At 33.5% G+C, this 144,179-nt stretch overlaps 2 protein-coding genes and 2 long non-coding RNA genes across 7 annotated transcripts; 2 read left to right on the top strand and 2 right to left on the bottom strand.

The window, feature by feature from the left end:
• The first annotated feature begins 28,916 nt into the window (after positions 1-28,916).
• On the top strand, positions 28,917-36,076 carry LOC128245394 (cholecystokinin receptor type A-like). 2 transcript variants are annotated; one of them, XM_052963534.1, is made up of 3 exons: positions 28,972-29,046; positions 32,251-32,328; positions 34,721-36,076. In XM_052963534.1, exon 3 carries the CDS (start codon positions 34,735-34,737, stop codon positions 35,998-36,000), a length of 1,266 nt encoding a protein of 421 aa, XP_052819494.1. In that variant the 5' UTR covers positions 28,972-29,046; positions 32,251-32,328; positions 34,721-34,734; the 3' UTR covers positions 36,001-36,076. The 2 variants fall into 2 exon arrangements, with proteins under 2 accessions (XP_052819493.1, XP_052819494.1); XM_052963533.1 differs by lacking the exon at positions 32,251-32,328 and having other exon boundaries at positions 28,917-29,046.
• Positions 36,077-70,760: 34,684 nt separating this feature from the next.
• LOC128202924 (cholecystokinin receptor type A-like) lies at positions 70,761-130,129 on the top strand. Of its 2 annotated transcripts, XM_052904107.1 has the most exons (3): positions 70,761-70,981; positions 128,833-129,345; positions 129,502-130,129. In XM_052904107.1, exons 2-3 carry the CDS (start codon positions 128,844-128,846, stop codon positions 130,110-130,112), a joined length of 1,113 nt encoding a protein of 370 aa, XP_052760067.1. In that variant the 5' UTR covers positions 70,761-70,981; positions 128,833-128,843; the 3' UTR covers positions 130,113-130,129. The 2 variants fall into 2 exon arrangements, with proteins under 2 accessions (XP_052760067.1, XP_052760066.1); XM_052904106.1 differs by lacking the exons at positions 128,833-129,345; positions 129,502-130,129 and adding an exon at positions 110,114-111,516.
• Positions 76,419-82,330, bottom strand: LOC128202926 (uncharacterized). The gene is made up of 5 exons (XR_008255825.1): positions 82,213-82,330; positions 79,950-80,060; positions 78,856-78,933; positions 77,753-77,855; positions 76,419-76,864 (listed from the first exon to the last, which is right to left on the bottom strand). It is a non-coding gene; the product is annotated as an uncharacterized LOC128202926 (long non-coding RNA).
• Positions 91,654-101,444, bottom strand: LOC128202925 (uncharacterized). Of its 2 annotated transcripts, none has more exons than XR_008255823.1 (6): positions 100,804-101,444; positions 96,345-96,431; positions 95,477-95,589; positions 93,900-94,010; positions 92,807-92,884; positions 91,654-91,894 (listed from the first exon to the last, which is right to left on the bottom strand). It is a non-coding gene; the product is annotated as an uncharacterized LOC128202925 (long non-coding RNA). The 2 variants fall into 2 exon arrangements; XR_008255824.1 differs by having other exon boundaries at positions 101,039-101,444.
• Positions 130,130-144,179: the final 14,050 nt, after the last annotated feature.

Raw genomic sequence — 144,179 nt, 5'->3', positions numbered from 1 at the left:
TGTAACTTAAAGTTAATTACTTCGAATGGAAAATAACAGTATAACAATGCTACAGGCACATCCATGGCATAATTGTTGTTTTACAAATAATGGACATTTTATTTTGAGACGCAATGACAACTCGGAACACTTGTAATAAATCATACCAATGTTAATTATATCACTCCTTTGATATTCGTTTCTAATATTCATTAATTAAAAAATATAGCTACATAAAGAGTTCGTCATCTGAAATTAGATACTCGTCATGTCTTTGAAATCTGAGTATTTTTCATATCTCATTAATGGATTGAAATGTATTGCATATTAATATCATGAACCTGGTTAACGCGGCATTATGAAAAAGGTTCTTTCACCGTGAATGGTACAATCCTTTGCAATGGTAAAAGTTAGACGGCCATTTAGCTAGATGAACCGGTTAAAATTACAGACTAGAATGACGGGTCACATTGATTGAACAGATATAAAGGTACTCAAAACCTCGTGTAACATCGTACCAACAATATTGATATGTGTATGAAAATCTACAGAAACAAGCTCAGTAGCCAAAAGTTCTAATTACAAAATTACTATAAAGTTAAAAACCAATGTATCAACAAAGGAAAAAAAGCTAAATATTCAGTCAATATGAACTTTCTGGTGAAGTTTTACAACATCACCGTTGGTTAAAAAATAAGCGAAAGGGTGTGATTATAAAACATCATTATAAAATAATGACTCATAGTAACTAATTCGTCAGCTGAATGTATATCCATGACAGATTGAAACTGTTTTAATCACAGTATTGCCATGTTCATCGTTTTTTATCAACTTGCTCACAACCATGTTAAAAGTAAAAGAGAGTTATTTACGACATCTTTGTTAACGTGAAAGGTTAGATATTTTATATTCTCATTTTAAAACAAACAAACGTACAGCTAAAATTGTAGTCTCAAATCGAGTTAGGAATTCTGTACATCATAATCACTTCCGTCGAATTTCCATAACAATTCATATTTGAAAGATACTACCGCTTGCGTTTAAACGTTGTAAAAAAGTGAAAAAATCGGAAAAAAATGTAGGAAAAGGCAAATAAGTAATGCAAGTCAATAGACAAAGAATAATCAGAATAAGCTAAGAGCCAAAAGGTTAGACTGTATCTGAACAACTTCACAACACATTGTTGCTTTGTCGAGATTACTTTTATTTTAAGAAAGATATTGTGCGACAAATATTTTCATGTAAGTAAGAAGAAAGTGAATTTGAAGCACTGTGCTTTTTCATTATCTTTCATATTAGAAATAAACTATCCTCAAACGGAAGATATACTTTGTGGACTTGATACTGGACTACTGGACATGTTCCTGAAGTTTTACACATACAGCAAGATATATTTTGGCTCAACGGTAAATTCAACATCGTTAAATAATTTCCATTTGGATGAGAACTAAAATGATTTTGAAAAATATGCTCATCCTTTAACAAACCATGTAGGAAAGCATGTCCGTTTTTTCATGCGAAAAAAGAGCATAGCCATCATAAAACATCAATCAAAGTGTTGGCCATTCTTTCACTGTCTTTAATGTTTACCAGATTAAATAAGACGACCATGTACAGAGCATCTCAATAATGCACAACATGCAAGTAATTGTAGCTTTAATAAAACAACGGAATGGAATATTTTCATAATTGCTCAGCCTAACGGAGGGTAAATACACGAATGGAAATCAACGCTTGTCGAGAATCCAATCAAAATATCAGTATTATCGGGATATTCTGTAATGGGGATAAAAATACAACCTACGACACGATAGTTTTGTTATTCTTTTCTTTCACGGTAACATTGTTTTGTTGTTATCAAACTACACTTTGCAACGCGTATTATATTTCTCTTGACCAAAACACAATATAAAATCATCGCAAATGCAACCGACAAGAAAACGCTTACGGACAAAGGAACGAGCATAAACATACATCATTTAACGTTATTATTGAGAAATTCTCAGCCTTACTTACTGCCTGAGATGAATGTGATTGCGTAAGAAAACTGTTCTGTTTTGTAATTAATTTCACTGAAAGTACCACTATCATTGCTTTGGTTGAGGAGCATATTTTATTCTGTTTTAAAACTTTTTCAATGAAATAGCGCATACATTTAACCTGTTTACATAACATACTTCTGGGTAATGTAAAATGTAAATAGGCGATTAAATACTAGAGTTTTAAACAGTATCGTGTATGTACATATTGACCTAGTTTCACAAAGAAACTTAACTCGCCTTAAATCTAAACCACCCAATGAGATTGGTATAGTTACAGTCAAATCCAAATATTTCCTATCACGGTTTTCGTGAAACTGGCCCAATATGCATAGTTACTTTTGATTACTCTAATTGTATTATGTCAGAAGTTCTTGTTTATACATCAATATTAGCAACGTTAATCATCTAGCTCACTCTATTGTAGAATCGATTATAAACAAAACTTTTAAAAGTAATACATTTTTAATTTTACGCCAAAAAAGGAATTACTTAAAAATTTGCAAGTATGAACTTGTGCTTTAGAAATAATTTAGCGGTTTACCATGAACTGTAAACGTATATTTTAACTTTTGATAATCACATCTTTAAGATACGTAGCCGTTTTTTTAGATTCATATTAAAAAAAAACTCAAGTTTACGAACCCTTTTAAAGTACCATAGTTCATGAATAACATTGAGTGCTAAACGCATTTGAAGTGAAAATGTGTAATTTGCGTATTCAAAATATATGTAAACATTACGAGTGTTTGATCGGAAAAAGAACATTAGAGTGTAAGCGCTCATTTAAGAATAAGTTTGCGGCAAACGTTCCAATGAGTCACTTTAGAAAAAACAACATCAAAATGGCTTTTCATAAAGTTTCCTTATGAAGATAAGGTTAAGTCCAGTAGGTTATCTGCTTTTTGCACAGCTGAGAGAGCGTATTTTGTCTAAATGTGCACATCAATTGCGCTTTGAGGACAGAGCAAACATATTGTTTATCAATTTTGGAATTCTCAAACGTGTAATAAACCGCACAGTATGCGCTACATGTCATTTATTTTCTGCATGTTTGTTTAAATGCAATTATTTTACATCAATCCTACATCTCATTTATGAGCTGTGAAAAGTCGCAGTTGCTAGGCTCGGTTAAACGACCATGTCCAGGGACTTAATCCAAAAACAAAAATACAAAAGCAAAGGCAATATCTTGTAAGGCTCAACTTGCAGGCACTTATGCAGGACTAGTAATGCACGACTCCAATATGTATATAATTCCTTCCAAAAATGTCCATTCTCATCCATCAGAGGTTTGATCATGATAAATCTAACCTCTTATTCAATCGCTGAAAAATCGAGTGCAAAAATATAAATAGACTATTTTCCTGATGTCATCGTCAACCAATCAAAACGCTCGATACATTAAACACACTACTATTGAGCGCTGACCATCGATACGCGGTTTTGCTTCTAATTTATTATTCATTAGTTTTGTATAGTTAAGCACTCTGTTTTGATACAACTATGAGTTGTTTTAGCAAATTACATTTTTCAGCGAATTACAATTAATACACAATGCATTCAGGTACTTAATTTTATTACGGAAACTATTTTAATGAAGTAATAGATTAAATGCAAACAAGTTATACATCAAAGATTGAAATAAAGCTGCTAACAATATATTAATCTTAAACAATAAATATAAGATGTACATAGTTCACAATTGTATGTTTTAGGACGCAATAATTTTTTTTAGGTCAATATTATTTATTTTCTTACTTTGTTATCGGGACAATACATCAGGGGATATTGTGCGAGTGTTCTTTGGGGTGGAGATGTGGAGGGTGAGATATTGAATTTGGCACATTTTCTTGTTCACTCTTACTTACGATTATCAAATATATATTTTGATATTTATAATATTCAATCAAGTTCCATTTCTTGAAATTAATATTTGATATGTAAAAGTAAATTACGCGAAAATCGCCAAATTATAATCAATCAAGCAAATTAGCTTAAAGAAGAAACATTAATTAAAACAATAATTGTGCTAATCATATGTATAATCCTCTCAATGTCCTCTCACTTGTCATAACCGATGGACCAATATTACATACATTCCCCGAAGAGATGTCACATGGAGGGGTCATACCAATACCACGCATTCCAATATAGCAGCCCTATTTAGACTGGCTACTTATTAAACGTAAATGTACATTTGAAAATACGTTTTACGAAATTTCAGTTTGCCTAGGTCTAAATAAAACTGATAATTTGAAATTCATGTATGTTTGATATGGAAGACAAATGCATACCATTTATCCGCCGCTTCTTATACCTATGTATCGAGGGTTTTCAACTAAGACTTGAAAAGGACCAAATATGTAAATATAATATGAACATTAAACAAGTATCAAATGAAATATTTTCCTATCAGCATCACAGGAACAGGAAAGATATATAATAAATAAATAAGCTACGCCAGTTTGAATATTTTTCTTCTATATTGACCCTGTATGAGTCGAATTGATCGATATACGGCAGTATTTCGTCGTCGCCGCTATATTGGAATTTAAACAGACTGGAGATAAAAGTACAAAATATGCGGAAAGCTTGACTGTATTTTCAAGTCGATTGTCGTCAAGATTCCTAATTCTTATTGTGTTTGTAAGGCTCTTTTTCATTTGCTTATAGACAATCGCCACGGTTTGCCGACTCCAAGAGAATCTATTAATTGAAAACAGCGAAACGTCTCTGATTATTGCTGTGTGTACTCAAAATCGGGGCGATTGAACCAGAGTGTGGTACGCATAGCATCATCACTCTGGTGAACGAGAATGATAATATCATGCACTCCAGGTAAACCTTTTGCAATATATATTAAACGCCTTCGGTACGTTTAATTTACTTGAATATGTAATTCCAATTTGTATCAAATGTTACACGTTTGCATATTAATCATAAATAGTGGTACATAAAAAAGTACAGAACGAGGGTTATTTTACGATCAACTACAACACTTTGTTTTGTGATGTATTTCTTGAAGGTCAATTCGTAAATTATGTCAATCAATAAAACATTCAGATAGATATAAACATGTCATGGAAATCATGTTTGCAAGTTAACTACTACGGATGAAAGGAAACAGTAAAACGTTGTTAAAAACATTCATTACATAATTGTCTTTTTATTAATTAATGAACAATTTATTTTGAGAAGCAATGACAACTCGGAACAATTTTAATGAATCATACCATGATGGGTACATAACTCCTTTGATATTCGTTTTTAATATGCATTAATAAAGACTAGTAAAATAATGAGTTTGTCATCTAAAATGTCATTAAATCCATATCTTTGAGAAACGAATATTATTTATTTTACAATAATTTTATGATAATGATATTATTATTATTCGAAATCCATTTACGGCGAATGTCATTTGACAATACGAATAAAGTTCAAACCGGAATATGTAAGACCATTCTCTAATCAATTTGGTGTAGCCGTTTAATGGTATATCGGTTCAAAATGAAGATATTCACGAATGAGTTTTAAATTAAGCATATCTGGTGGTTTAAACAAGTTAAAAAAATTAACATTATAAAATTAAATGTTGTTAAAGCATTAACAGCATTACCATGTTCATAGTTATTTTTTTCACGATTCTATGGGCCGATTGTTCACCATCTTTTCAAGTTATTAGAGGTATTTTTGCAAAAGTTTACAGGTGAACTTGTCTATTTTGTGCTCATCTATAAAATCAAACAACAAGTACATCTAAAACAGTTTCCTCAAATCTTTTTAGAAATACTGTACATGATATGTTGATGACTCTTCCACAACAGTATAGACTTGAAAGTAAAACAAAACACGATAACGTTAACAATGTCGTCATCTTAAAAGATGCACTCTCACAGATATACCGTTTTTAAAACTTTTTATTTTTTTATCTTAGAATGGGCAAATGTTTGCGTAAACCCGTGATACAAGACTGCTGACAAAAGATCAGATCGGAGATATTTATATTTCCATTCGAGAATTAATGTTTTATGGCTTAAAGCGTTACTAACGGTGTAAGAAAAATGCATAAAACATCATTTTTTTACATTAAATTAAAAATCTGCCATCTTAGTTTTTGTCAGCAGTCTTATATGACTGGTTTCCATGCATTTTCGCTAAGATTGGCTCGCTCCAAGACAAAAAATAAAAAAAAGTTGTCAAACCGGCCAATCTGTGATAGTGCAGCTTTAACAATCGGTAATGCAATATAATAAACTGAAATGGAAATATGAGATGAATTCGGTTAAACTAAATATTATCCTTTTAAATACGTGAACTGCGATGTTTTTTGCAAATATTACAAAATGTACTTTTAAATTAATAAAATTGAGTTTGCATTCAAAATCAAGGGTGTTACAATAACAAACATAAAGCAAGTGTCAAAATGTTTGCCTATCTAAGCGACAATGTCTTGTCGATTTGTCATGATATTTGCAATTTTATAACTAGAAACTGAATTTCATTCCAGTATATTTATTAGCTGAAACAAACAAGATAAATAGCGGGCAAAACAGATGTTTTGATAGTTTGGCACATTTTGATTCAAAGATAGCTTAACATTGCCAAAATACTTTCCATTTGGGTGCAAACTTCAACATCACTGTAATTTTTTTTATATATAAAACTGCTCAATTTATCAACACACCAAGACATGTATTGAATGAAATTTGATTGTTTTTTGTTGAAAAATAAAATATTAATCGTTATAAATGTTCGTAGTACTTAAGAACTAAATCTTAGTGTCGAGATAATGCTTGTTTTAGTGATAAAACATCCTTAGAAGGTCAAAACAGAACCCCGTTGTTAATAAGAATTTAATTTGTTTACAGAAATCCTCTAACAAGGCCAAGAGCGTTAGTTACGCTGTGAAGAAATGAAATATTTTAGGCAATAGCATATACAACGTTCTGTTATAAGTATATTATAGTGTCGGAAAATGTTTGTTTATAAAAGGATTTAAAAAAATCATTTTCTACATTTTTTAGAAGACGACGACGACGACGACGACAACGACAATGACGATGACGGTGATGATGATGATGATGATGATGATGATGATGGAAAGGACCTGATTCATATATGTTATGTCATATTCCTGACGTTAATGCTGTTCTCATCAAGATTTTCATGCAAGAAATGTTATGAGGGTAGCGAAAGTTCTAGTTCTAAAAGATTCCTACGAAGTTTTGTCCTTGTACTGAATGAAAGTATGAAGTTTCGATTTCCCCAATGTAGTTCTACATATGTTGCGAACGAAACATATTAATGTGGTTTCTTCTATTTTTTTATTGCAAAATGCCTGATTTGGACTAAATTGCTGTAATGTCCTTACGTCTGATTATCATCGAAAAAAAATATATTTTCGATAACAGATTGTAAAAAAATTATATAGAACATTATGTATGTGAAAATAATGTGGATACTAACGACAATCACATAATACTTCGAAAACGAGTATCACATCATAATTAAGATGAATAGCTTTATTTGGTCTTTGTGATATACTCGAAAACAATATAGTGGCTGTTACAGAAACAATGCATTTTTCATCTGAATGTTATTTATTTTTTATTAAACTGACATCAAGGAAACACAATATAAGCGTGTGAACATTTTGTATAATTAGGCATTTGCAACACGAATTTTAGCTCAAATGAATTTGATTCAACCATGGCTTGCTAGTTAAAATTACCCATACATATTGCAAAAGGCTACTGTCGATTGACTTCGGATCAATATGACACTGCAACAAAATTATTTTCCAATCACCTTGCTGGATTTCAGTGAAAACTATAATACTTACACTGTGTACAACTTCGACTAAAGTACAACATTCACTCTATGGCCTAAGAATTGAATAATTTTATAGTTCTTCCAGACAACAGATAATTCGGTAATATCAATGTCCTAAAGTGCAAATTCCTGTCCGTATAAATGAATGTACTACTAAAGGGAAATGGACAAGCAATAAAGTTTTTATGATGAAAAATTGCCTAAGTGTGGCCTAAGTGAGGCGATACACAATTGCCTTAGATTTTAAGAGAATATTAGTCAATTTATATTGTATCTAAATAGTCAGGTTCACGGACATTCTCGACAATGAATGTTTTCAAAACTATGATGCAATTTATATTTTACCCATTGGTTTTATGAACATAAAACATCATCAACTGGCAGATACTCGTGTGAACAGAATTTTGTAACACCTAGCCTAAAATCATTCGTTTTTAATAGCTTTCCTAAGCTGTTTAATGAAAAAAAAAACACTATTTGAATGACCTTTAAATGATTTATGGAAAATCTGGATCACGAGTTATCATTAAATCTATAATTTTATTACATTGTTAAAAGTAGTATACAATTATATGTTCCGGTTTTATACAACCCAACAATAATTTTTACAATATAAGATACAGATATTTGCATAACTTATGTTCTTCATTTATATGATGATTTGCTTATTTGATCATAATACTTTTAGGGTGTATTATTTATTTTAGATATATATAATTTGAATCCTCTGAACTAAACTTTATTTTATAATGTATATATGTGTTCACATTACGCATGGCCTCCTTGATAATATTTGTAATATTTGTAATATTTGTATATTTTGAATCTTGAATCTATCTTCAGTAATGGTAACTTTATTTTAGCCAGCCGGAGATAATACTGTTATTTATTGAATTATAAGTGTATACTGTTTATGAATGCCCTATCGAGTACGGTATTTATTCACGCATGCGTATTAACACCATAGCATACTTATGAAGACATTTTATCAGAATATAGCTAAGCCATAGCTGCTCTTAGTTGTCTTCATTTTATTTCAGGCTTTATACAGTTATCTTTTTCATATATGCCATGCCCTGTGGCCGATCGCAAGATACAATTTGGAATTGAGCAACGGTCTATTATTTACTTGATTATGTTATTTTTTTATAATAAATGTATGTCTGAATAACGAGTGTGTGCATTTTGGAAACAAAGTGACCTAAAATGATTTTGGGACTAGATGAAAGGGGTTTGTGTAAAGAAAAATGAAATGAATACTTTTTCCGATGACAATAATTTCTTATGGCGTCAATATTTCGAAAACGATAAGTTTACGTCCTAGTTCAGATCGAATACTGCACAAATATAAACATAAAGACACTTGATGTAAAATGTAATTCTGCATTAACGATACTTTTCTTAACAAATGATTTCTTTTCAGGGGAAATCAACTAGCAATAAAAGTCCAGACTCACTGTCCGTCGGTGGAGTTATTTAAGTTCGATGTGGAATCCTCTTCCAGTCATAACAAAATAATCCGGCCACCTTACGATTTACAATCGCGGCACTCTGGCAATTTCCGTCTTGATTCGGGAATAGACAGCTAAACTTAGTATAAGTTTTCATATGCCAATTCTTGATGCCGACAGAAATTTCTTAAGATTCAAAACATATTTAATCAAATGTGTATTGAAATTAATTCTAAAGAAAATTGTCTTTAAAATTGTTGGCACATTACTGAAAAGAAACGAGGATAAGCGTATTTTTTATTATATTTTTACTTAGTTTAAACTTTTGAAAGGCCTGTCTTTATCTAAAAACATTGATTGCATTGACATTCCATTAGTCGCATACTCTTTATAACAAGTACAGATGAAAAACAAATTCTAGACGCGACAGGCGTACACAAAATCGGGCGGTGCCTGATAAACTTAACATTAATCTGCTGGCCTTACTGTAAGCACATATCCACACTTATCCCGTAGGATTCGGATAAGTCGAAAAACCATTGAAATATTCAACATTTCTTTCGCGGAAGTGTTATCGCAACAGAGTTCATCACAGCAATGGTAGGTGTTTTTTTTCATTCTATTTTAATTCCTTAAAACGGGCCTCATATCTTCCTAAATGTCTGTAAGATTATATATTTTCACAATCGCTTACTAATGCGTCGGTATGTTACTAAATTTAAAACTCGTCTTTGATTCATGTTCATTTATCACTTTTCATTAAAATACCCAAAGGACATACACCAAAACAATACTATGGCGATAAAAATAAATGTTTTTTTAGAATATTGAAAACATCTGTAGACTGATGTAACAACCGGACGACATACAAATACTTATAATTTACTATGATATGACAACTAACGCAATTTTGATGAATACTCGTTTAAGCATTCAAAATGAAATAATTATATTCGCACACAACTTGGATACATTAATAGGATAACTGGCGCTGCCGAAATTCGAGTATGACTCTCAGAGTGGCAGTTCGTTTCTGTGGTAGTGCATGGTACGAGGTATGTATTCTGTTGCTTCTTTCTCAGAGCCACAAACATATACGCATATGTGGTCGTGTATGATACGAGCTCTGTCTCCTATACGGTCTTTCCTCACCATTAAACATGCTATGTGGTAGTAAATGATACGAAAACTGCCCAAGAAAGCAGACAATACCATTGTCTTTTAAGGTAAGAAATATTTAGAAATCAACCAAATATTGAAGAACCCGGACATGGAAATAAATTAAGATGTACTTTTTTTTCATTCGTATACTACTGACAAGTTAAAAAAAGTGAACTTTTAAACAATCGGTTGTTTTCCTTGAAATACGACGTGTTGCGTGTGGGGAGGAATTCAGTAATCGGTCCTTACTTTAACATGTCAGAGCTATGTGTTATAAATGAGATTCATCTGATATTCTAAAAGCTCGTCAATGATGAATGATAGTATAGTTTAAACCACACTAGGTGCTAGGCGCCTTTAACGGAAACATAAACATATTCCAACAGACTCTTCATCAGCCAAACAGTTTTACAAGAAAACTAACACCCAAGCTGACAAATAACACCACAGAACAACATACAGTTAAGCTGACAAAAAACACCACAGGTCAACATACACTAATGTTGACAAACAACACCTAAGGGCAGCAAACACTAAAGCCGACAAAAAAACACCACAGAACAACATACACTAAAGCTGACAAAAAAACACCACAGAGCAACATACACTAACGCTGACAAACAACACCACAGGGCATAATCCACTCAAGCTGACAAACAACACCACAGAACAACATGCACTCAAGCTGACAAACAACACCACAGAGCAACATACACTAAAGCTGACAAACAACACCACAGAACAACATGCACTCAAGCTGACAAACAACACCACAGAACAACATACAGTTAAGCTGACAAAAAACACCACAGGTCAACATACACTAACGCTGACAAACAACACCACAGGTCATAATCCTATCAAGCTGACAGACAACACCACAGAACAACATACACTCAAGGTGACAAACAACACAAAAAACAACATACACTAATGTTGACAAACAACACCACAAGGCAGCATACACTTAAGCTGACAAACACTACAACAGAAGAACATACATTTAGGCTGACAAACAACACCACAGGTCAACATACACTCAAGCAGACAAACAACACCACAAGGAAACATACACTCAATCACACAATGCAACATAATCTTAAACAAACAAACGATTTAAAAAGACAACGGACTTTCAAGTAGGAAAAACATACCACTATATACACACTCCAGCAGACAAACAGCATGTCGAAACAACATACACTCCAGCAGACAAACACCACCACCAAACAACAGTCATATAAGCAGTAACAACAAGATAACAGACACTAAAGCAGGAATGACACAAACTAATAATAATAGAGTGAAAACTACAATAACATTCCTAGTAGTCATCCTTGTCCGATTTGACTATAAGAAACTTAAAACGTTATAATCAGCCCTCCTTCCGCTGGTGTCTTAATGTCAGCCAATACGCATGGTGTTAAAGCAAAGTCATGTTTTAATATGCCTTGGCATGTTTGCTACAAAATTGTTGTTCTATTAATTTCTTGATATTGTTTTTTTCCGATTCTAAAGTAATATTTGATATGACTACATGCTATTGTTTAGCGTAGTTTTACACTTTTCACAGGTTTATGAATGTAATGTTCAATATCACATATGAAGTGCTTTATGTGAGTTCGATTAATACAAGTTTAAGAGTTTCAAACAAAAACTAGGATATCTGAATTTTTAAAAATCGTTTGCGTAAAATGTATAGACAATTTGCATATAGATAGTTTTTAAACATCAAGGAAAGATATGACAATTGTTATCCCTTGAAGCTTGGTTTGCAAACGACGTTTGTACTCAACTGCAACATACGTCAAGTGCATGTTCACACAATGTTTCACAACCTCTTAGTGTTCTTTCACAATTAAACGAATGCGATGTAGCACGTACATATGTTTTTGTTGACATACTGACATTTAAACTACAATCTGGTGGTGAGTTGTTTGCTTCCGATTCACAAGTTCGATAAGCACATCTGTATGAACTGACTTCGATAATGAAACCAATTCCATCCATTTGCAGCCAGCTTTTCTTTATTTGTAACAAATGTCTCTTAAAGGTCATGCTATTCAAAAAACAAAGGGTGTCATTTGCCATTGTAATGATTATAATATTCTCTGTTAACGTGCAATAGTTAAGGTTTTCAGTAGTTTATTCTTGATCTGATTTCATACTAATGACCATCGTCGCGTCTACGACAATTAGAAAAGAAAATTTCAAGACAGGTTTTCTGGAAGTTAATCGAGCATTTTTAAAGATAATTGTTTAAAACTTTCTGAGTTACATCAAGCATTTCTAAATTATTGACCATTGCAGTACAATACAAGTCTGATAGTTTCACCCGAATGGCAATTTTCTAATGACCATGCAATAAAGGCAAACAAATATTGATAACTTCCAATTCAGTCTTTACCCAACACAAATACAACATGGGTTAAAATGTTGGCATTTTATTCATCAGCATTCGTAAATGTTTTATGAATTGCTTTCTCCTCAAAAACACTAACTCCGTATGATATTGCTATATACCAAAAGCAAAATGTCATGTTTTGTCTGATATTGAGACATATAATAGCCATAACAGACTGTCTAGCATGCAATATGGAACTCATTTATCCTATAATAACATAAGTTCCAGACTTTTGGGAATATCAAAACTAATATTAGTGGACATCATTTGGAGTTGTATCCTATCGTTAATGCTATCCATTACGACTAGTTGAATCTTTTTCTTGAGACTATTATTCGAACAGAAATAACGTTTGTTTTTGCAAGCAAATTATCAAATATTGGTTCAATTACGAAATTTAAAACAATTATGATTGAAAACTGTTTGTAATACACACAAAATATATATGTGGAAATGAACTTCAGGCGAAAGTTGTGAAACTAACCGAAAACTTTGTTCTTTACTGGGAAAGGCTTATACTACATTGAGACACTTAAAACGTTCTTCTTCAAAAGCTGTTTATGTTAATGATTGTTCGGTACATTCCTTGTGGATTTTCAAGCACGTATAAAGGTAAATGATTATACTAACATATTTTTGAAAATCAACAGGCATTTATCTGAAACATCCTAAGTATATCCAAAAAAAATCGAAGCATTTCGTTTATTAAATTATTTCAGTGGACAAACTATACTGCAATGGATTTATATTTAGTGAGCTACTCTGAGGTATACAACATGATTCATCTAAACCTTTGTCAGAAATACATGACAAAAAGAGCATGAGAACATATTTCATATATGAATATTGAGGCAATACAAACACTATTCATAGTGAACAGGAGAATAAATAACAATAATTTATGTTTGATTTGATTAATAGATTAAATAAAAATATGTGTTACATTATGATTATAAGTATCTTCCATGGTCGAGAGTGTAAGATAGATTCATTCCGACCCAAGCGTAGGGTGTTTTGCGGAAACGAGGTTTTTGTGCGAGGGTCCGGATGTACCTATCTCACACGAGAGGCAATGGTAGATGCTTTTTCTCCAACCTGAATTAAACAAAAGTAAGTAAAAATGTATTTTTTGCTGGAACTCTTTTGTCCTTAGTGAAAATAATTGCGTATGGTTATGCGATAATTTGTGGTTGTCATGGATATGCGCGCAGTGATTTAGATTATGTTAATAGTAAAATAGGTCTTTAAATAGTTTTGAGGAGAGTGAAGCATTATTTCTTGAAAGGTGCGTGTAAACTGTTTTATGGTGACATTTGAAGCTAGAAATAATTAATATGCGTTCTAAATATTGCCACAAGACAAGGTTTCCATGATGCTACAGACGACAGTCTTCAACAAGGGAGGCAATAACAATGTGATGACCATTAAAAAGGGGTTCCATACGGGCATTTTATCTTCGCTCGTGGGCAAGATAAAAATTTCTAGCATGGTTAAATTATTTGCTCTACTTATCTGAGGTGGGAGAAAATCAAATACGCCATTTTGCTTTAAATTTATTTATATATCCAAACAAATGAGTTTTATGGATTTGATATTGCTATCATCAGGTGAAATCGGAAATATTTTTTTAGTATTTGGTGACCAGTATGATTTACTATTTTTTCTTCTATATTCACCAAAATAACTTGATTGAAATATATAATGTTTTACAACACCGATAGCTTTCTGATCACATAGTTTACATTATTTTTTTATTAAGTTCTATATCATACGAGCGACCAACTACAATTTAGTTTTTTTGGTTGTCTGGTTAGCGCAGTGGTTAGCGCACTCGCTTCTCACCTAGGCGACCCGGGTTCGATTCCCGGCTCGGGCGCATGTGAGTTTGGTTCGTGGTCACCAAGCCGGACAAGTGGGTTTTCTCCGGGTTCTCCGGTTTCCCCCACAACACAAGACCACACTCTCGCGTAAAATCGTGCCAACGAGAGTGATTAATATAATGTTGTAATAACTTGTTTCACAATCGTTGTAAAATAAATATGTTTAAACTAAGTTTTAAACTTCATTGAATATATTAAAAACTAAGCAGGAGAATTTACTTTATAATTACTAGATAGTATTCAAAGACAAACGTTGCTGACGCAATATACGCAATACAACTTTAACATTTTCTCGACAATTACAAAACCATTCATTTATAAATAACTCAGATAACTTCTTTTAAACAGAGCAGTATAATGGGCTAACTGATCAGTGTTGCGTTTGCAGACAGTTATGTATTGGAATTCAGTGTCAAATTCCGGAATGTCTGTTTTCAAAACTGCTTGTCTATTATCAAAATGGGTAACAAGTAGACACAAGTGGACAGGTGAAGGAAAACACAACAGAACTATTCATTAAAATCCCGAAGATATATGTGAAGACAAACATAAAACAAATATTCCAACATTTTCTTGGATAACTCGTCTTCACCCAGGAAGATATAACTTACCAGGTATGTATTCTACTCGAAATTAATACCATTAGGCTAATAAGATTAAACGGAGTAATCGCTTATCCCACCAGTGTTGATGATTAATTTTCATAATGTTTTTTGGAGCTTGCATCAATTAGACATTAATACAACAACAAATACAGGTCTCAGAAGCAGAACATTAAAAGGAATATCCTGTTAAGAGGCTTAAGGCAAGGGGTCAAATAGGACAATATACTAGAGACACAAACATATGAACACCGCATAAAGAAAAACAAACACAACAGACAGACCACTCAAACATTAGCATCCCTTACCGATAAATGATGGAATTACCGCATGAGAACAGTCAGTGAGACATGAGTTCACTGTAAGACAAGTCTACTTGCGGCTTAGAGTTTATATAGCTGGACCCCAGTTGTCGCCAAAATTTCATTATCTGTACACATAATGAGATGAACATAACAATGCATTAAAATAAAAATATATTAAGCCCTCTTAAAGAGAAAAGATATCGTTGAAATTATATCGTTGAATGCAAAATGCATCTTAGTCACTTTTGTACTTTCGGTCTACCTGAAAACACTTTATGTTCCAGAAACTGTCAGCTTGTCGATATACGGAACTGTGGTATCGTTGGTGACATGATGCTTAATACTTATGTGAAAAACTACAGAAACAAGCTCAGTAGCAAAAAGTTTAAACATAAACCCGGTTTAATAGTAAACGCCAAAGACATAGAAAAAAAATCACAAACAAGAAACATGAAAGAACAGCCTAGTACTTAAACAGCTTCGGAAAAACAAGCATAACATTTTACAATTTACTATTCTAGAAAATGGACGGGACGAGTAACAAGAGTATTTTACGGTAAAGTGTATAATTTTGTTTGATGATATTTTTTCTTGAAGGCAAATTCGTATAATTATGTCAAACAAACTCAGATAGTAATAAACATGATATGAAATCATGTTTCGCCAAATTAATTATGTTAGTATATTACTACACATGGAGAATAACAGTAAAACGATGCAAAACGCACGTGCATGAAATAAATGTCTTTATATTAATTATTATAATGTACTTTTTATTTTGAGAAGCAATGGCAACACGGAAAACTTGTAATAAATAATACCATTTTCGGTTAAACTACTTCTTTGATATTGGTTTTTATTACTCCTAAACAAAAATATAGCTTAATAATGAGTTCGTGGTCTTAAATGAGATACTCGTAATGTCTTTGAAATCTAAATATTATTCATTTCTCAACAATTGATTTATATGTATTGTTTATTAATATCATGACGTTGGTTAGCGCCACATTATTATATAGGCTCGTTCGCCGTGAATAACAAATTTTATTCATTTGTGAGCGAAATACTTTGCAATGGTAAAAGTAAGAGCACTATTGAGTGAAATGGAAAGGTTAAAATTACAAACGAAAATGGCGCGTGACATAAATTGATGTTAAAAATGTACCCAAACCCTCTCGTAGCATCGTGCTAATAATATTGATTACTATAATATTGTTTTAAATGAGTTGAATTTCAAAAAATACAAGAAAAACTGTACCAACAATGGAACTTAACTAAAATAGTCAAACAGTAATGTGAACTTTATTATGATGTTGTTCTACATGACCGTTGGCTGAGAAAATAAGCGGATAGGAGGATATAAAAACAACATTACAATAGAATGCCTCACGGTAATTGATTCATCATCTAAATGTATAAACAGGAAATATTTGGACTATTGTATGAGCAAACGTGCTATGTTCATTCAATGTGCTATGTTCATTGTTTTAATCACCACGTTCACAACATTGTCAAAGTTAACAGAGTTATTTACGACATCATTGCATCATTGTTAACTTGATAGGTATTGTTTTATCATGTGCTTATATATATATATATATATATTTAAAATAATAGTTTCTTAGGCACCGCCGCGTTTGGTTTTTTCAGCCGCTCCAGTTTTGCAGATTACATTTCTTTTTCACTTAATATCAACCGATATTTAGTGTAGAGTCACAACAAAGTCCGGATCTTTAAAGCGCATTATTCAAATGTTATCATAAGCGTCGCCTTTGTATAGATCAAAGAGAAAACAACCTTATGTTGAACAACAGAAGAAAATGTATTTTTTAAACATCCAAATACAGTGTTGGAGCAAAGTGATAATGGCATGGACAATTTCGAGTAATTATTCGACAGATTGTTATTTCATTGCGTAGATTTAATAACTGTGTTACTGATGATGCAAGTTTAACAGAGGCAAAAATAGGGGTGTCTAAAACAGCAGCCTTTGATAATGTTGAATTTGATGTTAAAGGTAGTCGTTTTCTCATGTTTTTACATAACTCAGGACAGATAGAGAAATATGAATTAATACTTTCTTACTCATTTTTTGATTGTACACATGTACAGAACAGAATTTTTCGAATTCCGACTACTATATTAAGTCTTATTCCAGATATTTTGCGTACTTGCTAATCTATAAATACGTACCGTGCTACGAGGGTACCCGTGCTTTAAAAAGAGAGAGAGAGAGAGGGTACCTGTGCTATAAAAAATCAATAGCAAAGAGGTATCCCGTGCCGCTGCAAAACCGAAAGTAGGGTGTTTTTATGAATTTACCACATATTTTAGATTATTAATTGCCATTTGTATGAATATGATATATAAATGAATACATGTCATATGTATGGGGTGTACATAATCAAACCCGTGGTTCATTTAAGCCCGCAGAACATGCAGAGGCGGTGGGCGAGGCAAGACATATCGATATTGTTTAGCTTATTGTGGAGTTGCAGTAACTGATAAATGGGCACATTACTAAAAAGGACATAGCTATAACATTCTAGTGTTCCGTGGTATACTTATTTAGCACATTACATACATCCTTTCATCAGTTGCAGGAACATTTGATGGCTTCTTATCCATCGCCGATTTGTTTTCAGCAGAAAATGACCGGTGCTTGTGCAAAAAGGGTACCGTTTCAGTAGATTTCACAAAGAGGGTACCGATATGGATATGCACCGTGATACTGGCTTCATTGCTGAAAAGGTCTCGCAGCAATAATAATAATAATAATAATGATAATTATAAAAATAATATTAATAATAATACACACAGAAAATGACTGAATATATGTGTGCTGGATATTCGCAATAAACTGTTTAACATCACGATTAAAAGTAGTTTGATAAACAGCATTGGTCAAAATATAGTCACAAACACAATAATGGTATATTTAAAATATGATAGTAGTTTTAGGTAAGGATAATCTCAATGTGAATAGTAAATGCATCAACAGATAAACCCTGGTAATATTGAAATGCGACTCCAGTACCAGCTTAACCTAATGTCATCTCAATGGAAATGAGAATTGCAGTCAATTATATTATCTAACTCGAAAAAGAAATTTGATTTTGTTTTTGCGTATTGATCATTGGCACCGACGGTACACAGCTCGTTAAGTTACTCCCTTATTTTAAAAATGATGTACAGAACGAGTATCAGGGGTAATTGACGCTGAAGGATAATACTTAGTTTGGTGATGTTTTCCTTTAAGGTCAATACGTATAAATATGTCAATCAATTATCCATTCGGAAAGTAATAAAGCTGACAAGAACAATATTTTCGCCAATCTAATTATGCTAGTTTACTTCTGCGGATGAAAGAGAACATCATAATGTTGGTTAAATACACGCACGACATAATTGTCTTTTCATTATTAATGGATTATTTATTTTAAGAAGCAATGAAAACCTACTATGATTCATATCATAAATGTTATAAAACTCCTTTGATATTTGTTGATGAATAATAATTTTATCTTCTGAAATTAATTTGTAGCATTGTATGTGATCATTTTATATTATTTATTGTAAAATAATTAAAAAAATATATATTCCACGTTGATATAATGAACATGGTTTATTCCACAGTTTATGTCTTTATTAAGACTAAGTGCTCTTTTATCGGAATTGACAAAGTTATTTGAATTTCAATTCATATTAAAAAAACAACATGATATATCAAAGAGTCTTTTATCAGGGATAAAACTTTGCATCTGAAGCACAGTTGTTAGGATATCTTTATGGCAAACTCATCAATACATAATTTGAGGAAAAAGATCATTACACCGAAATTCGCTTGGTGGAAACAGTTTCGCGTTGAAGATAAGATTAATTCCATTAGGTTATTCCCTTTTCACCGCCATGCACACACTGAGCGCGTATGGTATGCCTTAAGTGCACATAATTGCGCTACGAGGACAGGGTACCCATATTGTCCAATGATGTTGAAATTCTCAAACGTGAAATAACCCGTACATTATGCACAATTCGACAATTAATTTCTGCATGTTTTTGCATGTTCTAATGCAGTTATTTACATCAAGCAAGGTCGGAATCATTTTTAAACTTACATTAAAATGTAATTTTGTACAACTGTTCTACCTTAGACGTAAAATACCACACGTAGCACTCTGGGTAAGCTAAGTAAACATTACATGTGATTAAAACGTCATGCGTGGCCACAATCATGTTTAAACTGACACATCATTGGTTTGTCCAATTTTCTCGTTTTGATGGTACAAAACCTTATTTATATAGGTATATATAGGTATTCATTCGGTGCTTGCATACATTTCTTATTGATATCGTAGTTGAAGACCTCAGCGCAATACCCACATATATATGGTAAATGATTACACTAACATCTTACTTTTAACTTTTTCATTCAATTACACTTTTTTGTATAGCTCAAACAGAATAGATGGCCATGAAAATGTTTCTTAACTCTCTTCATAATTACAGTTCTTTTAATAAATGCGTTTTCTTTTCTTTATTAACTTTTGATTTGTTTTCTCTCTGGCCCAGATGCATGTTATCGATTTCACATGGACTAACCTTTATGAGATGTGATTGTACCAAATAGTTAAGTAATTACGTATTGGCTGTATTCGTGTTTTACCGGCAAAAACTATTGAACACACAAGGTCAGCGAGCATGTTATAATGAGAATGTATTTTAGGAATTCACGAAAACAAATATTAATTACCGCTGAGTTAATTATATTTCATTCCCTTATTTTAGCGCCATTTCAGACCGCCATCTGGCCACGATTTCCAGATGCATGGCTTTGATTTTTAGACCAGAAATGTGCAGTGTTTCGTGACAGGAAACATCCAATTGTCGCTGCCAGGCTTGCGCAAGACCACACTAGTTCGAGATGCGTGTCCGTTTTTACGCGTAGAAATGAGACCGTTTGATATACAGGACACGACACAATTTCATATTATTTACCGTCTAATTAAGGGCACCATATATGATCATTAAGGCAAAATTAATTGGACTTACAAACAAACCTTTGCACTATCTTATACGTCCAATTTATATGATTAAAGGACGGTTGTAAATTAAATTTCGTAAGTCATATTTTGCTATTGACATCAACAATTATTTTGTTTCCGTTTTGTAAAAAAAATGGTGCGGTCGGTTAAAAGGGGCCGTTTATGATTTAAAGGGACATACATAAAATATAGATGATTATACGTGACATGTGAAGACATTTCTTGTTTAAAATCTGATGAAAAACATCGTTTTAAAGTCAAATTAGCTCCGTTGTTAATTGATATTTCATAATTTGACCGAAAATGATGTATTTTGACGAAAAACATTAGTAACTCGTTTTACAACTATATTACTTTAAGACAGGATGTATACAACGTTTTATTCATTGAGTATCTTACAGGTGCACTGTGGTAATTGTATAAAAAAGTAAGAATTATAACGAAATAATTCCACAGCTAAGTTAGAAAAAAATCGTTGTCCACATAACAACTGTGAGTGAGTCATTTTTAAAGCAATATTATCTCTGTTTTGTCCTTTACGAAATACGTCCTGTAAAAATTATCTTCTACGTGCCAATATGAACAAGCTCCAGTGCAAAGAGCGCAGTTTCAATGAGACAGACACTCCAGTTTTATCATTTCCGATAATGCCTGTGATTGAGACGGTTTTCCGTCCAGATACCAAAGTTTGTTCTTTCATCAACTCAAATGCCATCTGATTTAAACTTGTGATTAGAATAGGACCTAGAAATTATAAATGTAATCGACATGTTGTTTTATTTACATAGTTAATTAAATAGTTGTTTGTCGCACTTTTCCGAGTCATCATCCTTCAGTTATAAATTAGATTTGTTTTGTCATGACTTCCATTCGTTTGCAGTTCAGGGTTTTATTAAGTAGTTGAGTACTTGAAGTTATTCATAGCTGATATAACTTGTTTTGTTTTATGATTTATTGTATTTAGATTGTGCAAGTTCTGATTTAGATTATTATGTTGAGTTTGCACGTCACGATAAATGCTTGGGTAAGTGGCAGGTTGAGTACTTATCAACTAGTTTGAACTCCAAGTGATCACCGGTTTAATTGGCCGTTCCAAGGCGGACGTCCAAACATTTGCTAATATATATGTTTCAATTAATTTCTGATATGTATCTAATGATTTCTTTATGATATTATATCTTTATTGTTTTATTCGTAATATGCCTGTGTTGTCTTTTAGGTTTAGTACATCTAGTTCATATTCTGTTTGGTTTTGCTCTTGTGCTGTAAACTGATCAATTGTATTATTAAATGATTTGGCTACCAGGCTTGTCAACGTTTGTTTGTCTTATTATACAATGGAGATTGCTTTTGCTTTTTAACCTTTTCTTTTTGTCACGCTTAAAAAAAGTGCGTGCTTTATATAACATTACATTTGCTACAGTGACCTAAGCTAATGACATATTGATTTCATGTTTCTTGGATTGCAAATGCACTTTATTTGTTAGCATTAAACATTTCCGTTGGAGGAACATGCCAATAGACAATTAAATACTAAAATATTTTATTTAAAGAAAGACATGTGCCCACATGCTTACTTGTTTATGTGTTTAAGTGTTGCTTAGAAACGATATGATAACTTTTTCGAGTTTGCAAGATGAGAAAATACTTTCACGTTTTAATATGTAAAATCCCATTAAACTTGATGATAAGATGATGATTATAATGATGCTGATGATGGTGATGATGATGATGATGATGATTATGATGCTGCTGATGTTGTTGTTGCGGCTGCTGCTGCTGCTGCTGCTGCTGCTGCTGCTGCTGCTGCTGCTGCTGATGATGATGATGATGATGATGATGATGATGATGATGATGATGACGATGATGATGATGATGATGATGATGATGATGATGATGATGATGATGATGATGATGATGATGATGATGATGATGATGACGAAGATGATGATGATGACGAAGATGATGATGATGACGAAGATGATGATGATGATGATGATGATGATGATGATGATGATGATGTTGATGATGATGATGATGTTGATGATGATGATGATGATGATGATGATGATGATGATGATGTGTTCTATTTGGAACAGGGTTGCCTCCTTAGCTCCACCTTCGAGATTGCAGGTTGTTCTCGCCCGGATTTGTATATTGTGGTGTTACGAAGGATTATACCGAACACTTATTCCGTGATTGTTGTATTAATATTGTTGCTCTTGTTACAACGGAGTCTTCGCGAATGATTTTTTTTGTGACTGCAGTTTGTTCCTGCCCTGCATTTTAAAATGTTTTGCTATAACTGAGTTTACGTGGCACTCATACCTTTCGAGGAAATTTGCGATTGTTGCATTGACCTTCTTGTTTCTCTTACTTATGCAAGAATAGTATCAACAGTTTTGAAGTTTCTCATTCCAAATGCTTGATTGTGCCTACAAATTTTAAATTTAAACTGCCTTTTTGGAAAATGTTTAATCGGGCATAACAATTATAGAGCACATTAAGCGTGGGGAAAATATGCTGAAAGCAATGACAAAGCCAACATATTCCCATAGAGAATGTCATCGAATCATGAAATGTATAACCTTTTTAGTATTTGTTTGCATGGTATGCCTCACGCATAATGAATATGTCAGTAGCAATGCAATTTAAATTTTATAAATGACAACATTGGAAAACTCACAAAACACATCAAAGTATCACGATGTGTTTAATAACCTATAGGGATTGAGTCAGGCAAACACGCGTCCTTTGATACATATGATAATGTAATGAGTTATCAACGCAGCTGTCACGTGGCCGCGGGGAGTGCCAACAAATATACAAGTTTTATTACAACATAAAATGCAAAGCTGCGCTTATGGTGCTACCTCCGTCATCTTTTTGAAGTCACAAACTACAAGGATTAGCATTCAGTATTACGTATCAGAACGGACGTGGGTGTGTGAGAATCATGTATCGAATTTGTTAATACCCTTTTTCGGAAAATTGTTATGCAGAATTTTGTTGCATCTTATCTGACTGATACTTGAACAATAATTGGATGTTTTTTAAGGCGATGTATATGCTTTTTTGAAACTTCAAATGATCTTAATAGTTTTAGACAAGACAACTGACCGTACCACTATGAAAGCCCAGGGGAAAAGATCTGGCTTTCGGATGCGGAATATCGCGGTTTCATACAGCAGCTGCATAATACCAAAATGTTTTAAACTGTGGTACCAGTAGCTCCCTTGCATGGTTTTCGGAATAAAAAGAGCTGTTGTCGAAAAATGTTGTAGTAAGTACTGCTTTAAGCATATGGACATTGTGTATAAGTGTCGTACACCGAGAGGTCCGTTCGCAAAGAGATAGGGTATTGCACCCGGACACCATTGTATATCACTCTGTTCCTCTAATATTTGTATTTGAACAACCTTTAAGTTGTGATAATGTCACAGTCGATGGTAAACTTTCATATACTTTTAGACATAAATAGTATTTGTAATCATAGTTAAACATTTTATATATGGTATTTAAACAAACTTTAAGATGTGATAGTGTCACAGTGGGGTCAAGCCATAATGTAGTCAATGTGCGATGGTAAACTTTCATATACCCTTAGGAACAAATATTGGAAACTGATCATGAATTTTATTTCTTATGGTAAAAATAAATACATTTCATTTAAAACAGGTCTACTTTTACAAGCACAGTTTCGCACAATGCAATCTTGAATCAAATCTGTTCGCGTTTCCAACACAACCTCGCCAAACAAATTGTTTGCACGTGCCATCTTCGTGGTACCAACTTGGTGAGGAGTCAAAACAGGGTCCGCCATCTTTAGGCAAGCCGCATGCGCAATTCCGGAGGCAGCTGTCATAGGATTCGAAATATTCTGACCACCAAAATACCCTACCCATGCAAACACCTCACATTGTAGATTTGACGTGTTAAAAAAGAATCTTTGGATTTTTTCGAGACAAGGCCCGATCTTCAATGGTTGTAAGCATAGAAACGAAATGCCTGGTGATACGAAAAGGCAAACGTTTACAAGGGCTACGCTACATTTTAAGTATCAAAATATAATAGTTATTGAGAGACACCAATATGTACGTTCATTGTTTGGCTTGTGCATGAGTACATGACATCTTTGTGGGTAAGTATGTCTGTTTTTATTAAAAGCATATTGTTAGTTCATTCAAAACTATAACTACGCATTGAATTTTCCGAATAAATATTGAGAAAACGACGTGAAACCAATGGATTTGTTAAACGTGCTTTAGTACATTTGGTCACTTTAAGCCTTTTTTCAATACTTTGTTTGCCTATATTGACGTAGGAAGTAAACTTGGAAGATTCAAGCCCCCCCCCCCTCCCAAATATCCGCTAGTGATTGTTGAGTCATTACTCTAAAGGTTCAGCGTCGCAGTTATAACAAACAATTTTCCGGTTGTTCGTAAATTAGCAACCAGACGTTTCTCTGATATTCTCAAGCAGACGTTTCTCTAACATTGTCATTTGGCAGTTAATTTCAATTTATTCTGACAATTGTCCTGGTTAAAACTCTTAAAAATAGCAAAGATAGCAACTTTAATATGGTAACGCAATTCCAATATCACGCGAAAACTTAAAAGACATGTCAAGTAATCAAATATTGAACTATTGCATTGGTTCTGCTGTAACAAAACCTCAATCAGAGACACTCAACGTTATATACATAAATTAACACAAAGCAGGAAATACAAGTTAAGTGATTCTGCATTGATTTCAGTAAGTTTTTTAGCCTCCGAAACAAAGATGGAGGCAACATGTAAGAAACACCGTAGTTTTGGTAATATTTGCAAGTGGTTTGTAGTTTTAATTTAATATTTCCCATTAATGATTTCGCCCTTTCGGCTTTACTTTAGGGTAAATCCTGCTTTTGATTCGTAGGAACGGGATAAATATTTTGAAGGAAAACTCCGCAAAATCCAGTAACATATGCCAAGCGAGAATTTGGGACTTCTGCAATATATTTGCATCCAGATAAAATGTTGATTTTTCCTTTCTGGAACCTGGTTTTGCGAAACTTTAACATTAAGTCATGTAAATATGTAATCACATATTGTTTAAACTTATTAAAAGGAAACCGGTAACATAATGTTACTTAATGTTCTTTTCCATCTGACTTACTCTTAAAATAAATATTTTACTAAATCGTATTTTCTTTTCGTTGATGACTATAAATTGGGTAGGCCACATACAATTAATATAAACTTGCAAGTAAGTAAGCAAATATGCATATAAGTGTATGCAAAAATATTCGGACCTATGCAAATTGTGTGTTTTGTCAAACGTTTTCCTTTTTATAATGTTTTAAATAAATGTTGTCGGTATGAATATGATGAAATCGACGATAAAAAAATATAATGGTATTGATTATGATGTGACAAACATATACTTTTTTAAAATTTCTTTACTCTCCAATTATAATGATAAAATCCCCGTCAATTTTACAGAGAATAGTGTTCGTTTTTATTGTCGTTCTGGTGATTGTGATTACGACTATTAGAACAATGCTGGTGATGATGATTATAAAAAAATGTTTACCTTGCATAGATACTGTATCACCTTTATCTTTATAGAGTTATCTTTACATTGCCCAAAGTGCGCCGCATTGCTCTAAGTTGAAGGTGCCTATCAATCAAAAATAACGCGTATTATTATACCTCGCTTCTATAGAACATATAGTAAAAACGCCAGGGCAATATTTTCGACTATCACCCCGCACTATCACCCTCTGCCGCACTGTCACCTTCTGACGTCATGAAATTGAAAATACGCTACAAATACGCCGCCATGTTGGATTTGTATGTGAAAAATTATGATTAATATAAAACTGGCATTGCAACCTTAAAATGCACTAATTATAAAACCTCACTTCTATAGAACATATGAAATTGGCAATACGGTACGAATACGGGATTTACTGATAGTATTTTACTTTAAGTCTGTATCACCTGAGCGCTTTGTTTACCAGCCGACAATTCTTGCTAAAATGGCAGCAAGATTCGCAACTGTCAGTGAAAATGGTATTTTTAGTCTTTAAATACTACAGTTTTTGTTCGGTATAATAAAATAGATATTGACTGCCTTGAGGGTGACAGTGCATATTGACAACCTTTGGAAAACACTGTCAACCTCGGCTTCGCCTCGGTCGACAGTATTTACCTCAGCTTGACAATATGCACTGTCACCCTCAAGGCAGTCAATATTTATATAATATGCAGTCATTGCATGTGTCTTTGATTGGCAATCAGCAGTAGACTATGTCATAAGATTAATCGAAAATTCGCGAATGTATCTGGCATTATTTAATTAATGGTTATTGACTCGGATACCCGTAAATACCGGTCTTACGCAAACACCATTTGAATCATTATCCCGTTGTGCCCGCTCAATGCCGATTTTAAAATCAGTCGATAAGAGATCATGCCTATATTGCATATTCAGAACATTTATCAATAAGTTTTTTAATGACCATTCCAACGCGATTGCAACACTATTTAATAGAAGCGATATTTCCATATGCCCAATTCCAATCATTAGGTTTTTTGGCTCAGTGGATGCGTGAGCTCTTGATGAGTTTCACTGACCAAGGTTTATGGTAAACCGAACATTTTCTATAATGATTGTTTCATTATTATTATTGTGCAATGTGCTTGTTGTCTTGTGACTCTGTTTGTCCAAATGTTTAATGATTGTTTTGGCTTTGAGCGATCAGACCTTTTACAGTATCTTGGATGAACGATAGGCGCCAGGGTTTGTCCCTGTAGTTTCAATGTTTTATTTTGGAGGAGGTTACATGCCTCGAGTTGAGTTTTCAGGTAGTTATATTTAATTTAGAATACATATATTGAATCGTATTAAACGCCATTTGGTAAAACAGAGACCAAGTTCCAAATTGAACATACTTATTATCTTTATCCTTATACAGGCCTCAGGGATTCAATTTAGTCTGTTCGTCGATTGATGATACAGTCTAATCAAAGCACTTATAGTTTTCTCCTCACTTTAAGACTTTTGAATACGATTCTAGGAACAGATAACGCAAAACGTAACAGGGTAAAAGATGAGTGTTAACTTAATATTCAAACCTATTTCGTTAAATGACTGTCTTCCTCAACACTTCCTTAAATCACATATTCACTTTTAACGAATTCGCTCATGTTTTGGCACAAACCTTTTTCCTGTTAATTAATCTATAAACACTTAAAATATTACTATTATTCTCTTTGATATGGAAATTGCTGAAAAACAGACTTAATGCATAACCCATGTCAATGGAAAATTAGAAAACTGACAACAAAGGGACATACATATAAGGACTACTTAGCCTTTTGTTGAAACGCTTTACTTACACTATTCAAAATCCTGGATTTCAAAAATAATATTTGAGCCGTCAGTATCTTAGTTTTGACACTCCTAATGATTTGCAACACTTTATATCTTTATACAAAAAATGTAATTTAAAAAAAAACATCCCTTTAATTACAGAGCCATTTGTTTGTCAACAAGTATTCGTTTGGAATATTTATATTTTAAAGAGACTGTCTCACTTTGCTTATTGAAGTACTACATAGTTTACAATTCATTTAAGTTTAGCAGTTATTTGGTATTTTTCCATTAATTTTTTATTGGGTATGTCTACCGGGTAAGAAGTCATTCCTTATGCGTGATTGGCTAGTCGGTGTTATCACGTGATATTACCGAGGTAGGTTTATACCTTAATTATGTCACCTGTTTTGTGTAACCCTTGATAGCGCAGTAAGAAAGACATTGGACTTCAATATTGGCGACGCGGGTTCGAAGCCGGTCTCCGACATATTTTTTTTTAAATATTTTGGTACGTTTTTGGCAATTTTGATGTCAAAGCATAACACATTCTATCTGATAATTGTCCTGAGATGTATTACAGAAAAAAACAACTTTTTTTGGTGCAAATCTGTGAGACAGTCCCTTTAAGTATAAAAATACAGTAACATATGAACAAGTGTTATTTTCAATATCATGAATAGTGTGCAAGACTGACACAAAATGTCTTCTACAATAAACATTTCTCCGATATTGGCTTCTTCGGAATGCCAGCTGTACAGTGGCTTTGTTAAAACGTATCGAAACTGAAGCAGCTTACAGCGTTCCTTGTAGAGTTTCGATGGTTCTGCCCGATAATAAATAACTGATATAACGAACTTCTTACTCAATATTTGTCTCAAATTTGTTGGTCATTGGATGTGCCAGTGGAAGTTGAAAGTTATTAATAAGATGACATGGTTAGATCAGAGATTATCCAAGGATTTATGGTAATTCTTTGACAGGTATTATTTAGATAAATTAGACTTTTGAACTATAAGTAATAAGTATTGATGATAAAATGTTATTATATAATGTTATACATTGTGTTACAGAATAACATACATATTTTTTTTAATTTTCTTACTTTTAAGGCTACCTATTTTTGTAATGCCTCTATCCGACGAAAACATATATAATATGCAAATATTACAAGGTTGATATGTTTCATAACACGGCTTTAACAAATATGTGTTTATTACAAATGTTTATAAAAACATATTTTATATAATTATCCGTGCAAAATGTTACAAACGGTAAGAAAATGTTTGTATTACACGGCTGCCATTACAAATGGCCGTGATATGATGACATATATTTGAAAAAAAACACATCTTTAATAACACACCTATTGCAAAAAGTGACACAGGTTTATGGAAACAAATTCTAACACGATTATTTCTAATATGCAAATATGACACAAGTTAATTGAAAACATCTGAAATACAATCACAATGACATACACATTTTCCCCTCTGCATAAGTAACAGGAACGGTACAATTAAACTTTATTTTGTTGCAAAACATTTATACAAACATATGAAATGAAATAGATTTTGAATATAAGTACATATACATTTTATATTTTACAACGGTTGTTAAGAAAGTTATGATAACTAAGTCACTGTCGTTTCTCGTTGGCACGATGCTGTGCGAGAGTGTGGTCTTGTGCTGTGGGGGAAACCGGCGTGCCCGCAGAAAACCCACTTGTCTGGATTAATGCCAATTAACCAAACTCACATACGCCCAGGCTGGGAATCGAACACGGGTCGCCTAAGTGAGAAGCGAATGCGCTAACCACTGCGCTATTCAGCAATTTGGTGTTGCTTATCAAGAAGAATATTACAGAAGTTGACTGATTTTGTTTGAAATACATATATATGTATGGATATAACTTTCTGATATTCATTTACATTCCTTATAAAATGTAGAGATATATTAAAAACACAACAGTGTATAATTCAATTACGAAAAGGCAACCAATACATTTTGGATATTTTGCATAATATATTTGTGTATGCATTTGCCAACCGTTCGGCTTTAAATGCGTCAGCAACATTTGGGTAAATATATCTTTTTTTCTGTGAATTTCGAACCTTTTGAACAAAAGATGCTTTTTTTATAAAGTATTTTAGAACATTGATTAAGAGGGATTTACTTACCGAATATCAAAGCATGCTACTAATTACTGTAATTAAAACCATGTCGTCATTATTGCCATTTCGGCAGAGTTGTTGATGCTTCATTTCATACCGGATATTTGAATGTATATAACATAATAATATTGATAAAACCTCATTTAGATCTGGTTTAAAGATAAAACGCTCAAAAAGGTGGACGGTTTATTTATGCATTCAATTAGAAACAATTAAACGTTGACGAAGAACTAAAAAGTATCGCCTTATTTGTTACATTCTATAAACCGTAGGAACATGATAAAAAACGCACGTATTTCCCAGTCATCGGCAAACTATCGAAAGTATTCATTTAAAAAATTTGATTGGTTTTTAAAACACTACTATCAATCATTAAAATTTATTATTGAAGCGTTATTTTGTACCTTATGCTTTAAACGACATGCACAAACTTTTAAATAGATAGCATATGGTACTTAAAGCTAACAAGCACTTTATATTTCCTTGAAGTTTAAGATCTGTGTTTTTAAAACTTGTTTTTTTAAGCTGTATAACAAGATGTATGATATTTTTTTTAAGATAGAAAACTTTCGATTTGGTCAGCATATTTGAGCATAGTTCATGCTTTTTCTCCTTTTAAAGTAATTGACAACAAGAGTTTGGCTTAATAATATCAACGAATATTTTAAAATACCTGCTCACACATAAATATACATACTTAGGTGGTTTCGCTTACGAATACAAGTTGAGTAACCCAACCTTTGTTGATAAACATTCATTGCAGAAGATTATGCGACTATATCCATCCACCTCTAATAATATGAAAACTTATCTGATATAAAGGAGTATTAGCTATTGAAGTTTTCATTATAGGACAGTTTGTATTTTGTATGTTTGAACCCGTTACCCAAAGCAAAAACGAATTACGTGTTCTCCTTCAACCTTTCTCGCTTGCTGTCTTGCAAGAAACTCATGTTGTCTCATGAGATTTCTATGATAATTCTTGCGTTTGGAGAATAAAATGCTAATTCAGAAATCTGTATAAACGACGGCATCTGACATACGTCATCATCTATGAATGAGAATGAATTCTACTCAGGCTTTGGAGTGTGGGCATTATATGTCCTTTCACGCCGATTATTAAAAAGTCTAATATTTCATAATCTGTACACTAACTATACTTTTTTGTTTTAATTTTGATCATTAAAATCAAATGCGTTAAACGTGTTAATGTATTAAACATTGTTCTTGTATCGACCAATATTATACTCCTTTAAGCTTCGGCCTGTTCCGTCAGCCACATAAAATCTCAATACCCACATAGTTAACATGACGCTACTTTAACATCGAGATATGACTGTGCGGGGATCACGAGATAAATATAAAACAGCGGATATTTGTTTTACATTTACATATTGGTTTAACTTTTTCTAGTAAATTGTGCCACCCGTGACGCATATTTGTTAATGCAATATCGATAGATCACGTAAACGTTTTAGCAATTACCACCTTATTTCTTGTAAGATTGAAACTTCGACAGGTGTGAACTCAATATAGTGTATACGACATCGCCCTCGTTTTAAACACAGCTGTTATACGGCTGACATTTTAATGACGGCAAATGGCAAAATCCACTTTAAGCTTGATACTCTAGTCATTAAGATGTAAAAAACCCAGATAAAAGCCGATGCGTTTATATGTTAAAGTATGACCGTATGACCTTCAACTTATTATTTATCATCTTTTTCCTGACGATATATATGTTTTGATGCGTATATTGTACTAACTATGATATCATATAGTTCTGTCGACTTGCTTTTATAGTAAGTTGGTTAGTCATACAACGGCATGTTGTCAGAGTTACGTCGACTTGTTTAATGTCAAGTTGACGAGGTATCGTATAATACGATATTATGATACAGTTTTGTCGACAAGCTCACTCATGTACTATGCGCGTCGACATAATTCAATTGATACATCGAGTTAAACATTCCGTAGATTTCAATTTCGTAAAATCCTCTTCACATGTTTCAGCAGATTCGTCGACAAGGTTTATGTCGACGTATCCACATAGCCACTTCAAACACTTGCTTTAGTGTTTTAAATCCTGAGGTAAATATAAATCAATTCGACAAGACCACATGACAACACAATCGATATGTATGATATAAGTTTTTATAATTGTACGCTCCTTGTGGCTTTAAACAGGCCACTGGTCTCGTTTGAGGCTACTGGGTCAGTCATCCGAGAGTTCATTGTTTTATTAATGAGAAATATGTAATAAAACTTGATCTGCAACTGATTTCGGTGTCAATTCCATGGTTTGTATTTGTAAGTATCACGATAAACGTGCATGTGGTGTATGGAACTCTAGAACTCAATATTTTTATGATCCACTTTTTGAAAACGATCAAGTTTATGGATACTTATAAATTGGTTGTATTTACATATGCTATTACCATCGAATGTTATTAGTTTCATAAACCTATATTCATATATACGTCTCAAAAAGAAGTTCAGTGATTAAGACTCGTTAATTTACATAAGTTTCTAGCAGCGAAGGTAATTCTTCTCGAGAAAAATACCTTATCATCTCCTCCAAATATATCCGAATTTGAACTAAAATTTAAGTTATAGAGGAGGAAAATTATCGTGAAATACAATGCTCACCCAGTCTTGTCATAATAAACCGGTTTCTTACGCATGCGATCACATTATGAATCTCTCATGGAAGGGTCATTACAATGATGCATGCGATGTACAAACAAACGACATAATCTTAAACAATATACGTTCACCTGTAAGGAATCGCGTTTTGGACAGACTTGTTCTTTTTTAATGTTTAATAGTATATACAATGTTCTGAAAAAATTTTTGATACTGCTTTTGACAATAGGTATAAAACATCATTAAAGGTTTATCATCCGTTTACAAAATATGCAAGTGACCTTCAAAAGCCTGTGTCGATATCGGTACACCTTTCTATCGGTACATTCAGATTACCGCAGAACAGCTCTTTAAACTAATTTTGTCTGTGTACAATTAATTGGATTATTGTTCAATATTTTCAGCGAAAAGGTACAAAAACAAGCTCAGTAGCAAAAAGTTTTAACATAAACCCGGTTAAATGGCACTGGGTAAACGCCAAATATATACAAAATAAAATCACAAACAAGAAACTTGGAAGAACAGCACAAAACTCCCCAAGCAGCACAGTGCATACATACTATATTTAAAAGCTAGGTATGTTTATCAAGTATTGTTAGGTACCGCCTTAGAACGGTCAGTAAAATGTAAATTTACTGGGGTTTTTTAACCAGTTTATGTGCACAAACCTCACTCTTATCCTCACTTAAACCTTACAGAGGCTTCTTTATATATACCTTACATCAATGGCCAAGTTGCCACGACTTCAACTAACGGTAGCCGACAGCTTCTAGAAGCGCAAAAGTGACAAATTTTCCTCTTATTTAATTGTTTATATTCAAAGTGAAAGAAGACAATGTTTTAATAGCAAACGGAGTTAAAATCACTGGACTTCAAATGCCACTGAAATGTGCCATCCATATGGAATGTCTAGGTGAACTTCTGTAAGATAAGACACAATAGCAGTGTTCACGTTTTATCTTTCAGTGCCACTTGCGCGTATCGTTAAGTCATGACAATGTCATCACACTAATTTATTCGGCTATAAACTGGGATTGCATTGAACTATATCAAATTTTCTTTACTTCCATAGATGTCAACAGTATTGCCATTAGTATTGCTTTTTCATCTTCCCTCCTGAAAAAATCGTGTTGATGAAAAGATAATAACGCAATATGAGACATAAATGCTGAATGTGATACATTTTCACATCTTTGAATGAATAAATTAAACATGATTTTCATTAAGAGAGAAACATTGAGATTTGCCAATGTGTTGCTTGTGATATTTTACATTGATATATGTAGCAGTTATATCGTTGGATAATGTACGGTTTTGTTTTAATTTAAACTAAATAAAAACTCCAAATGTATACCCTCAGCTAAAATAAAACATTTGACGTCCCAAGTAGTTCGCTTAGTTAATTTCTGCGATTGACCTTTTAGCGTCTGATTTTGTTTTGTTTATCATTGATATTTTCTTTATATATTACACCGGATAACATGGGCATAAACACAGATATATATTTGTATTCAGTCGCCAAATATAAAATATTTGTTTTAATTGATTAAGAGTGTGTTGTAAAAGAAAAAAAACAACAACAATAGTGTACTTTACAAAAGCCTTTAAATTTGATATAAGGCGATTTGTTTGCTTAGTAGACTGGAAGTAGATATGTACATTAGCAATGCCAATGTGTTTTTTGGAATCAGAACACTTATTTTGGTACCTGTTATCATAGTATTTAATATGTTCCAATCATGTAATAAGTTAGACGGGACCTAACCAGTCTTGAAATAAAATCATATATTAATATGCCCAAAGTTAAATAATGCTTTCTTATCGTTTCATTTTTCAGACTACGGCAAATTGATGGCTTCCGACACCCCAGTGAACACCACGGCTAAGATTGACCTTATCTCGCTACCGAGTGAACAAAGTCATGAACTGTTAATGGCCGTCATTGGAATATTATCCTTCTTTTGTGTTCTTGGAACCGTCGGTAATTTCCTCGTATTATATGTGTACGTCCGAAAAAGAAACAAAGTGGCGTCTACAGTTTTTATCATTACACTAGCGTGTACCGACTTTTTAACTTGCGTTCTTATCATCCCGTATACCATTGTCTTAGAATATATGGACTACTTCATAAAGTATGACTTTTTGTGCAAGTGTTATATGTTTCTTATTACTTCCAATGTGCCGTTTTCCGCTTTTATTATGATGGCTATAGCTGTAGACAGGTATTTCTGTATCTGTTATCCATTCACACACTTTCTGACTACACGAAGGGCAAAGCTCATAATAACGATTCTGGCAAGCTTTGCTTTTGTGCTTGGAATTATAACAGCTCTAAACTTCGGTGTGAATTTTAGAATGTCAAAACTGTATACGAATGAAACATCGCTTCTTGCACACCAAATACGGCAGAAAGTGTCAAAGCAAGAACATTTTGATGGAATTATGTTCGTGCCAAAAAGCAATTGGACTTATTCAGAAATCGTATATCCTCTTAATAGAACCGAAATATCAGCAAGTGACAATATAACGGTGTCTGTTTTGATGTACGACGGCATTTGCAAGCCAAATGGGCTGATATTCAATCATTCCTTCACTGAAACATACCAGAAAATATACTCTAGTTTTTTCGTTATTGTGATAGTGGTTGTGGCTATAGTGTACATAATGATATACAGATTTGTCTCGCTACGTCGCGCACTTCGACGACGCATGCGCTACCAACACAGCGGATATTCATCGTGTAAGGACCATGCCGCATCCTACCTGAACACGCGTGCCTCAATTACAAATGGCTGCGTCAATACCGAATTGGAGACATATAGTGAGCTAGAAGAACAACCAAAGTCCGAAAACACGGAAATTAACCGTCAAATGACAATTAGAGAGAAAGGTCTAGTTGCTAACATACGGACAGCCGGGATGTTATTTGTTGTAACTGCAGTTTTTATTATTGCATTTCTACCAGCCTGGCTAATGGCCCATCAAGTCATACCGTACAATATATTGATATTTTATATGTATTTTTTCTACAACGTTGCCAATCCGATTATTTATGCCTTTATGAACAAAACATTTAGACGTGATTTAAAGGATGTTGTTGAATGCCGTTTGACGTGAATACAATTTACACTATGGAGTGTTATTATTTATTTCATTATTTGTATAATGAAATAGTTTGATGACGTTACTGCTGTTGTCGATGAATTGAATAAAATGATACAATATTTTGAGATTAAAACTTCCCTACACTATAAGAGTGGAAATGAAAAAAAGGTGTATCCTTGTTGTGGAATTGATATAGTAAAACACTGCCTGTTTAAGATACATGTTGAAAGTCGAAACTAGGTCATAACGTGCAAAATATTAACATTTTACCATGTTGAAAACCGTTCTTCTTTTTTTGTTTTTCATTTATTTATGAATTCTCATTTCAGAATCATGTCAGCACACATATAGCTTATCGTAAAATTAGTAGCATGCGAAACAATTTAAATGATAAACACTTATGCGCTCGCTACTTAGTGCACTTGTCTTTGAAAATACGGCACAAAACTGTATAAAGTATACAATTTGCGCTTCGAAGTCTTGTATGAATTTTTTAACTCGAGTTGGGTGCAGTAATAAAACATAAACATATTATAATATAATTAATATTTTAATACTGAAATGATTCATTTCATGTTGATATGTACTGGTATCGAACGCACACCAGTGAAAACTATTTATTAAAATGTCCATATAAAAGCACTCTAACCTACATGCATATGCAAATCCATATGACATCGAAACATATTTCGTTGAAAAAAGGCATTTGACAATGAATAACTGATGAAACGTATATAATGATTAAGTCAAGGAAAGCATGTTGTTTAAAGTTGACGATTAAAAACTAAATTAAACGTTGATCAATACATCAAAGACGAATTGAATGAAAGAAAAAAGTTATCGTTTCGTTTTGGATTGAATAGTTTTTTTTAATATAACTCGTTGACCGACGAATATCATTGTTCAACTTATATCAAACTATCATTGGAACATTGTTAATTTTGGTCTTAATGCGTAGCCTTAGTAAAATTAGAGTGAGGTAAAACTTAACGATAGAACATATCAGTAAAATAAAATATAACAAGAGTTTTTTTTGGGAAATCAATAATATTCTGACAAAGTATTCCCTTCAATGCGCACATAACTCCCTAAATTATTTTCAAATGTTCTAGTCACAAATGCACTGTTGTGATGGCATATGGCCAATAAGATCAATGACAGTTTTAAGGGCTCCGAGACAAAACGTAGAAAATATGCGCGCGGTAATTATTTTCTGGAGCATTAAATGTGAATTTGTAAGCTAAATAATAAGCGATCTGCACATTATGCTGCTTGCTCAAAAGCAAAGGCAAATGTACCGATTGTGGTTTGCGCGTGCGTCAAGTCGACCAATGAGAGTGCAGGATATGGGTCAGTTCGCCATGCTATGGTATTATCGGAAATATGGAGATGTGTATTAACAACAAATGAAACTAAAAAGGCTTGAGTGAGGTTTGCAGAACTTCAGATCTAATGTCTAAAAAATGCTGGGACTATTTACATAAGATTTTTTGAGTAGTTCATAGTTTATATTATTGTGAACGATGTTAACATACCAAGCAATCAATTGTTTATATGCTTTGATAACGCATCATAAGAAAATAAATGAATACTCGAAATAGTTCAGTATAGAACAGGTATAATAAAGAACTTGCTCTAGAATTTAAATAGCGAGCGCAAGGTATATCGACAATGATTAAAAAGTTATCAGTGCATTTTAGTAAATGTACATGCAGGTTTTGACTAAAATCTAGTCTGAACAATTTCACTGGATACACGCATTCAGTCTCCTTTTAAAGTAAATAAAAAAACTAATTATGTAAATCAATCAAAGTGTATTGAACTAGTCTTAATTCCAGACCTAAAGCCCGAGTTTACCAATTGTTTTCGGAAGATAAGCTACAACTGCCGACGTCGAATGAAATTGGCCGCAAATCTCCGATCTAACGATAGATTCTTTACGTTAATATTAAACACAGGTAATTGTGTAAATCGCTTCAAAACTATTCAAGGAGACCTCAAAAATACACCGCTTAGGTTTGCTGATTTGAACAGATAATAGTTAAAATCTATCTGAATAACAGCTTTAAATAATATCAAATTGACAACTGCAATGCAATTTAGGTCTTGTAGTTTTACCTGACGGGCCATTTCCTCATGAACTTGCTCTAAAACGACAAAAAACATATTAAAGATATTATTGTACACTTTTAAAAGCATTATGAATACAGTCATTACCAAAGGAAGATACAACATTGTTTTAAATGATGGTATTTCATTCATAAATTCTATACAAGTTGCTTACTCTTCAAAAACATTCATTTTATTTGGTATGAATGGCTATATACCACAACAAGTTGGCAAGTATTTACTGGTATTAAGACGTATACGAACCATTCCAGACTGTCAAGCATGCGATTTGAAACTCTTTCATCTTATAATAACATATTTTCTAAACCATTTTTAGACTTACAAGATTGCTTATCACAATACAATAATTACGTTTTTTTACGTTTTACGTAAAAGGCGGACTAATTTTCTCCCTTACACGCAATATGTCATATTCTTGGGAAAAAACCCAAACTGGTCTGGCTAATATCAAAACAACAATAAGCTCATCATTTGTAGTTGTATCGGTATTGATATCCATTTTATGTAATGGTGTTTGTTTTCTTGAGGTTATTGCCCTAAAACAATTAATGTATTAACAAGAAAATTATTATGTTATGGTTCTATGAGAATATCGAAATTAGGTTTGTACAATGTTTGTAGCACCTGCATATTTTGAATAAAGAAAGGTAAATAACACCTAAAGGCGCAAATAGTACTTATATAAGTAACACAATATTCCCTACATTTTTTCCTATACAAGCGCACTTGGCTATAAACAATCCCATTGCCAGGTGATATATTGCATAGTGTGCTAGCCTGGCACTGGCCTATTATAGCTGGTACATCTGTGCCCCGTTACCGGCTAAGTGGCATTGCCATCATTGGTCTATGGCCAGCTGCCTGCAATGGTCCGTTGGTGAGATTATCACAGACCAATTGCATGTCCATTGTGCATGTACTGTTGCATGCAACTATGTGTACTGTTCTTGTGGATTCTCATTATTCCTTCTGTTTATGCACAGACAAAGCTGAACATTTTACTTGTACATATTTGAATTGGAGAAGTCATAATACTAGCTTAATTATCAATCAGGATACCATAACTTACTGCGCAGCATTATTATTATGTCATGCAATAGTAACTTATGTAATAACTATGCAAATAAGATAACCGCATCACTGAACAATATATTCATACGCGCTGTCAAAATACAATTCATTTACCTGGGTTTTGGGACCCTTTAAAAGAATATACTGTAGGTGTCACCAAACTCAGTTCCAGGATAAAACAAATGGTAGATAATGCTTGACTGTCTTTATCATGGCGACAGAAAATACCTTTCCCAAAAATAGAATGACAACAATGTTCCTACGAACCAGATTATGCAAATATTGAGAAACACAAACATTGCATCTATTTACAACTATAGCAAAAATAAATCAACACAATGAACTATCCAACACCCTGTACTCCAGTGAAGTTCACTGAATCCACATCAAACTCAAATCCCTCTGTTTCTTGTGGATTTTACAACATGTTTGTCGCTCCAATTCACGGAGGTTATATTCATGAGCACAACCAGAACATGACAAAAACAGGTGGTAATCCACAAGCTAGATAGCAAGTCTCAACAAAGAAAGCGACACTGAAATTGAAAACAAACGGTATTTTCAAACTTGGCCAAATGCCTTTACCATCCTCGCTATATTATTAAAAAGGTCACGAAGCAATATTACCACTACTTATATTAATACTACTACTGCTACTGCTACTACTACTACTACTACTACTACTACTACTACTACTACTACTACTACTACTACTACTAATTATAATAATAATAGTAATAATAATAATAACGATAATAATAATAATAATAATAATAATAATAATAATAATAATAATAATAATACAATATAAGTGCTGGATATTTGCAAAAAACAGTTTAACATCACGATAAATACTAGTTTGATAAACAGCATTGAGCAAACATATGTCACATACAAAAACGAATCGAATTTTAAATTAAACACTATCAACAGATATACCCTGGTATAAATGAAATATGGTTGTAGTTCCATCTAAGAATACTCTCAATGTCAATGGTAAATGCATCAACAGATATACTCTGGTTTAGTTTAAACTTTATATAACGATTGTGAAGAAAGCTATGATAGCTCATACAAAGTCACTCTCGATGGCACGATATTGCGCGAGGGTGTGGCGAACTCTGATCGCCTTAGTGAGAAGCGCGTGCGCTAACCACTGCGCTAACCGGACAACCTTTAATTTTGCATTGCGTATTGAACATTTGCGCAGACGCTACTCAGTTCGTTAAGTTACTCCATTAGTAATGTTAAATAATGATGTAAAAAATGAGTATCAGGGGTAATTGACGATGAAGGATGATACTTTGTTTGGTGATGTTTTTATTGAAGGTCAATACGTATAAATATGTCAATCAATTATCCATTCGGATAGTAATGAAGCTGACAAAAAATCGTTTTCGCCAAACAAATTATGCTAATTTACTACTATGGATGAAAGAGAGTATCATTATGTTGCTTAAACACATGCATGACATAAATGTCTTTTCATTAAAAATGGACGATTTATTTTAAGTAGCAATGAATACCTGCAATGATTCATATCATAATGGTTATATAACGCCTTTGATGTTTGTATATGATATTCATTATAATAGAAAAAGATGAATAATGAGTTTGTCATCTGAAATTAGATTCTTGGAATGTCTTTGAAAATTTAATATTCTTTATTTTATATTAATTTAAATAAATATATATTCCATGATGCTATTATGAACATGGTTTATGCCACATTATAAATATTGCTCTTTCATCTAAATTGACAAAGTAAAATGAGTTTCTATTCGAATTAAAAAAAAAACAAAACATAGGGATAGAACTTTGCATCTGAAGTTCAGTTGTTAGGATATGTATATTGCAAACTTACCAATACATAAACTGAGGAAAAAAAGATCATTACACCAAAATTCGCTTGTTTCGCGTTGATAATCATATAAATTCCATTAGTTAATTCCCTTTTCACCGCCATGCGCACACTGAGCGCGCATGTTTTTCCTTAATTGCACATAATTGCACTACGAGGACAGGACAACCACGTTGTACTACCGTTCTACCTTAGACGTTATATACCACACGTAGCACTCTGGGTAAGGTCAGTACACATTCCATATGATTAAAACGTCCTATGTGACCACAATCAATTTAAATTGACACAGCATTGGCTTGTCCAATTTTCTCGCTTTGATGGTAAAATACATTATTCATATAGGTATAAATAGGTGTTCACTCGGGGCTTGCATACATTTCTAAATATCTTAGTTGAAGACCTCAGCGCTTGACCCACATTGATTCATTGATTTTGTAATTGATTACACTAACATCTTACTTTAAACGTTTTCATTCAATTACTTTATAGCTCAAATAGTATAGATGGTCATGAAAATGTTTCTTAACTCTCTGCGTGATTATAGTTCTTTTAATAAATGATTTTTCTGTGCTTTATTAACGTTTGATTTTTATTCTGTCTGGCTCAGATGCATGTTATCGATTTCACATGGACTTTAGAGATGTGATTGTACCAAATAATTTAGTAATTACATATTGGCTGTATTCGAGTTTTACAGGCAAAAACCATTGAACACACAAGGTCAATGAACATATTATAATGAGGATGTATTTTAGGAATTCACGAAAACAAAACTAAGATTACCGCTGAGTTAATTATATTTCATTCCCTAATTTTAGCGACATTTCAGACCGCCATCTGGCCACGGTTTCCAGATGCATGGCTTTGAATTTTAGACCAGAAACGTGCAATGTTTCGTGACAGGAAACATCCAATTGATGCTGCTAGGCTTGGGCATGGTCCCACTACTTCGAGATGCGTGTCCATTTTTTTCGCTTATAAATGAGAACGGAATGTGTATTATTCTTAAAGTCTGATATACAGGAAACGACACCATTTCTTATTATTCATCGTCTAATTAAGGACGCCATATATGATCATTAAGGCAAGATGAAGTGGACTTACAAACAAATCATTTGCACTAACATATCGTCCAATGTATATGATTACAGGGCGGTTGTTAATTGAATTGAATTTTCATGAGTTATATTTTGCAATTGGTTAAAGAGGCTCGTTCACGTTTTAAATGTACTGACATAAAATTAAGATGACTGTTAGTGGCATGTGGAGAAACGTCTTGTTTAAGACATCGTTATAAAGTCTTAGCGTTGTTATCAAATATTTCAAAATTTGACCGAAAATTATGTATTTTAACGTAAAGCATAAGTAACTCGGTTTACAACTGTATTACTTTAGACAAGGATATATACTACGCTTAATTCAAATAAGTATCTAACATGTGCTTTGTAGTATTAAAAGTGTTAAAAGTGTGTATATAAAAGTAAGAATTATAAAGCGATTTCTACACAGCTTAGTAATTCGTTGACAACATAACATCTGTGAGTGAGTCATTTGAAAGCACAATCATCCATGTTTTGCCTTATACGAAGACGAGTAGTGTTCGGAAAGATTCTGGACAAGTGCCGTACGATTCTATTTTTTAATATTTGTACACGATTCTTAAAACTGACATAGCTCTATCTACTTTTTATCGATTTTCAGAAGCAAAATTACACAATTAAAAATAAGATGCTAGTTATCATCACCATAGCAACGCTATTTACACTTGAGCGGGGCAATGAAAAGTATAAATAATTGCAGAAGATCCATGTCGTAATATTTGACACAATACACATGCCAATTTTTCTCAAAGTATTCAACAGAGTACTTCACACACTTCTCGTGTCTGTGAACCCAAGTTATAAAGCAGTTGTTGAAGTTTTCTTATAATAATATGTTATTATCCTGATACACTCCCAAACAACCACTGGCAGGTCTTTGATGTCGTCGAAACGTGAGCCTCTAAATTCGTTCTTGATGGTGGGAAAAAGCCAAAAGTCACATGGTGCTAGGTCCGAAGAGTACGCGGGATGTTGAATAGTTTTAATATATCATCCAGCTAGTATTGTCTTAGTAACTACATACGTATGAGGTGGTGCGTTGCCATGGTGAAAATAAAATTTGCCGACAATCTCTGGCCACTTTTTCCTAAATGCTCTTATCAAGTCACGCAGCAGCACCTAAAAGCGGTTATTTTGCATGTATTATTATGCTTAACTAATAAGTGAAGCTAGTTGTACATATAGTATCTTATATTACGTAAAACATTAGATATAGCATATATTAAAAATAATACCTTTGAGTAGTTAATGGTCATCGTATTTCCAGAGGGTACTGCGTGGCTTAGGATGATGCCATTCCTTTCGAAAAATACGATGAACATCATTTTCTTCGCAGACGTCTTTAACAAAGCTTTAGTTGGTGATGGAGGATTCGGTGTCTTCCACTTATATCTGTCTTGTTTAATTTCGGAGTCTTGATGACTAACCCACGTTTCATCAGCAGTGATGATGGATTCTTGGAATCTTTTACCATGGCTTTTTTATATTTTCAGAAAAGTGTTACTGTCAGTAACTCGATGTTGCTTCTGTGAGAACACGTGGAATCCAGCGAGCACAAACCTTTCTCATGCCTAGCTATGTGATTATATCATGAACAGATGCGGTTCCAAGTCCTACTTTCAATGCAATATCCCGAACAGTTAATCTCCGGTCAGCTCCCAGTCACGTCGCAATCTCATCTACCTTTCTCGACTCTTAGTTGGGACGTCCAGCCCTTGGATCAAATACTGCGTCACGTGAAGGGTCTTTCTTAAAAGTGTTGTACCACTCATAGATCCACTACCTAGACATTGCCGTAGCACAATACGTATTTTCGATCATGGATAATGTCTTTTGTTTGCTTTTACACATCATGACGCAATATTTGACACAATATCCTTGTTATTGTTTCTTTCTTCATAAAGTCACTAAATGCCTCTACTTGTTTACCCTACAGACCGGAAATAACGTCGTGGATGTCCAGTAGATTCCCGGAATAACTTCAACATACGTTACCTTTAATTTGCAGAGCTAATTTGGACCATAAATGTAAAACAAACGCGTAGCTCTTTATTCAGTTTCGATGTTGATGTAACATTGTTGTAACAGTGCCCCGCTAATCCGACGTTACCATAACAACAAATTACATCGTCTAAATAAAAAATATTTTTTTATACATATTTGCAATATTTGAATGAATACAGGAAACGCGTAGGTACAAATACTGAAACATTAATACGAATATGTCATGAAATAAAAAGTTGCCAGAATTTGTGCCGAAATTTTCCGAACACCACTCGTATGTCCTGTAACAATTCTTCTCCTCTAAGTACCTTTGCAAATATGATCAAGATATATGCAACTTAACAGTTCATTGTCCACAGCCTAGTTATTGTTTTTCTGACCCTAAACCTGAGAGATAAATGAACGTGTAGGAATGGTTCTTATAATATCACTTGCCCAAGTGCAACGAGGCGCTGCACTTATCAATGTCCTTGAGCGGTTTAAATGAGACAAACACTGTAGTTTTAACAGTTCCGATAACGTCTGTGAGTCTGCGGGTTTTCCATCCAGATAACAATATTTGTTCATTGATTAACTCAAATATGGGATATAACCTAAAACTCATCAACGTTAAAAGCATTTTGTTTCTTTAACATACTTATTTAATTTTGTTGTTTGGCGAACTGTACCAAATCATCATCCTTCTAGTACATATATGATTTGTTTTTTCATGACTTTTATTCGTTTGCAGTTTATTTCTGCATTTGGTTGTTGAGTGCTTGAAGTTACTTTTGTAGATTATATTATTTGTTTTGCTTTATATTTTAAGTTGGTGCCAATTCTAATTAGTATTATTAGTTGGGTTTTGCAAGGCTTGATAAATGCTGGGACAAGTGTGAAGCTGTGTACTAATCAATTAGTTTAAACCCCCAGTGATCTCCGATTGGCTTAGAGCGTTTCAAGTCTGTAGACCCAAGATTTGCCTATACATTTATTTCGACTGATTTGTGATATGTCTGTAATGTTTTGTGTATGGTATGTCTATATCCTTTTATTTGTGGTATGTCTGTGGTGTTTTCTACGTTCAGGTCATCTAGTTCAATTTCTGTTTGATTTTAACGTCGTGCTTTTCATTTGAATCAGTGTATTACTAAATGATCTGGCTACCAGTCTAGTCCATGTAGTTTTATTGCCTGATTATACAATTGAGATTGGTTCTGCTTTTAAACTTTCTCAGTTTGTCACGCATTCAGACAAGGGGTGCATATCATGTTCTGCTTTATATTACATTTGGCTACAATGACCTCAACTAATGACATAAAGGCATATTGATTTCATGTTTCTTGGGATGCAAATGCACGTTATTTATTAGCATTAGAATTTTCCGTTGGAGGAGCATGTCAATATACAATTAAATACTAAAACATTTTATTTAAAGGAAGACATGTGCTTACATGCTCACTGGTCTATGTGTTTAAGTGTTGCTTAGAAACGATATGTTAACTTTTTTGAGTTTGCAAGACGAGAAAATACTTTCACATTTTAATTCGTACAATCCCATCACAGTAAGATGATGATGATGAATATGATGATGATAATGATGACGATGATGATGATGATGATGATGATGTTGTTGTTGTTGTTGATGTTGCTGCTGCTGCTGCTGCTGCTGCTGCTGATGATGATAATGATGATGTGTTCTATTTGGAACAGGGTTGCCTCCATAGCCCCACCTTTGAGATTGCAGGTTGTTCTTGCCCAGATTTTTTTATTGTTGTGTTACGCTGGATTATACCGAACACTTATCCCGCGACTGTTGTATTAATCTTGTTGCTCTTGTCACAACGGGGTCTTCGTGACTGAAATTCTTGGTGACTGCAGTTTGTTCCTGCCCTGCATTTTAAAATGTTATGCTATAACGGAGTCTGCGGGGCACTCATACCTTTCGAGGAAATTTGCGATTGTTGCATTGACCTTCTTGTTTCTGTTACTTATGCAAGAATAGTATCAACAGTTTTGAAGTTTCTCATTTCAAATGCTTGTTTGTGCCTACACATTTTAATTTAAAACTGCCTGTGTTGAAAATGTTTTATCGGGCATAACTGTTATAGAGCACATTAAGCGTGGGGAAAATATGCTGAAAGCAATGAAAAAGCCAACATATTCCAATAGAGAATGTCATCGAATCATAAAATGTATAACTTTTTAAGTATTTGTTTACATGGTAGGCCTCACACATATTGAATATGTCAGTAGCAATGCAATTTAAATTTTATAAATGACAACATTGGAAAACTCATAAAATATATTAAAGTATCACGATGTGATAAATAATCTCTAGGGATTGAGTCAGGCAAACACGCGTCAGTTGATACATATTTTAATGCTATGATTTATCAACGCAGCTGTCTCGTGGCCGCGGGGAGTACCAGAAAACATACAAGTTTTATTACAACATAAGATGCGAATTTAAAAAGGCTGCGCTTGTAGTACTGATTTTTTTGAAGTCACAAACTACTAGTATTAGCATTCAGCTTTCAGAATAGCTCGACGCTTTTATGGCGATGTATATGTTTTCTTGAAACTTCAAATGATATCAATAGTTGTAGACAAGACCCCTGATCGTACCACTGTGATAGCCGAGGAGAAAGGCGCTGGCTTCGGATGCGGAATAACGCGGTTTCATACAGCAGCCGCATCATACCTTAATGTTTTAAAATGTGGTACCAGTAGCTCCCTTGCATGGTTTTAAAAGAGTAATAAAAAGAGCTGTTGTCGGAAAAAAATGTACTCAGTACTGCTTTAAACCTATGGGCATTGTGAATAGGTGTCGTACACCAAGAGGTCAGTTCGAAAAGCGCTAGGGTACCGCACCCAGACATCATTGTATATCACTTTGTTTTTTCTAGATGGTATTTAAACAAACTTTAATATGTGATAGTGTCACAGTGGGGTCAAGTCATAATGTAGCCAATGTGCGATGGTAAACTTTAATATACTCTAAGAAACAAATACTGGAAACTGATCATACATTTTACTTGTTATCATGGTTAAACAAATACATTTCAATTTAAATAGCTTCACTATTACAAGCATAGTTTCGCACAATGCAATCTTGAATCAAATCTGTTCGCGTTTCCACCACAACCTCGCCAAACAAATTGTTTGCAAGTGCCATCTTCGTGGAACCAACTTGGTGAGGAGCCAAAACAGGGACCGCCATCTTTAGGCAAGCCGCATGCGCACTCGCGGAGGCAGCTGTCATAGGTTTCGAAATTATTCTGGCCACCAAAACATCCACCCCATGCGAACACCTCACATTGCAGACTTGACGTGTTGAAAAAGAATCTTTGGAATTTTCCGAGACACGGCCCGATCTTCAATGGTTGTAAGCAATGAAACGAAATGCCTGGTGATACGAAAAAGCAAAAGTTTACAAGGGCTACATTTTAAGTATCTAAATATGATAGTTATTGAGAGACACCAATATGTACGTTCATTGTTTGGCCAGCGCATGAGTACATGATATATTTGTGGGTAAGTATGTCTGTTTTATATAACAAGCATATTGTTGTTTCATTCAATACTAAAACTAAGCTTTGAATTTCCTGAATAAATATTGAGAAAACTTGAACGACGTGAAGCCAATGGATTCGTTTAAGTTTTTTTTTTCAAAATTCAAAGTAAGATTGTAATGAAATAAACTTACCCCCAACAGCTCTGACCAAAGGCAATGTTCCGGCTGTTATCAGTATAGCATTCCATAGTATGCATCCGAATACGTTCATCTTCATGCTAAGTTGATAAATATATAAATTCATGCTCACATCATCAGAAATTTATGGGTAATACAATTTCTACATGCATTATTCATATAAACAAAATAAAATGAGTTTCCTAAGTTAGAATTACTTTGTTTAGATAGGAATTAAAAAGGTATCGTATTAAAATGGTTAAATAATATACCTTTAAGTTTCTTGTTTAATGAAATGCACAAACCCTAACACCAAGTGCCAGTTATCCAAGTTCGAAATAATTTTATACGGATGATTTCGAATAAAAGTATGAGATTGATGTGCATTGTAACAGATGGATCATGGCATTTGTGTTTTCCAGCAATATTAGCCCATTTTTAATCATAAATTAGGTAAATGAAACACGGCGTCATATATCATTTCAAATGTCAAGTCGTATGTTTCACTTTTTGCTGTAAATTCTACAGCAGCGCTACAACAAAACTATACATTTTCTAAAATTTGAAGGACGGAAAACAGTTTTAGCATAGTTTTTATTGTAACATGTGGCATTTGAATAATTTGTCAGAATGCTTGAATAAGTGTTTGTGCAGTATAATGTTAATTTATATTATCAGAAATGGACTCATTGTCGTGCATATTTATATGCTATTTTTTTATCTTTTAAACAGAAATATATTACGCTCGTGCAGTGTTATTAGCTCTATATATCACAAACGCATCTCAGTCTCAGATCATTTGGTAATAAAACCGAATAGAGAGATTCAAACTTTTACGTATGATTTACTCCTTTAAAGAGCTTGTTAACAACAACTATTTTGTCAATAAAATAACATACTATAAGCAGAATAAAACTATTTTTACGCTACCAACAAAGCCTACCATAAGTTAATACATTTATAAAAACAATGCTTCATAAGACAAAATACATACATATAGAACAAAACAACATACTCTTTACAGAACTTCTTTTACGCTTAACAAATACCATATTATATACATTTACACTTTGATCATAATGCAACTGATTATCGTTAACAACATAACTGTTTTCATACTAGTTCAAGTGCTTTAGTACATATGGTCACTTTTTTTCATTACTTTGTTTACCGATATTGACGTAGAAAGTAAACTTTGAAGATTAAAGCCCGCCCCCACCCAATTTTCCGCTAGTGATTGATGAATCATTACTCAAAAGGTTCAATACCGCAGTTACAGCAAACATTTTTTTCGGCTGTCCGTAAATAAGCAACCAGACGTTTCTCTAACATTGTCATTCGGCAGTTAATTTCAATTTACACTGACAAATTTTCTGGTTAAAACTCTTGAAAATAGCAAACACAGCAACTATAATATGGTAACGCAATTGCAATAGCACGAGAAAACTTTAGAGACATGTCAAGTAATCAAATATTGTTTCTGCTGCAACAAATAATCAACGAAAGACACACTCAACGTCATTACACATAACTTACCACAAAGCAGGAAAGACACGTTAAGTGATCCTGTATTGGTTTAAGAAAGTCAAACATAAAAGAAGCACCGTAGTTTGGGAAATATTTGCACGTGGTTTGTAGTTATTAATTAGATAGTTCCCATAAATGATTTTGCCCTTTCGGCTTTACTCTCTACCGGGTAAATCCGTTTTTTGATTCGTAGGGACCGTAAAAATATTTGAAGGCAAAGTCCGCAAAATCCGTTATTAGCAGATGCCAAGTGAAAATTTAGGACTTTTTCTTTATATATCCATCCAAGTAAAATGCTTGTTTTTCCTTTCTTAACGGCGCTGTTGCAGAATTTTATGTTGGTTTAACTACTTTACGGTTTCCCGGATGCAATTTCATCCACATTAGGGGACCTAACATCGAATCATGTAAATCTGTTATCACATATTGTTCAACTTATTAAAAGGAAACCCGCAACACACTCTTACTAAATGTTCTTCTCGATCTGACTCTCAAAATGAATATTTAACCGTAATGTCTTTTCGTCGACTTTGGTAGGCCATGTACATTTATAATAAACTTGCAAGTAAGTAAACAAATATGCATATAAGTATTCCATCACTACCAAATTTTATGATAAAATACACGTAAATATAATGGTAATATTGATAACAAATGAGACACGCATATAATATTTTAAAATGCCTTCATTCTTCAAATATAATGATTAAATCCCCGTCAATTTTCAGAGTGTAGTGTTCTTATTCATTGCCGTTCATTAATCGACGTGCCCTTTTAAAGTACCTTCGATAATATTTAGTCACCAGAGCTTGTTTCTGTAGTTTCGATGTTTTAATTTGGAGGAGGTTACTTGCCTCGAGCTGTTTTGTCAAGTAGTTACATTTAAATCAGAGTAGATGGATTGTATTCATATCAAACGTCATTTGACAAAATGAGAACAAGTTCCAAATTCAACATATTTATTATCTTTATCCATATACACACCTCACTAATTAGTATTAATGATACAATGTTATCATATAATGTTATACAGTGTGATAACAAATAATACACACACACACACACACATATATATATATGAATTTTTTTTTTTTAATTGGCTTCCCTAAAATACTACCCATTTTTACAATGTCTCTATACGACCGTCGAAAACTTGCATATTAGCAACTATGACAATGTTGATGTATTCTATAACACGGCTTTTAGAAATATTTGTTCATGACAAGTGTTTATCAAAACATATTTTTTAACACGGCGGATACAAATTCTGTGCAAAATACTACAAACGGAAAGAAAACGTGTGTACAACACAGCTGCCATTACAAATAGTCGTGAAATAATGACAAATCTGAAAAATACATATCTTTAATAACACAGCTATTACAAATAGTCTTACAAATAACACAAATTTATGAAAACATCTGAAAAATATTTGTACAATCTAATTTAAATGCATTAATACTTAATTATAACTTCATGTATACTGTATACTTTACAACGAGTGTGAAATGTTATGATAACTTATACTAAGTTCCCTATGTTGGCACGATGTTGTGCAAGAGTGTTGTCTTGTGCTGTGGGGTAAACCGGCGTATTCGGAGAAAACCCACTTGTCTGGATTACTGACCACTAACCCAACTGACAGACGCCTAGGCTGGGAATCGAACCCGGGTCGCCTTAGTGAGAAGCGAGTGCACTAACCTCCGTGCTATTAAACTATTTGGTGTTGCTTCTAATATCAAGAGGAATATTACACTAGTTGACTTGTTTGTTTTTGAAAACAAATATATGTATGTATATAACTTTCTCAAAGTCTTTACATTTCTTGATATGTCTGATAAAATATAGGAAAATATTAAAAAAAAAAACAGTTTAAAACTCGGTCACGGAGAAGCAAACACATTACAATACATTCTAAAAAATGCTAAATATATGTGTATATGCATTTGCCAATCGTTAGCCTTTAAATGCGTAAGCAACATTCGGGTGAATATATTTTTTTTCTGTGAATTTTGAAAATTTTAAACGAAAGATGCCTTTTCATAAAGTAATTAAGAACATTGATTGTGAGACATAATAATCGAATATCAAAAAATATAACGACTTTTTTTAATAAAAACAGTGTGGTGATTTATGTAATATCGGCAGATTTGTTGATGTCTCGTTTTAGAACCTCGGATATTTGAATGTATTTAACAGTCATTCGGTATTTAATTTTTTTCATTAACATGCTTACGCCTCGGGTGACAATCTGCTCTCGGGCCGACAACGTCAATGTCAGTTATGCTGCCTTATTATATTTATATAGTATTAGCTAATGGAGTTTTTAGTATAGGACAGTTGGTATGTTGTATGTTTGAACCCGTTTACAAAAGCAAAAACGAATTACGTGTTCTCCTTCCATCTTTCTCGCATGCTGTCTTGCAAAAAGCTCATGTTGTCTCAGGAGATTTCTATGATAATTCTTGCATATGGAGAAAATTATGCTAATTTGGATATCTGAGAATACGACCGCTTTTGACATACGTCATCATATGTGGCATATAATTAATTATACCCAGGCTTTTGGGATTGTGACCTTTTATGTTCTCTCAACATCTCAAACATTAACAAAGACCTTTGCAAAGTAATTCACAATTTTATCCAGCTAGAGAAGAATAACACATTTTAATCATGTTTCTGTGAATTTTAGCAAGCCAAAATGTTTGTTTATTTCATAATTTACTAGTTTAAAGCAGTTTAATAGTCTAACCGAATATCTGCTTTAATGGCGCACATTGTTATTAAAGCAAATGTTTTACTTTTATATTTCAATGTCTTCTTTTTTATTTTTACTTGACTTTAAATTATCGAAACAATATGCGTATGATTTGTGTACTGTTTAGATAAAACATAATTAAATATAAATGATTTTCGGCGCTTTTAACGAGTAAATCGGTTATTAGTTTTGTAAGCATTTGCAAAGTGAAATGTATTTTATCTGTACATAAATCATGAGTTTTTTTGTTGTTATTAAAGTTAAATGACTTAAACCTTATAATACATTTAATAATTTTTTTTCAAGCTTTGGCCAGTTTCGTTGTCCTTATAAAACCTCAATACCCACATGGCTAACATGACACTACGTTAACTTCGAGATGTGATTGTGTGGGGATCACGAGATAAATATAAAACAGCGATATTATTTACATTTAAATTTTGGCGTGACGCATTTTTGTAAATGCAATATCGATAGATCACGGAAACGTTTTTGCAATTATCACCTCATTTCTTGCAAGATTAAAACTTCGACGGGTGTGAACTCAATATAGTGTAAACGGCATCGCCCTCGATTTTAACACAGCTGTTATACAGACATTTTAATGACGGCAAATGGCAAAATCCACTTTAAGATTGATAATATAGTCACTTAGATGTACTTAAATCAGATAAAAGCCGACGTGTTTTTACGTTTAAGTATGACAGTACGACCTTAAACATATTATTTGAGCCAACAAAATCGTCTCAGCCGTATCGTGTTACATATCAAGTCAATATTCTAAGTTTTTTTTTTTATCTATTTCTGTATATCATTTGATCCACCGAGTGATAACAGCACGCAATACATTCGCGATTGGTGCAGCAATGCCTGATCAATTTATTTATCGTGATGACAACTGATTTTAAATTAAATAACTTTCGATTTTTATACCGAAAATATCCAAACAATTTATTCCGTGCTCAAAGCAATTAAACCCGGCTCTGTGAACGAAATGTTACGCAAAACGAGAACAAAAGAAAATAGGGGCTGTGGAAATAGCAGTGAAAACAATGGTATTGAAAACAAAAATATTTCACCGACATGCATACACGAACATGTAATATATACTGAACGGAACATTTTTGGGTTACTGTGCTATTTGTTTACAAGAATTATCGGAGGATCTAGTATTCGATGAAACCAGTAGCATAGTGACAACTATCATTGAACAGTCGTTTAGGAATTAATACTTCAGTAAGAAATATCGGTCACTCGGAAACAGTTTATACATACCATGAATAATACTCACTATATGCATGTTACTTGCTTGTTAACCATAATATAGGTTGACAGTTACATTTCTGTAGTATTTCGCAAGCTGATTAATGAAAGCTTTTGCCAACTACGTTGTTGTTTATCATTCCACTCCAAGATAATGTATGTAATGTTAGTACAAATATATAAGTTAGGTTTCAGGTTTGAGTTTCTTGTGCAATTATATTATTATGTAAATATTCATGTTGTGCTTGTAATATTTTAAAGTTGTTGGGATTTTTTTATCACCCTTTTCCTGACATTTTATATGTTTTTATGCGTAAAGTGTGCTAACTAATGATATGGTCATGTAGGTCTGTTGACTTGTTTTTATAAGAAGTTGATTAGTTATGCAACGGCATGTTGTCAGAGTTATGTCAACTTGTTAAAGGTCAAGTTGACGAGGTATAATCCGACATTTTGACTAAGTTATGTCGACAAGTTCTCTCATATACTGGACGAGTCGATATGATTAAATCGCCACCTTGGGTTAATTATTTTGTATATTTCAACGTTGGGAAATCCTGTTCACATGTTTCAGCAGATTCGTCGTCAAATCTTATGTCAACGTATCCACATAGCCACTTCGAACACTTGCTGAAGTGTTTTAAATCTTGAGGTCAAAATAAAACAATTCGACAAGACTACATGACAACACAATCTATATGTATTATATAAGCTTTTATAATTGTACGCTCCTTGTGCCTTTAAACAGGGCATTGGTCTCGTTTGAGGCTACTAAGTCCGTCATCCGAGAGTTCATTGTTTTATTGATGAGAAATATGTTATAAGACCTGATCTGCAACTGATTTCGGTGTTAATTTCATAGTGATATTTGTAAGTAGCACGATGAACGTGCATGTGGTGAATGAAACTCTAGAACTTAAAATTTTTATGATCCAATTTTTGAAAACGATCAATTTTATGGGTACTTATAAATTGATTGTATTAACACATGTTATTACCATTGAATGTTATAAGTTTCATAAACCTATATTAATGTATACGTCTCAAAAAGAAGTTCAATGATTAGGACCCGTTTATTTACACTAGTTTCTAGCAGCGAAATAGGACTTCTTCTCGAGAAAAATACCCAATCATCGCCTCCATATATATTCGTCTTTCAACTAAAACTCAAGTAATAGAGGAGGTAAATTATCGAGAAATACAATGCTCACCCAGTCTTGTCAATATAAACCGGTTTCTTACGCATGCGATCACATATGAATCTCTTATGGAAGGGTCATTACAATGTTGCATTCGATGTACAAACAAACGACATAATCTTAAACAATATACGTTGACCTGTAAGAAATCGCGTTTTGGACAGACTTGTTCTTTTTCACTGCTTAATAGTATATACAATGTTCTGAAGGAATATACATATTTAATTTGATACTGCTTTTGACATAACGTATAAAACATCATAAAAAGTTTATCGTCAGTTTACAAAATCTGCAAGTGACCTTCAAAAGCCTGTGTCGATATCGGTACACTTTTCTATTGGTACATTCAGAATACGGCAGAACAGCTTGTTAAAATTAATTTTGTCTGTGTACAATTAATTGGATTATTTTTTTCAATATTTATGCGAAAAGCTACAGAAACAAGCTCAGTAGCAAAAAGTTTAAACATAAACCCGGTTTAATGACACTTAGTAAACGCCAAAGACATAGAACATAAAATCACAAACAAGAAACATGAAAGAACAGCACAAAACTCCACAAGCAGCACAGTGCATACATACTATATAAACAAAACTAAGTATGTTTATCAAGGATTGCTAGGTACCGCCTTGGAACGGTCAGTAAAATGTAAATTTACTGGGGGTTTAAACCAGTTTATGTGCACAAACCTCACTCTTATCCTCACTCAAACCTTAAAAAGGCTTCTTTATATCTACCTTACATCAATGGCCAAGTTGCCACGACTTCAACTAACGGTAGTCTGACAGCTTCTAGAAGCGCAAAAGTGACAAATGTTCCTCTTATTTAATTGTTTATATCGAAGTGAAAGTAGACAATGTTTTAATAGCAAACAGAGTTTAAATCACTGAACTTCAAATGCCACTAAAATGTGCCATCTATATGGAATGTCTAGGTGAACTTCTGTAAGATATTACGCAATAGCAGTGTTCACGTTTTCTCTTTCGGTGTCACTTGCGCGTATCTTTAAGTCATGACAATGTCATCACACTAATTTATTCGGCTATAAACTGGGATTGCATTGAACTATATCAAATATCCTTGTCTAACAAACGTGCATTTAAAATCAAGACCTTTACTACGGTGAAAATTACTGGGCATATTCAAACATTTATTTGTTTATGAATAGCATGCATTTGCCACATTGTCATTTTGTTTTAGTTATTAAAATAATGAATATTATATTATAAAATCATTTTTCTTTTCTTCCATAAATGTCAACAGGATTGCCATCAGTGGTGCTTTTTCATCTACCCTCCTGAAATAATCGTGTTGATGAAAATATAATAACGCAATACGAGACAAGAAAGCTGAAAGTGATACATTTCCAGCTCTCTGAATGAATAAATAAAACATGATTTTCATCATGAGAAAACCACTGAGATTTGTCATTGTGTTGCCTCTGATATTTAACATATATATATATATATATATATATATATATATATATATATATATATATATATATATATATATATATATATATATATATATATATATATATACAGCAATTATATCGTTGGATAATGAACGGTTTTGTTTGAAATTATACTAAATAGAAACTCCAGATACATACCTTCAGCTAAAATAAACCATTTGACGTCCCAAGTAGTTCGCTAAGTTAATTTCTTCGATTGACCTTTAAGCCTCTGATTTTGCTTTGTTTATCAATGTTTTTTTTAAATTTGACAACGGATAGCTTGGGCATATACACAAATATATATTTGTATTCAGTCGCCAAATATAGAATATTTGTTTTAACTGATTAAGAGTGTGTTGTAAAAGAACAAACAATAGTGTGCTTTACAAAAGCCTTTGAATTTGATATAAGGCGATTTGTTTGCTTAGTAGTTTGGAAGTATATATGTATATTAGCAATAGGCCAATGTGTATTTTGGAATCAGAACACTTATTTTGGTACTTATTATCATATTATTTTATGTTTAAATCATGTAATAAGTAAGACGGGACTTAACCAGGCTTGAAATAAAATCATATACTAATATGCCCGTTGTTTTAAAATGCTTTGTTATTGTTTCCTTTTCAGACTACGACATTATGATGGCTTCCGACACCCCAGTGAACACCACGACTAAGGTTGACCTTATTCCACTACCGAATGAGCAAAGTCATGAACTATTAATGGCCGTCGTTGGAATATTGTCATTCTTTTGTGTTCTCGGAACCGTCGGTAATTTCCTCGTCTTATATGTGTACGTCCGAAAAATAAACAAAGTGGCGTCTACAGTTTTTATCATTACACTAGCGTGTACGGACTTTTTAACTTGTGTTCTAATTATCCCGTATACCATTGTCTTAGAATATATGGACTACTTTATAAAGTATGACTTTTGTGCAAGTGTTATATGTTTCTTATAACTTCCAATGTACCATTTCCTGCTTTCATTATGATGGCTATAGCTGTAGACAGGTATTTCTGTATCTGTCATCCATTCACACTACTCGGAGGGCAAAACGTATCATCATGATCTTGGCAAGCTTTGCTATTATGCTTGGAATTATAACAGCTCAACTTCGGGGTGTATTATAGAATGTCAAAACTGTATACGAATGGAACATCGCTTTATGCACAAAAACATTGGCTGAAAGTGCCACAGCAGGAAAATAATGATGGAATTGTGTTCGTGCCAAAAAGCAAATGGAATTACTCTGAAAGTGTATATTCACTTAATATAACCGAAACATCAGCTCGGGGCAACCGAACGAAATCTGTTTTGATGTACGACGGCATTTGCAAGCCAAATGGGCTGATATTCAATCATTCCTTCACTGAAACATACCAGAAAATATACTCGAGTTTTTTTCATTATTGTCATAGTGGTTGTGGTTATACTGTACATAATGGTATACAGATTTGTCTCGCTACGTCGAGCACGTCGACGACGCATGCACTACCAAAGCAGCGGGTATTCATCGTGTAAGGACCATGCCGCAACCTACCTGAACACGCGTGCCTCACTTAATGGCTGCGTCAAAACCGAACTAGAGCCATATAGTGAGCTGGAAGAACGACCAAAGTCCGAAAAAACGGAAATTAACCGTCAAATGACAATCAGAGAGAAAGGTCTTGTTGCTAATATACGGACAGCCGGGATGTTGTTTGTTGTTACTGCATTGTTTATTATTGTATTTCTACCAGCCTGGCTAATGGCCCATCAAGTCATACCGTATAATATATTGATATTTTATATGTATTTCTTCTATAACGTTGCCCATCCGATTATTTATGCCTTTATGAACAAAGCATTTAGACGTGATTTAAAGGATGTTGTTGAATGCCGCTTGACGTAAATACAATTAATAATATGGAGTGTTATTATTTGTTTTATTATCTGTATAGTAAAACAGTTTGACGAGGTTACTGCGTTGTAGATGAATTGAATTAAAAAATACAATAATTTGAGATTAAGTCTTGCATGTATTCACTATAGGACTGCAATTTGAAAAAAAAGTAAAATTCCTTCTTGTTGAATTTATATGTTTAAACACTGAATGATGCTTATACATGTTAAAACGCGCGTCAGTGGTAACTATTCTTGAGATAGCCATTTAAAAACATCCTGATCATATACATGTATATGCAAGGGCACATGAGCTCGACACATATTTCATTCGAAGAAACACATTTGACAAAATAGTGCATGACCGAATCATATCATCATTAACAGCTGTTTTAAACATAATAAACTTAGGACAAATTATATCTTTCTATTACTCACTTTTATACCAGTTACTCAAACTTAGATATCAATATATATTTAGTATCACGTGATTGTTGAATCTTCCTTCACTACCTTACAATCGGCTGGTATACTAGGGAAACAAATCACCGTCACAACACATATGTTATAAATTGCTATTATATAAGTAATGTTAATGACGAGGAAAGCATACTCTTTCAATTTGACGATTAGATACTATATTCATACGGTATCAAATACATCAAAGATGAATTGAATGAAAGAAATAGATCATCATTTACTTTTGAAATGAATAGTTCATATTTATACATGTCGTTAATCACAATTATCAAAGTTCAAATTAACAAAAAATATCATTGGAACAAAAATGATTTATGTTTTTTACATTGGAAATTAAAAACTTGCATCTTTGTATCAAACTGGATTGTACTTGAAAAGTATAATTTTAGAAAAATGGGATTTGTAAAATATTCAAATACTAATAATAATAATTGTTCGTTTCCCTGCTTAACATAAACTCAAGAATAAGATTTAACACATTTAATATAATTGTTTAAATATACCAAAAAAGAATGGAAACATGTCGAAAACAATAGATCTTAAAGTGGATACAGAGTTTTATTTGAAAGAAATGTGCAGAAAACACGGTATTGCTACCTTATGAGACCATAGTAGATCGCAGTAAATCTTTTAGCATTTACCAATCCACCAATCATTTAATATTTTTGCGTTTTCAGCTATTAAATACATGGTTATAAAATTGTTAATGTTAATTAGTATTTTCCATAAGTGCATTATTTAGTAAATATTTGAGGGTGAATCACTCGAAATTTATATATGTTATACATGTGTATGTATTGATGTTGAATAAGAGTGTCACTTTAATGATAAGCGATCTATACATTACGCTGCTTGTTTAAAAGCGAAGGCAAATGTACCGAGTGTGGTTTGCGTGTGCGTGAAGTCGACCAATGCGAGTGCTAGATGTGGTTGAGATCACCATGCTATTAAATTGGGTGGTTATAATAAAAAGATAAGGAGATGTGTATAGACAACAAATGAAACTACAAAGGCTCGAGTGAGGTTTGCAGAATTGCAGATCTAATGTCCAATAATTGCTGGGATTATTTACATTTGACGTTTAGAGTAGTTCATAGTTTATATTATTGTGCATGATGAGAACATAGAAAGCAATCAATTGTTTATATGCTTTGATAGAGCATCATAAGAAAATAAATTAATACTGGAAATATTTCAGTATAAAACAGTATAATACACAACTCCTTCTACAGTTAATATATCGAGCGCTAGGTATATCGACAATGATTAAAAAGTCACCAGTGCATTTTATTAAATGTACATGCAGGCTTTGATAGAAGCATTCAGTCCCCTTATACAGTTTTATTATTTAAAACAATCAAATTGTATTGCACAAATCTTCAATACAGAATTTAAGCCCGTTTTACGAACTGTTTTCGAAAGATAAGTCAAAACTGACGACGTCGAATAAAATTGGCCGCATATCCTCGATCTAACGATAGACTTCTTACGCTAAAATTAGACATAGGTAAATATGTAAATCGCTTCTAAGCTATTATAGAAGACATCAAAAATACACCGCTAAAATATAAAGATTTGAAAAGATTAAAGTTTAAAATTCTCTGAATAACAGCAGAAAATGTTATTGAATTGACAACTGCAATGCAATTTAGGCCTTGTAGTTTCACCTGACTGGCCATTTTCTCATAAACTTGCTTTAAAAAGAGAATAATCATATTAAAGATATTATTGTACACTTTCAAAAGCACTATGAAATCAGTCATTACCAAACAATGATACAACATGGTTTTAAATTTTGGTATTTTATTCATAAATTCTATACAAGTTGCTTACTCTTCAAAAACACTCATTTTATTTGGTATTTATTGCTATATACCAAAACAAGTTGGCAAGTTTTTACTGGTATTAAGACGTATACGAACCACTACAGACTGTCTAGCATGCGATTTGTAACTCTTTAATCTTATAATAACATATTTTCTAGCCCATTTTGAGACTTATAAGATTGGTTATCGCAAGACAATACCTACAATAGGCGCCTTTTTTGACGTTTGACGTAAAAGGCGGACTAATTTTCTCCCTAACATGCAATATGTCACATTCTGGGGAAAGAACAAACTGGTCTGGCTAATATCAAAACAACTGTAAGCTTATCATTTGTAGTTGTATCGGCATTGATATCCTTTTTATGTAATTGTGTTTGTTTTCTTGAGGTTATTGCTCTAAAAAAATGATGTATTAACAAGCAAATTCTTATGTTATTGTTCCATTAAAATATCGAAATTATGTTTGAACAATGCTTGTAACACGTGAATATTCTGAATAAAGAAAGGTAAATAATACAATAGAACTTAAAGGCGCAGATTGTGCTTATATTAGTAACACAATACAGTTGAACACCGCTATTCCGAACACCGTTTTTCCGAAATTGTCGCTATTTCGAAATTATTTTTTGGTCCCGATTTTACTCCTTGTTTGTTTTACTCAATTTTTAATCTTTAATCCGAAATCGCTAGTCCGAAATAAGCGCTATTCCGAAGTTAAAGTTACGGTCCCGATTTGGTATTTCGCACGTATTTATCAATTTTTATTTCGAACTCGATCATGTCATAGTTTTTCACACCATACTTCAAATGCACTCGGGCATCGGCTTGATGTGACAATGGAGCACAATTAGCGCTTGTTAAAGAATGACATTGAGCACGCTTATGTTACACATATCGATGTCAGAAAATGAGCAATTCATTTGGGTGATGAAGTGTGTATATAATTGCTGGTTAACACAACCTAAATATCATTCGAAATCATCAGATTCGATTGCCGCATTGCTCACTCGACCAGCTACCGAACAACAGTGCTGTGCTCCGAATGCATACATGTGCTGTCATTTTGTTTTAAATGTTTATGTTGTTTTAAGTATAATAACGAATAATTTGTCATTTATTAAACAATAAATCAACAAAAATATTTTTGTATACGAAAGATCACTCCAACCGAATGTATCGTATTGGTAACGTGTTACCGACATTGAATACGAATACAAATACTTTATTGCAATCTACAAGACTAAGTATTCACGTTATCTATAATTCGCGAATGCTGTCCTTTTCTGAAAATTGTTAATCCGAAATATCGCTATTCCGAAATATATGAGTCCCTACGATTTCGGATTAACAGTGTTCAACTGTATTCCCTAAATGTGTTTCCTATACGAGCGTACTCGGCTATAAACATCCCTATTGCCAGGTGATATGTTGCATATTGTGCCGGCCTGGCACTGGCGTATTATAGCTAGTAAACTCGTGTCCCGTTACCGGCTAAGTGGCATTGCCATCATCGGGCTATGGCCAGCTGCCTGCAATGGTCCGTTGGTGAGGTTATCACAGACCAATTGCGTGTCCATTGTGCATGTCCATTGTGCATGTCTATTGTGCATGTCCATTGTGCATGTCCTTTGTGCATGTCTATTGTGCATGTCTATTGTGCATGTCCTTTGTGCATGTCCATTGTGCATATACTGTTGCAGGCAACTATGTGTACTGTTATTGTGGATTCTCATTGTTGCTTCATATCACAGAAAAAGCTGAACATTTGACTCGTACATTTGAATAGGAAAACTCATAATACTAGCTTAAAATTCAATCAAGAAGCAAATTGTAAGTGTAAACATTTTTTTATCATAACTTACTGCGCAGGATTATTATTATCTCATGCAATAGTTACTTATGAAATAACTATGCAAATATGATAATCGCATCAGTGAACACTGTATTCATAAGCGCTGTCAAAATACAATTCATTTACCAGGGTATCGGGACCCTTTAAAAGAGCGTACTGTGGGTGTCACCAAACTCAGTTCCACGATGGAACAAATGGTAGATAATGATGGACTGTCTTTAATCATGGCGCCAGAATATACCTTGCACAGAAACAGTGAATTCACTGAATCCACATCAAATTCAAATCTCTCTGTTTCTTGTGGATTTTACAACATGTTTGGTGCTCAAATTTACGGAAGTATTATCCATAAGCACAACCATTAACATGACAAAAAACAGGTGGTAATCCACAAGCTAGATAGCAAATCCCCACAATTGAAAGCGACAGTGAAATTGAAAAAAACAACGGTATTTTCAAACTTGGCCAAATGTCATGTGCATCCTCGCTATATTATTAAAAAGGTCACGCAGCAATAATACTACTTCTACTACTACTACTACTACTACTACTACTACTACTACTACTACTACTACTACTACAAATACTGCTTCTACAAATACTACTACTACTACTACTACTACTACTACTACTACTACTACTACTACTACTACTACTACTACTACTACTTCTACTACTACTACTACTACTACTACTACTACTACTACTACTACTACTACTACTACTACTACTATTACTACTACTACTACTACTACTACTACTACTACTACTACTACTACTACTACTACTACTACTACAAATACTGCTTCTACAAATACTACTACTACTACTACTACTACTACTACTACTATTACTACTACTACTACTACTACTACTACTACTACTACTACTACTACTACTACAAATACTGCTTCTACAAATACTACTACTACTACTACTACTACTACTACTACTACTACTACTACTACTACTACTACTACTACTACTACTACTACTACTACTACTTATAATAATAATAATAATGATAATGATAATGATGATAATTATACAATATAAGTGCTGGATATTCGCAATAAACTGTTTAACATCACGATAAATACTAGTTAAACAGCATTGATCAAACATATGTCACATACAAAAACGAACCAAATTAAAAAAAAACACACACTTCCAACAAATAAACCCTGGTATAATTGAAATATGATTGTAGTTCCAGCTTAGGATAATGTGAATGGTCAATGCATCAACAGATATACCCTGGCTACATTGAAGTGTGACTAGTTCCAGCTTCACCTAATGAAAATGTGAGTTGCAGTCAATTTTACAATTCAACTCGAATACAGACTTTACTTTGGTATTGTGTATTGATCATTAGCGCCGACGGTAAACAGTTCGTTAAGTTACTTCATTAGTAATGTTAAATAATAATGTACAACACGAGTATCTGGGATAATTGACGCTGAAGGATAATACTCTGTTTGTTGATGGTTTTCTTGAAGGTCAATACGTACAAAAATGTCAATCAATTACCCATTCGGATAGTAATGAAGCTGACAAGAAAATCATTTTTGCCAAACTAATTATGCTAGTTAACTACTACGGATGAAAGAGAACATCATTATGTTGCTTTAATACACGCATGACATTATTGTCTTTTTGTTAATTATGGATGATTTATTTTAGGAAACAATGAAAACCTACACTGATTCATAGCATAATGGAAATAAAACTCCTTTGATATTTGTTTATGATATTAATCATTATAAAAAGAGATGAATAATGAGTTTATCATCTGAAATTAGATTCTTGCAATGTCTTTGGAAATTTTATTTAATTATTTTATAATAATGTAAACAATATATTGCACGTTGATATAATGAACATGGTTTAGGCCACATTATTAATTTTGCCCTTACATCGGAATTGACAAAGATAAATGAGTTTCAATTCCTATAAAAAGCATGTAATATTAAAGAGTGTTTGATCGGGGATAGGACCTTGCAACTGAAGCGCAGTTATTAGGATATGTTTATGGCAACCTAACCAATACATAATTTGAGGGAGAAAGAGATCATTACACCAATTACACCATTAGCGTGTTCCCTTTTCACCGCCATGCGTTAGCCATATTTTGCAATTGGGCATCAACAATCATTTTGGTTTCGTTTTGTAGAGAAAATGGTTTGGTCGGTTGAAGAGGCAAGGTTACGTTTTATTAGGTCAGACATAGAAAAAATATATTGTTTGTGACATGTGGATAATTTCTTTCTTGCTTATTCATAGATACAGTCCAATTAGCTCTTAAGTTTTAATATTTCACATTTGAACGAAAAGGCTGTATTTTAGCAAAAGTATTCGTAAATCCGTTTACAACTGTATAACCTTAGGCAAGGATATATACAACATTTTATTCAAATGATTTTCAAACAGGTGCTTTGTGGTATTTGTATATAAAAGTCAGTAATAAAAAACAATTTCTTCAGAGCTTAAAGAAATTGTTGACAACAAAAATCTGTGAGCAAGTCATTTTTAGAGCAATACTTATTATCTCTGTTTGACCTTTACAAAAATGTCATTTAAAATTTATCCTCTAAGAGCCAATATGAACAAGATATAAATGCGACCTAGCAGTGCTCTGCACACAGTGTTGTCATTGGGGTTTTTTCTCTTCCAAAATCTAAGAGATAAATGTCTGTGTCTGAATGGTTCTCATGATAAAAATAATAAATATTACTTGCAGCAGTGCAACGAGGCGCAGTTTCAATGAGACAAACACTGCAGTTTTAACATTACCGATAATGCCTGATATTCAGCCGGTTTTTCCATTTAGATACCGACGTTTGTTCTTTCATCAACTCAAGTGAATAGGATAGAACCTCCAACTCATTAACGTAAACGACATTCTTTTTAACATACTAAATGAAAAATTGTTTGGCGAACTTTACCGTGTCATCATCCTTCTGTTGCATATTAGATATGTTTTGTCATGACTTGCTTGTTTGTGTCTTCTTCATTTAATTTAAAACTGCCTTTTTGGAAAATGTTTAATCGGGCATCACAATTATAGAGCACATTAAGCGTAGGGAAAATATGCTGAAAGCAATGAAAAAGCCAAAATATTCACATAGAGAATGTCATCGAGATCATGAAATGTATAACTTTTTTTAGTATTTGTTTGCATGGTATGCCCCACACATAATGAATATGTCAGTAGCAATGCAATTTAAATTTTATTAATGACTCACAAAATACATTAAAGTATCACGATGTGTCACGATGTGTTTGATAATAAGGGATAGAGTCAGGCAAACACGCGTCAGTTGATACATATGTTAATGCTATGATTTATCAACGCAGCTGTCTCGTGGCCGCGGGGAGTACCAGAAAATCTACAAGTTTTATTACAACATAAAATGCAAATTAAAAAAGGCTGCGGTTATGTTGCTACCTTTGAATTTTTTGAAGTCACAAACTACAAGGACTAGCATCCACTATTACGTATCAGAACGGACGTGGGTGTGTGAGAATCATAAAATTATATCGAATTGGTTAAGACCCTTTTATGGAAGTTTGCTATGCAGAGTTTTGTTGCATCTTATCTGACTTATACTTGAACAATAATTCGATGCTTTTAATGACAATGTATAGTTATGCTTTCTTGAAACTTCAAATGGTATGAACAGTTGTAGACAAGACAACTGGTCATACCACTATGATAGCCCAACTTCGGATGCGGAATATCGCGGTTTCATACAGCAGCCGCATCATACCAAAATGTTTTAAAATGTGGTACCAGTACCTCCCTTGCACGGTTGTCGATGTTTTTCTATATGGTTTATAAACAAACTTTAAGACGTGATAGTGTCACGGTGGGGTCATGTCATAATGTAGCCAATGTGCGATGGTAAACTTTAATATACTCTTAGAAACAAATATTGTAAACTGATCATACATTTTATTTGTAATCATGGTTAAACAAATGCAATTCAATTTAAACAGCTACACTATCACAAGCAGAGTTTCGCACAATGCAATCCTGAATATAATCTATTCGCGTTTCCATCACAACCGCGCCAAACAAATTGTTTGCACGTGCCATCTTCGTGGTACCAGCTTGGTGAGGAGCAAAAACAAGGGTCCGCCATCTTAAGGCAAGCCGCATGCGCAGTTCCGACTTGACGTGTTGAAAAAGAATCTTTGGAATTTTCCGAGACACGGCCCGATCTTCAATGGTTGTAAGCAATGAAACGAAATGCCTGGTGATACGAAAAGGCAAGGGCTACATTTTAAATATCAAAAATGATAGTTATTGAGAGACACCAATACGTAAGTTCATTGTTTGGCCTGCGCATGAGTACATGGCATTTTTGTGGGTAAGTATGTCTGTTTTTTATTACAAGCATATTGTTGGTTCATTCGGTACTAAAGCTAAGCACTGAATTTCCCGAATAAATATTTAGAACGACGTGAAGCCAATGGATTCGTTTAAGTTATCTTTTAAGATTGTAATGAAATAAGCTTACCCCTAACAGCTCTGACCTAAGGCAAAGCTCCGGCTGCTATCAGTATTGTAGTACATATTATGTATCCGAATAGGTTCATTTTCATGCTAAGTTGATAAATATATATAAATACATGCTCAAATCATCAGAAGTGTATAAGTAATACAATTCCTATATACATTATCAATATTAAAAAAATAAATTGTATAACGTAAGTTAGAATTACTTTGTTTACATAAGAAATTAGAAGGTATCGTATTTAAATGGTTACATACTTATATCTTTAAGTTTCTTGTTTAATGAAATACACAACCCAGAACAAACAGTAAGTGCCAGCTATCCAAGTTCGTAATAATTTTATACGGATGATTTCGATCAATATTATAAGATTGATGTGCATAGTAAACGGCAAATTAGCCATTTTTAGTCGTAAACTCTGTAAATGAAACACAGCCTCATACATCATTTCAGATGTAAAATCGCTTGTTTCCTTTTTCCTGTAAATTTTACAGCAGCGCTACATCTAAACTATCAAGTGTTTTTTTCAATTTGAAAAACGGAGGACGGAGAAAATTTTGAGCATATTTTTTACTGTAACACGTTGCATTTGAATAATTATTTAGAATGCTTTAATTAGTCGATGCAGTATAATGTTTATTGATATTTTCAGAAATGGACTCATTATAATTGTGACTCAAATCATTTTACCATATAACCGAATAGCGAGATTCAAACGTTTAGATATGTTTTACTCATTCAAACAAAAGCTATTCGTTTTCTTTAACAACATGCTATAAACAGAATAAAGACTACTTTAATGCTACCCACAAAGACTACTACGTTTATATACATGTATAGAAATTATCCAATGCTTCATAAGGCAACATACATATATATAGTTCAGAACTAGTTTTACGCCTCTCAAAACAACATACTCTATACAGTATAGAACTACTTGAACGCTTCACAAAATAACTTACTCTAAACGGTATAGCACTACTTCAACGCTTCACATGAAAACATACCCTATACTATATAGAACACCTTCATCGCCTCAAAAGACAACATTATCTATAATCTTTAACGCTTCACAAGAAAACATACTCTATACAGCATATTACTCTTTCATTGCTTTACACGAAATCATTATCTATAAGCTCCATCGCTTCACAAAAAATAAAATAATATACAGTACAGAGCTACTTCGATGCTTCATAAGACAACATATCATATACAGTACAGAACTATTTGAACGTTTTACAAAACAAAAACAAAACATACAATATATAATTACTTCTATGTCTCATTGCTTCATAAGACAACAAACCATACATAGTATTATACAGTACATATCTCCTTAATCGCTTCATAAGAAATCATAATCTATACAGTATAGAGCTACTTTGACGCTTCACAAGAAAACATACTCTATACAGTATAGAACTACTTGAACGCTTCACATTACAACACACTTTATACAGTACATAACTCCTTCAATTCTTCACGAGACAACATACTCTACAATCATAGAATTTCTTCCACGCTTTACAAATGCCATATTTTAAACATTTACAAGTTGATCAATATGCAACTGATTATTTTTAATAACAAAAAATCTGTTTTCGTAAATGTTCAGGCGATATTGGACATATGGTCACTTTAAGCGTTTTTCGTTACTTTTTACCGAATTTAACGTAGAAAGTAAACTTGGAAGAATCATGGGGGCTGTGGGGCAATATTCCGCTAGTGATTGGTGAGTCATTACTCTAAGGTTGAACACCGTAGTTATAACAAATTATTTTCCGGCTTTTCGTCAATAAGCAACCAGAATTTCTCTGTTATTTACAACCAGACGTTCTCTAATAGTGTCATTTGCGGTTAATTTCAAATTACACTGACAATTGACCTGGTTAAAATAACTTGAAAATAGCAAACACAGCAACTCGAATATGGAAACGCAATTTCAATACCACGAGAAAACTTAGGAGACATGTCAAGTAATCAATTATTGAACTACTGCTTTGTTTATGCTGCAACAAAAACTCAACGAAAGACACTCATAACATAATTAAATATATAAATTAACACAAAACAGGAAATACACGTTAAGTATTCTTGCATTAAATAAGTTGTTTATCCTCTGAACTCAAAGATCGGGGCACACATGTAAGAAACAGCGTGGTTTAAGATATATTTCCACGTGGTTAGTAGTAGTAGTATTGTATAATTTCAGTAAACGATTTCGCAATTTCGGATAACTGTCTTTCGAATTAATCCGGGTTTTCATTTTCATTGTTTTCGTAGGAACGGAAAAACATATTAAAAGAGAACTCCGATCAATATGATATTTACACTGACATACGAGAAATTGGGACTTTTACGGTTTAAAAATACTATTTCGCAATATATCTTATCGAATAAACATGTTTGGCAGTATTATATGTTGGTTTAACTTCTTTAAGGTTTCCCTGATGCAATTTCATCAACATTGGGGGACCAACTACTTATTAACATTGAATCATGTGAATACCTAATCACATATTGTTCGACTAATAAAAAGGAAACCAACACATTTTTTATCGATCTGACTTACTCTCAAAATTTATAATTGACTTAAGCGTAGTTTCTTCTCGCCGACGACTATGAATTGAGGTAGGCCATGTACAATTAAAATAAACCTGCAAGTAAGTAAACATATATGCATATTAGAGTATGCCTACATTTCTGTACCAATGAAAATTGTGTTTTTAGCAAAAGTCTTTGATGTATTAAAAAAATGTTGTCGGTATGAATATGATGAGACATACGATAAAAACGAATAAAATGGTGATATTAATTATGATGAGACTAACATATACTATTTTGAACTTCATATATTCTTCATTTATCTAGATTAAATCAATTATTCTCCGATTAAATCCCCGTCAATTTTACAGATAAAAGTGTTCTTATTCAGTGTCGTTATGATGATTGTGATAACGAATATTAGAACAATGATGCTGGTGATGTATCTTCGTTGACTCCCACACCCCTAAAAACATGTGTTACACGACTACCATTTGATTCTCTATCCCGTTGTGCCCACTCTCTGATGATCTTAATAAAACAGGCTATAACAGATCATACATATATCATATATTCAGGACATTTCAGAAGTTTTCACTTACTATGCCAATGCGGTTACCAATGTTTTCTATGGAAGCGACAGTTTGATATGCCAGAGTACAATGCTTAGATGTTCAGGCTCATTGAAGGCGTGAGTTTCACATACCATGCGCATGTGATTACGCGACCATTTTCTATAATGATGATTTCATGCTAATTCTTGTGCAATGCATTTGCTGTCTTGTGCCTCTGTTTGTCCGAATGTTTTATGATTGTTTGGCCTTGATCGATGTGCCCTATTACAGTACCTTGGATTAACTATATGCACCAGGGATTGTCCCTGTAGTTTTCGATGTGTTTTTTGGAGGAGGTAACTTGCCTTGAGTTGAGTTGTCAGGTAGTTACATTTAATTCAAAATACATAAATTGAATACACATTAAACGCCATTTGGTAAAAACAATGACCAAGTTCCAAAATCAACATAGTTACTTATTACCTTTATCCATATACACACTTAAGTGTTTCCATTAAGTATTTTTGTCAATTGATGATACAATCCAATCGAGACACTCATAGTTAAATCTTCCATTTAAGATCCTTAGTCGTAATTATATATTATACTTTTGTTTTTTAATACGGCTATAGGAGCAGGAAAAAAAGCAGAACAAAACAGGTTAAAAAATGAGCGTGTACCTTAAATTCTGTTCTAACAATAAACATTGCGTTGAATAAACATCTTCCTTTATAATTCTTTTAATCACACATTTACACTTTTAAAGGATTCGCTTATCTTTTGGAAAAAAAATGTTTTTCCTTAAAATGCATCTAAAAACACTCCAAAATCTATCAAATATCAATTACTCTTTTATACAGAAATCGCAGAAAAAAATACTTCAAGGTATTCAAAAAGTTTCGGGTTTTAGTATATCTATGTTTTGAGTATAATAATACGATAGCATACAAACACGTGCTAGTTTTAATATAATTGTTTATTGTATGCTTGACTGACACAACTTGTCTTCTTCAATGAACGTTTCTCCGATATTGGCTTCTTCGGAATGCCAGCTGTATAGTGGTATGGTTAAAACGTATTGAGATTGAAGCAGCTTACAGGGTTCCTTGTAGAGTTTCGATGGTTCTTCCCGATGATGAATAACCGATATTAGAAACTTCTTAACCAACATTTGTATCGAATTTGTTGAAGTAATTGGATGTGCCAGTGGGAGTTGAAAGTTATAAATAAGATGACATTGTTAGATCAGAGATCATCCAAGGATTTATGGTAATTCTTTGACAGGTAATATTTTGATAAATTACTTTTGAAACATAAGTAATAAGTATTGATGATACAATGTTATCATATAAGGTATACAGTGTGTTACAGAATAGCATATATATATATTTTAATTTGCTTACTTTTAAGGCTACCTATTTTTGCAATGCCTCTATCCGACGAAAACATCTATCACTACGAATATGACAAGGTTGATATTTTCATAACACGGCTTTAACGAATATTTGTTTATTGCAAATGTTTATAAAAACATATTTTATAACACGGCGGATACAAAATGTCCGTGCAAAATGTTACAAACGGTAAGAAAATGTTTGTATTTCACGGCTTCACACAGTCACTCTCGTTTCTCGTTGGCACGACGTTGTGCGAGAGTGTGGTCTTGTGCTGTGGGGGAAACCGGCGTGCCCGCAGAAAACCCACTTGTCTGGATTAATGACAATTAACCAAACTCACATACGCCCAGCCTGGGAATCGAACCCGGGTCGCCTAAGTGAGAAGCAAATGCGCTAACCACTGCGCTATTTAGCAATTTGGTGTTGCTTCTAATATCGAGAAGAATATTACAAAATTTGATTTATTTTGTTTTGAATATATATATATATATATATATATATATATATATATATATATATATATATATATATATATATATATCTATATATATATATATATCTACTTAGGGCATTAAGGAGACCGTATGTATTTTACGGCATTAAGGAGACAATTTGTATATTTTTTGTTTTATACTTTATTTTGCTTTTTTGTTGTTAATTTAGTATTGAAATGATCATTTATTATGTGTACAAGATTTAGGCTTCTTAAATTAATTAACAAAAAATATACGTAATTTGCGGTCTCCTTAATAATTTGTAAGTATGTTGCAGGTTTTAAGGGGACAGGTATATATGTCGAAGGGTTTATGGAGACCAGTGTATATATTATATTATTTTTGAGGCATTAAGGGGACCATCCATATTTTATGGCATTAGGGGGACAAATTATATATATCTTACTTTTGACAGTGAAGGCTCCCGTAACCTTAAGAGACAACTTTGTAATAGTATTTTTATATAATTGTGTGTAATAAATCCACAAACAATGACCGGTCGAAACGGGAGGACTGCAAATTTCATAGGATATTCATCGGAAATCTTTTACAGACCATCTCATTCATTAAATGAAATTCAGCTTCAGTCACTTGGTATGTGTACCGTTTGATAAACAAAAAATATAATGGCCAGGGGCGGATCCAGGAATTGTCGTTAGAAGGGGGCGTTACTAAGGGGCGTTTGCAGGAGGATTGAGGGTTACTCAATCAAGAAATTTTTAACAATTTGTAGTCGGAAATGATGCATTATGTGCGTATTTATTTTCTTCTCATATAATGACACAAAAAGTAAACTTGGACGATTTTAAAGACGATTGCGCCCCCTTCTCAATCCGCTAGTGAATGGTGACTTAATATTTGATATATTATGGTTAAATAGAACTTTCAGTTGAATTATATAGAAACTGTAAATGCTAAATACAAGTTCTGTGCTTGTAAAAACAATAAAAGTTTCGTCTGCACAGGAATGTGTCTGTTAACGCTTGAACAGTTAGCTCATGATAAAAGAACATTGTTCATTGGGTTCATTGTGACCCATGGAAGTTTTATTTATTAAATTCCAACTTCCCCTTAAATTTTACTTGCCTAAAACTTTAACCGAAGTCAATCAGGGGCCATAACTTGTATTATGGAGTTATGTAACCTCATTGGCTGATGGTCCTGAACAATTGTGTGAAGTGTTAAGTCAATTGAATGAAGGGTATAGAACGCCTTAACCAATAGGCTACGGAGACGGTTTTAATGCATGTACTCAATTGCAGATTCAGGGGGGGGGGGGATCGGTCCCAGCGCGCGCGCCGTCCCCCACCCCTTTGAATCGTCCGTTTATAATACGTTCTCAGTCAATATCGGGAAAAAATACAATATTAAGATAAAAATGCACTATTTCGGACTATAAATTAGGGGAGTCTAACCCCCACCCCGGTCCAACATTTTAAGCCATTCAATTTCTGTTCTGAGGGAGGGGCGGATGTGGAAAGATTAAGCCCATGAGTTTCTTAAGTCAATTCCTGGATCTGCCACTGATATCTGTAATCAGATTTGTTGTTTCATAATGTTATAGTTCCTTTAAACAGTTTAAACCTTTTATGGCATCAAAATAAACAGACGCATGTTCAGTAAAAACATACTCTTTATACAACGTTCTCGTACTCCAGAGCGATGATGCTATGCATTATATTTATCACCATCTGACTGCCAAAACTTTTCCGTTTAAAGAGACTCTCTCATGTTTTGGCACCAAACATATTTTCCTCGTAATGCATCTGAAAACACTTACATGTATATTTATTTTACTCCTTGGTACTGAAATTGCAGAAATAATAGTAACCAGGTTGATTTTCTTTTATACTTCAATTGCATTTTACAGTAAAGTATTAAAAAATAATCTTGTTCAAGTTGGGAGCAAGCACATGGGGGTGCAGATAACACATAGAATAAAAAACGGATCGCTTATCCACTCGCCCACAGGGACTCATACTAAGGTGTTGAATATTTTAACCTTAATGGAAGTTATTGATTTATCACGTGATTATGTCAATCAACTGATTGTGCAACAGCCTTTTGTTGAATCGGGTTAGTAACGCATTTCAAAATTTTGGACTTCAAAGACTATATTTTAGCACATATCAACATTTATTGAAGGGTTTCAGCCATCAATAGCTTGGCTTTAACACTTCGTTTGATTCGCCATACTTTATTTCGTAATAACAATCTATAAAATCCAAGTAAAAGATGCATTTTCAAAACATTCGCTTATATTCACTCAAAAACTCATGTTCGAAAGATTTAAAAAAAGTATGTCATAATCATATCCTCTTTAGCGGCTGAGTTTCTTAATATTTAAATCTCTTATAAATTTGCCAAATAAAATTCAACATGGGTAAACAATTATAACAAATAACGTATTTTATGTATTGCAACATATTTATAAAAAGATAAAGTCAATTGAATCAAATGAACATTTTCAATGTACTTTCTTTCTCGCGGAAAGTGGACATTTCATCTTACTCCAACAAGTGTGGGGTATGGTTGATTCTCTTCGTGACTGAAATCAACTTTTTAAACACTTGGTGCATTTCAAATCTAGTCCATATAAACAGCCCCTTCAGATTATTTGACGATTGCATTTCCATGGGAGATCACTGCGTATGATAAACATACAAGTGTTGTTTAGCCACACTGTGGTTTCAAATATGTCAGGGGCGTAGCTACCCCTCTATTCATGTGAATTCATAAATGTGCTGGGGGGTTCAGGGGCGTGCCCCCTCAGAAAATTTTGAAAACCATGGTGCAATCTAGTGCATTCTGGGCGTTCCGATGTGCATTATTTAGTACTGGAAAATAACCTATTTTAGATTCATTAGTCAAGTTCGCATACTGCAACTTTGGTTGATTTTTTTGTCAGAATCATGTGGATTCAGCCGCGTATTCACGTATAGGCGGCTACACGCCTGTATGATGTGCATATGAATGTATGATTTGGTTTAAATGATGCATCCTTAATGTAACACCTCCTTGCTGCTACACCAATAGAAACTTCATGGGATGTTAATAGTAAAAGAACTAGCACTGACGTTCCCATTTTTGTCTGAGTCATTTAAATAATAGATAACAAATTACAAGATAAACAAATTTGTTTTGACTTCTTTAATGAATTATATAAAAACATTGTACAAAGATATCATGACACTTTTAAACAATAAGTATGGTTGTCAATTAAACAGTATGCTAGCTTTAAAGATTTAGGCAAACCATTGGAATTTTACAGCGGTCTTAAAAGATGTATTTAAAGCTGCAATCTCACCGATTGATCGTTTTGACTACCGGTACTCTTTTATTGTTTGTCTATGAATGGAGTATTTTTTGCAGAAATGTCTAGACCCAATGTTAAGTGATATAAGACTGCTGAAAAAAGATCAGATTGCAGTTCATCATATTTATGTTAAAAAAAATGATGTTTTATGACTAAAAGCATTACGAACAATGACTAAAACCATTACGAACAATTTAATGTAAATGAACTTTTCGGCAGTTTTACCAAACATTTTTGATTGGTTCTATTGTGAATTATCTAATATGACTGAATTAAAGGAATGATAACCAAATCAGCCGATTTTGAGACAATTTTGTGTCTAAACTGACAATCTGTAAGAGTGCAGCTTTAAGTATTGATCTAAAGCTTCATATACACATTGTTATATTGTCAATAACTGTTTAAAAGGTCTCATGTACTAAATAAGATAATAATTTTCATAATATCTAAAATTGATTAAAATAAATAAAGTACCTATTTCTTAATAGTGCCGTTTCTCATCTGACAATACCATTCAAAGCCATCATTTCAACTATGAATTTATTTTTAACTTTCAACTTTTCTTTAGCATATGCAACAAAATATACCAAAAATACAAGCCATGAACAATATGATTGTTCAACTTGCGTTATCTTTGACCTTTTGATATGACCATTTTCCAGTTTTGTCTATTTGTAAGTTGTGCCCTGAAGAATAAAGTATGACTGTATGAATCAAAAACAAGCAATAAAAACACTAAAAATATACCCCAATCCCTGTAATTTCTAATACAGTAGTAAAATCAAGCAATTAAACATTTAGAGCTGCACTCTCACAGATATACCGTTTCCACAACTTTTTTTGTCTTGGAATGATTAAGTTTTTGCGTAATTATCTGCAAACCAATGATAAAAGATTGCTGACAAAAGATCAGATCGCAGATTTGATATTTCCGTTCGAAAATTAATGTTACTAACGGTTTAAGAAAAGTGCATAAAAAACATCAATGTTTTAATTTAAATAGAAAAATCTGGGATTTAATTTTTCGCAAAAATTGGATGGTTCCAATCCAAGACATAAAATGAAAAAGGTTGTCAAAACATCTAAAGTGTGAGAGTGCAGCTTTAACGTTTGAAAGTAACTCTGTTTGCCTTGTGCCCCTAAACAGGGTTTAATTATATTATATGCCCAGTGGGCTTGTCCCTGTATATTTGATTGTATGATTGCAGTAATGGATACTGGTCTAATTATCTTCTGACAATTTTTCACCAATTTCAAAGAATGAGAAAACACATATTAAGCTCATATAACGCTGTACAATTTAATCTCAGTCATTAGGTTGAGAAAAATTCCCTAAAAATATTAATTGTGGAGACATATCTTATTTAAATACATACAGGAAATGGCGACATCATTTACCCTTTAGTATGAAAAAGGCAGTTTCCTGATATTTGAATAGTGGTTTTTTATTTAAGCATCTCAATTCATAGTATGTATCAAGTTTCAAAGGAAACCAAATCATTGTAACAATTGTTTTCAAAATAGATTCACACTCTTGATAAACTTCTTTTCCTAGTTTCAACTTTTGAGACTTTTTGATGAGCCTGCACCTTCCCCCTCTTATGCAGTGGCTTCAAGCAATAAAGCTACCAGCTCAAGTTGCACAGCTGGTGAACAAGACTGCTGATAGTCGGCAAACTGCACACTTTATGCAATGATAAATCACGTCCATCGACTTCCAGAATGAAGAAATGACTTCCAGAATGAAGAAATGACGCAGCACAGAATTGATTTCAATTGGACCTCTCTGTACTTTCATCACCTTGTTGTAGTCAAAGACTATGTCTTAGTGTGCAGTGCTGGATCTTGAGAAGCTTTCTGCTCATCTGATGAAGTAAGTTTGGCAGAGTGTGACACTCCTATCTACTCATATGGCTAGACACCTGTGACCTATGTCTTCTTGTGTGTGCCCAACCATCACCTGAAGAGAATTTAGAGGAAGTTAGTGCTTGCTAACAAGTCAATGTGACAAAACAAGGTCTTTCATTTATGCCACCAAGAACTAGTATTCCAAGTTTCATAACTCGTATGTTAACTCAAAGCAATTGAGCAGAAACTGTTTGATAATTCATTTTAAGTCACTGCTTCCACTTATACTGCAAGTAATATTGAACGTGAACCGACTGACCCAAATGCAATTCTAAATAATTTTTATATGCAGAAACCTTAATCCTATTGACACAAAAGTAATCCAATTGTATGTCTTCACAAAACATTCTACAATAATATTTGTCAATTTAACTCAAAGATTGATTATTGTTTTTTAGTCAGACAAACACAGAGATGGCCCTATATCGCTCACTTGATTTAAGAAAGGATTCTAACTTAGTTATTGTTTGGACACTTACTGAACACTTTTGGTCTGACTTTATAATGCAGCTGGTGAAAATATTAAAAGTCCCTTAATAATGGGCTTACAAAAACATGAAAAAAATGTATTTGTTTAAAAATTACAAAGGGCCATAACTCTTACAATATTTAAGTTTGTATTGAGCAGAATAAAAGGCTTTGCCTAAAATACAACCTTAAAACTATATTTACAAGTAAAACAAAAAAATCTACAAATATGTTTTTAGTATCTGGTTTTTGAGAGTGAATGATCAGAAGAAAACATCACACATTCACAATCATATTAAATAATTTAGTTTTTTTTAAATTATATTATATTTCAAAAACACTGCAAAAGACAAGACACTTACGTTTCAATTTCTTGATTTAATACAGTGATGATTATCAATTCTTATGAAGGGAGATGGGTCTTACACTCTAACCAGTGCAACTTGCATGTTCTTAGTTGCTCAGTTATTACCTTTCTTAAAATTCTCCTCTTGATCTGAGCCACGCCAAAATGATGGGAGATGCTTTTGTTTTTCCATCAGAATGTATAGCACCTCTGTGATTCTGTTTGTCTCCTGAAATAGTAAAAGTTTATAAATAATAATAACAATAATAATAATCAGTGACTTTTATTGAAATTATTTTCACCGATTGTGCCTTGCACATTTGGGAACAAAGTTGACTTCTGAGGAGAAGATTTTTCCATATAGACATATAGCAAAAAATAGCTCCGCACACTGGAGCAATGTTTTTTATGAATCAATATCCAGTGAAGAAAATTCATACAGGGTATTGCAACATATTTTGCTTCAAATGAAGACTTTTAACAAAAATAACTTAACTAGCTCTTCATCATATTAAATAAATATTAACACAGTCTATGCCGCACACGGACCCCCGCATTTGATCTTTTACCAAAGTTTGATTGAGAGTTTAGTTTCACATCGACAAGTCTTTACAGGTCTATTAAAGTTGCACTCTCACAGATTGAACATTTTGAAAAAGGTTATATTTTTTATCTTGGAATGAACCAATGTATGCGAAAATGATGACAAAAAAATGTCTTTAAATTCCCGTCAAACATGTCCGAACCAAATTCAAACTATGGATAATCACTGTCATTCACGATGAAATTCAGCACTTCTTGCTCAGTATATATACCCTTACTTTAAGCAGAAGGCAAATTCAAACAAACACATTTGTCCGAAATTTAATCAAACTTTAAATGGTAGTAGGATTGTCATTTGTTCACGTAATTTTCAAGAATCAGGAAGTGGGGAACATTATAAAGCCATTTAACGATACAAACAAGACGATTTTCTATTGAATGTACAATAGTAGTACCGGGGTAATATGCAAATAGTTATTATCTCAAGAAAAGGACATCAAGACCTGTTCATTTACCAGTAGCATCTGACAGTCAATAATGGTTCTGAGTTTAAAGAGCATAATTTCCATTTTATTGTTAGTTTAATCATTATATATTTAACACCAGTTGTGAAGAAGGAGTTATCATTATATAAGATTATATTATCTGGCAGTGGTTGAAAATGTAAAGTGAGACCAGTTTTTTACCTGTTATTGAACAAACTGTTATGTTGGCAGGACTGTCCTCCTCAGCAATGCAAAGAACAGCAATGACTGGCTGGCACTCTGTAAAATGGCGATTAAAACATTTTGTCCAATTAAAACTGTCCCTTTCTAAACAATCCATCAGCAATATATATAAATGAGCTGCGCCATGTGGAAATGTATCTTGGGAAGTTTCCATTCCATGTAATGATGTCATAAAGATGAGCAGAAGACATTCCTTACTATGCAGTAAAAGTTCTTACTTTAACAGTAAAGATATCTTTTTCTGAGAAAATTTATCAAAGTGAGCTCTTTTATGTCATGTTTCTAAGTCTTGTACACATCTATGTTACATATATAAATAATAAACAGGAATAAAATGAGGAGTTGTGTACACACTTATTCCTCCTTATGTACTGTGTAACTCAAGAAAAACAATCCATAATTCTAGTAAATCTCTAGAATTCCCTTACTTTTCTCGCTGTACAAAAATGAATGAGGAGTTGCAAACAAGCAGGGCCATAAAACTTTTGCTATTTAAACTGTACCGCAACAGCAATTTAAAGACAGTGATACACATTGATGGAATAGGCACTTAGACAGCTACATTTTCTGAGAAATGGAGATCAGACTAAATTCTCCAGAGATAATTTATAGATTTATTTGAAATAAAAAACATGTTACAGTGTTTGTGGTAAACTTGTTACTTATCCCTGATTTAACACAATCATTACATTCAAAATGGTGATAAAATAAAAACAAATATACCATATTAAACACTGTTTACTATCACATCTGTACCCCACCCCTTCTTACATACTTAAGCGGCTGTTACCAAAGTAAAGAATGAAAGGTCCACAAGGCCAATTATAAACCATGAACCATGAGAATCCTGTTTACTAATTTGATTTTAAATCACCCAAAAGGCTTTCTACACATAATGGTTCCTTAATTTAAATCTAGTCTCCAAAGGTGTCACAGTTGTGATTTCATTGAAAGACTTGAGATACGTTATTTAAAAAAATGACGAAAGGAAAGCTTAAACGCAGAAGTCTGGCCGGGTATATGAGCCTGGAAATAAATACGCAAAACCTCACCATGCTGCTAAGGAGTCTTATATAATTCCCGGCCCCAGTTCAGCTGGAGATGTTGATTCCACACGGCTGGAAAACCGGCCCGGTGCACCCAAGCTTCACCATCGCCAGTATCTGCAAGAGGAGGGTGTAAATCTGGGAAAACGCATTTATAATCAATTTGCGAAAGTTCTTATCCGTCATAAGTAGTGAACATGTATGTGGCTTATAGAACATCTAAAATTAAGTTTAATTAAGGAGACAAAGTTCGGTCTGGGATCTAAACCTGGATTTTGATGCTGAAATTGTAAGGGCCGAAATCAGAACATCCACTCCCACTCACACTCCAACCACATTCCCGTAAGGGACACTCAAATGATCACTTGAGTGGAATATGGGGAGTGACACTCAAGTGATCTGTTCGTATTCACACGCCTCGCTAACACTCCACTTCATCAAGTGAGCAATACAGTATATAATTATACACGTATGTTTACATGATCATATCGGATTATCTGTTTGACTATGGTGATGTTTACATTAAACATTGTAAACACATGTTTATTTGAGATTTGAGTACCTTATTGTTAGTTATGGCAACAAACAAATGATAATAAGTGTTATTCTGAAACTGAAATTTACATTTTAAAACAATTGGTTAATAAAAATAAACGTTTTGGGTTGTAAATAACTGTTGCAAAATACGTTTAAATGCATGTTTTTTGTTGTCATTGTTGTTGCTGTTTTAAATATGTAGCCGTTTTCCATTGTATCATGTAATTTAAAAATGTATTCATATATAATCTTGCTTTTGTATTCTACATAAAGCGGTCTTGGGCGTTTGAAAATAATATATGGAAAATGAAAAAATGGAAGTTGAAAAAATAGCAGATGGATAGAATTAGCGAATGAATCTACTTCTTATGGGGAAATAACACCTCGGAGTGAAAAACAACTCAAGAAATGTAGGGGAAAATGGATGAAAATGACGATAATAATAATAATAATAATAATAATAATAATAATAATAATAATAATAATGATGTTGATGATGATATGGTGGTGTTGGTGTTGGTGGTGCTGCTGCTGGTGGTGGTGGTGCTGCTGATGATGATGATGAAAATGATAATAATAATAATAATAATAATAATAATAATAATAGTAATAATAATCCAGCTGAATGTAGGCTGAAAAATACATATCAATTCCCTTACCACGCTATGAAATGGCCTAGCGGCGTCAAGTTAGCAGCCTGGCGGCCTAGCCGCCTCATGTGACTAGCGGCCTAAAATTGTTTCCTATTCCAAAGCATTTTATATGTGTTCTTTTCTAAAACAATGATAAATTAAATGTCCTTTTCATAAATCAACATCCTTTAGCGAATATCAGCATTTCCCCCTTTTCCTGGGCTTCTGGATTGAGTTTTGGGGATTTTTAGGCCGCCAGGCCACCAGGCCGCCAAGTTCACGCCGCAAGACCGCTCAAGCGTGATGTATTTTGCATAGGAAAACAATTATTTTAGCACTGATTTAGAAGAAAACTCATATAAAAATGCTCTGAAGTAGAAAACAATTTAAGGCCGCTAATGTACGACTAAAAACATTGATTTATCATATTTCCCATTTAAACCATTGAACCTTGAAATAGATAACAAATTTAGGCCGCTAGTCCGCCAATCTCACGCCACTAGGCCGCTAACTTCATGCCGCTAGGATGCTAACTTCACGTACCTTTAGCTGCCTGTCTTTGCAGCCATTGATGAATTGCAAACATCAACATTGCTGGGGGTTCAAGATCATTGCGAAACAAAACAAATATATGATAGGCGCATCCTTTTGAATTTGTTTTGTTTATAGATGGCCACGTTATTGAATGAACATGTACTTCAATGGATTATCCCGGTCTCTTAAATATTGTCTGGGAACGAGCATGTCCCTTATTTGTTCCAAATATTTGATATATTTCATCTTTTCTACTTGCCATGTACTTTTTTCACATACACTCATTCAATTCCTATTCACAACCAATCCTCGAGGGCGGTTCAAGTGGCCTAGCCGAGCACTCACAAATGTCCCACTCACGCAAAACACTTGAGTCTCACTCACACCTGTGAATACAGATATACCTTTCACTCGAAAATATCTCGACCGTTATGTGATTACAGAGGATTAAGTCATTGAGTGTGAGTGAGAGTGATTGTTCTGAATTCGGCCCTATGTTTTGTTCAAATGAAGTATAAACTTACAGTGAGTACAGAGATATCTTGAAGTCCAGATTTATCGCTTACCTGATGTTCGTAGGGCTACAATTGAGAGCTTTTCTGTAAATTGCAGGAACTGTCCCCATGAGCTTATTGTCTGTTAGGGGAATGGTGGCTTAGGTGATTGGTGGTACCACTCTGCATTTCTTATCCACACAAAACACAGTGTATCTGAAAATGACAGAGAATGGCCATGCACTTATGAAAGCTATGCTAGAAATATGCCGTTATGAGTGTATCAGATGACATTTCCACACAGAAATTGTGAGGCCTCCAATACAGCAGTACTGACATCATTGACGAAAACATATATATCTGTCATGGAGCTATGCTGGTTCTGTGGCGTCAAAACCACTGCAACTGGGCAATTCACTAGAAACATCTTTTCAGAAAAAAGAAACAACCAATACTGGGTAGCCTTTGTCACCCAGTGAACAGCCAGAGCATCTAGTTACTTTGAGCATCTATTTACTTAGAAGTAACTACATTAAGATCTCAAATTAACAAAAAAGTGTATCCGTAAGCTTTCAAATACTGAACGAAGTGCAACTTTGAGGGGGGCTGTGAGCAAATATTGTCAAGGGCAGAAATCTCGCAGAAGTTTGAAAAAGATTATGCAAAGCTCTAGCTTGATGATTTTGGCCCAATTTCAAATTGTTACTCAGTAACACGGCGGCGTAAATTTAATCTAACATCAATATAGTTACACAGGAAAATAAGAAATAGCTTTAAACTCTCTAACATTCATGGCAGAGTGTCTGATGACGGTCCAGTATGCCAACCAGGACGGAGAATATGTGAAACATGCACATACACACCTTTACAGCCCACTATTTGGTTATGGTTTCACAGTTATTCATTTACACAAACTCACAATCAATCAATCAATCAATCAATCAATCAATCCACACCCACCTGGAAAGGTACGACATCCTTTGGAACAGATGAATCTTGCAGTCTGGTAGACGGTTGCTGACTTAACTTTATTGTCCCAAGCAGCAACTGCAATTAGATAAAGATGTTGATGTACGCACTAAAACAAAGCTTAGTATTGAGTAAAATTAAACATGCAGCCTGTTGGCTGGGGTAACATATCTAAATCCCCAAATGGTTGATCTGATCCCAGCCAACAGGTCAGCGAAACACGAATTGTATTGCGTGTCCGGGGGGGGGGGGGTCCCAAGGATATCTTGACGCAACACTTACCATAGCCGCCTTGCGTTTTTGTTCACAAAGCCGGCACACACAGTTCATTCTCAGTTTGCATGTTGTGTACTGAAAAGTTCCACCTTTCCAGGAAACTCGCAATAAACCTATCCATGAATTAAAACAAATTAACAAATAACTACCAGGTTATTATGGAAATATAAATGTCATTTTTTACTTGATTGATAAATACAACTTATATTGCAATCAAACTTAATTTAATGCTTGTTTAGTATATTTGATAGTTTAATTAAAGCACCGCTCTAATTTGATTCAATCATAGAAGTCTTTATATAAAACAACCCTTCAAAATGATCACTAAAAAACTGTTTCTAGTTCTTTATTTTCTGCAACAAACAAATAAATGTTTTAATCAATTTTCTTTTCACAAGTTTGATTATCGTTTGATTATCGCGCGACAGTCAATCCACAGCGCAATCATCATTATCGATTATCGTGTTAACATAACATCACAGGTGTAATATTTAATGACGTACCGGCTGTCAAAACAAAGTGACACGTGATTCGCGAATTCCTAATACACAGAATTATTTTGACACGTAATTTTACTCAAAAATACATCGCGATCAGTCTTAAATTATTGTTTATAAGTAAGCAAAATGTAAGAAAATAATTAACATATTTTGGTAGTATAACAAATCATTTCTAATTTAGCATGATATATATATATATATCTAATAACTATTGAGTAACATAAATTATTGGCTTGTTACTAGTGAGAATTTGAGTAATGTCTTCCAATTGGTGTCTTGGTTGCTGTGCCATATACATCCAGGTTCGAACAATACACTTAACGAGGTGCTAAGTGTACTATTTATCACCTTGTTAAATGGTGGTTACCATATGAGCAATTGATTTCTTGACGGTTACGAATTGACTGACAAAATGGTTACGAAATAACCAAGATTCAGCAGTTACGAAATGGTAACAATAACACTGCATTCACTCAGCACTGCCGGTCCACCTGGAACGTAAAAACATGGCCCATTTCCCCTGCTATCCCTGGTATAAACAAGACCTGCCTGGGGGCAATTGACTGGTGCATAACTGTGGCAGAATAAGGGAAATATTTTATTGTTGCATTTATTATCAAATATGAGAATTTAAGACACATGCAAAAAGCCACAATACGAATTGGTGATAGTGTTCGTTCTGTTCTGCTATTTAAAGCTGGTGAGAATGACTAATGACATGACATTGACAAACAAAATGTAAGGCATTTGAATGTATCATTTCGTCTTTTATTTATTAAAATCTGAGATGTTAAGGGAGCAAATCCCTTTTTAGATTGGAACATACCAAATAATAATAAGCGACGATGTAGTGGTAAACCAAGTTTGTTAATCAATCGAGTTTCTCCAAAATACAAGCAAAACTTACACCGGATGTTGATACTAGTGATTTAGTTTCGGATGAACAAAATCCGGATAAATCATTTGCTTTTCATCCAAAGGGTGGACGATTTATACTACTGTACAAAAGTCATAAAAATAAACGAAAAAAAACGTTGAATATGTATTTTAAACACTTACCAAGTTACCATTCTCTTTCCGTAAGAGATGAACGCCATACTGCATAATTGCACGGAGATGGTACCACGGAGATACCCGAAAATTTCCGTTATATTCCGGAAAGTTAAATTTCTGTATACTTGAAAATTTGGATGCTGATGGTACACGAAATATCGAATTTCCTTATTTCTGTTTTTTATGGAATGAAACTTCGGGATTATATACAATAGGCTTTAAATAAAGTAAAACAAATAAAAAATGCTTAGTATATAGCTATTTTTGACCAAAATTATGATTTTTTCCCTGGTCGCCTTAATAGCTATTTTTATGGATACACAAATATACACACACAAAAGTTTAAGAATATTTTTTTTAATATTAAAAGATAATAAGATTTAAAACAATGAAATGATCTCGTAAATAAACATTCAAGCTTATCAACTTACTGTCAATGGACATTTTTATTGACATTTGATACATCAAATCTGGACTGAAAATATTAAGGAGACCAATTTTTGTCGCCTTAATCCAGCGGTCCCCATAATGCCTAGATTAATATATATATGGTCACCTTAATATCTGTAGTAGATATATATATATATATATATATATATATATCTACTTAGGGCATTAAGGTGACCGTATATTTTTTACGGCATTAAGGAGACAATTTGTATATTTTTTGTTTTATACTTTATTTTGCTTTTTTGTTGATAATTTAGTATTGAAATGATCATTTATTATGAGTACAAAATTTAGGCTTCTTAAATTAATTAACAAAAAATATACGTAATTTGCGGTCTCCTTAATAATTTGTAAGTATGTTGCAGGTTTTAAGGGGACAGGTATATATGTAGAAGGGTTTATGGAGACCAGTGTATATATAATATTATTTTTGAGGCATTAAGGGGACCATCCATATTTTATGGCATTAGGGGGACACATTATATATATTTAACTTTTGACAGTATAGGCTCCCGTAACCTTAAGAGACAACTTGGTAATAGTATTTTTTATAATTGTGTATAATAAATCCACAAACAATGACCAGTCGAAACGGGAGGACTGCAAATTTCATAGGATATTCATCGGAAATCTTTTACAGACCATCTCATTCATTAAATGCAAGTCAGATTCAGTCACTTGGTCTCTGTACCGTTTGATAAACAAAATATATAATGACCAGGGGCGGATCCAGGAATTCTCGTTAGAAGGGGGCGTTACTTAGGGGCGTTTGCAGGAGGATTGCGGGTTACTCAATCAAGTAATTTTTAACAATTTGTAGTCGGAAATGATGCATTATGTGTATATTTTATTATTTTCTTCTCATATATTGACACAAAAAGTAAACTTGGACGATTTTAGAGGGAGCGCACGCCAACTGCACCCCTTCTCAATCCGCTAGTGAATGGTGACATAATATTTGATATAGTATGGTTAAATAGAACTTTCAGTTGAATTATATAGAAACTGTAAATGCTAAATACAAGTTCTGTGCTTGTAAAAAACAATAAAAGTTTCGTCTGCACACGAATGTGTCTGTTAACGCTTGAACAGTTATATAGCTCATGATTAAAGAACATTGTTCATTGGGTTCATTGTGACCCATGGAAGTTTTTTTTTATTAAATTCCAACTTCCCCTTAAATTTTACTTGCCTAAAAGTTAAACCTAAGTCAATCAGGGGCCATAACTTGTATTAAGGATATGGAGTTATGTAACCTCATTGGCTTATGGTCCTGAACAATTGTGTGAAGTATTAAGTCAGTTTAATGAAGGGTATAGAACGCCTTAACCAATAGGCTACGGAGACGGTTTTAATGCATGTACTCAATTGCAGATTCAGGGGGTGTTGGGGGGGGGGGGATCGGTCCCAGCGCGCGCGCCGCCCCCACCCCTTTAAATCGTCCGTTTATAATACGTTCTCAGTCAACATCGGGAAAAATACAATATTAAGATTAAATTTGCTCTATTTCGGACTATAAATGAGGGGAGTCTAACCCCCACCTGGGTCCAACATTTTAAGCCATTCAATTTCTGTTCTGAGGGAGGGGCGGATGTGGAAAGATTAAGCCCATGAGTTTCACGTACCCCTTCTTAAGTCAATTCCTGGATCTGCCACTGATATCTGTAATCGGATTTTTGTTTTATAATGTTATAGTTCCTTTAAACAGTTTAAACCTTTTATGACATCAAAATAAACAGACGCATGTTCAGTAAAAACATACTCTGTATACAACGTTCTCGTATATTTTTCCTCGTAATGCATCTGAAAACACTTACATGTATATTTATTTTACTCCTTGGTACTGAAACTGCCGAAATAATAGTAACCAGGTTGATTTTCTTTTATACTTCAATTGCATTTTTAAAAAACCGATTAAAGTATTAAAAATTGATCTTGTTCAAGTTGGGAGCAAGCACATGGGGGTGCAGATAACACATAGAATCAAAAACGGATCGCTTATCCACTCGCCCACAGGGACTCATACTAAGGTGTTGAATATTTTAACCTTAATGGAAGTTATTGGTTTATCACGTGATTATGTCAATCAACTGATTGTGCAACAGCCTTTTGTTGAATCGGGTTAGTAACGCATTTCAAAATTTTGAACTTCAAAGACTATATTTTAGCACATATCAACATTTATTGAAGAGTTTCAGCCATCAATAGCTTGGCTTTAACACTTCGTTTGATTCGCCATACTTTATTTCGTAATAACAATCTATAAAATCCAAGTAAAAGATGCATTTTCAAAACACTTAACGCTTCGCTTATATTCACTCAAAAACTCATGTTCGAAAGATTTAAAAAAAGTATGTCATAATCATATCCTCTTTGGCGGCTGAGTTTCTTAATATTTAAATCTCTTATAAATTTGCCAAATAAAATTCAACATGGGTAAACAATTATAACAAATAACGTAGTTTATGTATTGCAACATATTTATAAAAAGATAAAGTCAATTGAATCAAATGAACATTTTCAATGTACTTTCTTTCTCGCGGAAAGTGGACATTTCATCTTACTCCAACAAGTGTGGGGTATGGTTGATTCTCTTCGTGACTGAAATCAACTTTTTTAAACACTTGGTGCATTTCAAATCTGGTCCATATAAACAGCCCCTTCAGATTCTTTGACGATTGCATTTCCATGGGAGATCACTGCGTATGATAAACATACAAGTGTTGTTTAGCCACACTGTGGTTTCAATTATGTCAGGGGTGTAGCTACCCCTCTATTCATGTGAATTCATAAATGTGCTGGGGGGTTCAGGGGCGTGCCCCCTCAGAAAATTTTGAAAACCATGGTGCAATCTAGTGCATTCTGGGCGTTCCGATGTGCATTATTTAGTACTGGAAAATAACCAGTTTTAGATTCATGTAGTCAAGTTCGCATACTGCAACTTTGGTTGATTTTTTTGTCAGAATCATGTGGATTCAGCCGCGTATTCACGTATAGGCGGCTACACGCCTGTATGATAAGCATATGAATGTATAATTTGGTTTAAATGATGCATCCTTAACCCTTAAGCTGCTGATGGCGATTTTAAAGGCTTTGCAAACAGCTTGGAACCAGACCAGACACCGAACTCGGCGCCTGGTCAGGTTCCAAGCTGTTTGCCACTCAGTCAATATATCCCCAAAGTTTTAAGTAAATTGAAAGAAATTTAGAATAAACCAGATGACATTTTAGAGCAGACGACAATTTACCCAGCATGCAAAGGGTTAATGTAACACCTCCTTGCTGCTACACCAATAGAAACTTCATGTGATGTTAATAGTAAAAGAACTAGCACTGACGTTCCCATTTTTGTCTGAGTCATTTAAATAATAGATAACAAATTACAAGATAAACAAATTTGTTTTCACTTCTTTAATGAATTATATAAAAACATTGTACAAAGATATCATGACACTTTTAAACAATAAGTATGGTTGTCAATTAAACAGTATGCTAGCTTTAAAGATTTAGGCAAACCATTGGAATTTTACAGCGGTCTTAAAAGGTGTATTTAAAGCTGCAATCTCACCGATTGATCGTTTTGACTACTGGTACTCTTTTATTGTTTGTCTATAAATGGAGTATTTTTTGCAGAAATGTCTAGACCCAATTTGAAGTGATATAAGACTGCTGAAAAAAGATCATATTGCAGTTCATCATATTTATGTTAAAAAAATGATGTTTTATGACTAAAAGCATTACGAACAATGACTAAAAGCATTACGAACAATTTAATGTAAATGAACTTTTCGGCAGTTTTACCAAACATTTTTGATTGGTTCTATCGTGGTTATCTAATATGACTGAATTAAAGGAATGATAACCAAATCAGCCGATTTTGAGACAAGTTTGTGTCTAAACTGACAATCTGTAAGAGTGCAGCTTTAAGTGTTGATCTAAAGCTTCATATACACATTGTTATATTGTCAATAACTGTTTAAAAGGTCTCATGTACTAAATAAGATAATAATTTTCATAATATCTAAAATTGATTAAAATAAATAAAGTACCATTATACCTATTTCTTAATAGTGCCGTTTCTCATCTGACAATACCATTCAAAGCCATCATTTCAACTAAGAATTTATTTTTAACTTTCAACTTTTCTATAGCATATGCAACAAAATATACCAAAAATACAAGCCATGAACAATATGATTGTTCAACTTGCATTATCTTTGACCTTTTGATATGACCATTTTCCAGTTTTGTCTATTTGTAAGTTGTGCCCTGAAGAATAAAGTATGACTGTATGAATCAAAAACAAGCAATAAAAACACTAAAAATATGCCCCAATCCCTGTAATTTCTAATACAGTAGTAAAATCAAGCAATTAAACATTTAGAGCTGCACTCTCACAGATATACCGTTTCCACAACTTTTTTTGTCTTGGAATGAGCAAGTTTTGGCGTAATTATCTGCAAACCAATGATAAAAGATTGCTGACAAAAGATCAGATCGCAGATTTCATATTTCCGTTCGAAAATTAATATTTACTAACAGTTTAAGAAAAGTGCATAAAAAACATCAATGTTTTAACTTAAATAGAAAAATCTGGGATTTAATTTTTCGCAAAAATTGGATGGTTCCAATCCAAGACATAAAATGAAAAAGGTTGTCAAAACATCCAAAGTGTGAGAGTGCAGCTTTAACGTTTGAAAGTGTTTGCCTCGTGCCCCTAAACAGGGTTTAATTATATCATATGCCCAGTGGGCTTGTCCCTGTATATTTGATTGTATGATTGCAGTAATGGATACTGGTCTAATTATCTTCTGACAATTTTTCACTAATTTTAAAGAATGAGAAAACACATATTAAGCTCATATAACACTGTACAATTTAATCTCATTCATTAGGTTGAGAAAAATTCCCTAAAAATATTAATTGTGGAGACATATCTTATTTAAATACATACAGGAAATGGCGACATCATTTACCCTTTAGTATGAAAAAGGCAGTTTCCTGATATTTGAATAGCGGTTTTTTATTTAAGCATCTCAATTCATAGTATGTTTACGATTGTTTTCAAAATAGATTCACACTCTTGATAAACTTCTTTTCCTAGTTTCAACTTTTGAGACTTTTTGATGAGCCTGCACCTTCCCCCTCTTATGCAGTGGCTTCAAGCAATAAAGCTACCAGCTCAAGTTGCACAGCTGGTGAACAAGACTGCTGGTAGTCAGCACTGCACACTTGATGCCATGATAAATCACGTCCATCGACTTCCAGAATGAAGAAATGACTTCCAGAATGAAGAAATGACAGCAGCACAGAATTGATTTCAATTGGACCTCTCTGTACTTTCATCACCTTGTTGTAGTCAAAGACTATGTCTTAGTGTGCAGTGCGGGATCTTGAGAAGCTTTCTGCTCGTCTGATGAAGTACGTTTGGCAGATTGTGACACTCCTATCTACTAATATGGCTAGACACCTGTGATCTATGTCTTCTTGTGTGTGCCAAACCATCACCTGAAGAGAATTTAGAGGAAGTTAGTGCTTGATTACAAGTCAATGTGACAAAACAAGGTCTTTCATTTATGCCACCAAGAACTAGTATTCCAAGTTTCATAACTCGTATGTTAACTCAAAGCAATTGAGCAGAAACTGTTTGGTAATTAATTTTAGTCACTGCTTCCACTTATACTGCAAGTAATATTGAACGTGAACCGCCTGACCCAAATGCAAATTCTAAATAATTTTTATGTGCAGAAACCTTAATCCTATTGACACAAAAGTAATCCAATTGTATGTCTTCACAAAACATTCTACAACAATATTTGTCAATTTAACTCAAAGATTGATTATTGTTTTTTAGTCAGACAAACACAGAGATGGCCCTATATCGCTCACTTGAATTGAGAAAGGATTCTAACTTAGTTATTGTTTGGACACTTACTGAACACTTTTGGTCCGACTTTATAATGCAGCTGGTGAAAATATTAAAAGTCCCTTAATAATGGGCTTACAAAAACATAAAAAAAATGTATTTGTTTAAAAATTACAATGGGCCATAACTCTTACAATATTTAAGTTTGTATTGAGCAGAATAAAAGGCTTTGACTAAAATACAACCTTAAAGCTATATTTACAAGTAAAACAAAAAAATCTACAAATATGTTTTTAGTATCTGGTTTTTGAGAGTGAATGATCAGAAGAAAACATCACACATTCACAATCATATTTAATAATAATTTAGTTTTTTTTAAATTATATTATATTTCAAAAACACTGCAAAAGACAAGACACTTACGTTTCAATTTCTTGATTTAATACAGTGATGATTATCAATTCTTATGAAGGGAGATGGGTCTTTTTTACACTCTAACCAGTGCAACTTGCATGTTCTTAGTTGCTCAGTTATTACCTTTCTTAAAATTCTCCTCTTGATCTGAGCCACGCCAAAATGATGGGAGATGCTTTTGTTTTTCCATCAGAATGTATAGCACCTCTGTGTTTCTGTTTGTCTCCTGAAATAGTAAAAGTTTATTAATAATAATAACAATAATAATAATCAGTGACTTTTATTGAAATTATTTTCACTGATTGTGCCTTGCACATTGGGGAACAAAGTTGACTTCTGAGGAGAAGATTTTTCCATTTAGACATATAGCAAAAAATAGCTCCGCACCCTGGAGCATTGTTTTTTATGAATCAATATCCAGTGAAGAAAATTCATACAGGGTATTAAAACATATTTTGCTTCAAATGAAGACTTTTACCAAAGTTTGATTGAGAGTTTAGTTTCACATCGACAAGTCTTTACAGGTCTATTAAAGCTGCACTCTCACAGATTGAACATTTTGAAAAAGGTTATATTTTTTATCTTGGAATGAACCAATGTATGCGAAAATGATGACAAAACAATGTCTTTGAATTCCCGTCAAACATGTCCGAACCAAATCCAAACTATGGATAATCACTGTCATTCACAATGAAATTCAGCACTTCTTGCCCAGTATATATACCCTTACTTTAAGCAGAAGGCAAATTAAAACAAACACACTTGTCCGATATTTAATCAAACTTTAAATGGTAGTAGGATTGTCATTTGTTCACGTAATTTTCAAGAATCAGGAAGTGGGGAACATTATAAAGCCATTTAACGATACAAACAAGACGATTTTCTATTGAATGTACAATAGTAGTACCGGGGTAATATGCAAATAGTTATTATCTCAAGAAAAGGACATCAAGACCTGTTCATTTACCAGTAGCATCTGACAGTCAATAATGGTTCTGAGTTTAAAGAGCATAATTTCCATTTTATTGTTTGTTTAATCATTATATATTTAACACCAGTTGTGAAGAAGGAGTTATCATTATATAAGATTATATTATCTGGCAGTGGTTGAAAATGTAAAGTGAGACCAGTTTTTTACCTGTTATTGAACAAACTGTTATGTTGGCAGGACTGTCCTCCTCAGCAATGCAAAGAACAGCAATGACTGGCTGGCACTCTGTAAAATGGCGATTAAAACATTTTGTCCAATTAAAACTGTCCCTTTATAAACAATCCATCAGCAATATATATAAATGAGCTGCGCCATGTGGAAATGTATCTTGGGAAGTTTCCATTCCATGTAATGATGTCATAAAGATGAGCAGAAGACATTACTTACAATGCAGTAAAAGTTCTTACTTTAACAGTAAAGATATCTTTTTTTGAGAAAATTTATCAAAGTGAGCTCTTTTATGTCATGTTTCTAAGTCTTGTACACATCTATGTTACATATATAAATAATAAACAGGAATAAAATGAGGAGTTGTGTACACACTTATTCCTCTTTATGTACTGTATAACTCAAGAAAAACAATCCATAATACTAGTATATCTCTAGAATTCCCTTACTTTTCTCGCTGTACAAAAATGAATGAGGAGTTGCAAACAAGCAGGGCCATAAAACTTTTGCAATTTAAACTGTACCGCAACAGCAATTTAAAGACAGTGATACTCATTGATGGAATAGGCACTTAGACAGCTACATTTTCTGAGAAATGGTGATCAGACTAAATTCTCCAGAGATAATTTATAGATTTATTTGAAATAAAGAACATGTTGCAGTGTTTGTGTTAAACTTGTTACTTATCCCTGATTTAACACAATCATTACCTTCAAAATGGTGATAAAATAAAAACAAATATACCTTATTAAACACTGTTTACTATCACATCTGTACCCCCCCCCCCTTCTTACATACTTAAGCAGCTGTTACCAAAGTAAAGAATGAAAGGTCAAGGCCAATTATAAACCATGAACCATGAGAATCCTGTTTACTAATTTGATTTTAAATCACCCAAAAGGCTTTCTACACATAATGGTTCCTTAATTTAAATCTAGTCTCCAAAGGTGTCACAGTTGTGATTTCATTGAAAGACTTGAGATACGTTATTTAAAAAAATGACGAAAGGAAAGCGTAAACGCAGAAGTCTGGCCGGGTATATGAGCCAGGAAATAAATACGCAAAAGCTCACCATGCTGCTAAGGAGTCTTATATAATTCCCGGCCCCAGTTCAGATGGAGATGTTGATTCCACACGGCTGGAAAACCGGCCTAGTGCACCCAAGCTTCACCATCGGCAGTATCTGCAAGAGGAGGGTGTAAATCTGGGAAAACGCATTTATAATCAATTTGCGAAAGTTCTTATCCGTCATAAGTAGTGAACATGTATGTGGCTTATAGAACATCTGAAATTAAGTTTAATGAAGGAGACAAAGTTCGGTCTGGGATCTAAACCTGGATTTTGATGCTGAAATTGTAAGGGCCGAATTCAGAACATCCACTCTCACTCACACTCCAACCACATTCCCGTAAGGGACACTCAAATGATCACTTGAGTGGAATATGGGGAGTGACACTCAAGTGATCTGTTCGTATTCACACGCCTTGCTAACACTCCACTTCATCAAGTGAGCAATACAGTATATAATTATAATGTATGTTTACATGATCATATCGGATTATCTGTTTGACTATGGTGATGTTTACATTATACATTGTAAACATATGTTTATTTGAGATTTGAGTACCTTATTGTTAGTTATGGCAACAAACAAATGATAATAAGTGTTATTCTGAAACTGAAATTTACATTTTAAAACAATTGGTTAATAAAAATAAACGTTTTGGGTTGTAAATAACTGTTGCAAAATACGTTTAAATGCATGTTTTCTGTTGTCGTTGTTGTTGCTGTTTTAAATATGTAGCCGTTTTCCATTGTATCACGTAATTTAAATATGTATTCATATATAATCTTGCATTGTTTGCATAATCTACAATTATTTTAGCATTGTTTTAGAAGAAAACTCATATAAAAATGCTCTGAAGTAGAAAACAATTTAAGGCCGCTAATGTATGACTAAAAACATTGATTTATCATATTTCCCATTTAAACCATTGAACCTTGAAATAGATAACAAATTCAGGCCGCTAGTCTGCCAACCTCACGCCGCTAGGCCGCTAACTTGATGCCGCTAAGATGCTAACTTCACGTACCTTTAGCTGCCTGTCTTTGCAGCCATTGATGAATTGCAAACATCAACATTGCTGGGGGGTCAAGATCATTGCGAAACAAAACAAATATATGATAGGCGCATCCTTTTGAATTTGTTTTGTTTATAGATGGCCACGTTATTGAATGAACATGTACTTCAATGGATTATCCCACTCTCTTAAATATTGTCTGGGAACGAGCATGTCCCTTATTTGTTCCAAATATTTGATATATTTAATCTTTTCTACTTGCCATGTACTGTTTTCACATACACTCATTCAATTCCTATTCAAAACCAATCCTCGAGGGCGGTTCAAGTGGCCTAGCCGAGCACTCACAAATGTCCCACTCACGCAAAACACTTGAGTCTCACTCACACCTGTGAATACGGATATACCTTTCACTCGAAAATATCTCGACCGTTATGTGATTACAGAGGATTAACTCATTGAGTGTGAGTGAGAGTGATTGTTCTGAATTCGGCCCTATGTTTTATTCAAATGATGTATAAACTTACTTGAGTACAGAGATATCTTGAAGTCTAGATTTATCGCTTACCTGAAGTTCGTAGGGCTACAATTGAGAGCTTTTCTGTAAATTGCAGGAACTGTCCCCATTAGGTGATTGGTGGTACCACTCTGCATTTCTTATCCACACAAAACACAGTGTATCTGAAAATGACAGAGAATGGCCATGCACTTATGAAAGCTATGCTAGAAATAAGCCGTTATGAGTGTATCAGATGACATTTCCACACAGAAATTGTGAGGCATCCAATACAGCAGTACTGACATCATTGACGAAAACATATATATCTGTCATGGAGCTATGCTGGTTCTGTGGCGTCAAAACCACTGCAACTGGGCAATTCACTAGAAACATCTTTTCAGAAAAAAGAAACAACCAATACTGGGTAGCCTTTGTCACCCAGTGAACAGCCAGAGCATCTAGTTACTTTGAGCATCTATTTACTTAGAAGTAGCCACATTAAGATCTCAAATTAACAAAAAAGTGTATCCGTAAGCTTTCAAATACTGAACGAAGTGCAACTTTGAGGGGGGCTGCGAGCAAATATTGTCAAGGGCAGAAATCTCGCAGAAGTTTGAAAAAGATTATGCAAAGCTCTAGCTTGATGATTTTGGCCCAATTTCAAATTGTTACTCAGTAACACGCGGCATAAATTTAATCTAACATCAATATAGTTACACAGGAACATAAGAAATAGCTTTAAACTCTCTAACATTCATGGCAGAGTGTCTGATGACGGTCCAGTATGCCAACCAGGACGGAGAATATGTGAAGCATGCACATACACACCTTTACAGCCCAACATTTGGTTATGGTTTCACAGTTATTCATTTACACAAACTCACAATCAATCAATCAATCAATCAATCAATCAATCAATCAATCAATGCACACCCACCTGGAAAGGTACAACATCCTTTGGAAGAGATGAATCTTGCAGTCTGGTAGACGGTTGCTGACTTAACTTTATTGTCCCAAGCAGCAACTGCAATTAGATAAAGATGTTGATGTTCGCACTAAAACAAAGTTTAGTATTGAGTAAAATTAAACATGCAGCCTGTTGGCTGGGGTAACATATCTAAATCCCCAAATGGATGATCTGATCCCAACAGATCAGCAAAACAAAAATTGTATTGCGTGTCCGGGGGGGGGGGGGGGGTCCCAAGGATATCTTGACGCAACTAACCATAGCCGCCTTGCGTTTTTGTTCACAAAGCCGGCACACACAGTTCATTCTCAGTTTGCATGTTGTGTACTGAAAAGTTCCAGCTTTCCATGACACTCGCAATAAACCTATCCATGAATTAAAACAAATTAACAAATAACTACCAGGTAATTATGGAAATATAAATGTCATTTTTTACTTGATTGATAAATACAACTTATATTGCAGTCAAACTGGATAAAATATCAGAAAAATGTGTCCTGTTCCAAAAAGTGTGTTTTGAAGTTGCAGACAATAGTCCAAAGACCAAGAATTTAAGTGTTTAGACAGGAGCAGGCAAATCTTAAAAAAATGTCAAAATTTTAATAAAACTAAAATTGTACAAACCTAAAATAAATCATGTGTACACTTGAAAATACATACAAGGATACAATGTACACATAATCAAACGCTACCTGAGAGAATCATTTTTTTTCAAGAACTACTTGAAGGGGTACTGTGACCCGCAAGCATTTCGTTGTGGGCGGACACCTTTAAACCTCTTTCCCACACATTAATTAAACACATCTTATGTTTTGTCAGTCCCGGTTTTGATGACCAGTATAAATCTAAAAGCAGTTTTTCTGCCAATATTTACCCAAATGATTTGGATGAATGCTTAACAAGAAAGTGCAGTGTACACAATCAAATAAAGTATTTAGTGTTCCAGAAATAACGAGCAATCTGAAATCTGACCCCTTACATTCCTTAAATATTCACAAAGAGTTAAGTTCAAATTTAAGCAACAAATATCACATTCAAGCAGAATAATTTCAAGCAAAAATGAGCAAGAAAATAGAAACCAACTGAATTGTATTTTCAAATGTTCCATCCGTGTTTGTTTGTTATCTTTTTATGATTCAAATGGTAAAAAATGGTGCAAATGTGAGAAGCTCTGAAGAAGAAAACTGATATTTTAATAGAAATAGTGATGAAATCACTGACATTATGTTTACTTAGCATCTAAAGCAACAGACCAACCAGACCTACCAGTATGCTAATCTATATTTAACTGCTAAATTTTAAAAACCCTAAACATACAGATAAGATCTGTGGCGCTGTTGTTAACATTGTGTGATTAAAATGCATATATTTTTGTTGGTGATTTGTTTAAATCCAAGATTTGTTTTCAGAAGATCAGCAATAATGTTTTTTCTTTGTCTCAATGAAAAATGTAATGTTCATGTTCATAAGCGCTGTTTTATCTGAGAATTTCCCTTGGTGTGAACCGCTTACTGTGTCCAAGTTATCCAAGCTGGATCTAAGACATTACTACAATATGGGCAAATTGCTCTGCCCTTTTTATAGATAATTGTGTATTCCAAAGGTATTCTTTTGGTACACTGAACTCACAACAATATTTGAACTCATGACGTCCAGCACCGCTGTCAGATTATCTAATCCAACCACTATGCCATTGCATGCTCTTTACTGAACGAAAGATAAATGAATACTCACAATTTTGAACAGTATTTCTTTGGTCACAGATAGCAACCTTTTAACCCCACTTAAACCTGTCTTCCCTTTTTGGCAAACAGAGAATTTTTAGAAAATTTGTTATCTGATGATCCTGTAAATTTTGTGTGGATAGACTAAATACTATTCGAATTTAGTAAATCAAAACTAACATTTTGGGTTTATTCAGTGTAGACCCTAAAATATCAATTTTGATTTATAAGTATGTAGGTTTGTTCAAAAGCTCAGTACAGTTTACTTGTTAAGTTATCCGATTTCTGTAAATAAATGTTACTAAACTTGACTATAAAATACTGTAGGGGGGCGTGTCGTAAAGTTAAGAAAAAATCCAAATAATGCAACAGTCAATTGCAGCATGGGCCCCCAAGGTCCTGCTAATAGCGGGGACTTTGACTTTCGGTCCAGCCAATCCCAGGTAAAATTCCCGCTCTGCACAGACAAACAGCTGGTAAAAGCCTTGTCAAATGAATTATGGTCATTTCGTAACCACTCATTGTTGGTCATTTCGTAACCATTGTGTTAGTCAATTTGTAACCGTTAAGAAATCGAATGGTCATATCTTAACCGTTGACTCCTATAATTATGAGGAATTAATTTAATACCATTTGAATTTACAAAATAAGTTTACTGTAAGTATAAAACATAAAAATAACAACATAAACAAAGTTAAATCTAGTTGTTGTATTCCTTCTTTATTCCTAATAGTTTAGTGCGATTTGCCAATAAACTCTTGAAACTATGACAAATAGAAACATTCACACTAGCTATTTTTTTATGTTGCGAAGGAAATATTATAAGTAGGCTGAATATTAAATGTAATAATTTTTTAATTCATAGATGTTCTACCATTGAGAGGAATTGTGACCTTAAGCCTATATTATTTAAATATATAGACCATATAACTTTAGAATTTCAATTTTTTTTAAATTGCATAGAAGTATTGTAAAATGTAGTGAGTTTTAAAAGTATTAAAAATGTGCCGATGTGTTTAATTTTGTATCTTGTTATTGGAAATAAATACATTGGAAACTCACTAAACCGGAGTAAGTTTACTCAATATATTAACTGAGTTAACCTTTAAAGGCTTTTGTCCTCTAGGGACAGTTCAATTCACCGACTTTTAGACGGAGGTTGAGACATGATTAAAGCACTTGCAAAAGTGATAAGCATAATTAAACATTTCTGCGTTTTTATAATAATAACCATCTTTTTTCCAAGTCTTGAAATAAAACAACTCTCGTAATTTAATGCTTGTTTAGTATGTTTGATAGTTTAATTAAAGCACCGCTCTAATTTGATTCAATCATAGAAGTCTTTAGATAAAACAACCCTTCAAAATGATCACTAAAAAACCGTTTCTAGTTCTTTATTTTCTGCAACAAACAAATAAATGTTTTAATCAATTTTCTTTTCACAAGTTTGATTATCGTTTGATTATCGCGCGACAGTCAATCCACAGCGCAATCATCATTATCGATTATCGTGTTAACACAACATCACAGGTGTAATATTTAACGACGTACCGGCTGTCAAAACAAAGTGACACACGATTCGCGAATTCCTAATACACAGAATTATTTTGACATGTTTGAACAAAACGTCCGGTTTCGTGAGGTAAAATTACGTTGACAACTAACAAATTTTCTCGATTTTTTTGTCCGGTATCCGGAATTCCGAGGTTCCGGTTTTGTGAAGATCCGGTTTAGTGAATTTCCACTGTACCATAACTAATAATTTTAGGCTGTTTTTTGTCGGTTTCGGATATAAAGTATGCAGAATATGGATCAATTGAGAAAAGAACAGAACAAAATTTTGTTCGTTTTAAACAATTCGAACAAATATTGTCAATGAAATAGGTCAAGAATGATCATTTATGTAAACGTAATTTTACTCAAAAATACATCACGATCAGTCTTAAATTATTGTTTATAAGTAAGCAAAATGTAAGAAAATAATAAACATATTTTGGTAGTATAACAAATCATTTCTAATTTAGCATTGGCTTGTTACTAGTGAGAATTTGAGTAATGTCTCCCAATAAGTGTCTCGGTTACTGTGCCATATACATCCACGTTCGAACAATACACTTAACGAGGTGCTAAGTGTACTATTTATCACCTTGTTAAATGGTGGTTACCATATGAGCAATTGATTTCTTGACGGTTACGAATTGACTAACAAAATGGTTACGAAATAACCAAGATTCAGCAGTTACGAAATGGTAAGGTTACGAAATGACCAGATCCCCGTCAAATGCCCCTGGGGACATCCTAGGTTAGGCCCATTCCCAGTTTTCAGCGCAAAAACAATAACACCGCATTCACTCAGCACTGCTGGTCCACCTGGAACGTAAAAACATGGCCCATTTCCCCTGCTATCCCTGGTATAAACAAGACCTGCCTGGGGGCCATGGTTACAATTGACTGGTGCATAACTGTGGCAGAATAAGGGAAATATTTTATTGTTGCATTTATTATCAAATATGAGCATTTAAGACACATGCAAAAAGCCACAATACGAATTGGTGATAGTGTTCGTTCTGTTCTGCTATTCAAAGGTGATGAGAATGACTAATGACATTGACAAACAAAATGTAAGGCATTTGTATCATTTCGTCTTTTATTTATTAAAATCTGAGATGTTAAGGGAGCAAATCCCTTTTTAGATTGGAACATACCAAACAATAATAAGCGACGATGTAGTGGTAAACCAAGTTTGCTAGAAATCAATCGGGTTTCTCCAAAATACCAGCAAAAATTACACCGGATGTTGATACTAGTGATTTAGTTTCGGATGAACAAAATCCGGATAAATCATTTGCTTTTCATCCAAAGGGTGGACGATTTATACTACTGTACAAAAGTCATAAAAATAAACGAAAAAAACGTTGAATATGTATTTTAAACACTTACCAAGTTACCATTCTCTTTCCGTAAGAGATGAACGCCATACTGCATAATTGCACGGAGATGGTACCACGGAGATACCCGAAAATTTCCGTTATATTCCGGAAAGTTAAATTTCTGTATACTTGAAAATTTGGATGCTGATGGTACACGAAATATCGAATTTCCTTATTTCTGTTTTTTATGGAATGAAACTTCGGGATAATATACAATAGGCTTTAAATAAAGTAAAACAAATAAAAAATGCTTAGTATATAGCTATTTTTGACCAAAATTATGATTTTTTCCCTGGTCGCCTTAATAGCTATTTTTATGGATACACAAATATACACACACAAAAGTTTAAGAATATTTTTTTTAATATTAAAAGATAATAAGATTTAAAACAATGAAATTATCTCGTAAATAAACATTCAAGCTTATCAACTTACTGTCAATGGACATTTTTATTGACATTTGATACATCAAATCTGGACTAAAAATATTAAGGAGACCAATTTTTGTCGCCTTAATCCAGCGGTCCCCGTAATGCCTAGATTAATATATATATGGTCACCTTAATATCTGTAGTAGATATATATATATATATATATATATATATATATATATATATATATATATATATATATATATATATATGGTTATAAATTTCTGATATTCATTTACATTCCTTGATAGTTCTAATAAAATGTATAGATATATTAAAAAGACAACAGTGTATAATTCAATTACGAAAAGGCAACCAAGTTACAATACATTTTTGATATTTTACATAATATATTTGTGTATGCATTTGCCAACCGTTAGCATCATTCGGGGGAATATATCATTTTCGTTGAATATTGAACCTTTTGAACAAAAGATGCCTTTTTCTTAAAGTATTTTAGAACATTGATTAAGAGGGATATAATTATCGAATATCAAAGCATGTAACTAATTATTGTAATACAAAACCATGTGGTCATTATTGCCATTTCGGCAGAGTTGTTGATGTTTCATTGAAGTACCTCGGATATCTAAATGTATGTAACAGTCAATCGGTATTTTCATTTTCTCATTGTCTTGCCTTTTTCTATGTATATTATTACTAGTGATGTTCCGAAGATCGATTATAATCGAAAATCGATTGGCTGGGCCTGAAATCGGCGACAATCGACAGTATTTAGTTATAATCGATAATCGAAAAAAAATAATTATTAGTAAGTGTTCAAATGTTATCTTTAACAAAATGGCTGATGAAAGCCACAATGAGCAAGAAAATGAACTATTTTTTATACAACAACACTTAATAACTTCATTTATAGACATAAGGTATATGCATATAAAGATTAAGATTTTAATACTGTACATGAATAAAACTACAACTCAGATACTATCTAGTATATTAAAAACCGATTGTACTATCGACAATCGGTTTCTTGAGTGGAACCGATCATCGATAGTAAAATTGCAACCGATTCCCAACACTAATTAATACTGATAAAACCTCATTCAAAACTGGTTTATAGATAAAACGGTCAGAACGGGGGGGGGCGGTCTATGTATGCATTCAATTAAACACAATTTAGCATTGACGGAGAACTAAAACGTATCGCTTTTTTATACATTCCATAAGCCGTAGGATCATTATACAAAAAAAACAAACACGTATTGCTCTTCAGCATAATTGATCGCGATTTCCCAGTCATCAGCAAAAAAACAGAAGGTATCCATTATTAGGAATTAAAAAATGATTGGTTTTTAAAACGCTGCGTATTGCAAATAAATTACGAATTCATTATTGAAGCGTTATTTTGTATATGATGCCTGAAACGACATGCACAAATTTTTAAATATATAGCAAAGTAATCTTAAAGCGAACTACCACTTGTATTTCTATTAATTTTAAGATCTGTGATATTTAAAACTTATTTTTTAAAGCTGTATAACTAGATATATAATACTTTCGATTTGACCAGCATATCTTAGAATTTATCATGCTTTCTTTCCTTTTTAAGTAAATGACAACCAGAGTTTGGCTCAATTATATAAACGAATATTTTAAACTGAGAGCACACACATAAATATATAAAGGTAGTTTCGCTCACGGATACAAGCTGAGTAACTCAACCTTTATTGATAAACATTCGTTGCAGTAAATTTTGAGAAATCATACAATCAAAATAAAACAGTTGAATAAAATCTTGTTTATCATACAGACGAATAAAATATACCCACCAACCTTTAAAACCATGAAAAACTATCTGGTATTAAGGAGTATTAGCTATTGAAGTTTTCATTACAGGACCGTTTGTATTTTTTATGTTTGAACCCGTTAACCAACGCAAACACGAATTACGTGTTCACCTTCCATCTTTCTCGCTTGCTGTCTTGCAAAAAGTTCATGTTGTCTCATAAGATTTCTATGATAATTCTTGCATATGGAGAATAATATGCTAATTTGGATATCTGAGAATACATCTGACATACGTCATCATATGTGGCAGATAATTAATTATACCCAGGCACTTTGGATTGTGGCCTTTGTATGTTCTCTCACGCCAAAACATTAACAAAGACCTTTGCAAAGTTATTCACAATTTCATCCGGCTACAGAAGAATAACACATTTGTATCATTTTTCCCGTAAATTTTAGCAATTCAAAATGTTTGTTAATTTCATACCTCAATGGTTTAAAGCAGTTAGATATCCTAACAGAATCACTGCTTGAAAGGCGCACAATGTAATAGAAGCAAATGTTTTACGTTTATTTTTCAATGCATTATTCTGTAATTTACTTGACTTTAAATTATCGAAACACAAAGCGTAATTAGTGTTCTGTTTTAATAACATATACTTTAATATTAATGATTTTCGGCGCTTCGTACACGAATCATGAGTCTTTTGTTTTGTTATTAAAGTCAAAGTATTTTAACATTATACTGTATTTATATAAAAGCCTTAAAGCTTTGGACTGTTTCGTTGTCCACATATAACCTCAATACCCACATAGCTAACATGACACTACTTTAACATCGAGATATGATTGTATGGGAATCACGAGATAAATATCTAAAAGCATATATATTAACAGTGAAATATTGGTATAATTTAATCCGTAGTAAGATATGCCACGCGTGATAGATATTTGTTGATTAACTTTTTTACAGAAACATTTTCCGCAATTACCACCATCCTTCTAGAAAGATTCCAACATCGACAGGTGTGAACTGAATGTAGAAAATACTACAGCGCCCTTGTTTCACATGATAGCTGTTATACGGCTGACATTTCAATCACGGCAAATGACAAAATCCACTTTAAAATTAATAATATATTCATTTAGATGTAACCAAATATGATAAAAGCCGACGTGTTTATGCATTAAAGTATGATAGTACGACCTTAAACAAATAGTTTGAGCCAACAAAATCGTCCCAGCGGTGTCGCGTTAAATATCAAGTATATATATCAAGTTAATTTTGGTCACATTCTGTATAGCATTTGAGTCACCGTGTGATCAAAAAATCATAACAGTTTATTCTGTGTTCAATGCAATTCATCCTAGCTCAAAGAATGAAATGTTACGCAAAATGGGAACAAAAGTATATATGAGCTGTGGAAATAGCTGTGAAAATTACGATTATGAAAAAAATATTGTATTTAACCTACATGCATTCACAACTTTGTAATATATACTGAACGGACTTGTTACATTGTTGGGTTACTGTGTGACATGCATATGTTTAAAAGAATCATCATCAGATCTAGTATTTGATGTAACCAGTAGTATAATAACAACTATCATTGAATAGTCGTCTAGGAATTAATACTTCAGTAAGGGATATCGGTCACTCGGAAACAATTTATAAATACCATGAATAATACACACAATAAGAATGTTATTTGTTTGTAATCCATAATACAGGTTGACAATAACATGTCTGTAGTATTTCGCAAGCTGATAAGTGAAAGTTTTTGCCAACTTCGTTGTTGTTTATCATTCCACTCCAAGAGAATGTGTGTAATGTTAGTACAATTATATAAGTTAGGTTTCAGGTTTGAGTTTCTGATGCAGATTGTATATGTAAATAGTCATGTTGGGTTTGTAATATTTCGAAGTTGTTAGGATTTTATTTATCACCTTTTTCCTTACGATTTATATAAGTTTATGTATATTGTACTGTCTAATGATGTGGTCATATAATTCTGCTGACTTGTTTTTATTATCAGATTATTAGTTATACAACGGCATGGTCTCAGAGTTATGTCCACTTCCATAATGTCAAGTTTTCGCGTTATAATACGAAATTTTGACTCAGTTTTGTTGACAAGTTCATTCATATACTGGATTTGTCGACATAATTAAATCGACACCTCGAGTTGAACATTATGTATGTGTTAACTCTGTGAAATCCTGTTCACATGTTTCAGTAGATTCGTCGACAAATTTGAACGTATCCACATAGCCACTTCGAACACTTACTGACAACATGTTTTAAAACATGAGGTCAAAATTAAACATTTCGAAAAGACTCAATGACAACATCAACAATATGATTGATATTAGCTTTTATAATTGTACGCTCCTTCTGCCTTTAAACAGGGCATTGATCTAATTTGAGGCTACTAGACTAGTCATCCGAGATCCATTGTTTTATTAATAAGAAATATGTAATACGACCTAATTTGCAATTGATTTAGGTCTCATATCTATGGTCTGTTTTTGTAACTATCACGATGAACTCTAGAACTCAATATTTTTATGATGTAATATTTGAAAACGATCACGTCCATGGCTTTTTATAAATGTCAGCTTAAGCGGCGAGTTCTTAGAAATATTATCACAAAGATATACACTACAGTTATTGATTTTTTTTCTACGAATATTAAAGTTCTCTTAAAGTCGAAGGTAAGATGGAAGCGTGAGTGAAACGTTGATTATATCCATAACGGCGGGTCCGCTTCAATTCGATGGGAATATAAAGATATATCGCCTATATCGCGGCCGACATACGCGATTTTCAACATGTTAAACATTCTTGCTATTCTTGTTTTATCGTATACATCTAGGGACTTAAGCCTATGGTCTAGCCTATTGTTGTATATTTTGACCTTTCTCGCCGTCAAAAACGGCTTCCAAGTCCTGGCAATAGAATACAACGCAGTGCTGGTAACGCATGACTTGTTGCAACACAGGATAACGAGTCATCACGGATTCATTGCACTATATGAATATTTCGAGCAACAGGATGACGATGTGTGACACGTTGAGGTCGTCAATAAAACCTGACGCGAAGTAAATCGTTATTAAACGTTTATGTAATATGGTTGCTTTACAGGGGTATTTTACATATAGGGCTTAATATAATTTCTATCCCGTCAACCACTATTCTAAAATGCTTAAAAATGCATTCTATACATTGAACACAATGCGATTAAACTGGTCTAATGCCGCAAAGAATCATTACAGTATAACATCGTACCTAAAACACAATCACAAAACTCCATTAAACCAGTTGTAACTGGTAGACATTCTTTCAATGTTGTATCACAGTACAATTTTGAATGAAATGGTTTATTGTGCGAATCTCAAGAAAATTCCGCCTGTAAATTGCATCTTTTAGATAATTGTGTTTCTATTTTATCGGTGATGTCAGTGTATTGTGACATTCTTGAACATTTCTCGTTGAAAGATTGCACATGGTCTCCAATCTAAGAGATCGCATTGGAATCATTTCTTGGCACATTTTTGACTGTGCGAACAACTAATAATCAGGCGATATTGGATCTAATTGAAACAAAAAACGGTACAAATGTTATAACTTTATCCAATTGATAAACTCAATGAACGACTGAGTTAGATGTGCATACACTCGTAATCGACATAATGTTTTGCGTGATATTTTCGAGAGGTTTTGGAGGACTTGGGATAAAAAAACGTCAATAAACGACGATAAACGACAGTGGAATGATTGCAATGCCTGTCCGCTGGTGTGGTTATAATTTATTTCGTAGTTGCACGTATGAATGTTTTTTTTTAAAGTTTTGTGCGAATGGATTTGAAGGCTGTTAATGTAAACGTTTTTAAATAATCAAAGGCTATTTCTGACAATGTTCAAGTTAAAACAGTATGTGTTTGACTTAGACCTGCATATGGAACCTTGTCTTTAATTCCCCAAGGCATGATTCCTCGTATGTACTTGTCGAAGGTCGTGCCAGGGAAATAACTCATATTATATCTAGCGACAGAGTGAAAGGGACAAACAGGGCTCCTTTCTGTTATTTATTTTTAAGTGACGGCGCGTTCAGCTAACTGTCCGGAAAAGGATGCATTTAAACTAAACGATACAAATATATATTCGCGATTTAGAGGTAATGTGCAATCTTGCTTTCTTATGCAAAATCAAAAATTTGTATGCACCATAAACGATCGTGAAGTATCTTGATAATGTCTTTTTATAATAGATTTTGAGGATTTATGACAATGTCTCTTTAACAAACGATGGTGTAGATTCTGTGTGATGTCTATTTACAAAAAGGTTGTGAGGATTTATGGCAATATCTATTTACAAAACGATGGCGTGCATTCTCTGTGATATCTATTCACAAAACGGTTGTAAGGATTCTTGGCAATGTCTTTTAACAAATGGTTTTGAGGATTCCTGACAATGTCTATTTACAAAACGGTTGTGAGGATTCTTGGCAATGTCTATTTACAAATCGGTTTTGAGGATTCTTGGCAATGTCTATTTACAAATCGGTATTGAGGATTCCTGACAATGTCTATTTACAAAATGGGTGTGAGGATTCTTGGCAATGTCTATATACAAAACGGTTTTGAGGATTCCTGACAATGTCTATTTACAAAACGGTTGTGAGGATTCCTGAAAATGTATAGTTACAAAACGGTTGTGAGGATTCTTGGAAATTTCTAGTTACAGAACATAATGAATATTCTTTGCAATGTCTATATACAAAACGGTGGCAAGGATTACAGACAATGTCTGTTTACAAAACGGTTGTTAGGATTTTAGGCAATGTATATTTAAAAAAACCGTTGTGATAATTCTTGGCAATGTCAATTTGCAAAGTGATTGTGAGGATTCTTGACAATGTCATATATGTACATTAATAGCACGTACTAGTTGTGTTTACACATAATATTACCTCTGAAAAGTAATCAGTTTGATAAACTAATACATATATGTACGTCTTGTAATAAGTTCAATGATTTAGACTCGTTCATTTACACTTGTTTCTAGCAGCGAACATGTCATTTTATCGAGAAAAGAATACTTCATTCCCTCCATATCTTTCCGTCACTGAATTACAACTTTAGTTATAGAAGAGTTATTTGTTGAGAAATACAATGCTCTACCAGTCTTGCCAATGTTATTCGGGTACTATCGCATGCGTTCACATATAAATCTCTCGTTGATGGGCCATGACAATGTTGCATTCGATCGTACAAACAAACGACATAATCTGAAACAAGTATACGTTTGACCTGTAATGATGAAAGTACATGCACACGTTTCGGGCAGACTTGTTCTTTTTCACTGTCTAATAGTATTTGCAATGTTCTGAAAAAAAGATTATATAATACATTTTTAATTTGATAGTGCTTTTGGCAATAAAAATAAAACAGCATTAAAAATTGATCGTCAGTTCAAAAATCTGCAAAGCCTGTGTCAATATCGGTATATTTAGATTGGCAAAATAAATGACGTTTCTATTGGTGCATTCAAATAAACACAAAACACCTGTTACAAATCAATTCTGTCTGTGTACAATCAATTGGATTTTTTTCAAACCTTACAGAAACTTCCTTAAAACCGATGGTCAAATTGACATAACTTGAACTAACGGTAGCCAGACAGCTTCCTATAGCGCAAACGTGACAAATTATCCATCTTATTTAATTGAATATGTTCAAAGCGAAAGTAGACAATATTTTAACACCCATACGGAATGTCTAGGTGAACTTCTGTAAGACAAAGCACGTTCATGTTTTCACATTCAGTGTCGCGCGTATCATTAACTCATGCCAATGCCATCACACTAATTTATTCGGCTATAAACAGGGATTGTATTGAACCTTCAAATATCATTGTTTAACAAACGTGAATTTGAAATCAAAACCTTTACTACGCTGTAAAATACTGGGTATGTTCAAACAATTATTTGTTCATGAATACCATGTTTTTGTCACATTGTCGTTTTGTTTTTGTTATTAAAATTATGTTTATCATATTATGATAGCCATTTGTTTCTTCCATTAATTTCAACAGCTTTGCCATTAGTGTTGCTATTTCATCTTCCAAGGCCTGCTGAAATAATCGTGTTGATGAAAAGATAAGTATGCAATATGAGACATAAATACTGAATGTGAAACATTTCCAGCTCTTTAAATGAATAAATAAAACATGATTATCATCAGGAGAGAAACACTGAGATTTGTCAATTTGTTGCCTGTGATGTTTAACATTGATATATGTGGTAGGTAGATCGTTAGATAATAAACGGTTTTGTATTAATTTAAACTAAATAGAAACTCGAGGGGAACACTCTCAGCTAAATTCAAACTTTTGACATCCTAAGTATTTGTCAAGTTATTTTCTTCGATTGGTTGTATAGCCTCTGATTTGTAGGGTATTGCTTTGTTTTCCATTGAAGTCTCCTTTAAATTTGAAACTGGATACTTTGAGCATGCACGCAAGTTTATATTTGTATTAAATACGATATGTTTATGCTAGCAACGCGAAATGAAACAAGCTCACAATCAGTCGCCTAATTAACAGTATATTTTTTTAATTCTTTCTTCAAGAGTGTGTTGTAAAGGAAGAAACAATATTGCTCTTTACAAAAGTCTATATATTTGATATAAGGCGTTTTGTATGCGTAGAATTGAGGATGTTGATGTGTACATTAGGTCAATTTGAATATTGGAATCAGAACAGGAATTTTGGTACCAATATCATATACTTTAATATGTTTCAATCACGTAATATATTAGACGGGAATTTAACAGGTTTTAAAAAATCGTACATAAATTTGACCATTGTTATTAAATGCTTTGTTAATATTTCTTTTTTTCAGACTAGGGCATAATGATGGCTTCTGACACCACAGTGAACACCACGGCAAAGATTGACCTTATCCCGCTACCGAGTGATCAAAGTCATGAACTATTGATGGCAGTCATTGGAATATTATCCTTCTTTTGTGTTCTCGGAACCGTCGGTAATTTCCTCGTCTTATATGTGTACGTCCGAAAAAGAAACAAATTGGCGGCGACAGTTTTCATAATAACACTAGCGTGTACGGATTTCTTAACTTGTGTTCTTATAATCCCGTATACCATTGTCTTAGAATATATGGACTACTTCATTAAGTATGACTTTTTGTGCAAGTGTTATATGTTTCTTATTACTTCCAATGTGCCGTTCTCTGCTTTCATTATGATGGCTATAGCTGTAGACAGGTATTTCTGTATCTGTCATCCATTCACACACTTTCTGACAACACGAAGGGCAAAACTCATAATAACGATCCTGGCAAGCTTAGCTTTTATGCTTGGAATTATAACAGCTCTTAACTACGGGGTTAATTTTAGAACGTCAAAACTTTATACGAATGAAACATCCCTTCTTGCACAAAACAATCGGCCGAAAGTTTCAAAGCAAGATAATAATGATGGTATTATTTTGGTGCCAAAACGCGATTGGAATTACTCTGAAATCGTATATTCACTTAATAGAACCGAAACATCAACACAAGTCATCCGAACTGAATCATTTCTGATGTACGATGGCATTTGCAAGCCAAATGGGCTGATATTCAATCATTCCTTCACTGAAACCTACCAGAAAATATACTCTAGTTTCTTCGTAATTGTGATAGTGGTTGTGTTTATATTGTACATAATGATATACAGATTTGTCTCGCTACGTCGCGCACGTCGACAACGCATGCGCTACCAACCTAGCGGATATTCATCGTGTAAGGACCATGCCACATCCTACCTGAACACGCGTGCCTCTTTTACAAATGGCTGCGTCAAAACCGAACTAGAGCCATATATTGAGCTGGAAGAACGACCAAAGTCCGAAAAAACGGAAATTAACCGTCAAATTACAATCAGAGAGAAAGGTCTCGTTGCTAATATACGGACAGCCGGGATGTTATTTGTTGTTACTGCAGTGTTTATTATTGTATTTCTACCAGCCTGGCTAATGGCCCATCAAGTCATACCGTATAATATATTGATATTTTATATGTATTTTTTCTATAACGTTGCCAATCCGATTATTTATGCCTTTATGAACAAAGCATTTAGACGTGATTTAAAGGATGTTGTTCAATGCCGCTTGACGTAAATACAATTTATATTATGGAGTGTTATTATTTTTCTCATTGTTTATATAATGAAACAGTTAAATGACGTTACTTCATTGAAGATGAATTGAATAAAATGATACAATGACTTGAGATTGAAACTTGCACACACCTTAAGTCTGCAATTTGAACAAAGGTTTATCCTTCTTGTGGCATTTATAAGTTCAAACACTGACTGTTTAAGATACATGTTGAAAGTCGAAAATAATTTCATAACGTGCAAAATATTTACGTTGTATCATGTTGAAAAGCGTATCTTTTACTTTTCATTCATTTATTAATTCTCATTTCAGAATCATATCAACTTATCGTGCAATTGGTAACATACTTAGTGCACTTGTCTTTGACAATATGGCACAAAACTGTTAAAATAATACAATTTGCGCTTCGCAGTCTTGACTAAATTCTGTAACTCGGGTCGGGTGCAGTAATAATACATAAAAAAATATAAAAATATAATTAATATGTTTGTACTTGAAAGATTATCTTCATTTTGTTCAGGTATCGAAGACACTCCAGTGGAAGCTATTTATTAAAATGTCCGTATAAAAGCATCCTGGCCATATACATGCATATGTAAGCGCACATTACATCGAAACAGATTTCATTCGAAGAAGGGGATTTGATGACTAAATCGAATTGTATATAACGATTAAGGAAAGCAAGTTGTTTGAAAAGTCAAGTGTATGAAAACAAAAGTTGATCGGTTCTTGTTGGAATGATTAGTTTATTTTTTATATTCGTTAACCACGATTGTCATTGTTCAAATTATATAAAGCTATCGTAAGAACAAATATGTTTAAGATATTCTTACACTAGAAATTAACAACTTTTATCTTTATATCAAACTGGATTGGTGTTATCTTTAAGTTTATACTTGAAAAGTATAATTTTGGCATGTGTTAAATATTCAAATACTGATAAATTTAAGTGTTCGTTTCACTGCTTAGCGTCAAAGCATTTCATTCAAAATAAAGACGTTTTAATTAGAAAGAAATGTACAGCACAGCCAAGAAAAAATGAATATTTTTTCTGGATGGGCCATGTTGGTTTTCTTGGCATGAATGCGTAACCTACATAACGACAGAGTGAGGTTTAACTAAACGCAATCACAGATCAGTAAAATAAAATACACCAAGAGCTTTTTTTGCAAATCCATAATAATTTGATTAATTATTCCCTTCGAAGCGCACATAACTCCCCATATCATATTAAAATGTTCTAGTCACTTGCAAAGGTTTTTTACCATAAATAGAGAATACAATATTTTCAATTTTCACTTTATTATATTTTGCAACATTAACATTCTTACACAGCATAAAATTTTCTTTAAACCGAGCGTGACCTTCTTTGCAAAATTGGCAGAGGATTATGTCCGGGGATATTTTGTATTGAACTCAATGATATTAAATGCAATCGGCAAATCGATAATGCCGAAAAGAAAAAAAGGTGCAGCGAATGTCAATATTGCATTGGCTGCTTTTCAATAGCTTTAAATAGATGTGCCATGAAAAATCCGTGGAACGTTTGCTAACCTCTTGGTTTTGCTATGATATAAGTTAGACGTTCTACGTTTGTTAAATTACTTCGTTTACACAAATGAACATAAAAAGTTGTCATTACCCTTAATGGGGGATATATCGCATTAAGGGTATGTTTTGTCAGCGAGAGTCCACTTGGTAAGCTTTATAAAAAAGAAGCAATTTGAAATGTTACAGGGGAAGATAATCTAACTGAAATAAGAGATGAGAAATGCAAATTGGATTTCGTCTAGGTTCACTATGGTCAGTATACATTTTTAAGAAGCTGCCTTATTCCCAAAACTCGTTTTCTACACATACCAGTTTTAACACTGTGTCACAGGAATGTTATATACGTCGCGAGTGTGTCTTCAATATGTCCAGGCCTCTATTGGGTAGGTGATGACGTCAACAGTGCACGTACTGGCCTTTGAGAGGATAAATAAGCATCGCGGATACTAATATCCAAAGCGAAACGAGAACCCGAAATGACATACTGAGCGAGCACAAACACACTGTTGTGATGGTATATGGCTCATTAGATCAATGACAGTTTAAAGGGCTCCGAGACAAAACATAGGTGCGCGCGGTAATCAATATTTTTTTGAGTTTTAAATATGAATTTGTAAGCTTAATGATAAGCGATCTGCACATGACGCTGCTTGTTCAAACGCGAAGGCAAATGTACCGGGTGTGGTTTGCGCGTGCGTAAATTCGATCCATGAGAGTGCTAGATGCGGTTGAGATCGCCATGCTATGAAATTGGATGGTTTATGAAATAAGGAGGTGTGTATTGACAACAAATGAATCTACAGAGGCTCGGGTGAGGTTTGCAGAATTGTAGATATAATGTCCAATAACTGCTGGGATTATTTATATATGATGTTTGAAGTAGTTCATAGTTTATATTATTGTCGATGATTAAAACATAGAAAGCAATCAATTTTTATATACTTTGATAGCGCATCATAAGAAAAGAAATGAAAACTCGAAATAGTTCAGTAATAAAAAAGGATATTAAACAACTTCTTCTACAATTTAAATATCGAGCGCTAGGTATATCGTCAGTGATTGAAACGTCCCCAGTGCATTTTATTAAATGTATATGCAGGTTTTGACTAAAATCTAGTGTAATCAATTTAAATTGATGGATGGGAGCATTCAGTCCCTTCATACATATTTATTATGTAAAACAATCAACTTGTATTGAACAAATCTTACTAACAGACTGAAAGCCCGGGTTTACAAGTTGTTTTCGAAGGATAAGTCAAAACTGCAGACGTCGAATGAAATTGGCCGCAAATCCCCGATCTAACGATAGACTTCTTACGTTAAAATAAAACATAGGTAATTTTGTAAATCGCTTCAAAAATATCCTAGAAGACGTCAAAAACACACCGCTAAAATTTCAAGATTTTAGAAGATAATAATTTAAAATTTTCTGAATAACAACAGAAATTGTTATTCAATGCATTGCAATTTAAGCCTTCTGGTATCACCTGATTAGCCAGTTTCTTATGAACTTGCTATAAATAAACAATAATCATACTAAAGATATTTTTGTACACTTTCAAAAACACTTATTACCAAACAAAGATACAACATGGTTTTAAATGGTGGTATTTCATTCATAAATACTATACAAGTTGCTTACTCTTTAAAAACACTAATTTGTTTTGGTATTTATTGCTATATACCAAAGCAAATTAGCAAGTATATACTGGTATTAAGACGTAAACGAACCATTACAGACTATCTAGCATGCGATTTGAAACTCTTTCATCTTATAATAACCTATTTTCTAGCCCATTTTGAGACTTATAAGATTGCTTATCACAAGACAATAACTACAATAGGCGTTGTTTTTTTTACGTTTGACGTAAAAGGCGGACTTATTTTCTCCCTTACACGCAATATGCCACATTCTAGGGAAAGAACAAACTGGTCTGGCTAATATCAAAACAACTATAAGCTCATCATTTGTAGTTGTATCGGTATTGATATCCATTTTATGTAATGGTGTTTGTTTTCTTGAGGTTATTGCCCTAAAATAACTAATGTATTAACAAGCAAATTCGTATGTTATGGTTCAATTAAAAATATAAAAAGTAGGTTTGGACAATGTTTGTAACACGTGAATATTCTGAATAAAGAAAGGTAAGTAACAAAATATTCCCTAAAGGTGCACGTTGTACTAAGTTACAATATATATTCTAAAGGTGCAAGCTGTAGTTAGTAACAAAATAGGTCATAAAGGCGCAAGATGTACTAACTAAAGTAACAAAATTGTAAATAGTTCTTTAAGGAGCAAGTTATATTAAGTAATAACAAAATAATTTCTTACTGTTTAAGAACGCGATACTGCGACATATATTTTAGATAATAAACACTTTATTCAGCTCAGTGCATTCCTTGTATATTTTCTAGTCAATATATAGGTCATACTATTCATATTGACTTGACTCTTCCAGGGCTTTAATAAGCTAAAAAATATGTTTTATTTATTAAAATATTGTTTTTGAGTAATTCTGTTTTTAATTTTTTTAGTGTTTAAGGAATAATACAATGGACATTATCGGAAAGTCTAAATTACATTCAGTAGCGGACGGAGGCGGGACGTATGCAGGGTCACTCGGTTAGGGTTAGGGTTTGTTAGGATTTGGGTAAGGTCGTGACACTTACCCGCCAACTATTTAACATAATTATATACACAAGCTTGCAATTCCACCAGTTACTGGACTGTAATATAGTTATCGACCGGAATGTTTACAAGTTTTTCATTTGAACTCATGTAACTTATACAAGGCAAAAGACTAGAACTATCAAAAACAGAACTATCAAAAAAATTGCAAATATATTGCATTCTAAAATACAAATGAATAAGTATAAACTTTAAGTGTTATAATCACTGAAAAAAGTATGCATACGCTCTATCAAGAAGCAATTAATTTACCTGGGTCTTGGAACGCTTTAAAAGCACATCCTGGCAGTGTCACCAAACTCGGTTCCACGATGAAACAAATGGTAGAAAATGCAGGAGTATCTTTGAATGAGTTTTCTTTGTTATATTGTCAAAATCTTTCAATAACATATTCTCTGAGAAATTACATTTTTAAAGGTATAAAAACATACAAGATTTTGAATAATACTATGCTTTTTTGTAATAAATTCAATTGAGATTGAGTTTGAGACATAACTTGAGTATTTTCGTGATATTGGGGCCTGAACTTACATGTAATACCTCTGTACTTACATATCTATCCAGGTAATATAACCATAGGACGGCTGTTAATGGAAGTGAATTCGTAAGCCATATTTTGCAATTGGGCATCAAACAGTATTTTGGTTTCGCTTTGTAGAGAGCGTGATTCGGTCGGATGAAGGGGCTAGTTTACGTTTTAAAGGGTCCGACATAGAATAAAGATTGCTTGTGACATGTGGACACTTTTCTTCTGTTAAGATTTACAGATGAAACATCGTTATGAAGTTCATTTGGCTCTGAAGTTAATAATATTTCCCAATTTGACCGAAATGGCTGTATTTTGACCAAAAAAAAACATTCGGAATTCTTTAAACAACTATATAACTGTAGGCAAGGCTATATACAAAATGTTATTAAAAGGGTGTCTAACAAGTCCTTTGTGGTATTTGTATATAAAAGTAAGTAATAAACCACAATATTTACAGAGCTTAAGAACTTCGTTGACAACGAGACATCAGTGAGAATGTTTTGTTTTTAAAGCAACATCCTCTCTGTTTTGCCCTGTAAAAAATATCCTCTAAGTGCCAATATGAACAAGATATATATGCGATCTTAAAGTGCTTTGCACAGTGTTTCTCCCCAAAATTCTAAGAGATAATTGACATTGTCTGAATGGTTTTTATGTTATAATATCACTTGCAGCAGTGCAACAAGGCGCAGTTTCAATGTGACAGACACTGCAGTTTTAGTATTTTCGATAATGCCTGTGATTCAGCCGGTCTTCCATCCAGATACCAAAGTTTGTTCTTTTATCAACTCAAATCGGATTTAAACATGTGAGTAGGATATAACCTAAAAGTTATGAACGTAAACGACATTTTGTATCTTTAACATATTTAATTAAATAGGTGTTTCGGGCACTTTTCTGAGTCATCATCCTTCTGTTGTATATAAGATTTGGTTTGTGATGACTTCTATTTGTCTGCAGTTTATGTATTTATTAAGTAGCCGAATACTTAAAGTTACTTGTAGCTGATATAACTTGTTTAGCTTTATAATTCATTGTCTATAGATTGTGCCAGACCTGTTTAGGATTATGATGTTGAGATTGCTAGTCTCGATAAATGCTTGGGTAAGTGGTAGGTTGAGTACTAATCAACAAGTCTGAACTACAAATGATCACCGGTGTTCCATGGCGGTAGCCCAAAATTTGCTAATAAATCTGTTTCAATTAATTTATGACATGTCTGTAATGATTTGTTTATGGTATGTCTTGATTGTTTTATTGATTAATATGTCTGTGATTCAGCGCATCTAGTTCAATTTTTGTTTGGTTTTGGCCTCGTGCTTTTAAACTGATTCATTGTATTTCTAAATGATCTGGCTACCTGGCTTGTCCAGGTAATTTTATTGCCTGATAATACAAAGGAGATTGATTTTGCTTTTAAACTTTTTCAGTTGTCATTCTTTCAAATAGTACATGGGAATCATTTCCTGCTTTGTTTTACATTTTGCTACATTTACCTCAGCTAATGGTATAAAAGCATATTGATTTCATCTTTCTTGGAATGCAAATGTACGTTATTTGATAGCATAAACAATTTCCGTTGAAGGAGCTTGTCAGTTGACAATTAAATACTAAAACATTTTTTGTAAGGAAAAGCATGTGCTCATGTGAAGGTGATGAAGATGAAGGTGATGTCGATGAAGGTGATGTCAATGAAGGTGATGACGATGAAGGTGATGTCTATGAGGGTGATAATGACAATTTTAAGTGTTCCTAATAGTTTTCCAAAAGAACATAATTACCTATAGATATAAACAATAATAATTGATTAATTAAATGACACTTTGACCTTAATTTATGCATGATTTGCATCTGAATTTGTTGGCTTGAAGTTCATAAATAAATTCAATATATATATATGAATATATATATTAAATTGTTCTGCTATAACGTTGTTTGCGTTGCTTCATACCTTTCGAGGAAATTTGTGATTGTTGCATTGACCTTCATCTTTCTGCTAGGACGGACTCTATGCGGCACCCATACTGTGCAACTGTTGAGCTTCATATTTATGCTCTTCCAAAGGTGAACATCTTGTGTGCTTTATTATATCTTTTAATGTCTTAACCAAGTGGCTTTGTATGTGTTTTTGGTGTTTACATTAAATATATTTTAATGCAATAAACTGTCGAAAAGAACTGAATGGAATTTATTATGTGTTTTCTCTAAAGGTAATGCTGTTTTATAAAGGTTCATATGCAAGAAAAGAACCAACGGTTTCTTATTCCAAATGCTTATTACGACGTTTTTTTAGCTTACATTCAACGTCAAAATAAAATATACAGATTCGAGATCCCCGATGTATTACAGAAAAATTAAGTTTGTGTCTACTACTTCTAATTTCAAAACTGCCTTTTTTCGAAAATGTTTTATCGGTCATAACAATTTTTGCAATCTGTTTGCATGGTATGCCCCACACATAATGCATATGTCAGTAATAATATGATTTAAATTTTAAAAATGACAACATTGTTCAATTAACAAAATACATTGAAATATCACGATGTGTTTAATGATTTCTAGCTATTGAGTCAGACAAACACGCGTCAGTTGACACATATGTCAATGTTATGAGTTATCAACGCACCTGTCAAGGGGCCGCGGAGATGTGGAATATCGTAGTTTCAAACATCAGCAGCATCATACCAACATGTTTTGAAATGCGGGACCAGTAGCTCCCGTGCATGGTTTTCGGAATAAAAAGAGTTGGTGTCATATGTGGTACTCAGTACTGGTTTAAACCTATAAAAATTGTGTATCGGTGCCATACACCGAGACCCGATTGGTATGTTCAAAAAGAGCTAGGGTATCGCACCCGGACATCATTTCATATAACTGTGTTCCTCTAATATTTGTATTTAAACAGTCTTTAAGATGTGATGGTGTCACAGTGGGGTCAAGCCATAATGTAACTAATGTGCGATGGTAAACTTTAATATACTCTTAGACACAAATATGGGAAACTGATAATAAATTTCATTTGTTATCATGGTTAAACAAATACATTTCAATTTAAAGAGCTTCACTATCACAAGCATAGTTTCGCACAATGAAATTTTGAATCAAATCTGTTCGAGTTTCCACCACAACCGCGCCAAACAAATTGTTTGCAAGTGCCATCTTCGTGGAACCAACTTGGTTAGGAGCCAAAACAGGGTCCGCCATCTTGAGGCAAGCCGCATGCGCACTCCCGGAGGCAGCTGTCATAGGTTTCGAAATTATTCTGGCCACCAAAACATCCACCCCATCCGAACACTTCACATTGCAGACTTGACGTGTTGAAAAAGAATCTTTGGAACTTTCCGAGACAAGGCCCGATCTTCAATGGTTGTAAGCAATGAAACGAAATGCCTGGTGATACGAAATAGCAAAAGTTTACAAGGGCTACATTTTAAGTAACAAACTATGATAGTTATTGAGAGACACCAATATGTACGTTCATTGTTTGGCCTGCGCTTGAGTACATGACATATTTGTGGGTAAGTATATCTGTTTTTTATAACAGGCATATTGTTGGTTTATTCAATACTAAAACTAAGCACAACAGTTCCCGAATAAATATTGATAAAACTTGAACGACGTGAAACGAATGGATTCGTTTAAGTTATATTTTAATAATCAAATTATGATTGTAATGAAATAAACTTACCCCCAACAGCTCTGACCAAAGGCAAAGTTCAAGCTCACATCATCAGAAATTTATGGGTAATACAATTTCTATCTACATTATTCATAAAAAAATGAATTACGTAAGTTAGAATTACTTTGTTTACATAGGAAATTAAAAGGTATCGTATTAAAATGGTTAAATATCATATGTTAAAATTTCTTGTTTAATAAAATACACAAACCCTAACACTAAGTGCCAGCTATCCAAGTTCGAAACTATTTTATACGGATGATTTCGAATAAAAGTATGAGATGAATGTGCATTGTAACAGATGGATCGTGTCATTTGTGTTTTGCGGCAATATTAGCCAATATTTTAACCATAAATTATGTAATTGAAACACAGCGTCATATATCATATCACATGTCAAGTCGTATGTTTCTCTTTTTGCTGTAAACTCTACAGCAGCGCTACGATGAAACTATCAATTTCTTAAATTTGAAATACGAAGGACGGACAAAAGTTTAGCATAGTTTTTATCGAAACAGGTTGCATTTGAATAAATATTTAGAATGCTTGAATTAGTGTCGATGCAGTTAAATGTTTGTTGATATTATCAGAAATGGACTCACTTCAAGTGATCCTAAGTTTTGACACTCCCAATGATTTGCAACACTTTATATCGTTATACCAAAAATTGCATTTTGCAAAAACATGAGCGAGTAACGTTTAGTACAAAGACATTTGTTTGTTAACGAATATATTATGGAAATATTTATGTTTTAAGTATAAATATACAATAACAAACGAACAAGTGTTATTTTCAATACCATTAATAGTGTGCAAGACTGACACAACTTGTCTTCTACAATGAACGTTTCTCCGATATTGGGTTCTTCGGAATGCCAACTGTATAGTTGCTTTGTTAAAACGTATTGCAACTGAGGCAGCTTACAGCGTTCCTTGTAGAGTGTCGATGGTTCTTCCTGATGTTAAATAACCGATGTTACGAACCTTTTACTCAACAATTGTCTCGGGTTTGTTAAAGTCATTGGATGTGCCAGTGGGAGTTGAAAATTATTAATAAGATGACATTGTTAGATCAGAGATCATCCAAGGATTTATGGTACAATGTTATACTATAATGTTATACAGGGTGTTACAAAAAACTTTTTTTTTGTATTTGTCTGCATTTAAGGTTACCTATTTTGCAATGTCTCTAACCGACGAAAACGTTTATAATAAAATATATGACAATGTTGATGTATTCTATAAGATGGCTTTTAGAAATATCTCTTCATGACAAATGTTTATAAAAGCATATTTTATAACACGGTGGATATAAATGTCTGTGCAAAATACTACAAACGGAAAGAAAACATGTGTACAACACTGCTGCCATTCCAAATAGTTCAGAAATTATGACAAATCTTAAAAATACATATCTTTAATAACACAGCTATAACAAATCGTCTTACAAATGACACAGATTTATGAAAACAAATTTTAACACGATTATTTCTAATATGCAAGTTGACACAAGCGAATGAAAACATCCGAAACACAATCACAATGACATACATTTTTGTCCCACTATATTCGTAACAGGAACGGTACAATAAATTTGTATTGTGTTGCAAGATATTTCAAACATATGAAATGAAATAGTATCTTATTATAAGTACATGTACATTCTATTTTTTACAACGATTGTAAAGAAAGTCATTCGGAATTTTCATTTTCTCATTGTCTTGCCTTGTTCTATGTATATTAATAACCTCATTCAAATCTGGTTTATAGATTTAACGGTTAAAAGAACTAAAAAGTATCGCTTTATTTGATACATTGTATAAACCGTAGGATCATTATACAAAAAACAAACACGTATTTCTTTTCAGCATAATTGATCTCGATTTCCCAGTCATCAGCAAAAACCAGATGGTATCCATTATTAGGTATTAACAAATGATTGGTTTTTGAAACTAATATCAATCTTACGAATTCATTATTGAAGCGTTATTTTGTACATAATGCCTGAAACGACATGCACAAACTTTTAAATATATCGCAAAGTATACTTAAAGGGAACTAGCACTTTATATTCTTTTAATTTTAAAATCTGTGATATTTAAAACTTATTTTTTAAAGCTGTATAACTAGATGTATAATACTTTCGATTTGACCAGCACATTTGAGAATATATCATGCTTTTATTCCTTTTAAAGTAAATGACAACCAGAGTTTGGCTCAATTATATAAACGAATATTTTACAATGAGTGCTCACACATAAGTATACATATGTGGTTTCGCTTAAGTATACAAGTTGAGTAACCCAACCTTTATTGATAAACATTCATTCCAGTAGATGATAACAGTTGAATAAAATCTTGTTTATCATACAGACGAATAAAATATATCCAGCCACCTCTACTATCATGAAAACCTATCTGATACTAAGGAGTATTAGCTATTGAAGTTTTCATTATTGGACAGTTTGCGTTGTGTATGTTTGAACCCGTTAACCAACGCAAACACGAATTACATGCTCTCCTTCCATTTTTCTCGCTTGCTGTCTTGCAAAAAGCTTATGTTGTCTCATGAGATTTCTATGATAATTCTTACATATGGAGAATAATATGCTAATTTGAATATCTGAAAATACGACCGCATCTGATATACGTCATTATATGTGGCAGATAATCAATTATACACAGGCTTTTGGCATTGTGACCATTTTATGTTCTCTCACGCAAACATTAACAAAGACCTTTGCAAAGTTATTTATAATTTCATCCGGCTAGAGAAGAATAACACATTTTTATCATTTTTCTGTGAATTTTAGCAATCCTAAATGTTTGTTAATATCCTACCTCACTGGTTTAAAGCAGTTGAATAACCTAACCGAATCACTGCTTGAAAGGCGCACAATGTAAATGAAGCAAATGTTTTACTTTTATATTTCAATGCCTTATTTTTTTTTTATTTTACTGGACTTTAAATTATCGAAACAAAAAGCGTATGATTTGTGTTCTGTTTTGATAACATATAATTAAATATTAATGATTTTCGGCGGATTTTTACGAGTAAATCGGTTACCAGTTAATTTATAAAAAAGCATTTGTAAAGTGTAATACATTTTATCTGTACACAAATCATGAGGGTTTTGTTGTTATTAAAGTAAAATGATTTAAACCTTATAATATATTGATTAAAAATACGTTTATGCTTTGCCTGTTTCCTTGTTAATATAAAACCTCAATACCCACATTGCTAACATTACGCTACGTTAACATCGGGAAAGATTGTGCGGGAATCACGAAATAAATATTTCAAAGCAGATATTTTAAAAGTGAAATATTGGATTAGTTGTCCTTTGTGAAATATACCACCCTTGACGCATATTTATTGATGAAATATCGATAGATCACAGAAACCTTTTCCGCAATTATCACCTAATTCCTATCAAGATTGAAACTTCGATAGGTTTAAACTGAATATGACGGCAAATGGCAAAATCCACTTTCAGATAATTATTGTAAGATGATCGTATCTAAATCAGATAAAATAAGTCGTGTTTATACGTTAAAGTATGACAGTATGACCTTACACAAATTATTTGTGCAAAAATATCATCTCAGCGGCATTACGTTAAATATCAAGTAAATATATTAAGTTATATTTTTAACAAATTCTGTATAACATTTGAGGCACCGAGTTATAACAGAAAGCAATACATTCACGATAGGTGCAACCATGAGTGAACAATCAATTTACAGTGAGCAGAAATACATTTTGATTTTTCATCGAGATAAAATCTAAACAGTTTATTATGTGTTCAGTGCAATTCATCCCGGCTGAGTAAACGAAATGTTACGCAATACGAGATCAAAAGAATATAGGGACTGTGGAAATAGCAGTGAAAACAATGATATTGAAAACAAAAATATTTCACCGAAATGCATACACGAATATGTAATATATACTGAACAAACGTGATACATTATGGGTTTTTTGTGCTATTTGATTTGAAGAATCATCGTCTGATTTATTATTTGATGTAAGTAGTATAATAACAATTATCATTGAAAAGTCGTCTAGGAATAAATACTTCATTAAGAGATATCGATCACTCGTGACGTTTATATATATCATGCATTAAACACACAATAAGTATGGTAATTGTTTGTAAACCATAATATAGGTAGACAGTTACATTTCTTTACTATTTCGCAAGCTGATTAGGGAAAGCTTTTGCAAACTACGTTGTTGTTTGTCATTCCACTCCAACAAAATGTGTGTAATGTAAGTACAATTATGTAAGTTAGGTTAGAGTTTTGAGTTTTTATGCAGATTGTAAAAATATTTAAAAAGTAATGATGGATTTGTAATATTTCAAAGTTTTTCGGATTGGATTCATCACTTTTTTCCTTACAATTAATATGTTGCGTATATTGTACTCACTAATGATGTGGTCATGTAGCTTTGTCGACTTGTTTTTTATGAGTAAATGATTAGTTATACAACGACATGTTTTTAGAGTCATGTCGACCTGTTGAATGTCAAGTTGACGAGTTATAATACGACAAGATCACTCATATACTGGATGAGTCGACATAATAATATCGACACCTCGAGTTGAACATCTTGTAGATTTCAAATTTGTGAAATCTTCTTAACATATTTCAGCTGATTCGTCGGCAAATTTAATGTCATCGTATCCACTTATAGGTGAAAAAGTCGAACATTTGTTGACAAAATGTCGTATTATTAATCTCGAGGTTAAAATAAAACAGTTCGACAAGACTACATGACCTCATCATCACTATGTATGATATGAGCTTTAATAATTGTACTCATCTTGTGCATTTGAACAGTGTATTGATCTAAGTTGTGGCTACTAGGCTTGTCATCCGAGAATCCATTGTCAACCACTATTCCAAAATGTTTAAAAAATGCATTGTATACATTGAAAACAATGCCACCAAACTTGTCTTATGCCGCAAGAATCATCGCAGTAACATCGCACCTAAAACACAATCACACAACTCCATAAAACCAGTTGTAACTTGTAGACATTTGTTTTTTTCAATTTTGTATAATACTGCAATTTTGAATGAAATGGTTTATTGTGCACATTAACGATACGAATCTCAAGTCAATTCCGCCGGTATATTACATCCTTGAAATAATTGCGTTTCTAATGTATCGGTGATACCAGTGGATTGCGATATTCTTGAAACTTTTAAGTTGAAAGATTGCACTTTGTCTCAAATCTACAAATAATGGTAGAAATGTAAAATCCAATTGATGAACTCAATGAACGACTGAGTCAGTTGTGCATATATTCGTAATCAACAGAATGTTTTGCGTGATATTTTCTAGAGGTTTTGGAGGACTTGGGATAAAATACGTCAATAAACAACGATACACGACAGTGGAATGGATGCAATGCCTGTCCGCTGGTATGGTAATGATTGATTTCGTAGTTGCACGTATGAATGTTTTTAAGCTTTGTGCGAATGAATTTGAAGGCTGTTAACATTTTGAAATAATCGTAGGCTGTTTCTGACAATGTTCAAGTAAAAACAGTATGAGTTTGATTTAACCCTACATATGGAATCTTGTCTTTTATTTACTCAAGACATGATTCGTCGTACGTACTTGCCGAAGGTCGTGACAAGGAAATAACTCATATTCTATCTCGCTACAGAGTGAAAGAGACAAAAAGGGCTTCTTTCTGTTATTTATGTTTTAGTGACTGCGCGTTCAGCTAACTGTCCGGAAAAACGATGCATTTTAACTAAACGATACATACATATATTCACGATTTGGGGGTAATGTGCAATCTTGCTTTCTTACGCAAAATCAATTATTTGTTTGCACCCAAAATGATCGTGAAGTATCTTGACAATGTCTATTGACAAAAAGATTGTGAGGATTTATGGCAATGTATATTTACAAAACGATGGTGAAGATTCTCTGTGATGTCTAGTTACAAAAAGGTTGTGAGGATTTATGGCAATATCTAATTACAAAACGATGGTGTGGATTCTCTGTGATGTCTTATTACAAAACGGTTGTGATGATTCTTGACAATGTTTTTTTTCAAAACGGTATTGAGGATTCTAGGCAATGTCTATTTACAAAACGGTTGTGAGGATTCTTGGCAATTTCTATTTACAGAACGGTTATGAGGATTCAAGACAATATCTGTTTACAAAACGGTTGTGAGGATTCTAGGCAATGTCTGTTTACAAAACGGTTGTGAGGATTCAAGACAATATCTGTTTACAAAACGGTTGTGAGGATTCAAGACAATATCTGTTTACAAAACGGTGGTTAGAATTCAAGGCAATGTCTGTTTACAAAAAGGTTTGTGAGGATTCAAGGCAATGTCTGTTTACAAAACGGTTGTGAGGATTCAAGGCAATGTCTGTTTACAAAACGGTTGTGAGGATTCAAGACAATATCTGTTTACAAAACGGTTGTGAGGATTCTAGGCAATGTCTATTCACCAAACGGTTGTGAGGATTCTAGGCAATGTCTATTCACCAAACGGTTGTGAGGATTCTAGGCAATGTCTATTTAAAAAACGGTTGTGAGGATTCTTGACAATAATCTGTATTTGCAAAATCATTGTGAGGATTCTTGACAATTTCATATATGTACATTAATAGCACGTATTGGTTGTGTTTACACATAATATTACCTCCGAAGTGTTATCAGTTTGATAAACCCATACATATATGTATGTCTTGAAATAAGTTCAATGATTTAGACTCGTTCATTTACACTTATTTCTAGCAGCGAACAAGTCATTTTACCGAGAAAAATATAATTAATTCCCTCCATATATATCCGTCACTGAATTAAATCTTTAGTTATAGAAGAGTTAATTTATTGAGAACTACTATGCTCTACCAGTATTGTCAATGTTATCCGGGTACTATGGCATGCGTTCACATATGAATATCTCGTTGATGGGCCATTACAATGTTGCATTTGATCGTACAAACAAACGACATAATCCGAAACAAATATACGTTGACCTGTAATGATGAAGTACATGCATAAGTTTTTAGCAGACTTGTTCATTTTCAATGTCTTATAGTATATGCAATGTTCTGGAAAAAGATATTCATTTTTAATTTGATACGTGTTTGGCAATAAGTATAAAACAGCATTAAAAACTGGCCGTCAGTTCACAAAATCTGCAAAAGCCTATATCGATATAGGTACATTTAGATGTAAAATAAATGACGTTTCTATTGGTACATACCGTTTCCGTGGCCTAGTTGTTAAGCACCCGCCTACGGAGCGGGAGGTCGTGGGTTCGATCCCTGGCCGCGTCATACCAAAAGACGTTCAAAGTTGGTACAAGTAGCTCCCTTGCCTGACGCTCGGTATTTAAAGGGAAGTGCTTGGAAAAGTGGTGTACTCAGTAATGGTTTAACCCAGGAAAGTTGTACCCCGTGTATCGGTGCTTTACACCGAGCACGTAAAAGAACCAAGGGGTCTTTTCAAAAGAGAGCTAGGGTATCGCAATTGGACTTCCTTGTATCCCACCACTGTCTCTTCAGCGTGCTGTCCCTTCAGCAAAAACAAAGGACTCCGTTGGAAATAATTGCTTGCACTTTCACAAATTATCCTTGACCGCAAGGTCCAAAGAAATACATACATACATACATTCAAATAACCGCAAAACACCTCTTACAAATCAATTTGTCTGTGTACAATAAATTGGATTTTTGTTCAAACCTTACAGAAACGATGGTCAAATTGCAACAATTTGAACTAGCCAGACAGCTTCCTAAAGCGCAAAAGAGACAAATATTCCTCTTATGTAATTGTATGTGTTAAAAGTGAAAGTAGACAATGTTTTAACACCCATAGAGAATGTCTAGGTGAACTTCTGTAAGATAAGGCATGTTCATGTTTTCACTTTCAGTGTCACTTGCGCGTATCATTAAGTCATGTCAATGCCATCAAACTTATATATTCGGCTTTAAAAAGAGCTTGCATTGACCTTACAAATATCATTATTTAACAAGTTAGCATTTGAAATCAAAACCTTTACTACGGTGAAGTGTACTGGGTGTATTCAAACATTTATTTGTTTTTAGATAGCATGTTTTTTCCTCATTGTCATTTTGGTTTCGTTATTAAATTAATGAATATCATTTCATAATAGCATTTTTTTTCTTCCAAAAAATGTCAACAGTATTTCCGTTAGTGTCGCTATTTCATCTTTCCTCCTGAAATAACCGTGTTGATGAAAAGATAATAACGCAATATGAGACATAAAGGCTGAATGTTAAACATTTCCAACTCTTTGAATGAATAAATAAAACATGATTATCATCAAGAGAGAAACACTGAGAGTTGTCAATTTGTTGCATGTGATATTTAACATGTATGTAGTAGTTAGATCGTTGGATAAAACGGTTTTGTTTCAATTTAAACTAAATAGAATGGGCAAACCCACAGCTATATTCAAACTTTTGACATCTTAAGTATTTGTCAAAGTTATTTTCTTCGATTGGCTGTATAGCCTCTGATTTGTAGGGTATTGCTTTGTTTTCCATTGATATCTCCTTTAAATTTGAAACTGGATACCTTGAGCATGCACGCAAGTTTAGATTTGTATTAAATACGATATTTTTACGCTAGCTACGCGAAATTATACAAGCTCAGAGACCCATCGCCTTATATAGATTTTTACGTCATTCATTTTGAGTGTGTATTAATAGAACAAACACTATTGTTCTTTACAAAAGCCTATAAATGTGACATAAGCGTTTTGTTTGCGAAGTATTGAGGAAGCAGATGTTTACATAAGCAATAGGCCAATGTGTATATTGGAATCAGAACACGAATTTTAGTACTTATTGTCATATTTTTAAATATATTTTAATTATGTAATATATAAGACTGGAATTTAACACGTTTAAAAAAAAAATCATATATGAATTTGCCTATTTTTATATAACGTTCTGTTATTGTTTCTTTTTTTTTTTCAGACTACGTCATAATGATGGCTTCTGACACCCCAGTGAACACCACTGCTAAGATAGACCTAATCCCGCTACCGAGTGAACAAAGTCATGAACTATTAATGGCCGTCATTGGAATATTATCCTTCTTTTGTGTTCTTGGAACCGTTGGTAATTCACTTGTGATATATGTATACGTCCGAAAAAGAAACAAATTGGCGTCTACAGTTTTTATCATCACTCTAGCTTGTACAGATTTAGTAACTTGTGTTCTAATCATCCCGTATACCATTGTCTTAGAATATATGGACTATTTCATAAAGTATGATATTTTATGCAAGTGTTATATGTTTCTTATAACTTCCAATGTACCATTTTCTGCTTTCATTATGATGGCTATAGCTGTAGACAGGTATTTCTGTATCTGCCTTCCATTCACACACTTTCTGACTACTCGGAGGGCAAAACTCATCATCATGATCCTGGCAAGCTTTGCTTTTATGCTTGGAATTATAACAGCTCTCAACTTCGGGGTGTATTATAGAATGTCAAAACTGTATACGAATGGAACAACGCTTCATGCACAAAAACATTGGCTAAAAGTGCCAAAGCAAGAAAATAATGATGGAATTATGTTCGTGCCAGAAAGCAAATGGATTTCGTCTGAAAGTGTATATTCACTTAATACAACCGAAACATCAGCTCGGGGCAACCGAACGAAATCTGTTTTGATGTACGACGGCATTTGCAAGCCAAATGGGCTGATTTTCAATCATACCTTTACTGAAACATATCAGAAAATATATTCTAGTTTCTTTATTATTGTGATAGTCGTTGTGGTTATATTGTACATAATGGTATACAGATTTGTCTCGCTACGTCGAGCACGTCGACGACGCATGCGCTACCAAAGCAGCGGGTATTCATCGTGTAAGGACCATGCCGCATCCTACCTGAACACGCGTGCCTTACTTACAAATGGCTGCGTCAAAACTGAACTAGAGCCATATAGTGAACTAGAAGAACGACCAAAGTCCGAAAAAACGGAAATTAACCGTCAAATGACAATAAGAGAGAGAGGTCTAGTTGCTAATATACGGACAGCCGGGATGTTGTTTGTTGTAACTGCAGTGTTTATTGTTGTATTTCTACCAGCCTGGCTAATGGCCCATCAAGTAATACCGTATAATATATTGATATTTTATATGTATTTCTTCTATAACGTTGCCAATCCGATCATTTATGCCTTTATGAACACAGCATTTAGACGTGATTTAAAGGATGTTGTTAAATGCCGTTTGACGTGATTACATTTTACACCATGGAGTGTTTTTATTTATTTCATTATTTTTATATTAAAAAACTAACTGCTTAAAATACATATTGCAAACAAATAAGAAACACATCACAATAAAGAATTAGAATCATATAAGTCGGAAGAGCGCTTTTCCGGCAAAAATATCATGCAGATCAATTCTAACGATAAGCAATTATACGCGTTACTTATTGCACGATGTCTTTGACAATATGGCGCAAAACCGTTGAAATTATACAATTAGAGCTTGGCAGTATTGTATAAATCCAATATATATATAATGTTAAAGAATGTTGTTTACAGTTGACGATTTGAAACTATTTTTACACCCTGATAAATACATCAATGACGAGTTGAATGAAATAAATATAAACAGTCTTTTCTTTTTTATATGAATATTTAATATCAAGATATTGTAAAAAGGAATGTACTAACTGTTCTTAACGAATTTACAAAATAATAACACCTGTTCTAACGTTAAACTTATTTAATCTTACAACGATTGTGAAAAATGTTATTGCAACATATCAATCACTCTCGTTGGCATGATATTACGCGGGAGTTTGGACTTGTGTTGTGGGGGAAACCGGAGTACCCGGAGGAAACGCAAGTGTCCGACTTCGTAACCACAAACAAAACTCACATATGCATAGGCCGGGAATCGAACCCGGGTCGACTTGGTGAGAAGCGAGTGCAGTTACCACAGCGCTTACCGAATAATTGTTTTAACAATTGGTCAGCTCTCTTAAATACAAAAGCAATTTTAAATCTTACTGCAAAACCAATAGGTATAATAACCAACCAATAAGCAATGGCAAGTGCAAATGAATCCTTCACGGTTTACTATGGTCAATGTCCATCTTGATATTTTAAAAAAGGTAATTATCGAACTGAAAATAAGTTCTAAAACATTAGAAGTTGATGATTACTAATAATCCATTAATAATACAAGTATTCTTACTCGCGTACGAAGAGTTTAGCATTTGTTTAGATAATAACAGTAACATGAACGGATTGTCGAAATTCAAAGCAGTTGCCGAAAGCCCAAAGCACATTGTCTATCATATAAGTTTTAGCACTGTGTCACAGGAATGTCATAATGCTGTATTTGTCCATATGGGACCATCTGGTGTCTAGTTTTTTAAAAGCTCCGAAACACAACGCGAGATTCGGTATTTTTTGAAAATTCAATATTGAATAGGAATGTGTTAGCCTAACGATAACAAACCCGTATACTCTGTTGCTTGATCAAAAGCGACGGCTCATCTATCGGATGTGTTTCGCGCGTGCCTCGAGTCAACCCATGAGAGTTCTAAATGCGGCTATTCGCGCCATGCTATGATATTTTATGGTTACGGAAATAAAGAGATGTGTATTGACAAAAAATGAAATAACTAATGCTCGAGTGAGGGTTGCAAACTTGCAAATCTGGTTTTTAACAGTTGAAACAATTCACAAGTATGATAAAAGCTGGACTCATTTACGTGTTTTGAGAAGTTCTTAACTTATATTATTTTATGTGAGCACAGTTGAATGTTACCAAATGTTGTATAGTCATTCACATTGCATAACTATTGAAAATAAAATTATGAAATCACCAAATGTTCGGTCGACCGAACATTCAATTTGGTCATATACATTTACTAGTTATATTAAAATATTAATTCAGAAAATGTTTGGCCGACATAACAAATTTGAAATACATCATATTTTAGAACTACTAAAAAGCAAACTATGAAATCACAAAATGATCGGTCGACCGAACATTGGTCATATCAATTTACTAGTAAAATTGAATTATTAATTCAAAAAATGTTCGGTCGACTTAACAAATTTGAAATATATCAGATTTTTGAACTACTTAAAATCAAAATATGAAATCACAAAATGTTCGGTCGACCGAACATTGGTCATAACCATGAATACTTAGTAAGTTAATATAAAATGTACTGACAATGGATGAAAACCTATATAAGTCGAGGATTCCAGAACCATTACCGGTCCCTTATGCACAAATCATATATATAGAAAACTCCTTGAACAATCAATATATGCATGTTAACAACTGTAAATGCAGGTTTTGACTGAATTCCAGTGTCTCCAATTGAACTGGTTACACGCTTTCAGTTTCCTTTAATTCCTTGCTAAAAACTTACGTGTGAACTACTTTATTGACCTACAAAAATGCATTTTACCACATTTGGACATGCATACGTGATTGACACCATTAGCCTGCTTACCGGATAATTACTCACGTGAGTGCCACCATTATCTTCCTGTGCGGGTAATTACTCGCAGGAAGTTTACAATATAATTAAAACAATACATTACACTTAGCCCATGTTTCACTAGGGCGTCATTGATTCATTTTATAACCTGTAACCATTCAGAACGAGTGCTGTCCTTATAAGGGGTATAACATGTTGAACTTCGATATTTCACTCAAAAACCATATTGAAAAATGTTGGTAAATCCTTTCTCCACAAAACAATGTTGTAAAAAATGATGAAGTAGCGAAAAAGCTTTTTAATTATGACGTGGAATATCTCATATACACTGGCCAATAATTGGACTGTGTCAAGTAGTCGGAAATTTAGTAATTGAACTAAAAGGTCAACTGTCATTGTCAATTCAATTAAATCACGCTGATACGATATAGTAGTATATTATTGCTTTATTCATGACGATGTTGGAAACAAAACATACAAATAAAAAAAATAAGGATTTAACAATGTTTAGTGATTCCGTGGACATATAGTGTCGGTTTCAACACAGTGACAGGGATTTAGTGTATATATTTAATACTTATGACATTTATCACATAACATAACTTTCCGTTCCATCACACACACAAAGAAAGAGTATACATAGAGCATCTGTAATTTAGTTCATCACCTATAGCAAGTACGATAATTTATTGTTCTGACTGTGAATGTTAACGAATTTATTAAATAATAGCACAATTCCTTCTTAGAAGATACTTCAGGACATTTCGGTTTGTCATACACTTTATCCCTATATTCATTTAAACCTTGCCGTCCACTAGGCCCGCAAAGGGTTCCTTAAATTCGGGATGTTTGGCATGTCTACGCGATGTTCTGGAAACATTCCGTGTCATTCCTTAACACTTCTGGAAATCATCGTGACACTTCGGGCAAAATTGCAATCGGAAAAAGTTCGGCATTTAAATTTTACAAGTTTTAAAATTTGGACGCCCAATGTTTTATTCTGGAAAGCTTCTTGATCATCGGCAATGCATAAGCACCATTCGGGATGTTCGGGAACCCATCGCTATGAACTCGGCATCTTATGAAAGCCTTTATCAAGACTTTGTTAATTTATTATGCATGTTAAAAACACTGAAACAATAATAATAGTTAAACAGCTCTCGACCAAACTACTAACTGTCTACTTAACCAGTATGTCTTGCCATGGCACAGATGCAGCTTTGCTTACCAAGTACAGCCTAACGTATTCCCGCTGGCGCTTGCCTCCGACAGCGTCGATGTTTCCTCTTTCATCTGCTGGCTCAACATCTTGAAAGTGGTTTCATGCCCTCCGGCCCAAGTTAACAAGTCGTGCTGTTGCCATTAGCATCAAATTGACCGAGGTCAAGTTAAATATACTGAATCTCAATACGGTTGTGCATGCATATGTACGCACTGGGGATCTTTCGGACCACCTTCTAGACGTTAAAGCATGGAGTTGGCCAAGCACTGCACCCGAGCGTAAAGATTGTCAATGTGTTATCCACTCTGCATTTAGCTCTGTAGAGTATGTTGATCTCCTCTTATGGTTCAAGTTATGTCGCTTGCATTGCTCCATAAGGTAGGTTCTCATAGGAAAGTCGTCAGCCCCTACAATTAAGTGCAGAATGTCAATGTTATCATTGGTGATTGGCAAAAATGGTGGGGGAACCAAATTAGTTGTAATCATAACAATCCTTCAATTCAGAAACATTAAAGGTATGGCAGTCATACACGACGCCCATGCCTCCAGGTCATGCCAGATAAACTTATAGTTTGCATTGACTAACACCCGAATGATTATGCTAAAGAATCTCTCATTATTGTGATATAATTTTCCCGAACCCTTTGGCTCCTTAATTGCCACGTGTTTGCCATCGAGGACACTAAGAATATGGGGCATGTTCCACCTTCTATCAAATTTGGCGGCAACTTCATGCCAGGCCTCTGGAGTTTTGGTAATGGTCAGAAATCCATCCTTATACGCCTGAAACAGAGCCATTCACACTTCTCGGACAAAAGGCATACATTTTCCGCAGCATCACAAAAGTCACACGCCAAGGAGGCGTACGTGTCCCATTATACCATGTACCGCAGATTCATTGCAATCATTTTGCAAGCATAAATGGTGTTTCCTGTTCCTAAGATCAAGGTTTTGCGCTGACCGTACTGAAAGTTCCTGTTTTCATGTACTTCAGCATTCTATCGTCATCGATACGACAACCCTCCGCATGTTCTGAAATGTTACCATTTCCTTTCCGCAAGATCGGGAAACATTTAGGAGCCAATTTCAGAACTGTCAGCATTTTTCGGCCTCGCATTCGGCTACTTCGGATAGGTTCCGGCGTCAATACCGCAAACTTTCGTATGCCACTCCGCGAATAGATGCGAATACATGCCGAACAAGCCCAATGGCAAAGCACCGCCCATTTATTGATTAATGATCCCGAAAGGTCCCCGAAACTAGCAAAAATGATTTGTTTTCGGCAATCCCTCTGAAAGGCGTCGGGCGGAACTGGACCGCATCTCTCACATTGTTTTCAGAACAGTTTTATTCAAGAAATCATGTTTTGAAAAATAGTTGGTTACACTTGGTACTTGTATTGATATGCAGATAAAAAGACAATATATTCAAACCACATTTGAAATCATGAGGATAATAAAAAGTACACGAAGAAAAAAAAGACAAAGAAGAAGATCGATTTTGCAGACAATGAGTGCAGCAACTCCAAAGGACCTTTTTACACTTTTCGCTAACAATGCCAATCGTCTGGTTAAAGTTAAATTTTGCATGGGTGTGATTGTTATCGTCATTAATAATATTATTGTCCACACGTAATTCATAGGAAACAACAGATTACTGTCTCCAATGATTTTAACTATGTGTTATATTTGTAATATCAAATGTTTTTATAACAAATGGAATCAAACTTTTCCTTAAAATGAAATTTTTATTTCGTGTTTATTCTTTTTTTCAAAATGCACAGTTCAAGAACCATTTATGGTTGTCATGGTTTCGTTTCCATCGCGTTTGTACATGTGTTTGTAAATTATGAGGTGAAAGTTTGATTGATTCAGTGTAATATCGCAATATCGAAATATATCTCAACAAGAGAGCACAACGAGCTATATTTCACCAGATTCGTAGCAAGTAAATGCATACTTGGTAAGATAAATTAATTGCCTTGTTACACTGAAACAAACAAATTTGTTTTAGCATATCTTAGAAAAAATATAACATTAATTGTAGTTGTTTTCGATTTGCATGCAAAATTGTATACATCAAAATGACGTCGTTAAAATTGAGTCCCAATATTTATGCGAAAAACTACAAAAACAAGCTCAGCCGTGTGAGCGTTGATGTTGTAATTATACGTGAGAGCGGGCTTATATCTCTAAACAGTTCAAAGTATCATATTGATATTATCACTGTTTTAAACACTGCAATATCGTTTTAGTTTACTGATAAGTATATATAAAACAACCAAAAGACGTATATTAAGATACGATAAAAATGTTGACTGTATGGGCATGTAATAAGCAATAAGTACAGTCTTGAAATAAACACAAAAACTTGTACACCCGACCTCTTACAAACGTTAATGCTATTGTTTATACCAAGGTCATGTATTGGTACTATGAATGTGTGCAATCAATATGCATTAAATGCATATGATAAAATATGCATGTGGTTACAATAACACCAGAAATTACGTTTATTAGAAAAGGACAAACTTCTTCTTAATAAGTGGGCATAAATTGAGTTTTGTGATGTTTCTGAGATAACACTGCATTAACGAACATAATTATCTGATAATGATAAGGTATTATTACTTAAAATGTAGGTATTGACAAGCCAACTATTCCTATGTCTCAAGAAAATAGAAATAAATGCATTTCATTTTCCGCTTGGTTACTGTTGGGTAAAAAAATCCAAAATGGATTTTATATAACAATGATCGTTCGTTCTTTATGAAATTAAACGATAGATACGCTTTTGCTTTAAAATTGGGCGTAGGCCGCCTGTATATGCGTGGTATTCATACGTATTGCGCACCATGTAACCACCGTGCAATGTATTAGTATCCTATCAGGTCTGGTCACTCGCTAGAACTGCTGCTCAGGATTGGGGTCACTCAATATCATCTCTCCGTCACTAAACCATTTATTAGTATTTCTATTGCTATTTTATATGAACGCCTGCTTTGTAAGCCTGTCATTTATTATAGTCTGTTCCAAAAAATCATATAATTAAAACGTATTTGCTCGATGGGAAAAAAACACATTGGTAGTTGTTGTTCGCTAAAAATATGGAATGCCGGTCGATTCGTTTTGTAATTTGCTCTGAGTGTATGGAATATACACCTGGGTAATTTGACTTCTCTTATTCAGAAAACGTTATTTCTAGGAGGTGATATGTTAGAACTTAAGGTTCCTATTGATTACCTTCTTGTATCAAGTTATCAACTACTCATGCATCAAATAAAATACAAATATAATTGATCGACTCAATTGCTGTAGATTCATATATCAATTTAATTATTAGTTTTGTTACATAAACGATGGAACGTTAATGCTTGTTCAGAAATATGTTGAATATGATCGCATAATGGAGGCTGCGAAAAATGTTAGATAATTTGTTGATAGATGATAAGTCCATACACAATCTATATCTAGTATGTATGTATATATTAACCTAAAATTGATATCTTTATAATTATTGTGAGCAGTAATGTTGAACGTTTAAAGGACCATTTATCATATAAGTTGTCAAGAAAACAATTGTGATTGTGATAAATGACGACAGATGTTTCCTCTTGAAAGGCGTTAAACAATGTCTGCTGAATAAAAAAATAGACGGTGACATGTGTCTGTGCAGATTTAGAATCCGCGAGAAGATAAAGTATTATGACCCAGCTCGTTCGATTATCATCCGAAAATAAACCATGTTTTCCCATTATCCATGCTGTTTTAGTTTAAACGTTTTGTCATCATTAGTGATTGTGTCCCATATGCGACAACCTTTAAGATAGTTTGTCTTCATCTGCTTTAAACGTTCCTGTTTTCTTAACATGTTTTATTGCAATTCATTGCACACTGGAAACAAACAAAAAAAAACATGAGCGCATGCATGTTCTTGTAGATCAATCGAAATGTGTTTAAAACTGATGAAAGTTTATGATCTGAGCTAAAATATATAGTTTTCCTCTTAACAAGTGCAACCTAGTTTGAGAATAAACCCTTAAGCTCCGTTAGTTACGGAATAGGAACTTTGAATTATGAAAATCTGGGATTATATTAACTGCTTTTTCATTGACCGAAATAAATGGAATAACGAAGTATGAAATGCAAATATAATCTTGTAATTATAGTAAAACACTGCCTAAATTCCAATCGTGATTAATTGATAAATAATTAAAATAAATCCATTATTTGCAACTCTGAGTTAGATGAACCTTGATATTTTATGAAGCCTTGGGGAAATTTCGGGGAAAACAGACACGTGAAAGCATTTAAAAGCCTCAAACATGATTGCCTGTTCAATTGTTTTTAAAAAAACCCAGCTGAAAATGAAATTATGAAACCATCTGTTTATTTGATTTGTCCATTTTCTCTTTGTTAATCAACTTTTATTGATATTTGAAAACAAAACTTCGATAACTGTCTGTATAGGAGGTTGACTCTCCTAATGCTGTCATTGTATGAGGGGTTTGGCGCCCCCTGAAAGCCCTGAACATGGATATGGAACAGTTGTGACGTAGTAAACGACTGGAAGCGAGCTGTATTGACTTACATCGCCACCACAAGTCCTTGTAAATAGGTTTAAGAGCCTGTCGAAGCCCAAATTTTGTGACGTAGCTGTACCACGCCAACCCGCCCTTGTGTCCCACGCTTTCCCAAATCATCCACATGAATTAAAATAATTCAATAGTAAGTCGTCCTTGTTAGCAAGCAGTTCTAAATAATAATAAAAAATTATTGTATTGTAAGAAATTAAAGACGACCTATTGAAACATGAGTTGGTAGTCATGTATTATTTTAATTGTATTGAAGTGTTCCTTAGAGCAATAACCGGCACAACATGCTAATAGTGACAATCGCATGCATGTCCAAATGCGATAAAATGCATTGTAGCTTAAATCGCACGCGGTTTTAACACTGAAATGCAATTCGGAATTTACCCTGGGAATAAAGAGGACGTTAAGGTTAAACTAACGACATTAACTTTTAGCTCAAACCTGAATTTACATTTGAAAATTAATCAATAAGCAATTGTCTATATTCAAAGCGATAGTTTAATTAGAGTTGTATATTGTTATTTTGTTTTTGTTTTATTCTGATTTCTTTTCAGTACTGATTTCTTTTTTAATGATGCGTTTCAAAGACAATCATAGTTTGTTTAATTCATGTACTTATAATTCTCAAAAATTTAAACTATTAACTACCCAAAACACCTTGCGGGAAGTATACCAGCGATAAATATACCTGAACATAGTTGCAATTATTGGCAACAAGAAACGCGATTCTAATACCTTCAGTTGGGTTGCATTAGTGCAATTTTATTGTCAATGTATCACATCTCCATTCTTCAGTAACCACCCTATCGCACACAATGGCACATGTAACCTTATCCAGTGCTATAATCGGTTATATATAGAACTTACAGTAAAAAATTAACGCAGTTAGTATTTAGTAATAAAATACCCATCCCGACTGCACTTTTCTTAGCTTTTTGTCTTCAAGCCCTAGGTCACTTCGAGATGCCATTGTGCAAATAGGCCTAAATGCCACATGGAAAGTGTACTTTGGCGTGTTTCATTTGTCGTTTCAGGTTCTAGTTTCCCTTTTTTAATTTGGCGGTCGAGCTAGATATCCGCAAAGCAGAAGCTTCCCGTCAAAGGCAAGCACTTGCATCGCCGACGACATAACCAAAAACGTGGAGGTAGGGTAAAGTGGAAAACACACTAATTCAACAATTATGTTGAGGCTCCGATATGACATGCCTGTGGCAGAGCGCTAAAATGTGCATGTTTAGACAATGTGTGTGGGGCGCTCGGAAGCTTTTAATTACAACGACCAATTTAAATGTGCTATTGTAATATCGATGCCAATGCTTAATTCTACATACTTGAACACGCAATATCATCTGATGGATAGATCTGCAGATAATCATAAAGTTCAATGGTTTGGACCTTATTTTCAATTCGCTAATTACAATACTAGAAAAATAAATATAAACTCTGTCATTGAATGGCAGTTTAATTTGCGGTTTCGTATTTCGATTGGCTATTCTGCGTTATATCAAAGTTTAATATTAAAAATGACGTGAATGAAGAAACGAAGAACAAATGTTTATTGCAATAATTTTCACAAACTTTTTTAAACGCAACTGCATTGTTTAAATTGGCGTGTAGGTACACATTAACATTGTGTCAAGCAACCTCTCCTAGACCAGAATAACAGTCTGAACTTAAACTGTTTGCTGTCTTGATTCCCTTTGTTTCTGATAATAAGTCGCTCACAATACATAATATGTGTCCCGTTGCCCCTTTTTACACGCCCTGTCATATTTTTCCCGCCCCCTTGCGCTCTTCTGGCCATTCAGATCGTTGTTTATCACAAAGTTACACACTAAAAGTATTTCATTGGTCAATGTCGCCGTTTCCTAATCTGTCCCAGATCTAACAGTGCATGCTAAGGCACACGACCGTCATCACCGCGGGTCGGATTAACGGTAATTCACGCTAATTGCTGTTCATTATGACACATTATTCCTTGTCTGAGACATCGAAGTTATACCTCTAAATGTCGATCTTTGATGCCGATGTTGTTACAAATTTAATAAATTTAGACATTAATAATCGGTAATCTCCTAATCACATAAATGGTTCGTCTATCATCCAATTATCGAAACGTCCCATGTTTACCAATCAGAGAAGACACTGGTCAAATGATTAAAAGTTTATTAAATTGCGATAGAAAAAGCAAAGAATTGATGAAAAATGTTGTCAAGCATTAGTAAACAATTCATACTCGCAGTGTAAAAACAAGGCACACTTTTTAGAACATTGTTTCGTTCGAAGCAGACGGTCATTGAAAAACAGACGGTGGCGCTAAGAAAATAAAATACTCAAAATTTCATGACCAATATTTGATAGTTTTTGTGTTGAATGTTCATAATGAAAATTTGTTTTGTAATCTCAAAACTTTTTTATTTGCTTTATATAGCATTTACTTTCAGAATTTTTCCTCATTTGTACGATGTTTAAAAGTAGAAGATTCGGCGAGTCACCGCCATTTTGTCATAACATTTTTCGGAGTTTATTTCTCGATTTTCTAGTTCTATTATTAAGTGTAAGTGAGTTTTTAATGAAGGATAGAGATTTTAAATGTTATTTTGTTTAAAAATGTCAGCATATTGAAATTTATTTAACCAAAGACAAGTAAACAACAGCAAAGCTGAATGTGACATTCGTACCCTATCCTGATCGTACCAAAACAAGATTCGCCCCCTGCACTTAATTAACCGCGCATATATAAGGCCATTCTGATTGTTTCAAATGGTATTTTTTTAAATGTCTTTGTTTTTATTTTAGACGCTTTTTGGAGGTCATCTATACATTGCAAAAAGGAGACTCTAGACAAGTACACTTTTGATAGGCCAAAAAAAGAACACTTTAACATTCCATCTAGTAAAAGCAATCAAAGTTAATGTGAATTTAAAGTTTTTTGGCGTGGCACAATATTTATCTCAGGTTTTACGATAAGTATCTCTTCTCCTTAAAGTGTCCCCGTTTCTCCCTAATTTGACTGGTGGGAGAAGTGACTTCTCCCAAAACAATCAGCCTTGTGAGAGCCCTGGTGACAACAATACGAGATGTTAAAGAAAGTGCCTGAAGTGAAAATGAACAAGAAAGAAGAATTAAGAGTATTCTGTAGGGATATTACTACAATGTGTGCATGAACATGCATGTACTTTGGTACTTTTGTGCGCATTGTTTTCCCATCTAAGAAAGCACCATACCCCTATTTTGGCCCACCCTGCCCTTTTTAATTCCTGGCTAAAACACTATATCATATGTACATTTTATGGAAGCAATACATAATCAATATAGTATATATAAGCGTTAAAATAGATATCTACCTAATTACTGTGAGCAGAAATGTTTCAGGGCCATTAATCATATAAGTTGTCAAAAAACAACAATTGTGAGTGTGATAAATTACGACAGATGTTTCCTCTTGGATAGCGTTAAACAATGTATGCTGAACAAAAAAGAACCCGGTGATGTGTTTCTGTGCAGATTCAGAAACCGTGAGAAGATAAAGTATTAATGACCCAGCTCGTCTGATTATCTTGCGTAGCTAACCTTTTTCTCCCATTATCGCTTCTGTTTTAGTTTTAACGGTTTTTCAACAAATTCTTTAATTTTAGTAGTTATGTCCCATAGACTATAACCTTTCAGATATTTTATCTGCATCTTTATTAGGCTCCTGTTTTTTAATATGTTTTGTTGTAATGCCTTGCACACTGCATGCAAAAAAGACATGAGCGAATGCGTGCTCCTGTATATCAATCGGAATGTATTTAGAAAGACTAAAATAGTAGCAAACATTTCAATATGAAAATTTGTCTTAAAAGCGCAATATGCCTAAACATTGCACTACTAGGCTTTTGCCAATACATGTAATTTTAATTTGATTTTCAGAATATATCGGTCTGCAATGCAAGGATTGCAAGTACTTTTAACAAGTTTGTCCATCGACATGTTTTTAAAACATCAAGCAAACGCACAAACTTTGAGAATAATACAATTACGTTGATTACTAGTCAATGTTAATTTGCAAAAGAACAATTGAATGACATTATTTTCCAACATATCAAACATTATCCACAGTCAAAAAATTCGACACAAATATATTGAGAAATAATCACACAACGTATCAAAGAAATTAAATTTTGATCTTGAGTCTGAGTTTCATACACTTTAATTTGAATAAAAATTATGATAAGAATTGCTGAATATTTAAACTATAATAATTGACACACTTTTTGGCTAAAAATATAATTTTGATAACAATTTGTGACACTCTACACAACGTCCTCCACGTATGAGTTTAATATACCTGTTCAAAATGGCTTGTAACAGTATAGAAAGAAAAACATGATATTTACAAGTATCAGCATTTTGCAAACGCAACTGCATAGTCAACATTTACGTGTACACATTGGGTTAAGCAACCTCGAAATATTGTCATTCACAATACATATGTACATATATCAAGCAATACACAATCTATCTATATTATATATAGTTTGGGTAAAAGGTTTTAACAATAACTAAAACAGAACGTTGAAAATATCGATAACGTATAACTGATAAGGGATCATACTCTTATATTGAAACATTTGAGTAAGAATTGGCTTTACAGCTAAATGATTGTTTTACCTCTATCATTATGAAAACAGTGTCTTCTTTATAAACGATTAACAGTTCGTTCTTATTTCACCGTTAGGGGAAGTTTTATATTTGGGTTTACATTTGAACACATATGTATATGATAGTTCACTTTGCAAAACACTTGACAGAAGTAAGTTAACTTTTCTGTACAGGTTTTTTTCTGGTTTTATAATGCCACATTATTTCACTCCCAAATGCATGGCATTATAGTTCCATTAGAGAGATTAAATGACAAGAAAAGCCTATATAACAAAATCAAAAACATTTCTGTCAATCTATATTCATGATAAATAATAGCTTTACTTGAATCAGCATAACACTGCCATAGGGAATATATTAGAACCTCTCATTCTTAGGTTTGTGAAATAAAAGAAAATGTACAGCCAATTTGATCTAAATAAAAGCTGTTAAAGCCGCCACAAAATAACAGAAATTAGGCAAGAAGTAAAATAATTGTATGTAGTAGTTATAGTACATAACAGTATAAGCATAACAAGATCATTCCTCTGAAAAGTTAAAACAAAGAAATCATGAAATGTTTCGTGGTATGAACATACACATACATTTACTTAAAGCGACAGTCCATGCGAATTAATTTGAAGACGTTTTGTAGTGGCTTAGACAGTTTTCCCACAAATCAGGTCGTGATACTGTCAAAGAATTGATGTCAGCATCGAACTCGTCTTTGTTGAAAGACTAAAAAAAGTTAACCACAACGAAGAAACCTTTCATAATATTTAAAGGAAACTTGATTCACACGCTGTAACCGACAATACGAACAATCATGTTACTATGCGTTTTATATATATTGAGATAGTTCCCTTGTTGGAATGGAAAAAAAACAAAAAAAACAATAACATACAAACGTTGGCGTTCGCTCTATTGCCGCTGGGGCGCTCTTGTTTCTTGCAGTCTTTAAAAGTATCATGAATATGAAGTGTGTATGGTCAATAATGTCTCGTATTTGACAGAAGTCAATTCAATGTTCAATTCACATTTTGATATACATTTACAAACTACACCTACTTGTATGTGTGGTATTTCTAAACACCTTTTTAATTCATTGTATGTAAGTGTATCCTCTTTCATATATTTTTGAAAAACTAATGCCTGCAGAAAACCGTTCACGATACAATAGGCATGGCTCGAACCAACACACGTCTAATTGTTGAGTCTGTTTACTACCAAAACAATATATAAGTTCAAACACACCTTGTCATCTCAATCACTGGGAACAAACGTAGCAAATTATTATTTTCCACGATTTGTTTCAAGCATACACATCATTGTGTGTCAACGAGTTTTGCAATATCAAAAATTACTAGTTATTTCGGAACAGCAACTATTTTA

This window comes from Mya arenaria, chromosome 9 (assembly GCF_026914265.1).
Source record: "Mya arenaria isolate MELC-2E11 chromosome 9, ASM2691426v1".
Classification (NCBI taxonomy): Eukaryota; Metazoa; Mollusca; class Bivalvia; order Myida; family Myidae; genus Mya; species Mya arenaria.
The sequence above is the reverse complement of the archived record's forward strand: the minus strand, read 5'-3'. Positions and strand labels throughout refer to the sequence as shown.

Excerpts from the sequence above, each read along its gene's own strand:
- LOC128202924 (XM_052904106.1), top strand. The coding sequence starts at position 110,125 with ATGATGGCTTCTGACACCACAGTGAACACCACGGCAAAGATTGACCTT.
- LOC128245394 (XM_052963533.1), top strand. The coding sequence starts at position 34,735 with ATGGCTTCCGACACCCCAGTGAACACCACGGCTAAGATTGACCTTATC.